This window comes from Rhinolophus ferrumequinum, chromosome 15 (genome assembly GCF_004115265.2).
Source record: "Rhinolophus ferrumequinum isolate MPI-CBG mRhiFer1 chromosome 15, mRhiFer1_v1.p, whole genome shotgun sequence".
In the NCBI taxonomy this organism is placed as follows: Eukaryota; Metazoa; Chordata; class Mammalia; order Chiroptera; family Rhinolophidae; genus Rhinolophus; species Rhinolophus ferrumequinum.
The window spans coordinates 39,796,088-39,921,987 of NC_046298.1; the positions used below are offsets into that span (position 1 = coordinate 39,796,088).

The 125,900-nt window shown below is 52.6% G+C and overlaps 6 protein-coding genes, 1 long non-coding RNA gene and 2 pseudogenes across 11 annotated transcripts; 6 read left to right on the plus strand and 3 right to left on the minus strand.

Moving 5' to 3' along the window:
* The first annotated feature begins 5,888 nt into the window (after positions 1 to 5,888).
* On the plus strand, positions 5,889 to 7,405 carry LOC117035370 (golgin subfamily A member 7-like; annotated as a pseudogene).
* Positions 7,406 to 17,532: 10,127 nt separating this feature from the next.
* LOC117035115 (carcinoembryonic antigen-related cell adhesion molecule 6-like) lies at positions 17,533 to 29,645 on the plus strand (annotated as a pseudogene).
* Positions 29,646 to 39,299: 9,654 nt separating this feature from the next.
* On the minus strand, positions 39,300 to 40,913 carry LYPD4 (LY6/PLAUR domain containing 4). The gene is made up of 4 exons (XM_033129253.1): positions 40,847 to 40,913; positions 40,537 to 40,680; positions 39,767 to 40,093; positions 39,300 to 39,502 (listed from the first exon to the last, which is right to left on the minus strand). Exons 1-4 carry the CDS (start codon positions 40,911 to 40,913, stop codon positions 39,300 to 39,302), a joined length of 741 nt encoding a protein of 246 aa, XP_032985144.1.
* Positions 40,914 to 45,757: 4,844 nt separating this feature from the next.
* DMRTC2 (DMRT like family C2) lies at positions 45,758 to 50,396 on the plus strand. The gene is made up of 8 exons (XM_033128750.1): positions 45,758 to 45,981; positions 46,064 to 46,218; positions 46,504 to 46,580; positions 46,851 to 47,031; positions 47,170 to 47,296; positions 48,961 to 49,021; positions 49,154 to 49,328; positions 50,284 to 50,396. The coding sequence occupies exons 1-8, from the start codon at positions 45,758 to 45,760 to the stop codon at positions 50,394 to 50,396; spliced, it is 1,113 nt and encodes a 370-aa protein (XP_032984641.1).
* A 6,697-nt stretch (positions 50,397 to 57,093) lies between these two features.
* Positions 57,094 to 65,412, plus strand: RPS19 (ribosomal protein S19). The gene is made up of 6 exons (XM_033128783.1): positions 57,094 to 57,183; positions 57,652 to 57,722; positions 58,007 to 58,107; positions 63,667 to 63,850; positions 64,385 to 64,439; positions 65,347 to 65,412. Exons 2-6 carry the CDS (start codon positions 57,652 to 57,654, stop codon positions 65,371 to 65,373), a joined length of 438 nt encoding a protein of 145 aa, XP_032984674.1. The 5' UTR covers positions 57,094 to 57,183; the 3' UTR covers positions 65,374 to 65,412.
* Positions 65,413 to 69,502: 4,090 nt separating this feature from the next.
* On the plus strand, positions 69,503 to 72,865 carry CD79A (CD79a molecule). Of its 2 annotated transcripts, XM_033128768.1 has the most exons (6): positions 69,533 to 69,658; positions 70,462 to 70,586; positions 71,284 to 71,583; positions 71,808 to 71,926; positions 72,514 to 72,582; positions 72,717 to 72,865. In XM_033128768.1, exons 3-6 carry the CDS (start codon positions 71,328 to 71,330, stop codon positions 72,828 to 72,830), a joined length of 558 nt encoding a protein of 185 aa, XP_032984659.1. In that variant the 5' UTR covers positions 69,533 to 69,658; positions 70,462 to 70,586; positions 71,284 to 71,327; the 3' UTR covers positions 72,831 to 72,865. The 2 variants fall into 2 exon arrangements, with proteins under 2 accessions (XP_032984658.1, XP_032984659.1); XM_033128767.1 differs by lacking the exon at positions 70,462 to 70,586 and having other exon boundaries at positions 69,503 to 69,658.
* On the minus strand, positions 72,715 to 73,225 carry LOC117035116 (uncharacterized). The gene is made up of 2 exons (XR_004425173.1): positions 73,037 to 73,225; positions 72,715 to 73,004 (listed from the first exon to the last, which is right to left on the minus strand). It is a non-coding gene; the product is annotated as an uncharacterized LOC117035116 (long non-coding RNA).
* A 988-nt stretch (positions 73,226 to 74,213) lies between these two features.
* Positions 74,214 to 92,721, plus strand: ARHGEF1 (Rho guanine nucleotide exchange factor 1). Of its 4 annotated transcripts, none has more exons than XM_033128679.1 (31): positions 74,214 to 74,396; positions 78,615 to 78,660; positions 78,749 to 78,832; positions 79,309 to 79,422; positions 81,344 to 81,442; positions 81,664 to 81,706; positions 81,967 to 82,213; positions 82,658 to 82,687; positions 82,946 to 83,045; positions 83,175 to 83,271; positions 83,365 to 83,400; positions 83,568 to 83,705; positions 84,452 to 84,554; positions 85,142 to 85,153; positions 85,734 to 85,901; positions 86,201 to 86,346; positions 87,769 to 87,915; positions 88,249 to 88,331; positions 88,499 to 88,624; positions 88,727 to 88,841; positions 88,953 to 89,053; positions 89,283 to 89,360; positions 89,577 to 89,652; positions 89,733 to 89,900; positions 90,486 to 90,573; positions 90,690 to 90,776; positions 91,146 to 91,213; positions 91,300 to 91,386; positions 91,694 to 91,857; positions 91,950 to 92,052; positions 92,358 to 92,721. In XM_033128679.1, the coding sequence occupies exons 2-30, from the start codon at positions 78,628 to 78,630 to the stop codon at positions 92,031 to 92,033; spliced, it is 2,922 nt and encodes a 973-aa protein (XP_032984570.1). In that variant the 5' UTR covers positions 74,214 to 74,396; positions 78,615 to 78,627; the 3' UTR covers positions 92,034 to 92,052; positions 92,358 to 92,721. The 4 variants fall into 4 exon arrangements, with proteins under 4 accessions (XP_032984570.1, XP_032984572.1, XP_032984573.1 ...); XM_033128680.1 differs by lacking the exon at positions 74,214 to 74,396 and adding an exon at positions 75,497 to 75,599; XM_033128681.1 differs by lacking the exon at positions 85,142 to 85,153.
* Positions 92,722 to 92,969: 248 nt separating this feature from the next.
* On the minus strand, positions 92,970 to 111,335 carry ERFL (ETS repressor factor like). The gene is made up of 6 exons (XM_033128742.1): positions 111,287 to 111,335; positions 98,072 to 98,151; positions 95,120 to 95,354; positions 94,559 to 94,754; positions 94,320 to 94,437; positions 92,970 to 93,929 (listed from the first exon to the last, which is right to left on the minus strand). Exons 1-6 carry the CDS (start codon positions 111,301 to 111,303, stop codon positions 93,481 to 93,483), a joined length of 1,095 nt encoding a protein of 364 aa, XP_032984633.1. The 5' UTR covers positions 111,304 to 111,335; the 3' UTR covers positions 92,970 to 93,480.
* Positions 111,336 to 125,900: the final 14,565 nt, after the last annotated feature.

Genomic DNA, 125,900 nt, shown 5'->3' on the forward strand with positions numbered 1-125,900 from the left:
CGTTTTATAAATAATAAACTAAAATGAAGCACATATTCACTGTAAAATATATAGTTGAACAAGTACATATATATGGTATGTAATATATATAGATAATAGATATATACACACATATTTATATGTTCAATACGGGTCATGCGCTTGCTGGTTGTAAAGGCAGAGAGACGGATCAATGTGAAAAATGGCGGTAATTTATGTAGACATACTTCAGCATGCGTTAAAAAATGATAGGAATAAAGTTAAAGCAAAGAAAAATGGCTATTAAAAATTAAAATAAATACAACTGTTTAATCAATAAAATATTAAAAACGGGAAGAAAAATGTATAAATATAAAATGAACAAAAGGAAATAAAAATTCATACTAAAGATAATGACATAACAAAATGTTTACAACAAAATATGACAGAACGTGATAAAATGCATAAATATAAAACATGCAAAATGAAAACACCGACATAAAAATTCACAACAGAGAGGAATGAGACAACAAAAAGAGAGCATGAGATAAGCTATAAGGAACAAGTGAAAAATAAAATACATAAATGTAACATAGACAAAATGAAAAAACTGATTTAAAAATTCACAACAGAGAGGAATAATAAGACAAATGACAAAAAGAAAGCAGGAGATGTTCCCACTAAATTACAGTGATGAGTCTAAAAAGGGCTAATAAAAGTGAGCCTGAAGAGCGCCTGCTCTGGCCTGCATCCCCTACCCAGGAAACGCCCTCGGTCATCCCCTAGAATTAAAATGTCCAAACACTACTAAAATAGGAGATAAGACCCAGCTGGTACTAACTTGTTACTCATACATGTGCAAACTGCTGAAACCTGTTCTTTACTTGAACTCTCGCCTCATTATAGTATAATGAAAACAAAATGAACATTAAGCCTTGGCCCCATTGTGGATTTTTCTGTATCTATTAGGGTAAGAGCATGTGCAGAAACAAACTAGTTCTCTAACCAACATGTCAATCAAATCACCGCAGTGTACATGTCACATCTCCTGCTGTAAGGAAAGTTAACTACCCTTTTCTATATAAGAAAAAGCTAACCCGAAGTTAGCAGTTTCTATTCTGAGGTCTATTCCGGCAACCCCCGAGAGTGTTTCCTTACTACCCAGGTCACCTGTCTTCCCGAGACACTGCCATTAGCTTCCTACCTCCTGACTTGAATAAAAACTTTTTCTTGCTCTCCTCATTTCTGACTGAGTCTGTGAACTCCATCACCTTCTGCAAACGACCAGCGGTTAACTCCAAGGACAGAACATAAACAACAACGAACATTAAGAATCGCCTGAAGTCTAGCTGAACTGAAGTCCCCTAACAGAGGACATACAGAAGAAGCCACCTCGAGAATGGTGGGAGGCGCAGAGGCTTGGAATGGACTGGTCCCACTCCCATGAGTGGGGGTTAGAGATCCACAGGATATGTAGATTACCAAGGTCTCCCCTCAGAAGCAAGGCGTCCCACCCCACAACAGGCTCCCTGGCCCAGGGCTCCAGTGCCGGAAATAGAAGTCCTCATAATTTCTGGCTGTGAAAAACCAGGGGCGATTGCAGTTGAGTGAAACGAGGGCAGCTGGACTCCCAGGCGTTCCTCTTATAGGGCCTGCACAAGGACTTCAGTGCTGGTGGATAAAATATATAAATATAAAATACTGTTTCTCCAAAAATAACACCTAGCCAGCACAATCAGCTCTAATGCCTCTTTTGGAGCAAAATTTAATATAAGACCTGGTTTAATGTTACTATAATATAAGACTGGGTCTTAATACAATATAATATAATATAATGTAATATAATACCAGGTCTTATATTCATTTTTGCTCCAAAAGACACATTAGAGCTGATTGTCCGACTAGGTCTTATTTTCGGGGAAACATGATATATAAAGAGCAAGCTGAAATAAAAATTCATAGTAAAGATAATAAGACAAAAAGTAAGCATAAAATATAAAAGAACATGATAAAATACAGAAATAAAAAAGATACTAAATGCACAAAAACTGAAATAAAAATGTGTAATAAAGATAAATAATAGGACAAATAGAAAGTACAAAAATACGTACTTATGAATCAAGCAATAATAAATAGTGTGGGTTAAAAATATTAAAATACGTGGAAATTAACACGAGACTAAAATGGATAGACTATGTGAAAGTAACCTACTCCTAATGCTGCTCATATCACATACTAACCCCTGAATAATTAATTTTTAAATGAATTCACTCAATTCCTTCCCTTCACTCTCTTTTGTCATTTGTGTGCTGATTTTTTTCACTACATCCTGAAAATAATATTACATTGTAATACACTTTTCTCAAGCATACACGGCACATTTATGAGTACTTGCCACATACCAGGCTAAAAAGCCCATTTCTGCAAATATTCAAAGACTGACTTGTACAACCACGTTCTTTTCTGTGAACACTGGGCTGCAGAGTTAGATCAGATTGCCAAAAGTTGGAGTGATTTGAACCACGCAAATTGTCAAAAATTTGAGTGATACTATAAACTCTTTTTGCTTTAGGACAGCAAGTTCACTTAATAAACAGTAGGAGGAATATACAATATGCTGCTCGAGGAAAGAGTAAGTAAATAATTCTTGATGGTTCAGTTTTATTAGAGAATTTTTTCAGGCTTTTGAGGAAAAGTTGTAGTAGATGGGCTCTGGAGCCTATCTGCCAGGATTCAAGTTCCTGCTCAGCCACTAACTGGTAAAAATAATAAGTCATTTTCCTTCTCTGTGCCTCAGTTTACTTATCTGTGAAAAGGGGATGAAGGTATTGCTAACCTCATAGGATTATTGGGATGATTACGTGACTTAATGAATGGGAAATTGTTAGCTATTACTGAAAAGATTGGTAATGTCTAGTCTTGAACACAAGAAAAGAGTTATTTCAAATCTTGTGGAAAGTAAAGGTCATAAACTTTTGCAAGCGAAATATGCTAAGATATTATCCAGCTTTAAAATCTGTTCATTCTTTGAGAAATTCCCAGTTTTACTGATTTAATCTATAGAAATAGTCAAACATGCAAAGATATATGTAAAGAATGGTCTGCCATTTTCTACAGTTTAAAGAATGTACAAACAATGTATGTCCGTCATTCATTTTTTTCAATATGTTTTGTCCATTTAGTGAAACACTCTGCAGTCCAATGGGTGTCTGTAAGTTGAAGGAGATTTAGACTTGTTGACATGAAGAGATGGAATACATGTATTTTTCATTTTCTACGTGAAGTATTTCCTACACACATAAGCTATTATACCACTCATCTATCTGCTCTCCTCCAAGATTTCACAGATGTGAAGATTGTAGATGTTCGCTCAGATCTTCCTTTTAAGAAAAGAGGCAAATGTTACATAGAATCCAACACCACCTCCTCATGCTTTCCCTCCTCTATCCCCCTAACACGAGTACCCACTATCGTGTAAGCGAAGGGCTCTCCCATGCAGGTTTGAGAACTTTTATCCGTGTTTATGCTCATAAATAATACATTGTGCCGTTGTATATTTTTTAATTTATATAAATGGTCCTAAGCTAAGTACTTTTTGTAACCGGTCTTTTTGTTTGCTTTTTTGTTTGTTTGTTTTCAGAAAAAAAATCAACTCTTTTGCACCCGTAGCTGTGTTGTATATAAATCTGCATTTGAAGTGCCAGGTAGGAACCCACTTGTGGGCAAAAACGAGACTTCGTTCCCTCATGTAAGGCAGAAGGTTGAAACCATTTCTGTGCTATACCAGCAAGACCTGCACACACTTGAACATGTCTTCTTACGCACAGGTCGTAGTTTCTCTAGGGGATCTATTAATATCTGAAAGTGGAGCTGCTGCTTCTAGGACAAGGGCATCATTAATGATCATAGAAATGACCAGAACTGGGGCTGTCGGGTGGCTCAGTTGGTTAGAGTGCCAGCTCTGAACAACAGTGTTGCCCGTTAGATTCCCACATGGGCCAGTGAGCTGCGCTCTCCACAACTAGTAGATTGAAGACAATGAGCTGCCGCTGAGCTTCCCGAGGGGCAGCCAGAGGGCTCAGTTGGTTAGAGCATGAGCTCTCAACAACAAGGTTGCTGGTCACCAACTAAATACAGTGACTGCATTTGGAGCTGAGCTGCGCCCTCCACACCTAAATTGAAGGACAACGACTTGGAGCTGATGGGCCCTGGAGAAACACACTGTTCCTCAGTATTCCCCAATAAAATATATTCAAAAAATTTTAGAAAAGAAATTGCGAGAACACTCCTCTCAGTGGTTATGCTAATCCACACATCGTCATGAAAATAGAAGACTTTTAGTTTCCCAGATTCTCACCACACTTGGTTCTATAATACGCCCCTGGGTGATATAACCTCTTTGTTTTGCCTACAGGACAGCAAGTTCATAGAATAAAAAGTAAGAGGAATGTAACTGCTGGAGTAAACAGTAACTAAATAACTCTTGATGGTTCAATTTTATTAGAGAATTTTTCAGGCTTTTTGGGCAACCATGTGTTAGGCTGACACCTCTCTCCTTAAAAATCACTTGGAATTCACTCTCCTGGTAGGCGATTTGAGTGTATGTCTCTCAGTAACTGAGACAGCAAACTAGAGAGTAAAGACAGAGAGTATCTGAACCATGAAGGAGCTTGAGCTAGCAGCATATATATATTATACTGTAATATATTTTTCAAGCACACGAGGCTAAGTGAGCTGTGGGCCTCGTGTCTGCCCATCATCTCACCGCTCCTACCCCTCACTTGCACCTGTCCTAACTCACCTGTGTTCTTTCATTGTCTGACAATACGTGAAGGGGCTCTGAGGTCCCTTTCTTGAACTGCGGGGTGGGGGAGGGGAGGCCGAGTTCCCCACAGACACCCCAGCAGTGGTGTCCTGAGAGGTAAGGGCAGGCAGGACCACAGGCTCCCACATCCCTGGTCCTGACCTGGTGTTGATGGCAAAAACCCTACTCCACCTGCTCCCTCAGGCCCAGAGAGAACCTGTGCCATGGTGAATGTCAGTCTCTCCTGATTCTTCAGGTAGGGAGGTTCTTGAAATACCCAGGAGGACCCACCTCTACTGAGGAAGGCCTAGTCTGAAATATTCCTCAGCAGCCCAGCTTAGGCCCATGTACACAGATCCTAAGTGACAGGGCCCTCAAGGCCACAGGCTCATGACCGCTGTCTCCACCCCTGGGGCAGGGGCATCTGGGTCCTGAGCATCCAGCCTACATTGATTGCCCACTGTGCACAGAACAATCCCTTTCCCCAGAGACTTGGGCCCTTGGGTTGGTTCTGGGTCAACAGCCCATGCTGTCACACCTTCCAATGTGAGAATCCTCCCTGGGAACTCCGATGTCTGTCCCAGGAGCCTCACACTGAGCAAATCTAAAGAGTATTTGAAGTTGGCTCTCGTGGCAGTAAAAACACTTGCATTTGGGTCAGGTGATGGAGAAGGACCACATGAGCTCAAGGAAGAGCCTGAGTGCCCTCTAGTGGAGTGTTCCTGCTAGAATTGGAGCACAAAGGGGCTGGAGATTGAGGGATAAGGGCTGACCTTGGACAAAGGGCACATTCAGTTTCAGAAGGAGACATATTTAGGGGTAATTAACTGATGGTTGCCTGTAGCTCACCAACTGTAACACTGGGTTTTCAAAGGGTATAACCACAAATCAGAATGACACCACTGGGTTATAATACAAAGTTGGGTGAGGGAAGTACTAGAGACATTGGGAAGAGAAAACGTAACAGATCTATATGCTATGTCGTTAGACCATCTACTCTGATGTTCTTACCATCTTAACAGGTGCCTTAGTAATGGATGCAAAGTCCCTACTATCATTTGGAAGAACCAACTTATTAGAAAAAAATTATATCAAGGGTTTCTCTATATTTTCAGAATCATAAACCATGGCAACATTCCTTAAGTATGAATGTACCTCCCAAAATGGACTTAATAAGTGGCTGGACGGTGTCAGGAGCTCAGTCCCAGCACCTGAGGGCTGCCAGCTCCCTCCCCCCAGGCCCGGGCCCCTCTCTGAACCACAGGAGCCTTTGAGGCTCCCCCGTTAAGGGGGGAGGGGGTCTCTGTAGTGTCCTCACCATCCACCCCCCACCTGTAGACTCTGGGCAGAATCTGTTGTCCACTCTCAGATGTGATACTTCAACTACCGACCTCCACTTCCGTCCGTCAGCCATCCCAACACTGTGACAGGCCCCGCAGGCGCCTTCTGTACGGGATCTTGAGGGGAAAGTTCTCACATACAGTGGCCCTCACCTCCTTGCCCCGACCTCCACCCTCAGCGCCTCATCATTGCCCAGCAGCACTGGGACACTTTCTTTTTTTAGTAGTCAGATGCTTTCCAACCAGGGGGGAACGTGTGCCTGTCTCCTCTGTGCATGGGGATGACTAGTAGACGTGGACAGAGGGAAATCGCTTGAGTGTTCACAGATGATCTATGTGAACTGATAAAAGCTTAAAATCATAGGACAGTCTACGTAAAATCCTCATTCCTGTATTAAAACATGGATATTAAATCATGTATTAAAACATTGGCTTTCACCATTTCCTAAGAGCTAAACCTCAAAAAGCGACACCAACAATGAACTAGAAAAAATAAAACATGCATCACAGTTACTGATAAATTTTAAACAGTGTTTTCCTTAAAAGAATTCCAGGGTTCGCGTTTCCCAGGCGGAACCGGGCTGTGGGAGGTGCAGGGCAGTAGCTAAAGGCCCTCGGTGACAGGGAGGTGAAGGGGAGTGGGGCGGGGGACACCTTGGGCTGCTTTGGGCGACGGGTGGGTCTGAGGCACTGAAGGGCTCAGTCGTAAGTCCAGGCTCGGGTCTCACCCGTGGTTGGTGTCCCCCGAACCCGCAGTGCGTTTTCCGGGAAGGTGTTCATTCAGCGAGGCCACGGCAGTGACACACGCTGCCATACCAGACCATGTTTCCCGCGGAGCTGGAAAACCGGATCGATAGGCAGCAGTTTGAAGAAACAGTTCAAACTCTAAATAACCTTTATGCAGAAGCAGAGAAGTTTGGGGGTCAATCAGATCTCGAAGGTTGTTTGGCTTGTTTAACAGCATCTTCTTGTGCATGGAAACTCAGGAGAAGGTTCTGAACGGCTCCAAATACATTCAAGAGCAGAATGAGAAGATATTCATCACCCCCCAGGTCTCCTCCCAACAGATGCGTTTGAGAGAGGACTAGAGTTATTGAAATTACTATTTATGAAGATAGAGGCACGAGCAGTGGAAGATAAACCATAGAATTAAAGATCCTAGTTCCAGCCGGGACCCTTCAGCTGGCCAATCACAGAGTGTCCCTTACCTCCTCTCCAGAGCGTCAGGCCTCCGTATGTGGTGCCAGAGCCATTTACTCCAGGGACTAACTTTATAAAGTTCCACATCTGGAGTGGCCTCTAGTCACTCAGTATCCACTTTGTGTTCCCAAATTGTGTACAACCCTGTAATCTTTTGATTAGTTTCTGAGAAAATAAAATGAAGCATTTCACATTTTTTTTTTTTACTCAAAGCCATTAATAAAATATGCAGTCGGTCAGCCCAACACAAAGTTTCTTATCTGCCACCAGTGCCAATGAATGGTTCTCTTCAGTCCTTGGGCCACCTTCCCAGGTGGCTGTAGACTTCAAAGTGATATGTTAGCCAGTGTTCAGTGTTATTTCCCCAGATTAATAAAATGTTTTTCTCCAGGATTTTGGTGAAGGATAGGCGTGTCTGTGGTTTTGCTAACGCATCTCCCAGATTTCAAAGAACTACCAGTTTTGCCATGACTCAGAGTTTAAAGATCTATTTCTGCTGTTCATTTTCTCAAACTGAAGCTCATTGGAAAGATAATGTATAACGTTATGTGTTTTATTACAACAATTATTTCTAATTAAAGCAGTATTTAATGCAATTTTCAGGTTGAAAAAACAAAAAAGAACATTCCAGTGCATTACTTTCATTTTGCAATGATGTAAGAGTGCTCGTCTGTCTTTTGTAACCTGATAGGAATCATTACCCTTTTCCCCCTTAAATCTCAAACACAAAACTAGAGACAACTCCTGGGCCTTAACCCAGATCCCACCACCTCCCACCAGTAGCAGAAGGAGCTGAGGCTTGAGCTCCCCTGGTCTTCAACACAGCAGGAGCGCCCCCAGGGCTGTCCCTACACTCCGATGTTCTCACGTTGGCAAGGTGTTGATTGGCAGGTGGGGACCCGGAGCCTGAGAGTCTGATGGCTCTTTGTGGCTCATTCCCAACCGGCCAGCAGTGCCCCCACACATCAGGAAGCTCCTGAAGCCTAGTCCCTACAGGAAAGCACCGACCCACCAACTGGCACTCAGACGGCTCTCATCATAGCTCCTGGGCATGCCTGGGCATCCTGAGCACAGGCTTCACCTGGGCCCGAGACCACCCACCAGTCTGCGCAAGTGGCGGTAACCAAGTGTTGGAGGTGCTCTCCTACAAGGTGGCCTGAATCTCATCACCTGGCCTTTTTTTCTGACTCCAGGAGGGTTACGTGATGCCCACAGTTTGGTCCCTGGGCACCTTGAGTACCCAGATCCTGTGCCAGGGAGGTCTTGCTGAGGAATCCCGGCAGGGCGAGGAGGGAGTAGGAGGTTGACCAGGAACCCTTAGTGAGAGCAGGAGGCAGAGCCAGGGCCCGAGCATCGGTGATGAACCTTGATGATGGATGGGGAGGTCCCTTTCTTGTGCCCAGTGTGGGACTCTGAACAGAAGTCTCCCTCCAGCCACGAAGTCTGGGAAAATGAGACTGAAAAAAGGCCAGATATCCAGCTTTGTCTGCCCTCACCCCTAAGAGATGCTTCCTAAGCATGCGTTAAATAAAAAGATGCATGTTACCCCCCTCACTCCACCCCTACCCAATGAAACCAAGAAGTTAGAGCACGTTCCTTGCTCAGAGGGGCCCCTGGAGTCAGCATGGGAGGAGGCCAGCAAGTGTCCTCAGCTATCCCATGGAAGGATCTTTACCCGTCATAGAGTCAGGAGGGAGGACAGGGACCTCCTAACAGTGAGGGAATGGACCTCAATTAGTTCCCAGAAAATCATAGCCCTCCTCATGTCTATTTTGTGAGTGACGTATCCTCTTGGGGGCGGGGAGTGGCAGCCTGTGTCCTTCCTCTTCTCACAGAGACCTGACCTGGCACAAACTCTGGATTCTCAACCCCAGGTGGAGTCCCCACCAGGGAAGAAAGGGAGCCCACCTTGACCTCAAAGGGATCAAGGGGCAACTCCCCATCCCCAGGGTCCCTGGTCTGTGGGGCACCCAGCTGTGGTCCATGAAGACATATCACCAACCCAAGTAGTCCTGAGGAGTGAGGGTAATTTCCCATAGAGAAAGGGCCAGGAGATTCCAGGATCTAGGGTTGCTTTCATCTCAGAGAGACTAAGGGTCCCACAGAGGCCTCCTCTCCCTACAGAGGAACCCACGGGGTCCCCTGACTGAGTCTCCAAGTGGAGCTGCTCCAGCTCCTGGGCCCTGGGGGGAGGCCTAGAGCAGATGACAGACAGGGACACAGATGACTGGATGCAACACTCCCGTGTGTGATGAAGAACATATTGGCCATTCTGGGGGTCAACCCCTCTGGCCAGTGCCCTCTGGCCAGTGCCCTCTCCTGAAAGCCCCAAAAGATCCCGTTCTGGGCTCTTCCTTTGAAACCTCGGGAACACAGAGCTGCTCCTGAAGCAGCACATTCCCCTGGAGGGACAGTTCTAATAACACTGGATCAGGAATCCTCAGGACAATGTCCGCCCTCTCCCCAGGCTCACCCAGCACTGGGATACAGTCAGGAAGCCTGGAATCCACAGTGACAGGGTCAGAGCTAACTGGCCCCTCAGCCTGGAGGTCAGAGCCCACCTCTGCCCAGGGCTCAGAGTCAGCTCACACCCTGTGGAGCCTGGTCAGCATCCCTGGCGCAGCCCCTGACATGGCCACCGGCCTCCTCGTGCCCTCCAGGGGGCGGCATTGAGACACACAGACGACACACGGGAAATTAACACAGGAACCTGGCTTTGGATAAGGTGGTGGAAAAGGAGACTGATTTCCACCCCTCAGACCTTCCTGGGCCCCTCCCATGTGCCTGCTCTGTCCCACCCTGTCCTTCTAGGGGCCTAGGAGCACCTGCTCTGTCTGGGGTCCCTCTGCTTCTCCCCACCCCCTGCCTGGCACCACCCATGAGGAAGGCGGGGCGAACACAGGAAAGTCCCCAGGCAGAGTACAGAGCCTGGCCCAACGGTCAGGGGGCACATGGACAGGGTCTGAGTCACAGCTCAGCCTACAGACACGGAGAGGAGGGTCTCCCTGGAACCTTCCCCCGAGGCCCAGGGAGCCCGCAGGCACCCGACCACCCACCACTGTCCTCTCTTCCCAGGACACACAGGACACCTTCCCCGTCACATATGGGAACTGCAGGTCCTTCTGAGACACCTGATCCTGGGTCTCTGAACCAGGAAGCAGAGGCCAGGCTGGTGACACCAGGATATAGAAGGTGGGTCCCCTCACCAGTCATCATGCAGCTCACCCCTTTCTCACCCCCAGAGTCATCTCTGTGACCTTCCTGCTGGGAGGAAATCCAACCTTCCCAGAGCTTTGAAAACACAGGGAAGACCCTGTGCCCAGCTGGGTTTCTGTGTCACAAATGGAAATAGTCACCAGGTTCGGGGGCCCCTGGGGCTCTCTGTGTGGTGCTGACAGATCCAAGACCAGGACACAACAGAGGTGTGGGGACAGCGTCCCAGAGAGCAGTTTCCAGGCTCTCGGCCTCACATGGAAAGGTGCTGGCTCGGGTAGTAGATGGCCATCAGCTGTGGCTAGTTGGCCGTCAGTTGTAACCCTTGAGCCAGTGACCACTAATATAACTGCCGCGGCTGCGCTGGGGAGTCGAGTCGAGGAGAGTCGTCGGTTGGCAGAAAAGTGGACAGCAGGTCGCACGTCGTGTGAACCCAGCCTCCAGTGAGACCATAGTGGTATGAGTACCCTACCTATGGCTCCGTGGGTGTTCCTTTTTGGCCTCCCCACATCCTGCGTTCTTATGTGGGGAGCGGGAGCAGAGACCCCGCAGGCCGCACCGCGTGACAAATGGCGCAGCGAGCAGGGTGTGGTGTCAGCCCAAACTCTCCAGAATGTACTGGAACAGTTTATACATATAAAGGCTCAGTTTCATAAGTAGGATACGGTGCCGGCCAAAACATACCGAAGCATGTTGGAGCGGTTTGTGCGTGTGAGAGCCCAGCTTCGGGAGGCCCATGAGGAGTGACACCTGGAACAGGAGGTGTGGTCTTCCTGGGAGACTCAAGCCTCCAGCTGGCACACCACCCTCTTGGCCGTCGACGGCGTTGCCTTCATTTTGGTGATCTGCTGCGGCCTTAGGCTCCGAGGGTTGTGGACATCTTACAAGGAGGCCTCCACCCACTCAGACACCTGGCACGGCGAGCAAGATTCCGACCAGGTAGGAATGGAGTCTGACTCTGGGCAGGAGGACGTGTGGCCCCCACACAGTGTGTGGTGTCCGGTGGCCACTGTTCTCAGGAGTTGGACCCCCAAGGAGGGGTGGGAGGACGTGGACGGCTCTCCGGCCAGCGTGGAGAGGGCCCTGCAGGCTCTGGCTGAGCGGTTGCTGGAGGAGAAGGCTACAGCCGGCCGTGTGGGCTGGCTGTTCCTCACGGCCTTGAGTCTCAACATGGAAAATGCACTTAATGAAATGGCCCAGGTGCCGGACCAGGTGTCCCGGTTGGAGGCGCTAGAAGCTCGGGTCCGCCTGTTAGAAGAGGGCCCCACAGTGGAGACTCTGAGGCAGAGGCGGAGGAAGCGAGTGGAGACAATGTAGCTCCCAACCCCCAAGCCCAGCCAATCTTGAAGCAAAGGGTAAAATGTGAGCAACTTTTGGGCCCCGGGGGCGTTGCTGCAGGCAACCCAGCTGTGACCGAGTTCACAACCTACACCCCTTACACTCCCCTGAGTTGCAGGAGCTGGGGAGGTGGTACAGACAGAGCCCTGGAGAGCCAGTCTCGGCTTGGCTATTACATTTATGGGGTGGGGGGGTAGACAACATTCTCTGCTCCCCAGGCGAGATGGAAAAGCTAGCCTTCGTGACAGTGCATCCGTCCCTGCGACAAAGGTTACAGAACTGCCATAGGTTGGCCCAAAACCAGGGCAACCATTCTCTAATGGAGTGGCTCACTGCTGCGGTACACACAGTATGGGGACAGGCTGGCGAGCTGCCAGACACTGTGAGTCAATGGCAGTCATATACAGAACTTACTCAAATCATCTGTGAAATGGATATGAGACATGCTATTTTCAACCTTAATATGCAGGGATCGGATGACGAGCTTTTTACAGCCAGCATGAGAGATCTGGTTTTGGATACTGCACCTGAGGGTGCTTTTGGATCCTTGATTGCCATTCTTACACCCTATGTGGGGCGACGGATCCATGAAGTTACAACTGCCATGGCCACCCTAAGGGATGTTGAAAGCCGGAGGCGAAGGAAGTTAAGACAGGAGGTCCGCGCAGTTGAGACCTGGAAGCCCAAATCAAAAGTAAAGGGGCGAGGTCGCATGCCTCAGAGAGTAACACGCGCACAGATGTGGCGTGATCTCATGGCAGCAGAGGTTGATCGGAAGAAAATAGACCGACAACCCAATGCACTCCTGCTGGAACTTTGGAAACAGTTGCGTCCAGATCAGCAATTCCGGAGAAGCCTAAAGGAGAAGTCTGGGAAAGCACGACCCGTGTCCCTCCAGGACTTCATGCGGCTGCTTGAGGCCGACTCCTTTCAGCTTGATTGGGGTGGGAGGGGGCAAGGTACCCGGTCAGAGGGGACGAGCAGGGACCGGAGGCCCCACATGGAACTGTCCATACATTGGTCCCCTGCTAATGTGCAGAGGGTTTTGGCCCTAGTTGTCACTTGCGCAGACTGCATTCTTATTTATGGGAACTCAGAACTGTTCCCCGGACCAGCAATCTGCCTTGATGGCTACGCGGGAAAGACTGTGACTGTGAAAGCTGTTTCCTTACACTGGGTATAGGAAGGCTTCCCCCTCGTACCTACAAGGTTTATGTCTCCCCCGTTCCGGAGTATATTCATGGGGTGGACGTGCTACATGGCCTCAGCTTACAGACGACGGTAGGAGAGTTCCGTCTCCAGATCCGGGTTGTGAAAGCGGTGACACGCAGGCATGCTCACCACCCTCCTCAAGTGTTGCCACAGCCCTGGCGTGTGGTTACAGTGTGACAGTACCGCCTGCCAGGAGGGCAGGAGAAGATTGGTCGTACAATATTGGAATTGGAGAAGGCACATATTGTGAGGTCAACACACAGTCCCTTTAACTCCCCAGTATGGCCTGTCAAGAAGCCAGATGGGACCTGGCGAATGACTGTGGACTATAGGGAGTTAAATAAGGTGACCCCACCTTTGCATGCTGCAGTGCCTTCAATACATGATTTAATGGATCGTCTGACTGTCCGCCTGGGGACGTATCACTATGTAGTGGACTTGGCCAATGCTTTTTTCTCCATTGACATTGCACCCGAGTGTCAAGAGCAGTTTGCTTTTTCTTGGGACAGGCGGCAGTGGACTTTTCAAGTCCTTCCGCAAGGATACTTGCACAGCCCCACTATCTGCCACGGGCTTGTGGCCCAGGAGTTGGCACAATGGGATCGCCCGTCCTCTGTGGCCTTGTTTCATTATGTCGATGATATTTTATTAACATCAGATTCTCTTTCTGATTTAGAGCAAGCAGCTCCCTCTCTTCTCCGCCACCTGAAGTCATGCGGCTGGGCGGTGAATGAGGAAAAGGTCCAAGGACCTGGCTTATCCGTCAAGTGTTTGGGTGTAGTGTGGTCGGGTAACACAAAGGTCATACCTGAGGCAATCATTGATAAGATACAAGCCTTTCCCCAGCCGACCAAGGTCTCCCAACTGCAGACATATTTGCTAGGATATCTGCTAGGATATCTGCTAGGATATTGGCGGGCGTTTGTACCCCATTTAGCACAAATGGCAAGGGCCTTGTACAATATGATAAAAAAAAAGGGGGCCTCATGGGATTGGACAGAGGCTATTGAGCAAGATTTCGTTGCCACAAAACGGGCAGTGCAGCAGGCACAGGCTCTGCAAGTAGTGGACCCTGGCCGCCCATTTGAACTTGATGTTCACGTAACCCAAGAGGGGTACGGATGGGGCCTCTGGCAACGGCAGGAGCGTCTGCAGTTGCCAGTGGGATTTTGGTCCCAATTATGGAAAGGAGCGGAGGTCCACTACTCTCTAATAGAGAAACAGCTGGCTGCTGTGTACGCAGCCCTAGTGGCCACAGAAGCCATCACAGGAACAGCACGGGTGTTGGTTCGAACAACCTATACCGTCCAGAGGTGGGTCTGTACATGGATCCAGGGACCAAAAATGGGGGTGGCACAGACAACCACCCTCACCAAGTGGGGTGCCTACTTGGAGTAATGTAGCACCCTTAGTTCAAGCCCTTTGAGGACAGAGCTACAACAGGTCCTGGGGCCTGTGGAGCATGTAGACCAGGCTGAGCCAAGCGCTCTGCCTAGAGGGGAGGACTTGGAGCCCTTGCCCTACAAAGGACAGTCCCCAGTACCTGAGGATGCCTGGTTTACCGATGGTTCTAGCCGAGGGGCTGCAGCTGTTTGGACGGCTATTGGTGTGCAGCCCAAAACAGACACCATTTGGTTTGATACTGGGGTGGGCCAGAGTAGCCAGTGGGCTGAGCTACGGGCTGTGTGGATGATAATCAGCCACGAGCCCAGGCCCCTGGTTATTTGTAGTGACAGCTGGGCGGTGTTCTGGGGCCTAACATTGTGGCTCCCCACGTGGAAACACCAAAACTGGTTGGTAGGACACCGTCCACTGTGGGGTCAAGCCATGTGGCAGGACCTCTGGGACCTAGGGCAGAGAAAGGAGGTGACCCTAATGCATGTCACAGGTCACTCCCCCTTAGTGTCCCCAGGTAATGATTAAGCAGATGCCCTATCACGGGTCCGATAGTTAGAACGGGCTCCTGCCACTGATGTGGCCCATTGGCTGCATAGGAAATTGCAGCACGCTGGAAGCTGAACCGTGTGGCAGGTGAGCAGACCCTGGGGTCTGCCTTTGAAATGGCAAGAGATAGCAGATGCCTGCTGTGACTGTGCCGTCTTTGCCCAGGATAGCCCCCAAAGGTGGAGGCTCCCCTGGGAGACACAGCAGATTACGCGAGGGAGGGTGCCCCTCACTCGCTGGCAAGTGGATTACATTGGACCCCTGCCTAAGGCCCACAATGCGATATACACATTTACAGCAGTGGACACTGCTGCGGGGTTGATGTTTGCTTGGCCGTGTCCGGCTGCGGATCAGCGGCACACAGTGGTCGCTCTCACATGGCTGTGTGCCCTCTATGGGCACCCCCAAGTCATTGAAAGTTGACAGGGGTACCCATTTTACGGGGCAAGAACTGCAGCGCTGGGCTGCCAGGAAGGATGTGCAATGGTTGTTTCATGCTCCGTATAACCCACAAGCAGCTGGCATGATTGAACGCTATAATGGCCTTTTGAATCAAGGTCTCCGGGTGTCAAAACACCCTCCCACGATGCGTGACTGGGCCTCGCGTCTATGGGATGTCCTGAGAGTCATGAATGAGAGACCACGGAAGGGAGGGCCTACACCAGTAGAAATTCTGCTACATGGAAAGCCGCTCCCATTCAGTTACAAGTTACCATAAGTGAGACTCTGTTAAAGCCAGGCTACGGCAGGAATGGAAACATTTTGCTGCCAGCACCCACATGCTTGAAAGCAGGGGAACGGCAGCAATGGACTTGGCCCTGGCAGGTCAAAAGCCCCCACTGTCGATGGTTGGGCCTGATAGCCCCATGGGGGGCTGGTTTGACTCATGATTTGCAAGTGACGCCAGGGGTGGTGGCTGAGTAGCCACTGCAAGTGACTGTAGTATACGGAGGTCCCGATACTGGGATGATTTTGCGGGGAACCTATGTGCTCTCACTATGGCCTATTATGGGGTCCCCTGTTCTGTTACATGTTGAAACTATGCAAGGGACCCCAAACACTGCCATAAAGGTCTGGTACCACAAACCGGGAAAGGTGCCAGTGGCAGCGACCCTCCTTTTCCGGGACAAAAAGCTAGCGTGTATCCTCCCAGATGGAAGGGATTTGCCATTGTTGGTTCCTAAGACTACTGTTTCTTTTCGTCCGTAGGTGCCGCTAGACTAATATGGCACAGGGACCCTTGCGGAAGATGCTTGTTGCGTAGATTGTGAGGCAAGACCCTGTAGGGGTGGAGTGTGGGGACAGAGCCCCAGAGAGCAGTTTCCAGGCTCTTGGCCTCACGTGGAGGGGTGCTGGCTTGGGTAGTAGATGGCCGTCAGCTGTGTGTGGCTAGTTGGCCATCAGCTGTAACCCTTGAACCATTGGCCACTAATATAACTGCCGCGGCTACGTTGAAGAGTCGAGTCGAGGAGAGTTGTTGGTCAGTTGGCAGAAAAGTGGACAGCAGTTCGCACGTCGTGTGACTCCAGCCTCCAGTGAGACTATAGTGGTATGACTCCCCTACCTATGGCTCCGTGGGTGTTCCCTTTTTGGCCTCACCATATCCTGCGTTCTTGTGTGGGGAGCGGGAGCAGAGACCCCGCAGGCCGCCCCACGTGACAAGAGGCCAACGCTGGGGTGGGTGGGTGAGTTGTCCTCTTAGGGGACAGGGGTCCCCATCAGCCTTGATACGGAAAGTGTGCCCCACAAGCCAGTGTGATCAGTGACTCCTGAGAGCTTGTTAGAGGCAGACTGTCCACCACACACCTCGGAATCAGAGGCTGGTTTTCTTTTTTGTTGTTGTTGTTTTTTAAACTTTTATTTATTTTAAGTGTGTTTTCCCGGGATCCATCAGCTCCAAGTCAAGTAGTTGTTTCAATCTAGTTGTGGAGGGCGCAGCTCACAGTGGTCCATGCGGGGATCAAACCGGCAACCTTGTTAAGAGCACCGCACGCTGACCAACTGAGCTATCTGGTCGCCCCGCAGAGTCTGATTTTTAATGGGATCTGCAGATCCTCCCTATGCACAGAAGGGGGCTGCCCCAGCCCCACATTGTGGGGTCTCAGTCTGGCTGGCATCCAGCTGAGCTGGGCATCAGAATCGTCATAAAGTTTCACAAGTGATTGATGCAGTGTGCGTAACTTCCCTGTAACAACAGTTTCTGACGAGCCGCCCAGGCTCCTGCTCTGAAGGGAAAAGCCAGATGGGGAGGGAAAAGGGCTGTGGGGGAGGCTGCAGCGCACCCAAGGTAAAAAACGGCCTGGACATGGACAGCCCAGGCTTGTGCTTGTCTAAACAGGCTGTGTGTTTGTGTGAGTGTCTGTGTGAGTGTAGGGCGAGGACTCATAGCATGAAGATGGCAGAGTCCTCTGCACTTACAGGGAACAGAAATGTACACGGAAGGTAATGGGGAAGGAAGGGAGAGGGAGGGTGGGGGGCAGAGTCCCTGCCCCCAGCCCACGTGACCAGAGAAGGCTCCTGCCCTGGGAGGAGGGAGGCTCACACACTGGGAGGACGGGCAGCAGATCTCACACGGTCGAGACGGCGGTGCCCGTGAGCGTCTCTGGAGCCCGAGCTCTTCTCACAGCGGGAGGCACGGAAAAGACAGCAGCCACCATGGAACACCCCTCAGCCCCTGCCCACAGAGGGCGCGTGCGCTGGCAGGGGTTCCTGCTGGCCGGTGAGAGGGGACAGGAGGATGGGAGACAGGGAGTGGCTGGGGTCTCCTGGGTGACACAGGGCTCTGAGAGGGGTCGAAGGGCTTCTGTTTGGACCTGAGGGGAGAGGACACTGAAGCAGAGCAGGGTGGGGGAGGGGGCTCGGTAACAGGAAAATCTCCGGATCTGGAAGTGGTGAGGGGCAGGAAAACCTCAATGACAGCGTTACAAGTAATTAATCTCTGAGCAGTAATTTCTAAAAACATGATAATAATAACAATTTCTGTCAGGGTGACACCAGAAAAAGCTTCACCAGGGGGTATAAATATTGTCCTCACCACCAACCTCAGAAGTGGGCAAATACACAGCAGGAGGAGGAGGGCCCTGGGAACACCCGTTCATTCACCCAGGGGTATTTGCAGCCTGTTCCAGGCACTGGGGTACAACAGGACCAGACAAGCCCCTGCCTGCATGGAGCTCACATTCCATGGGGAGGAGACAGACAGGAAAGATCTAGATGTGATGTCAGGTACCCACAATGCCATGAAGGGAACAGAGCAGGGAAAGGTCAGAAAGTGAAGATGGAAGGACATTAGAGGACGTGGTCAGGGCAAGTGTCTCCCTAGGACGCCCCTGAGTGTCAGCAGGGGTCTGAGGGCAGTGAGGGGCTGAGCCGGGCAGACACCTGGGGAAGAGTATTGGAAACAGAGGAAATAACAGGTTCAGAGGTGCTGGAGTAACGGTGGCCACGCTGCTGACCGTGACCATGGGACACACACACACACACACACACACACACACACCACAGGGCTGAGAGATGAAGAGACCTGCTCAGGATCCAGGGCCTCATCTTCCATCCCAATACATAAATCCAAATGTTGATCAATGTCTCCCTTTCCTCCTAGTCTCACTCTTAACCTTCTGGAGCCCGCCCACCACTGCCCAACTCGCTCTTGAATTGATGCCGGCCATTCCTATCAAAGGGAAGGATGTGCTTTTCTTTGTCTACAATCAGACTGAGAATCTTATAGGCTATGCCTGGTTCAAAGGGCCAATAGTGAACATCAGCCGCCGAATTGCATCCTATAGGATAGACACTAAGAGGAATACCACCGGGCCAGCATACAGCGGTCGAGAGATCATATACCCCAATGGATCCCTGCTGTTCCAGAATGTCACCCTGGAGGACACAGGATACTACACCCTACAAGCCCTAAATATAGATTTGCAGGCTGAACTAGTAACTGGACAGCTCCGTGTATACCGTGAGTAATTCCTCTCTAACCTCTGGGTGTCGAGTAGGATGAATTCTACTTCACACACGCAGACTGACAGCCTGGACTCTGTCCCCACCCCCTGCACATTACGTCCCACGTTGGGGCTTCAGTATTTAGTGCAGGACACACACAGTGGAGACAAAGTTCACAAGATCAGAGTTCCCTTCTTGGATTCCAGCCCCTGCAGACATTCACCCCAGAAAGAAGGACCAGTCTGATGGGAGCAACTCAGCAGAGGGAGACCAGTCTCAGTGCAGCCCCTGGGCCCCTCCCGTGACCATGAGCCCGAGAAAGACCCTGCAGAGCTTGTCAGGGCCTGGCCTGAGTGGCCCCCTGGGATCCTCCTGGAGAAGCTCAGCCCAGGCAGCCCCTCCCCTGTCCCCTGTCACAGGGCTGCTGACGCCAGGGACGCCGGGGATCGTGTGCCACGTTGGGTTTGGTCTCCTGGGCAGGGCTGATCGGGAGCAACGATTTCCCAGGTGCCTGAGCCCCGAGGCTCCAGAGCTGGTCACCAGCCAGGGCTCAGCCCCAGGAGCCACATCTGGGCAGGGGCGGGGCCTGGCCTTCACCTGAGACAGTGTGGAGAGCAGAGACAGACAAGGTCGTCGGCCATTAGCCTACGCCCTGGGGGACTTGGAGACCCCGGAGCAAGGTCAGCGTCCCCAGGGAGGGACAGCGGAGAGGAGATGCTCCTGGCAGCTCCTCATCCATCAGGTACCACACCAGGGGATGCTCTTTAGAGTCGATCATAGCGGATGCCTCTTATTTGGGCAGCTCCCCTGTCCCAAGACATAAGTCAGGGACTGTGAATATTTTAAGTTTAATTCACTGACAACCTGGCAGCCAAATCTTTATCTTATTTCATTGAGGGGGAACTGAGGCACAAGGAGATACAGTCACGACTCAGGGTCACACAGACGACGAGAAGCAGGTCAGAGTCATGTGAAGTCTGTCTGCAGGCACAGCCCTGTCCTCTCCTCCACCCGGGGCCTGTTATGCACATATAGACCCTGAAACCAGCTGTTGGTTCAGGTCCTTTCTTCTTAGGCGTCCCCAGTTCAGAGGGAGAGATTCTGGTCTGGGGAGTGAAAGCAAATGGAAAATTAACCTGGTTTTACTCTAGAACCAAATCACCTGCAGTAACCACCACAGTCAGTGCTGGGACGCCCAGGCCTCCCCCTCAGGTGGCCGAGCCCCCCCTTCCCTGCACTGGCCTTGAAAGCAGTTGTTTCCTCATGTGTTGGTGTCACTCCCACTGGAGTATAAAAGAAAGGACTTTGCTTCTCACTCCCCACTCCACACCTGCACAAGCTCAGGAACCAACATGTAACAAAGACTCAATTGCTTTTGATGCAGGAGGAAGGAATTATGAGTGAATGAATGAATGAATGGATGAGTGATTCATAATCTCCACTGATTCTGGAAGCTGGATGCAGAGTCCTAGGAGGTTTTGGCCACACCTGTCCCCTGTCCTTCCAGAGCCTGGGACCCATGTTGCATCCCTCTGACCACCTGCCCCCAAAGCCTCTGCAGGAGCCAAGTCTCATGGTGACGATGGGGCTGCTTGCTGCGGGAGGGTTTTCCTTCTCTCGACCAGCCATGGGCTCTTGGTCCCTGGGGACTCTGAAGTCACCTGTAATCCCCACTGCTCATCACCATGGACAGCTCTGTCTCTCTGCTCCTTCCCTGTCCCTCGCCTGCCTCCTCCTTCATTCTAGCCACGCTGCCCTGCTCTGCTCTGCTTCCTCCACCTTGAAGCCTCCCAGGATTCTCCCACTAACACCTGTGGCCAGGCCCACCCTCCTGGGCAATAGGAAAGGGCACAGAAATGAGTCGGAGCAGCAGCCCCTGGCTCCATCATGAGCCAGTTTCCCTGGTCACCAGGAGCACGAGTTTCCTCTGTGTCCCCGTCCAGGGCTACTTCCCTCCCTGATGCCAGCAAGAGGAACAGGCCACAGGACAGGGACTGTGACCCCTTGATCTGGTGTCCACGTGACTCAACCAGGGAGTCAAAGGCAGAAGCACAGGTCTGTCCCCAAAAGCTCTCGGGCTCACTTCACCCGACTCGTGACTCATCCTCGTCCTGGTGTGAGGCTCCCGTTCCTCCCAGTGGTTCCCGAGACCTTCCCAAGGTGGGGCTGGTGACCCTGTGCCATCTGATGGCGTTCTGCCTATTTCACACATGTGTGTCCTCATGCTGACACCTCACAGACAGTGAGATCCACAGGCCACTGTCCCTTCTCTTAGACGCTGTCCAATTTGGATGAATTTGCTCAAGATCTACCTCTGTTTCCTGAGTTAGAGAGAAAGGGAAGAACGCATGCCACGTGCCCGTGTGGGGGCTCCTCCCATTTCCCCGATCGTCCATAGAAATTGGTGACAGGGACCTTCTTCCTAAATTTGCTAACATAACACATATTGTTTCTACTAATTTGGGCTCATTCCTCCCTTTATACAACAGAGAAACCTAGACTTCCCCTCTGATCACTTCTGTCTCTTAACAGGACGCACATTCTCTCTCTTCCTGGGGAGCCACTGATTTCAAATCCACTGTAGCATCTTCCTTTCACCACAATGTGACCTGGTTGGACTGCAGAACCTGGTCTACTAACTTCAGTGCTAGACAGACATTCCTCTAGAAACTTGTCTTATCTTAGGTGCATTGAGAATGATTTTCGCATATTCTTTCACAATTTAACTTCTACTCAAATTTCTATCTCATAACTGTCTGCAAATGGTCCACAAGGGTCAGATTTTTCAACAAGTTCATGCTCCCCCACTTTCCACAAGTCACCCCTTCTGTATTTGCTATTGTCTAGCAGGGTTTCAGGAACAATCGACATGGTCCTCACTGCCCTCAGCAGTGGGAGAAGAGACATCAAAGACCAAGGGCAGAGAGCATGGCCCTGCCACAGCCAGCCAGCTCCCGCCGTCCCCTCACTCTTCTCTGATCATTTCTAGTCTTGAATATGCTCTCCCCTTAATGGGGTCACTATTCCATGTGAGTCACCTGAACAAACTGCCCCACCTCGCGGCTTTGCCATCTGAGTACTGAACTGACTGCCTGGCTCACTCCTGTCTTCCCATGTGTCATTTCTGCTCAAATGCCCAGTCCCCAGGCCAGGCAATCAGCTGGTCAGTGAAGAACCAGGACAGGCGCCAGGTGGTCTCTGACTCTCAGTCCTATGTCTTTCCGTGACAAAACCCTGATACTTAATTGACACTTGAGAAAGTCTGTGCTTTCTCCCAGACGTAGAGCTGGCGGCCTTATGTTCTCTGAACACTCAGAGCCTCATGCATTTGTCTTGTGATACACAGACCTGCCTTATTCTTTGAAGGACTCAGGTTGGCTGAGAGCTGACAGGTGCCGACTCTGATTGAAGATGCCTTTGGAGGAGTCAAAGGTGCCACACAGGGCAATGTTCTCTCTGTTATCTGCACAGCGGAGTTACTCAAACCCACCATCACAAGCAACTCCTCGGACCCCGTGGAGCACAAGGGCCCTGTAGTGTTCACGTGTGAATCTGAGATTCAGGACGTCACCTACCTGTGGTTGATCAACAGTCAGAGCGTCCAGAACAGTACCAGGCTGGAGCTGTCCAAGGACAGTAGGACCCTCATGTTATTCAGTGTCACAAGGAGTGACAGAGGACCCTATGAGTGTGAAATCCGGAACCCAGTGAGTGCCATTCGCAGTGACCCATTCTACCTGAATGTTCTCTGTGAGTAACTTCTGTTCCTACCTGGCCCAGGCTGCCCGCCCTAATCCACACTGCGAGAGGCCAGGCTACATCCGTCCCTCTCAGGTCCGAGTACACAGACCCTCACCCCTGGACACCCATACTAGCCATCACTCCCTCGCCCAGGCAAATCCGGGCAGGCCCAGCTTTGAGCTGAGACTAGGAGGGGACGGGCTGCTCCTGTCTCGAGAAGCTCGGGGTCAATAACCTCTCATGGGGGAAACTGGTTAATGTCTCAGACTCAGGCTCAGTGAACGCAGGGAGTTATGGTTGGGACTTTTTGAAAACTAGGTTGATCCAGCTCAAAAGGACAGTATGGCCTTTATACAGACAAGGAGTGTCCCTTTTCCTCTGATTACATCACATGTGGCTCTGTTCTGTTTGCTCCAGATGGCCCGGAGGCCCCCACCATTTCCCCCTCAGGCACCCATTACCGTTCCGGGGCAAACCTCAATCTCTCCTGCCACGCAGCCTCTAACCCGCCCGCACAGTATTCTTGGCTTATCAATGGGAGGCCCGAGCAATCCACACAGGAGGTCACTATCCCCAACATCACTCCGAATAATAGTGGATCCTAAACCTGCTTTGTCCATAACTCTGTCACTCGCCTCAATGGGACCGTAGTCAGAACTATCACAGTCTCTCGTAAGTTGCTCCCTGGACCATTGGCACCAGCTCTGGGGTGGAAGTGTGCCTGTTTTGCAGAAAAGAATCTGGAAGAAGTTATTTCCCATTTGCTAGTATTACAGGCAAATGTCAAATCTGTCCCTGAACCCTCCCACTACGTATCTGCAGACCTTCCCTCCCCTTGCTCTGATTTCTCATGGCAGATGTGGCTCCAGCCTGGATGAGGAGGGTTTTCTCTCAGTCCCAGAAAGCCCCATGTAATGGAGGGAGCCCTGCAGCTGAGGAAGGAAGAAGGGTCCTCAAGATCAAGTTCCTTTTGGTTGTTATTGAATTGCAGATATGATTTGCAAATATTCACTCCCAATCTGTGGGCTGCCATCACTCTTCATTTTGTCCTTTGATGCAGTTTTCCATTTTGATGTAATCCAATTTATCTATTTTTGCTGTTGTCTGTGATTTTGGTTCCCTATCTAAGAAATCATTGGCAAATCCAATTTCAGGAAGATTTTCTCTGTTTTCTTCTACCACATTTATAGTTTGACTCTTCTGTGTAGATTTTTGATCCATTTTCAGTTCATTTTTGTACATGGTATAAGGGAAGGTACCACCTTCATTCTTTTGCATGTGGATATCTAGTTTCTCGTTACCATTTTTTTACTAGAGTTTTTCCCCATTGAATGATCTTGGCAACCTTGTCAAAAATCATTTGACCATATAGGTAGGCTAGGGTTTATTTCTGGGTTTTCTATTCTATCCGTTGGTCTGTATGTGCGTCATTATGTCAAACCCACACTCTTGGTTACTGCAGTTTTATAGTCAGTTTTGAAATCAGAAAGTATGAGTCCTCTAACTTTGTTCCTTTTCAAGATTATTTTGGGTATTTGGGCTCCCTTGAGATTCCATATGAGTTTTGGAAATTTTAACTTCTGAAAAATATTTCATTGGGATTTTGATGGGGATTGCATTGCATCTGTGGATGGTATTGAGTAGTTCACGTGTGAACCTGAGATTCCGGCTGGCTCTCCATCATCTTAACAATATTAAGTCTTCAGATCCTTGAGCATGAACGGCTTTCCATTGGTCTGTCTTCTTTAAATTCTTTCAGCAATGTTTTATAGTTTTCTGTATACAAGTCTATTGCATCATTGGTTAAGTTTATTCCTAAATCATTTATTTTATATGCTGTTATAAATGGAACTGTTTTCTTACTTCCCTTTTCTCATCGTTTATTGTTAATGTGTAGAAACACAACTGATTTTGTGTATTGATTTTGAATCCTGCAACTTTGCTGAATTTGTTTATTCTAACAGTTCTTTTTGTGTGGAATCTTTAGGATTTTCTACATAGAAGTGTATGCCATCTGTGAACAGACATAATTGTACCCCTTCCTTTCCAATGTGGATGCATTCTATTTCATTTCCCTTGTCTGTTTGCTCTGGTGTGGACTTGTGTACTGTGGTGAACGGAGGCGGTGAAAGTGGCATCCTAGCCTTCTTCCTGGTCTTAGAGGAAAACTCTCAGTGTCTCACAGTTAAGTTTGAGGCTAACTTTCATATAAGGCCTTTATTTGTTTCAGTAGTTTCCTTCTGTTCCTAAGAGTGCCAATTTTTGTTAAATTGGTTACCACTAATCTAAAGATTTCCTTCCTCATGATATTCAATCCACAGATTAAGAAGTAAAAGTCAGAGAGCGAACCCTTTACATTGGAAACTCTTCTGTTCCTAAGGTTACAAGGACTGGGCGAACCTGTCCTCATTCGCTAATAAATTATTTCCTTCACAGGGACATTCAATCCACAGACCAGGAACTAGTGTTCCTATTCAGATTGAGAAATCCTTTAGATGGAACTCTTCAGGTCTAAAGTCATGGAGACTGGGTTCTGCCATCTTTATTGCCTAACAAATTATTTAACAAGAGGTAAACGCCTTCCCATTTTCTGTAAAGTTCCCTCGGCTCCAGAGATGAATAGAATTGGCAAGCCTGCCTTCCCTAACTTACATGGAAGTTTATATGAGGAGGAGGACCTGATCGTTTTTTAAGTCAAAGAAAGTTCTAGGAAATGATCAGTAGAAGTTCATGAAAGAAAAATTCCACCTGATGATGAGGATGCTGGACACGTGAGCTGAGAAGGGATTCCCGGTGCTGAGAGTACAGAGATGTCCAGGAGGACAGGTCAGGGGTCACCTCAAGGTGATCTGGGGTCAGAGAGGAGGCGCAGCCCCCTCCTTACGGAATGTCACCTGAACAATGATGCTTGTACATCTGCAGAGGTCAGGGCCATCGTCTGGTGACCTTTACAGAGCTTACAATGGACTGCGAGCGGCTGAGATCTCTGAGGAAGCAGCGTGGCCCCAGACCCACTCTCAGTCAGTCACCTCCTTTGTCCACAGAGCCTGTGAGAGAGCCCACCCTCCTAGCCAGCAAAGCCACAGTCACAGAATATAAGGACACTGTGGTCCTGACCTGCCTCAGATGACACTGGCATCTTCATCCAGTGGTTCTTCAGTGACCAGAGTCTGCAGCTCATGGAAAAGATGAAGCTGTCCCAGGACAGCAGCACCCTCACCCTAGATAGACCCTGTCAGGAGTGGGGAAGTCAGTATGATAATCTCCAATCCTGTCAGTTCCAGCAAAAGTGCCCAGATAAACCTGGATGTGATCAGTGAGTGACCTCTCCCACTTCCTCACACATGTATATTTTATGGGCAGGAGGTGCGAGATGGATGCAAGCCTTGAGGAGGTGGAAACCTCTTTCTGAGCCTGGAGATCAGCAGGGGTAAGAACCCCAGAATAAGACTAATCTCGTTATTTTCTTGGTCCTAATGCGCACCAGCTAGCTGACCTCGGGCAAGACACTCAACCACCTGAGCCTCGGTTTCCTCATCTGTAAACTGGAATAAAACAGCAAGATCTTAGGGCTGTTGTGAGGGTGTTTATTAGGCGGTTAATGAGATTAAGGCCCTTAGGGTCCTGCAAAGTCAGGGCTCAGTCAATGCTATCAAGTCGTATTTTTATGAATGTTATTAGCTGTAAAGTCTGGTGAAAATGTTGTTGAACACTTACCAGTTCTGTGACCGCCAGTGATTCATCAGGCACTTCGTGTCCTAGATTCTGTTTGTGCACAGTGGGGATGACACGCCACCCCTCGTGGGGATGGAAGGATCAGATGACATGAACAGAAGGTATTTCCCGCCCTGTCTGGTATAGTAGACCACTGAACACAGTCAGACCACTGAACACAGTCAGACCACTGAACACAGTCAAATAACATTTTTATTACTAATCAGCGTTGAGTTGGCAGGTAAGGGCCTGCCCTCTGAGACTGTCGGATAACGAAGGAAAAGAAGAAACACGGGGGAGAGACATCATGTGAGAAGGAAAGAGGAGTTAAGAGGAAAATGAACAGAAGGTGGGACTGGTACATGTAGGAGAATGTGCAGAATTAGAACAAATACAATGTTTCAAATGTGAGAAACAGAAAATGATGCAACCACCGGCAGTGGGGGTTTGGGAGGACGGTGTGATGACAACACTCACAAGCCGCACACACTTGGGGACAGTTTCTTCTCCCTGATGACAACACTCACAAACCGCACACACTTGGGGACAGTTTCTTCTCCCTAACCAGGCCCTTCCCCCTGTAAATCCCCGCGTAGTTACCCCTGAATGGACTTGGGCCTTCACCCCTCCCCCATTTGCCTTGTCCTTTCAGCAGAAAAAACCAGCACAGGCAGCTCTCCGCAGACTGTTGCTGGCATCGTGATTGGGGTCCTGGCCGGGGTGGTGCTGGCAGCCGCCCTGGGGTGTTTCCTGTTCCTCAGGAGGACTAGAAGGTACGATGGCATTTCCTCCACCCGAATCCCAGCTGACTCCAGTCCAGGAAGGAGGAGACCCTCTCCTCAGCTCCTGGGCTGGCTCTCCACAGCCTCCCGACTTGTCCATGGCTGTTCTCCTCTCACTCCATCCAGCTCCTCCCTCACCTGACCTGGCTGGTTTGCTCAACTGTTTCTTCATCTATCAATTAGGCACAATTAAGGAACCGTCCCCTCAGGATCGCCCTGGTTCAGCCCACGAACCTAGAGGCGTGCTGGCCGGTAGTAAGTGCTTAGTAAACCGACACCTCCTGTTGTTTATTGAAGTCCCCCCAGCCCTGCGAGGGGGATCTGCTGCCTCCGGATCTGAGGGTTGTCCTGGCCAAGATCACACAGCAGAGAGTGGAAGAGCCTGGACCGGCCGGTGGGGTTAAACGCCCGCATGTGGCTGGTTTGGTAACCACAGCCCCTCATGTGTGAGAGAAGAAATGGCCCAGCCAGGATAGCAGGTCCTAGGGTGTCCTTTATGCCTCTTGTCCAGGCTGATGGAGACAGAAGGCAGGCCACTGTCACTTTTCAGTGCTAGTGGCCTGAGGGGCAGGTCTGGCCACAGCAGGGACACCGCATTCATCCAGATACAACATGTATGGGGCTCCCCAGTGTCCTGCACACACAGCTGGCCTTGCTTTCCCACTGAGGACTTGACCCTTCGCTCAGTCAGACTCTCGCTATTTGATTCCTTTCCTGGGTCCTCAGTCCCTACTTTGGCAGCTTCCCCTTGAACCCCCATCTGCCTGTGAGTCCTTCCCCTCTGAGCCCAGGTCAGATGTGGCTTCTTAAGGTCTTTCCTCAGTTCCCTTTTCCTGGGCCCTTCCCCCTCCTAAACAGCATTGGTGGAGAGCAGAGGTCTCCACAACCTGCTTGGAAAGGAGACCCTCCTGTCCACTGTTCTGACACCAAAGCTGTGACCTCTCCCTGCACCCCTCACAAATAAGCCTGACCTTTCCTAGGGCCAGTGGCCTGCACGACCCCGGAGAGCATCGGCCCCCAGCCTCCACCCCTGGTGAGTGTCTGTTCAGCCTGGGATCAGTCGGGAGCCCCAGGGCCTGCCCCACAGTGTCCATTCCTGCCTGTCACCTCCCAGGGCTCTTCTAGGGAGGTTCTTATCAATGACTCAGCACAGGGGACTCCAACTTGCCAGTCATCCCTGACCTGTGGGGCTATGTCATAAGTCATCATTCACCCTCACTGAACCCTAAAATGCCAGAGGGTCTCTCTCCAAGAGATGCTCCTTCTCCCCTGTTTCTCTGGGAGCTGAGGACCCTGACCCTTCCTGGGAGGATGGCCCCAAGGTTCCTCACACCCTGGATGCTAACTCCAGTCTCTGTTCCCAGGCCGTGGTCTCTCCGGCACCTCCGCCTCCCCGGTAAGCCCATCCCCTCCCCGTCCCTTCACCCAGTGTCCTGGCTGCACAGATTCAGGGCAGGAGGACTATTCAATCCCACAGCACAGCACACGACAAGGGGAGCCCCGCCCTGGCCAGGAGGAGGCCCTGCTTCAGGAGCAGGACCACCCCACCCTGTCCTGAGTCTGCCCTGATCCCCTTGGTCAGCCTTAAGTGAACCCTGGAGTCCAGCCAGAAGCAGAGTGGGTGGTGGGAGCATTAGTCAGGGGTACCAAGCTAACAAGGGTGAGGGGGGCACAGCATGGACCAGGATTGGGATACAGAGCTACAGGTGTGGAGATGGCTGCTTGGGAGGCACTTCTCCTGTGGAGAAATGATCCCCCTCCCTCCCTGACCCCTGACACCTGATCTCCCCCCTGCCCCGCACAGGCCCCCCTACCCGGCCCCAGGACAGTTGTTCCCATCTATGAGGTGAGTGTGGATGATGAACATTCTGTCTCGCAGGCCCAAGAGCTGCCCCCAGCCTCACCCTGGTTGTGCTTCCAAGTTCAGGAAATAGCAGCGCAAAGGGGAAATCCGGTGGTGAGAGAGGGAGGGGCTAAGGGACAGATACCCCCAGCATAGGCAGGCCCCCATGGCCTGGGAGACGCTGCAGAAGTTCTGAGAGGGTTACAGGGCTCAGAGGCCTCTTCTTTTACAGGAATTACTACACCCCAGCACAAACATTTACTGCCGGATTGACCCTAAAGCAGAAGTGGCTTCTTAGTTTCCTCTGAGACCTACTTCTTCAGGACCTTGAAGAGGGGCCCAGCTGAGACCTCAGGCCCTGAATGGGGTCAAGAGCTGGAGCTTGAGCCACAGAACCGGATCTGACCCCTGAGGATATTCAGGGACCTGGGCCCGAGGTTGGGGACCCTCCTGATTATTGAAGACCCCAACAAGGCCACCCTGCGCCCTAAATGAACCAGATCAATTGTTTCATCACCCTGGGGGCTCCAGGAAAAATGATCAGGCTTGTGACCCACTGTGGACAACCTGAATGATCTAAATAAAGAGGACCTTACCCTTATTTGTTCTTTTTCTGCAAATGGGAACTTTTAGCAGAAATTCACCTGAAATGCTGGGTCCTTTCTCTCCAGAGTTACACAGGGAAAACATTTTCTCTAAGTTACCCCAAGCCCCATCTCTGTTCTCTGTGAGAGAAGAGGGGGATGGGTATGGAGATGGGAGGACCGTGCTAAAAGGAAAGGCAGAGATAAGAGCTGTGACCCAGCCAAGAGAGTACCCAGCTATCTTTACACTGCCCTGGTAACCAGGCCATGGACACTTCCCAGGGTTTGCCCCTTTGCACATGTGCACGGGGTCTCAGGAGCACAGAACAGGGGGCCATCTTGTGTCCACACAAAGATGTGCAAGGGATCTTCTTTGGGGTCATTGCCCACAGCCATGGGCAGGCCGCGCATTCTGGGTGGGGCCCTCTCCCAGTACCCCAGGGTCCTGTACCCTTTGGCCCTCCTCATCCAGGTCCTCGTGGCCCTGACATGTGCCCCTACAAATCAACTTGCTTATCCCCAAATCCAGGATCCAGGGTTCTGAGCCCTGTCCAGGGGTTTCTACTCTGTTCCAAAGACCAGCCCTCAGGACATCTTTACCTCTGGGGTACACAGATAGAGACTGTCATAGTAATCCAGGTGGGGAGGACCCAGAATTCATGCCCTGAGCAAGGCCTTCCCTGGCACTGTCTGTGACCTCTACCTCTCCACTTTCCATCAGTTTCTGTTGTTCTCCCTGACGTGGATCTCATTGAAACAGGCCTCCTCCCCAAAAATGAGCATCCCGGTCAGAGGTAGAGGGCTCCCCCCATCCCACCTACTTCTCTCCCAGGCTCTCATGGCAACAGGACAAAGTATCTCCTCCTCCACCTGGCCCATGGACCTTCTCCCACATGTGCCTCACCTGCAACCCCCTCCACACACCTGGGCCAGCAGTTCTCAGTCCTTCCCTGAGAGCCCCAGGATGGGTGCTGCTCCCACGTCAATTCAGAGCCCACAGTTCACAAGGATATTCTGCCATAGCCCAAGTATTGCTTGTCAGTGAGATGAGAGATGGGTAAAAAACCTACAAAGTCTCATGTCACAATTTAGCTCTAACTTACTCCTAACCCCGCTGCACACAGGTTGGATTAGACAAGGTGACACCTCTCTTTAGTTTCCTACTGCGGCTTTAGCAAATTACCACTAATTTAGCAGAGTCAGACAACACAAATCAAGGTGTCAATATGGCTGGTTCTTTCTGGAGGTTCTAGGGGAGAGTTGTGTCTTTGCCTTTTCAAGAGTTTAGAGACTACCTGCACTCCTTGGCTTGTGGCCCCTTCCTCCACCTTCAAAGCCAGCAGCATAGCATCTTGAAGTCTCTCTGTGCTCTGCTTCCATTATCACATTTTCTTCTCTGGCTCTGCCTCTCCTACATCTCTCTTTGACTTATAAGGAAATGACACTTATGATTATAAAGGGGCCACCCAGACAAACCTCTATAATCTCCCAATCACATGATCCTTAATTGAATCTGTAAGTTTCCTTTGGCAGTCGACAGATACACAGACTCTGGGGATGAGGATGTGGACACCTTTGAGGGGCTCTTGTTCTGATGAATACCTTTCAAGACCGTGTTCATCATCTTCGTTCACTACAAACTGCACGTGGGCAGCCTGGAACTGGTCATGCTGACTGTGGAGTCAGTTCCTGCAGCGACAGCCACAACAGCCTCATGCCCCTGAGCGATGGAGGCAGACGCCGGTCCACATTCCCAGAAGCCCTCTCCACTTCCTCCTTGTTAGTGATTTTCAGTTGTTAGGAATGAAAAGAAAGCAGACACAACTCGAAGCTTAAAGATCGCAACTCACAAGCTGTTGGACAGCTGGTGGTCGTCAGCACCACGGACAGTGTCTCTGCGATGCTCCTGCCGGGAGCTGCCGCAGGGAGGACTCAACGAGAAAGGACTGCTGGAAAGGACTCTCATTTCTATTCTACTTGAGAATGACACAATGAGGGAGAATGATACTATAAGGGTAACCCGATTCTGCTCTAATTTATAAATCGTGAACCCATTAGCCGTGTCTGGACATTAGTTGTTGGCACATCCATTACACTCCCCACATGGCCTACTGCTGCACCCAGAGAGTGACCTCTGGGAGGCTGAGCCTGCTCCGGCCTCTCAGGAAATCTCCCTGCCCCTGAGGGTCAGGCCATTGATTTGCCTACAACATGGAGGGGATGTTTCATGATTGACTTCTGACCCTGGGTGCCTGACCTTGCAAACATCTGCATTACCCAGCCTGGAGCACCCAAGCAGAGCGTCCTGCTCCCTAAGCCCCAGCCGAGCCAACCTTCCCCACCCCACCCCCCAGGCAGCAGGGCTTGCCTGACACCCTGGGCTACTCTCCTAGCTTCTCGGGTGTCAGAGACCTTTGTCCTCTGCCCATCTTTCAGAGCAGAGGGAATGATCCTCCCTGGGACAATTGGGGCATGAAGACGAGTCTCCCAGGGTAGAACCCAACACCTGAGGGCTCCTCCATCTGCCTGTGACCCCCAGAACAAGCTAAAGGACTGGAGTCCTCAGAGTCACCCCCATTTTCCTCATTCCCATCCATGCCCCACCCACAGAAGCAACTCTGACCCTGCAGACTCAGCCCCGCCCTTTCCAGGAGTTCAGGCTCCCCAGTGTAAGGTCAACCTGTGTGATCTTATTTTTATCACTTGTTTCCTTCTGCCTTGAGTTGGGTTCCTTTTGCTCACAGTTTTCTAGTTTCCTGTGGGCAGACCTTAGATTATTGATTTGAGGTATGCCCTCTTTTCTAACGTAAGCATTTAATGCTATCAATTCCCCTCTCAGCACTGAATAAGCTGCATCCAACCGAGGGTGGGTTTGTTTGCTTTTTTCATTTTTATTTAGTGTATTTAATTCTGTATTTTTAAAAAATTTCCTCTGAGACTCCTCTTTGACCCACTGATCATTTAGAAATACTGTATGTTGTTTACTTTCTAAATATTTTTAGAGATTTTCCTGTTGTCTGTTATGGATTTCTAGTTTGATTCTATGATTGTCTGAGAACATACTCTGTTTGATTTCAGTTATTGTAAATTTGGTTAGATTTTAGACATGACACGAAGCGTAAGTGACAAAAAAGGATGAATTGTATATTCCTTCCTTTGGCCATTCTTTAAGAGTATGTCAGCTAGCAACAAATTCTCATAGTCTTCCTTCATCAGAGAATTTCCTTATTTCCCCTTCACTCCTGAAGGATAATTTTGCCAGATACAGAATTCATAGTTGACAGTTCTTTTCTCTCATCACTTGGAAGATATTGTGTGTCCTTCTGGCCTCTATGTTCTCGGCTTCAAAATCTACTGTCATTTAAATTAGTGTTCCTTAATAGGTAATGGGTTATGTTTCTCTGGCTGTTTTTTAAGATTTCTTTTTTCCTTTGTCTTTAGTTTTCAGAAGTTTGCTATGTGTCTTAGTTGGATTTGTTTGTGTTTATCCTGTTTTGGGTTCACTCAGCTTCTTGAGCGATTATTTCTTCAAATTCTTTTTCAGAGCATGTTTGTTTGTTTGTTTCATTCTACTTCTGGTATTCTGATGATACAAATGTTAGCTCCTTTTTTGATTGTCTCACAGATCGCTGGGACTCTGTTCATATTCTTTCAGCCTATTTACTCTCTATTTTTCAGAAGGAGTAGATTCTATTGCTCTGTCTTCAAGTTGATTGATTTTTTTAATGCGGGAATGGCACCTTAAGTTTCAGAAGTACACACCGAAGTGTTTACAAACAATATCTTATGATTTCTGATATTTAACCCAATGGGTGGAGGAGAAGGGAGTAGATATAACAAGGTTTGTCAGGAGTTGATAATTTTGAAGCTGTAGATGGGTACATGGGGTTCACTATACCATTCTCTCTGGTATGATAAACTGGAGTTCATTTGTGTTTGTATACAAATTTTCTTTGTATGATGGGGGAAGTGACCTAAAATGGTGGCCCAAGCAGAGAGAAGTCCCCAGCCTAAGCCCCAGCCCACTTCCGCATAACCCCCTCCAAGCCACACCGCGAGCCAATCACCAGACGACACCTACCCCTTCCCCAACTCCAGGAAGTCCCCAACCCATAAAAACCTGCTCAAAACCTTGCTAGGGGCTCAGTATTTGGGAAAGATCCCGCTGAGCCCGCCAGCATAATAAAGCTGAACTTCCTAACTCTTTGAGTGCCGCTTGGGTTTTTTACCGGTCCTGGTATCCATAACAAAGAGACAAAGTAAAATCATTTAATAACATCCACCATTGGTTTATTATTTTAATAATTACACTAGGAATAGAAGGGAACTCCCTTAATTTGCTAAAGAACATCTACCAGTATCTGCACCCCCATGTTCACTGCAGCATTATCCACAATAGCCAAGATAAGGAAACCTAAGTGTCCACCAACACATGAATGGATAAAGAAAATGTGAGATATATACATAGATAGATACTAGGTTGGTGCAAAAGTAATTGCGGTTTTTGCAATTATTTTCAATTGCTATATATATATATGTATATATATATATATACATATATATATATATGTATATATATATGTATATATATATGAATACTATTCAGCCATGAGAAGAAAAGGAAATCCTACCATTTGTAAAAACATGGTTGGAACTTGAGGGCATTATGCTAAGTGAAATAAGTCAGAATAAGACAAATACTGGATAATATCATTTATATGTGGAATCAAAAAAAAGCAGAACTCAGAAACAGAGTAGAATGGCGGTTGCCAGGGACTGGGGAGTGGGGGAAATGGGGAGATGTTTATCAAAGGTACAAACTTCCAGTTATAAGATGAATAAGTTCTGGGAATCTAATGTACAGTGTGGCAACTACAGTTAATAATTTTGTATTGTATATTTGAAAGTTGCTAAGAGAGTAGATCTTAAATGATCTCATCACAAAATGAAATGGTAATTGTGTGATGTAATGGAGGTGTTAGCTAACTTTATGGTGGTAATCACTTTGCAAGATATATGTGTATCAATCATCACATTGTACAACTAAAATTTATATAATGTTATATGTCAACTGATGTGTGAGAAAAAGAGTTAGTAAGAATGAGTCCGGGAGACAGCAGGAATAAGCCTGAAGATTAACTAATGAGTCGGAAAGAGTTAATAAGAATGAGTCTGGCAGCTGACAGGAACAGGTTTAAAGATTAACCACTCAGCTCTGAGTCCCCAGCCAGCACTATACCTGCAGGCTGACAAACACCAGAACAATTTTCAGAAGAAGCCAACTGCAACAACAGTTCTCAGAAGGAGCCAGCAGCAATGGTACACAACTGCAAGATGACTAGCCCCCTGCATCCTGCATAGAAAGAAACCCAGCTAAACAGCAACCCACTGCACTTATCTACTCTGAGACTCTGCCCCCAACAATCTCCCCTAACAGGTTTCTCTCCTTACTACTTCAGGCAGCTGTCTTGTTTAGACATTGCCACGGGCTTTCTCTCTCTGCCCAACCTTTGATAAAACTTTCCTTGCTTTCCCATTTTTCTGAGTCTTGTGAATGCTTTCACATTCTGCAAATGAATGACCAGGGATGAATTCTACACTAATACATTTTCTTGAGAATTTTTTCACATTCGGCAAATGACCAGGGGTTAATTCTATACCAATACATCAATAATTTCTCAATAAATCTTGAAAAAAATATAACAACTACCCCCTTTAAAAAAGCAAGCAAACAAATAAAAAAATCAAACATCACTGTTAATAGAGAAATGGCAACATTCCATTTAAAATCAAGAACAACCCAAAGATGCCCAGCAATGTCGATGTTATACTGGGATGTCCCAGCCAGCACAGATCGACTGTCATTTTTCACAGCTGATTATTATATACACAGAAATCTCAAAAATCCTATAGATAAATTATTAGAAATAATAAGTCTAACAAGATGTCTGGCTGTAAGATCAATATACCATATAAAAATCTATTGCATTTCTATAAATTAGAAATAAATAGAAGTGTAATTTTAAAAGTACATCGTTTATAATAACAAATACCATAGGTCATTTTGGGATAAATTAACAAAAGATGTGCAAGATTACAGGAAATAGAAAACTTTACCAAAAAATATTAAGGAAGATGTAAATAAACAGAAAGATATCACATGTTCATGGACAGAAAGGCTCAACTTCATCATATATAAATTCTTCCCTAAGTCAGCTATTATTCAATGAAATTCTAATCAAAATCTCAACATGGTTTTCATAGAGCTTTACAAGCTGATCCTAAATTTATATGGTAGTGCAAAAGCCCCAGAATAGTCAAGATTCTCCTGAAAATGAAGCAGTGGAAAGGGGAAGAATTTGCCTTGTAGGTATAAAGATTTGTTATAAAGCTATAAAATAAGACAGTGTAGTATTGGCACAGGAGTAGATAAATTGTTTAACAGAAAAAAATAGGGAGCCCAGAAATAGACTCACACAAACACGGAGTTTTGATATACAACCAAGATGCCATTGCAAATAAATGGGGGAAAAGGAATTCTTCAATAAAGGGGGCTGGGCAATTAGTTATCCATATAAAAAAACGAAAATAGATTCCTACTTCAAAGACACACAAAAATAAATTCTAGATAAATTAAGAACTTAAATGTAAAAAACAAACTTAATTTTTTGGAGGCAATAATGGAAAGCACCTTTTAAATATTTGGGTAAGAAGGATCAACCATAAAACTGAAAGATTGATAAATTCAACATTAATATTCTGTTCTTCAAAAGATACTCTAAGAAATGAAGACAAATCATCTGACAAAAGATTAGTGTATAATATTAAGCATACATGAGGAACTCCTACATAGCAATGAGAAAACGATAAACAACCTTATAGAAAAAGAGACAAAAAGAAAAAACATAAATAGGCATTTTACAAAAGAAGCACAGCCAAGACACATATGAAAAGATGTTCAACCTACTTAGTAATCAGGGAGGTACAAATTCAGACCACAGAGAGATGCCCACCAGATTGGCAAAAATTAAAAAGTGTGAAAAATTGGAGGACATGTGGATCAATAAGAATTCTTCACTTCCTCACCAATAATGTATAATTGTTACAACCACTTTGGAAAACAATTTGGCATTGTCTCCCAAAGCTGAACAAACCTACAGTCCAGCAATACTGCTCCTAGATATGAACTCAGGAGAAACTGTGACACACAAGTATAAGGGGACATGTAAGAGAATATTCAAAGCAGCAATGGCTGTAAGTATCAAAAAAAAACAACAACTGGGGGCTGAGGGAATGAAGCATAATTAACAAGAACTGTATTGTGATACAATGCAATGGGAGGTTATCCATCAGTGAAAATGGAAGAACAAAACCATATACTGGAACATGGATGAATATTAGAAATATGATGAGTTTTTAAAAAGCAAGATCCAGAAAACTGCCTATACTATGATACCATTTTTACATAGATCAAAAGCAAGCAAATCTAAACAACATTTATTGTTCAAACACATTATACATATGTGATCAAAGTACATAAAAACCCAAGCCAAGTGAAATGTGTGGTCGTCGTTACTTCATGGGAGGAGGCAAAGAGAAGAGCTGGGAAGAAACATATAGGGAAGATGCAAGTTATTCCTGATATTCTGTTTCTGAGGTTGGGTGGTATGTTTGTGGGGTTCGTTAAGTAACACTCCCTATCCAATATTTTCGTTACATATAATCTTGTACATAGTAAATATGCCCTGTCTCTGGTATCATGATTGGTGCCATCCACTTGGGACGCCTAAGGACACCACCACCTGTGATTTTCTAATTCCCTTTGAAGGTTGTCATGCTGGGTCTCAGCTCCCGCTCCCCGCATAAGAACACAGGATATGGTGAAGCCAAAAAGGAACACCCACGGAGCCATGGATAGGGGAGTCACAGCACTATATTCTCGCTGGCGGCTGGGCTGGAGACACAGGAAGCAGGAGCCACATGATACGCAACCTGCCATCCACTTCTCTACCAACCAACCTCAATTGCTACCTGCAATCCGTGCTTGCTAGCTCAGCCATGGCAATTATATCAGTGGCCAATGGCTAACTGGTTACAGCTGATGGCCACCTACTACCCAAGCCAGCACTTTTCCATGTGAGGTCGAGAGCTTCGAAATTGCTCTCCTGGCTCTGTCCCCACAAAGGTTATTGATGTCCTCACCACCTTGGCTAGTGGGATTAAGAGAAAGTAAGAGAAATATGCCTTGGCTCACCCAGGCCTGGGCTCAGCCCTCTAAAATTATCTACTAGCACAACTGGTCAGAAATACAGGATGAGTGAAGCCCACTGAAAAACCTGGCACACAAAACCTTCCCTCTGTGACCTAACAGCCTCTTGCCACAGCCTCTCTGGTCTCTACTCAGATCTAGTCCATTTACCACGACCTTTAGTTTCCCAATCACCCTTTCAAAACCTGTCCATAGTAATCAAGGTCTTCATGCCAGTCCTACTTCTGAGGCCAACTACAGGCACCTGTGCTTCAGATCCCATTTGCCCAAGATAACAAAGGTAGGCTCTGGGGCCTCAGACAGAGCCTGTTTCTTTACCTGTAAAATGGAAATATAAAAGTGATTATATTTAATAAGGGGTTGTAGTAAGAAAGAATGAGGTAATGCACAGAAAATACTTAACCTACAGAAAAAGTACCCTTAGTATATGTTTCCTCACTTCATAAGACAGTGGAGAGAAATAAACTGAGATCACACAAGCAAATGGCCTAGTACTGAGACTCTTTCTTTTCTATTCCCCACACCTAGGTGTACACACACACACACACACACACACACACACACACACACGAAGGGGTTGAATTGCAAGGTAGTGTATCTGCTGCCCTCTTATGGCCAGAGAAAGGAATTACACTGTCCTCCTCTCCAGGAGGTTGGAACCTGAACTTTGGGTGGAAAGGAACCACTCTCAGCAGTGCTCCTTCCTCTTTCCTCCTCATTTGCCAACTTACTGGACAAAGGAAATCAGCTCAGGTCTCCAAACTTCTCAATAAAATTCCCTCAGCAGAAACAGAGATCTGCAGGCGAGGCAAGAAGTATTCCATTCTGGACAAATAATTTAAAGCCAGTTTCTTCCATGCAAAATAGGGATAAAACCTGTCTCACTGAGATCTTGCAAGGATTTAAATGATGTCCTAATGCTAGTGTAGTAAATGACACATACTGAGTAGATGCTTAATAAGTGATCATATTTTAAAATCGCCCTCACTCAGCTCTAATGCACAAGGTCCTTCATTTTACAGGGATGGAAACTGAGGCCCAGAAAAAGGGAACGATTTGGCCAGGCTCTCTAAGTCAGTGGCTGAACCCAGGCTAGCACTCAGGTCCCCAGAGGAAGTGGGAGGAGGAAAGGAGTGTTTGGTTTCCTCCTGGTTGCTGAGCATGACACTGTCACTTTGCCAATGATCCTCCTCCTCCCCTGTCCCCTCCCCTGTCCCCCCTCCTCCGTTCCTCTCCAGCACTGCCACTGCCTGCCCCTCCCTCCCGCCCCCTCCATGGACATGTTCAGCCCTCCTCATACCTCCCACGCCTCCACAGCCCTCATGGAACACAGGACAAAACAGAAAGACAACTCTGTGACTTTATTTGGTTATGTGAAGGGGTCTGGGTGTTTGCCTGGTCCAGCTAGATTGTCAGGCCCTGAAGGCAAGCAGGAGCCCTGAGAGAATACCCCAAGCAGGACCCCAGCTGGAGGGCCCCGCGCCAGCAATCTGGGCCTTCTCTAAGACGTTGAGGACCTCAGTCACTCTGATGTTCCCAATATGGTGGACATGTGCCAACATTCTGTAATCATCACGAGCACAGCCCATGAGGAGGAAGGTGGTGTTGAGATGCCCTGTAAGGAGAGAGGGAGAAGTCAGGACACTCAAGACTCAAGTACCCCGTCCCTCCTCCCAGACACCCCTCACAAACCAGGACATCTCTACCCACCACAGAATTGGGCACCAGGCCCCTTCCTCCTCCTTCCTTGGAATTCATATGCCTGGTGCCCACAGCCCAAATCCCCTCTCGGATCCCAGCAGCCTCTCTCAAAGACGGGAAGGTACCAGATAGCACCTGGCATAGAGTAGGCATTTGGTAAAAGTTTCTCTCCTCTCACCTGCCTGAAATTTTAAAGTGGAACTGTAACACTTAGAGGCATCAGACGGGCAAGAATCGGTGGTGACAAAATTTGGGAGGCAATCCTCAGAGTGCTCGCCCACACAAGTCGGGCAACTATGGGAAGAAAATGCTGTAGGCTTCGGAGTGTTCTCCTTGAGTTTCACAAAAGGATCCAAGTTGGTGAGGTTATTGCAGAGATACGTCCGGCAGACCCGACTATAGGAGGCAATGGACAATCCAGGCGGTGAAACGAGGTAGGAGACTCGCTGAGGGTAAGATGGGGCTGGGCTGCAGCCTTTAAAACCCACAACTCCCCTTCTGGTCCCTGAAGAGCAGAGATGAGAGAGTTCTGATCAGTGTCCTTGGGCACACCCAGAGTCCACCCTCCATCCTGCTTTTCCTGCTCACTCTGCCCCATCCCGTGTCCACTCACGTCAGCTGCACAGATGTCGGGGTCTCCATCTGTCTCTCCTCACTCCTCTCCCCACGGGAGCCCCTCTGCTCCTCTTTCCCTGGTGTCCTGCCCTTTTCTTCTCCCCCAGATTACCCACTCCTCCTGGGATCTGCCCTCCTTATTCTGCCCTCTTATCCAGCCCACACCACTACCAGCTGGGTCCTGCCCTCTCCTGCCAGGGCCTTGATATTTTTCCCAAAGATATAATGGAGTAAAAATCTGGAACTCAATTCCAGAGTCCCTGGGTGCTGGAAATGAAGCTAGATGTCAGAAGAACTAGAAAAAAAAACCGTATCAAAGTCACTCCCCTTCACCTGTCTCGATGAGCACCAGCGTCTCCTCGCAGCCCTCACTCTGCTTACACACCATGCTCCTCATCAGAAGCCATTTCCAGTTACGGAGAGTGACAGCTCGGAAACGTGAGGATGTTGCTTCGTAGCACAAAAGAGCTCCAGCCCCTAAAGAGAGAATGCTCTTCCAGTCATCTGCCCCTCACACTGCCTTCTCCATCCCTGAACTGCCAACCGAGAGCACAGCCTCCACAGATTCTGTCCCCTGAAGAACCCAGATATCCAGCTCCCCACCCTCCGGGGGTCCCAAAGCACCCAGCACCACAGGACATACAAGGCAGAGTGGAGATGGCCCCTAAGAGGCAGAGCAGTTGCACAGGTCTCAAATGTTGGGGTCCCATAGTCCTGTGTCGAGGTCCTGGATGCTAGAGATCAGTCTGGAACCAATTTCAGTCTAGGTCTTAAGGCTGGTTCTCGTCAGTCCCTGAATTCTCTGTCCACCCGGCTCTGGGTCACTGTTTCTAGAGCAGAAAGTTGATTATCATTTTCTGTGACATAGGCTCCCTGAGATGTTCAAAGACACAGGTCTTCTTATCTCCATAGTCTCCCCTCCAATCTAACTGACCTTATTAGCTTCTCAAATTATGACTCTCATTCTCCTGCTTAGGTCCTTCCCATTAGACAGGTTGCAGAGCATAGTACACTTTCAAAGGATCATTATTCTCCAGAGACAATGAGATCAAAACAACAAATGTGTGTGTGGAAGTTAACTGACATATTTCTAAATAATCTTTGGATCGAAAATGAAATTAAAAAGTATCTAGAACTGAATAATAATGAACATGCTACATATCACACACACACACACACACACAGTGTATGTAAAATCTAGTGAAAACTGAACTAAGGGCTGTAGCCTAGTTAAGAGTATTATACCAATGTTAATTTCCTACTTGTATACTACAGTTATATACTACACTTATAGAAGATGTCCCGATTGGTAAGTGGGTTTGAGGGAACTCTTTATACAATTTTTGCAACTTCCTGTGAGCCAACAATCATTTCAAAATCAAAATGTTTTTTTTAAAACTATACATCAAAATTTGGGACAAAACTAAAGCAGTATTAGGAGTACATTTATACTTTAAATACATTTATCAGGAAACAAGAAGCATTAAATAAATATGTCCATGAATTAACTCATGAAGTTATACAAGGAGCACAAAGCACCCCCCAAACACAGTAAAAGCATAGAAATAATGGCAGAAATCAATGAAATAGAAAACAACAACAAATTATTACAAAAAACTAACATTCATTCTTTCAGAAGATTAATAAGAATTCTCCAGCAAATCTAATCAAGAGAAAAAGAGGATGCAAATAAAATGAAAAATAGGAAGTAACAGAATCAGCTATTTTAAAAACAATAAAAGTATCATTAGCAACTCTACATTTATAAATTAGAAAACCCAGGTGAAATGGATAAATTTCTAAAATAATACGAATTGCCAGGATTGGCATAAAAAAGAGTACATGCAATGTCTTAAACCAATGAGAATGGCCAGGAACCTCTGGCAAATTGACAAGAAAAGAGGAGCAACCTCAGTAGGAAAATGCGCCAAACATATGAAGAGGCAACTCCCAGAAGAGCAAACCAGAAAGGCTAACAAACATGTGAAGAAACACTCGAATTCAACAGTAATGAGAGAAATGCAATCTATCAAACTGTACATCCATCATACTGGCAAAGGATGAGAAAGCTGGAAATAGACAAGCGTTGGCAGGAATGTGGGGGTATGGAGACCCCTGTGCACTGCTGCTCGTTGAGTGGTTAGGGGAGTGGAAGAATAGGGCCCTCTTATGGACTCTGAGGGACAGAAGAGTCCTAATCAGTGTCTCAGGCCCAAAGCAGCATTGCAGGGAGAAATGTGGCAATATTTAGTTAAATTAGGTTTACAAAGATGCATTTCTGGTATATTCTAGGTACACATAACAGATATTTCCACCTTCATCTACAAAGGAACACGTAGGAGGATACAGCATTATTGTGGTGACAGAGAATTGAAAGCAATGTGGGCGTCCCTCCCTGAGACCTAGTGAACACTCGATACGCAGGGGATGCACACCAGGGAATATAATCATGCAGCAGTTAGAAGCAACTTAGATGTACACATAACGTGTACATAGATGGATTGGAAAAGCACAGTACTATCTTAAATAGTAAAGAACACAATATCACTTGTGTAAATTAAAACTTCATGTACATAGAACGCTGCACATCTTGCAAGAACACACAGACCAAAAGATATGCATTAGCCATCTGAAATAAGTGCCTATGGGAGGGTCAGGGAAGGAAAGTGGGGAATGGGGGTTACTGGAAATAACTGAAACAAAGTAGATGGTACAAAGTTCATAGGCTTGCGACTCAAAGGTAGACCAAGGATCGAATCTTTACCCTCCACTTTTTGTAGGACCTTCTGCAATTTGCTGAACTCATTTATACAATAGATTAATAATGCATCTCATAGGGTCATTGTTGAAAATTTGTTATTATTATAAAATGCCAGGCTAGTGCTAAGCTCTCCAAATGTTCTCTCTCTTTCTCCCCCTCCCTTTTTCTCCCCCGTCTAAAGGATCAAGGTCATCCTCTTTAGCTGACATTCAAGCTTCCCCCAGCCAACCCCCCAGCCCCACCGCCCCTAGACTGGCCCCAAACAACCTTTCCAACTTTCTCTAGTACTGCTGCCCTGCACCACAGTTCAGCTAGAGGTCACTTATGGCCACGCTTTTCTGTCCAGAATGCCTGACACACAGGCTCTGTAACCCAGAAATCTTGGCAAACAAAAAGGCTAAGGCCCACGGGAAAGGGACACACGGCGGATCATACAAAAGGATTGAGCTAGTCAGAGAAGATGGCACATACCAGCCCGGAATGAAAAATGACAGGACCCAATAACCTGAGCACAAGCGAGAACACAACCAGAAAAGACTGGAATGAAATCCGCAAGGGAAAAAAGATGGAGTAGTGGTCAGAGGGGATGTCACTCCTATGAAAGAGAAACTGTAGAGAAGGAGGAGCAAACTGATGAAATGGAGCCTTGCAGGGAGACAGAGGAGGACCAGCAGAGAGGGCACCAGTCAGAGCTGCAGGAAAATGAGGAGTGAGGCACAAAGTCGGGGGTCTCAGGGGAAAGAGGAGACCATCTTAGAGAGTGAGAGAAAAGGAGACAGGGCGGGACACACAAAGCAAGGGGGACAAACAACGCAGAGGGTTGGAGAGGAAAAACGTGAGATTCACAGAAAAGACGATGATTACATAATGCAGCCCCCAAAATGGGGTGCAATCCGGGAGGAAGATGCACACAGAGGGTAGAAAGAGCTGAAAAGACAGAAACACTACAGAAAAGTGAAGTCTAGGGAAGTGAAGAAAGTGGGGAAGGGGGCCAGGCTATTAGGGAATGAGGCACAGAGAGAAAGAGGGTCCGAAAATCAGCAGTATGGACAAGCAGAGACTCAGAACAGGAAAACCGAGGTTAGGAAAATCGGCACGGACACGGACAAGACGACACACGGCAAAGGGGCAAAGGGGAGCAATGAGAGACTCGGGAAGGAAACAGGGAAATCACAGGGTAGAGAACGCATAAAATGAGATGAGTAGATTGGGAGTTGGGGAACCCGGAGAGAAGTGAGAGAAAACAGCGGCGTCCACACATTGAAGAGGTGCCACAGGAGCAAGTCGAGGCCAAGAGCACAATGGCGCAGCGTCGCAGTGAAGCACAGAGGGTAAGACCACGCCTGCGCACACGGGTCCAAGGCTACGCCCAGGGGGCGGGGCAGCGCTGGAGGCTCCTGGGGGCAGGGCCAGCCTCGTCCTGGAAGCCGTATTCGACGCCCCATTGGCTGCCTCCCGCAAAAGGAGAAGAATAATCTGGAAAGGCAAGCCGCAGGGAGAGGGGGAAGGGGCTCGAGACTCAACTCGAGGCGCTATTGGCGGGCCTGCTAGTCCCGCGTGAGGAGAAGAGAGTTCGAGGTAAGGGGCGGGCCTCAGTGCAAGATCGTGAAGTGCATTGGTTGCCTGCTTCGGCGGCGGGAGGCGGTGCTCAAAGCTCATTGGTCTTTGTGAGAGGGGGCGGGAAAACCGGCGCGAGCGCGGCAGTTCCTGGGGTCGCTTACTCCCTTCGTCCTTTCTCCTCCTGACTGAGCCTGGCTCCGCTCGAGGCTGTGGTAACCGTGGGCTGTGGACTCGACACGACCCCGCCCCTCCCTGTGCTGCTTCACTCTCTTGCGCTGCCCCGACCCCCGACACCCCCATCCTCTCCCCTCCTCCTCGTGCTCCTCCCGACCCTCGCCTCCCCTCCCCTCCCTCACCGCGCGGGCCGCAGCGCGCTCCGCGTGCCCTGCCCCCTCCCTGGGACCCTGGAATGTTACTTGCTGGGGGAGGGGGAGGGGGGGAATGAGTAACAACTGCATGAGGGCGTGCACTGTGGGAGGTGGGATGGGCCTGCCCTCAATTGTCGGCCGTGGGCAAAGGCATAAGAAGTGTGGGACTCTGTGCCCGGCTATGCACAGAGTTTGGGTGCGAGAGCAGAAGTCCTGCCAGGAAGAGAGCGCTTTGTGTCTAGATCAGAACCTGGCGCGTGAAAGGGACTCAGTAAACATTTGTTGTGTGAACGAAAGTAATTATTGAAAATGGGGCAAGGAATCCATGAGAAGAATGGAATGCCTGGGGTGCAATAGAGTGATCTGATCAAAAGGGGTGTAAGGGGGAAATTGAATTGCAGGGCATAGGTGAGACTAACAGTTGAAAAGCGAGCATAAAACATTTGTAGGAATTGGATAACTGCAGGAGGGAATGATGATCGTTGTTGAAGAGGATTCCAGGAAAAAACTGTTGGAACGGGGTGATTGTGGAAAAGGGGCTGTAGGATTCCTTGCAGGGGGCCTGAGTGTGCATGAGTGTGCCTACAACAGATCTGTGCACGGGAGGGTACAGGTGAGCAGAAGAGAAGGTGTGGATTGAAAGGATACATAAGAAAGGAAAGAGGAGAGGGGTTCTTGGGAAGAAGGTGCGCTAGGAAAGAGGATGCCGGAGGAAGGTGGTGGGGTGAAGAAGGCGCAGATGAAAGCTGAGCCCAGACGTGGGTGGGATGGAGAATCTCCTCAGGTGTGTCCTCCCCGGGGCAGAAGGGCAGGTAAGGAGAGGGCCCACCTGGCCATCCCACTCTCCGCTCGTGCCCGCAGATCCATGGATCCTAATGAGATGCCTGCTGTCCACCACCTCCCCTCAGACTCTGCCCAAGGGGATGAGACCAGAGCCCCCCAGGGCACGGAGCTTATCCCTAGGAGAGCTGTCAGTCGCTCTCCAACCTGTGCCCGCTGCCGCAACCATGGTGTCACTGCCCACCTCAAGGGCCACAAGCGCCTCTGCCTCTTTCAGGCTTGCGAGTGTCACAAATGTGTCCTCATCTTGTGAGTATGAGAACCAGGGAAGGGAAGAGGATGGGCTTCATCTCATGGGTGGCTGACTTTTGACTTTAAACCCCCCTTTTAGGGAGCGCCGAAGGGTGATGGCTGCCCAGGTGGCCTTGCGCAGGCAGCAGGAGGCCCAGCTAAAGAGGCACCTGGCTCAGGGACTGATGAGAGGGGAAGCCCCTCCCAGAGTTGCCAGCCATGTCAAGAAGGGAGCCATGCAACCAGGGGTTTCCTGTGAGTGTCTCTGGCCAGGGATGGGGCAGGGATTTGGGTGGAGAAAGCATAAGTAGGGAAAAGAGTTCCTGATCTGTCACGGAATTGGTATAACACCTTGGGCAAGGTGTTTTTATTCTCTGGGCCTCAGTCTCCCCGACTTTAAAATGTGATCAAGAGTTGGCAGGATGCAGTGGGGTCTGTGGGTAGCAAGGGGCCGGGGGAAGATAGGAACTTAGTTTTCAGTTGGAGTGGGATGGAGGTCAGGAGAGAGGGCTCACCAAAGTTCTCCCTGGACCCTCACAGCTGGAAAGGAGAACATAGTACCCCAGCCTCAGACCCTCGATGGGGCAGTCCCACTGGCACTGACACCCCCTGGGAAGGTAAGGCAAGCCTGGGCCCTGAGGGAGGGACTCCTCTCCTAGGCCCTGCCCAGACCCCTTCCTCTGGCCCTTGACACCTGGGTTCTAGGTCCAACCCTGACTTGCTATATCATCTTGGGCAAATTTCTTCTCTTCTGTGGGCAAATTGACGGGGTGGAATTTTATAGCCCTCCAAGCTCTGAAGTTTTGGGTTCCTACCCCTATCCTAGAACATACCCATTCCTTCCCCAGCTTTGCACTTCCAACCTGTGCCCTCTGCCCTTGCAGGAGAACTCCCAGGGGCCTGTGCTGCTCAGCCGTCCCCTGGAAGCCTTGCCTTTGCCCTGGACTCCGGTGCCTTCAGGTGCTTGGGCCCCTGGACACTGGCTGCCTCCAGGCCTTTCCGTGCCACCTCCAGTGGTGTGCCGTTTGCTATACCAGAAACCTGCTGTCCCTCTGCATCCCTTCCCTGGTAAGATGAATTCAACAGTGTACCAGTGTACCACTGTATCAGAAAGAGAAGAGGAAGATGATAACAGAGTAGAAAGAGGAAGGACAGAATCCATGACCTATGACCCCTATGCACTCTGCATTCTCTTACCCTCATTAGGCTTTGACCCTGGTACCTCCCTCCGGCTGCCCACTCATGGGCCCCTCCCAACCTGCCCAGGATCTCGCCCAGTACTGACGACTCCTCTTTCTGGAGAATCTCAAGAGCCCTCTCCCCTGCCCCGCACGTGAGTAGGGAGAGAAGATATGTGTTTATCCTGTGCCTAACCCTGTTCTGGACACCACTGTAGACGATAAAGGAGAAGAAAAGGTCTCAGACTAATGGGTGAGGCAGAGGTCTCCTAGCTCTGCCACTGCCTGGCTGTGAACCTTGGTATGAGTATCTCTACCTCTCTAAGCCTGTTTTTCTTCCACTAAGTTGGAGACACTGTTGCTTACCTCTCAGGTTGTCATGAGAATTAGCAGTAATGTATGGAATACACCTAGCACAAGCCCTGGCTTTGAACAAATAGTGGCTATTAATTCCGCTTAAACAGATAAGATGGGGTCGAATTGCCTGCTGAAATGGGGGAGGGGCGTGATGGTGAGAGCCTCAGAGGCCTAGTAGAGAGGCCAGAGGCCATTAGAAAAGGTTTCCTAAAAGTGGGCCAAGCTGCTTCTCGAGTATCATGGGGATTAGGGAACCAAGGGGAAAGAAACCAGACTCTGGAAGGGCAGAAACAATCATCCCATTTCCTCTAGATGTTTTGTCAGTTTTTTAAAAAATTGACACCAGTGATTTCCCACAGTCCTCACAATAGCCCTCGGGGGAAGAAGTTGGCAGGGATTGTCATTTTACAGAAAACAAAGCAGGCCAACACAGGGGAAGGGACTTGCCCAAAGTCACAAAGCCTAATGTCTCAGCAGGCTTTCCGATTCCTACATCATGAGCCACTTAATGACGGGAGTATGTTCTGAGAAATACGTCATTAGACAACGCATCGTTACGCATTGTGCGAGGATCACAGAGTGCACTTCCACACACCTAGATGGGGCAGCCTACCGCACACCTCGGCTGTTTGGTCTGGCCTGTTGCTCCCAGGCTACAAACCTGTACAGCATGTTATTGTACTGAATACTGTAGACAATTGTGACACAATGATAGGTATTTGTGTATCTAAACATACCTAAACTTAGAAAAGGTACAATAAAAAACAGTATAAAAGAAAAAATGGTACACCTGTATAGGGCTCTTACCATGAATGAAACTTGCAGGACTGGAAACTGCTCTGGGTGAGTCAGTGAGTGAGGGAAGTGGACGTGAAGGTCTAGGACATTGCTGTTCACTGCTGTAGACTTTATAAACACTGTACACTTAGGCTACACTACATTTATAAAACAACAGATTAAATCAAGCACAAGAGAAAATCATGCAATCAAGAGACAAGGCAAACACAAGATGTATGAGGCCACTGCCAGTGTAACAGGGCATACTGTTTTACAGCAAGCTTTGTTTGTAAGTTGAAAGAGTACATTCTAAACTAATGATAAAAAGTATAGTATAATACATAAGCCAGTAACATAGTCGTTTATTATCATTATCAAGTATTATGTATTGTCCATACTTATATGTGATTTTATATAACTGGCAGCGCAGTAGGTGTGTTTACACCAGCATGACCACAAACTTGTAATGTGCTATGATGTGACGACGACTATGACATCACTAGGTGACAGGAATTTTTCGGCTCCATTATAATCTTATGGGACCACTGTTGTATATGTGGTCCATCGTGGACCTAAACATTGTTATGTGGTTCATGGCTGTATAGCAAGATCCTGCCCCTTTTTCTGTGTGTGCATGTCTATCCATGTGTTTAATACCACTGGCATCTTCTCTCCTTGTTTCTAGATGCTCGACGTTGATACTTCAGCCCTGTAGCACTCCAGAACCTCTTCTGCTACAGCCACAGGTCCTGGAAAAGAAGTGGGATCCTGGGGGAGGGAAAAGTAGGGGACAGTTAAGTAACTGGGGTTTGAGGGAGCACTTGGAGGGTGGGCAGAAGTGGGGGTTCCCAGTCTGCTTCTGTCCCTTTCCTTTTCAGGCCCCCGGAGCCTCTCGCCTGGCCTGGACCTCTGGCCCCTCAGAGCAGCAGCTGCAGCGGGAGGCAGCTGAGGCTCTTGTGGGGCTGAAAGATTCCTCCCAGGCTCCCCGCCTGACCTCTTCTGTCCCGCCCAGCCCTGCTTGGATCTCCCTGCTCCACCCCTGTGGCCCACCAGGTAACCTGTTCCATGAAAGGAGCAAATGGGGTAGGGATGGTTTGGAAATGGAAGTGCTGGAGTAAGCCAGGACTAACCAAGGGGATCGGGAGGTCAGCAGGGGGACCGTCCACAGGCCCAGGCCCCAACCTTCTCCACCTAGCTGCTGGGGTGGCAGTTGAAAGTTATTCATTAGATCCGTTTTACCAGTTTTGTGCTCAAAAGCAAATGTCCAGGGCCCTGATGTCCAGGAAAGTGAGGCCCTGAGAGAGGCAGGGACTTGCTCAAGGGCTCATAGCAAGACAGTGGCAGAGCCTGGTCTGATTCCAGGCCAAGTTTCTCTCTGAACCCAAGCTGCTTGCTGAAGTCTGGAGAGGGGCTGGAGAGGTAAGAAAGGACTGGCTTGCAAACAGATCTGATAACTGCCTTCAAGATCTTCCCAAAGCTTCCATGCTACTTTGGAAACCTCGATGCCTTCACAAATCTCAGTGACAAACCAGGAAAGAAATAGAAGAATCTTCAGGAATGAGAAACACCTATGGGGACAGAGAGGGAAGGCTGAGAATTCTCCTGTGCAAAATGGTGGATTGGGCAGGGTGTGTGGGTGAGGAAACCAGCCTGGAGTAACTCCTAGAACATAAGCAGATGCTGGAGAGGATTCTGATCGTGGAGGTCTGACATGCCAGGCTTAGGAGTCCAGACCAGTAACTGCACATGAAGGGGAGCCAGAGAATGTTTCTGAGCTAGGCAGGGACATACTCAGAGACCCTGAGCTTTAGAACGACAAGTATGGTTGCTGTGATAGAGGGATTGGAAGAGGCAAGACTTGGGGTAAGAAAATCAGTGAGGAGGAAGTATTTGCTCTAATCCAGGTGAACAAGGATGAAACTTGGACTGAATGGGGTAAAAGAAGAGGGTTGCTGAGAGGGGAAATGGATGTGACCTGGTCCTGCCCCCGGTTCTTTCCTGCCTATAGCTCCTGCTGGAGGAAGAGGATTCCAGCCTGTTGGCCCCTCTCTCCGACCCAGCCCAGCCCCCTCTGTGGCTCTGCATATTGGGCGTCTGGGGTCCATCTCTCTCCTGAGCTAGAAGACCAGAGGTGGAGGCCTCAGTGGGGCAGCGGGCAACAGCCTTCAGGCGCTGCATATTTGGTATTTTACTTATGGATTTATACATGGAATTTAATGTAGCACAAGGTTCAGCTGCTTCGTTAGCTTTTGGTTCCTATTGTAGTGTGGGCATTTCCTTGGCCAAAGGTGGGTATTCTCTTACCTACCCACCTTGGGTCTTGGAACCTTTTAAAATTCCCAACAAAGAGAGTGTTTTTACAATCTAAGCTAACAAGTATCTAAATAGATTTTTGCATAAGTTCATGTTCCAGAGTATCTGACATGTAATTCTGTACATACCTATGCATTCATGTCTGTCTCCATGCATGCAAAAATAAGAGAGTATTTTCATTTTGTGTCTAGGTTTGTGTAAGGAAGAAATAAACCTTTGTTGTATTAAGTCACTGAGATTTGGGGATTGTTTATTTACTGCAGCCTAACATAGTCTTTCCTGACAGAAGGGACTTGTTCAAATTCACTTCTCAAAGTGAAAAATTAGTTATTCAATAACTACCACAGATAAATACAAACCTGGATTTATTATGGCCAGATAAGAAAGAGTGGTAGAGGGGGATAGTGGGAGATTCACTGGTTGGATTCACTGGTTGGAGGGCCTGTTCTGTGCCAGGCAGAGACAGTTTTCAGCTCTCCCGAGGGCCATAAAATGAGGTGCCTATCGGGCCAAGCAGATCATATAAATGGGTAAGGGCCAGTTGAGCCCTAGGAAACTGAAAATACATGCCCTGTTTGGCCCTAGCAGATTATTGTCAGGCAGGAATGTGGACTGGGTATGGCCACATCTTCTGATTTTTCAAGAGAAGATGGAAAACTTGATTTCTATGTAAAACATCTTCAAATGTTGACTCAGTTTTGTTTCTTGAATCCTACGTGAGCCAAACAAAACGTATTGTCAGGCCAGCTTCGGCCAATGGAATGCCAATGTAATGCTAATCTAACATAACAGTTTTCAAACGGGGAAACTGAGGCCAAGCAGGACTGGAAGACTCAAATTAGTCTTAGAGTTTTTCTTGAACTAGGGAGGTTCATGTGTCTAAGTTTTGATGGACCAATAAAACGTTAGAGACAATTATTACCGTTTATTGAGTACCTACTATGTGCCTCACACATATCCTCACAGCAGTTCTGTAAACTATGCTTGATTACTCCCATTTTACAAATAAAGGAACAGGCTTAGAGAGATAAAAGTGATTTGCCCAAGTATTTTAGGGAAAACGTCTAGGCAAATATTGGGTGAGGGTTCCTTCTCCTTGCTAGGCCCGAAATCAATTAGTAATTTTTATAAAACAGAGTGAAAGATGCGGGCCTCCAGGAGACATACATGAGTCTCAAGTGTGTTTCAAAAAGTCTTTTCTTTTTCTACTCAAGACATCGTTAAGTAATATTAAGATCTTACCTGCATTTGTTTCTTATTAGTTTTCTGCTGTCAAGTCCTTCTTGAACTGTTCCAAATATATGAAGACTTGTTGAGCTATTCCAAAGATGTGAAGACCTAGAGACCCCCAGCCCCATTCCTATCCGTAGAAAAGGCAGGCAGAAAGTTCAAGGAACATGCCTGATCACTGATTATTTTTCCTAATGTAACTTATACCCCACTTTAATGTAAGATGATTGATTGTGATGGCATGTGATTACAATTTGTTCTTTCTTGTTTGGGGACTTGGGAAGGTAGGCTACTCCCTAACAGATTACAGAATGACAAATCTGCAACACTTCTCAGGACTTGGTGAAAATAATCAAAGTATAAAAGTTGGCTTCACACCTTCCTTCTCTCCCCTTGTTATAACTTAGATGTATGATTGCCCCTTAATAGACCCACCTAAGCCTTGCTGTGCCATGCTCCCCCAATGACCAAACCCACATGGTCACAGAGGAGGGAAGTGTTGCAGCATGCAACATGGCTAAGACCCTGCTACTCAGGGCTGACCAAAGGTCCCCAGTACACCAAGGTCACACAGCTGGGAAGAGTAAAAGAGAAAGTGTAATTTGGAATTAAAGGATGACATGAGAAAGGAGTGGAAAAGAAAAAGTGATGGAGACTGGGGGAAAGAGCTGGGGCAGACCCCTTTTCACAGGCCCTTCTCATTTCTTTGAAGCCAACCTCCCCTTATTGCCAGACCTGGCAGGGCTTTTCACACCACTGGCTAGGCCTACTTGTCTATCAAATTGTTAGGGCTTCCCCACTGGTGCTTGAGGGAGTGGGGGCATAGGCTCTTCAGAGGTTAGTTTTGGGGAAAAGGGCAGAGTTAAAAATTGCAAATGTTTCTATGTTGCTGCCTCTTTGGGTGCAGCATCCATCACCTACAGCTGTGGGAAGCCAATGGGCTCCTGGCCTCTGATCAGCCCTTGGAGATTACAGCCAATGGACTGTGAGCACTGTTTCATATGCCACCCCTTTTCCATTTCCTGTTGCAGAGCAAGGAAAGATGTTGCCCAGGTCTAATAGGGCATCCCTCTTCTAAGCTTCCTTCATTTACCATCCTGACATTCTGCAGAAATAACCAATAAGATTCTAAATTTGGAGCACCACCCCTGCTCCTCTCTCTCCAAACAAAACTTCCCCACAGCCACTCAGATTTTACTTCAGGAGCTCATTTCACTTTCTGCTCTTAGAGAATCCACACTCCTTCACTTCAACCCTATGTGAGCCTGGTTCACTCCTGACCATACTCCTTGTCCAGTGTAGAACTGACATCTGCTACCCATCTCCATCCAGTGTCTACTCAGACCCTGATTGCCTGGTCCGTGTAGTCCTCACTCTATACCCGTCCCATTGTGTAGCTAGGTCTGCAGCCCCCAACATATGTTTGAATAGACAAATGCCCTGCATAGACCCTCATGAGATCCTGAGCTCTTCCCAAAAGCAAGATTCATCCTTTTCATCTGACTTAAAATAATGTCTGTGATAAGTGCCTTAGGCAGAATTCTCTACATTCCTAGGAGCCCTTGGCACCTTCTTCCCAGGCGTGATCAACCTGAGTTGTGCCTATCCCTGTCCAACTATGTCTCCACCTCCAAGAATAAGTACTCGTGGAGGCAGGACCTTCATTCAATTCTTCTCTGGGGGCTCAGAATAAATGACTAAACACATTCTGTCTGATTCCCTAGGAATTGTGTGTGTTTTTTTCCTACAAAGTTAATATACTCTAATGCAGGGGTGTCCAAACTTTTTCCAACGTTTTTCACCAAGGGCCATATGCAGTAAAATACACAAACAGCCGGGCCACTCACTCGAGGTGAAGTACGTATTGCCTCACCTGGTTTATTGAAGTAAACTAAATATATTTTTGGAATTTGCTGCGGGCCAATGAACAATGGGGCATGGGCTGCAGTTGGCCCGCGGGCCGAAGTTTGGACACCCCTGCTCTAATGTTACTTTCCCCCCTCATTACAACATGAATAACTTCCTGCCCTCAAACCAATTTTTAATACAGGTTATATTTTTTGTGCAGTTTTAGTTTCACAGCAAAAGCGGGAAGGTACAGAGATTTCCTGTATTCCCTCTGCCCCACACATGCACAGCTTCCCCAGTTATCAATATTTCACACCAGAACACAACACTTGTTTCAGCTCGTGAACCTACATCCATGTGTCATTATCACTAAAAGTCCACAGTTTACATTAGGGTTCACTCTTGGTGTTGTACATTCTACAGATTCAGACAAATGTATAATGACGTGTATCCACCATTATAGTGTCACAATAGTTTCACTGCCCTAAAACTGCTGTGCTCCCCTTATTCATCCCTCTTCCCCCTCCCCCCCCATTCCTGGCAACCACTGATCTTTTTGTTTCCATAGTTTAGCTTTTTTTCAGAATATCATATGGCTGGAACCATACACTATGCCTTTTAAGATTGGCTTCTTTCACTTAGTAATATTCATCTAAGCTTCCTCCCTGTCTTTTCATGGGCAGATAGCTCCTTTCTTTATAGCACTGAATAGCATTCCATTATCTGGATGGACCACAGCCTCAAACCATTTTTAAAGTCTCCGTTGACAGGGTTACTGAAAGAGCTTGAGCAGTCACCAGTTGCAGATTCAAATCCCAGTTCAGATTTGAACCTTGTCCTTGGTCAAGTGACTTGACTCTCTAAGCCTCTGTTGCCTGGTCTATAACCACCTCACAGAGTTGTTAAGATTATGAACCTGTAAAAACTGACATCTATACAAATTAACACCAAGGACACAATGCTGAGGAACCATGTTATCTGAAATCATAGACTGTCAGAAAGTTTGATCTTTGAAATCACAACAATAGTGAGAATGGGACATCTCACTCTTGCCTGGAGAATCTAAGTTACTTAGACACAGAGAAGCAGTCATAATTTCCAACTTAGGTGCAGTTTCAGAGGCAGGGTTTCTAGAGATAACTTTGCACATTTATCTTAACCCTGTAATTTTCAAGGAAACAGGACCCTGTCTGTTTCTTAGTACAGGCATGATGTTGACTCCATTGCATAGGGTGCTTTGCCTTGAGTCCATCAGAACTCTACTTAATATAAATTTTACTTAAGCGTCATCCTTCCCCAAATCCTATATTAACTATGTCTCTTCCTTTGGTGAGGCACTACACAATTCCTCTGAGGAGCTCTTCTTTTTTTTCATTTTCAAAAAGAAATACTTAGTGAATTGACTCAAGTGAACTCAGTTTAAATGATTCAGCGTTGATATTAGAAATGTACATCAGAAATGTGTAAAAATTGAATATTAATACCCAAGAATATGGACATTTACATGCATGTAAATACAACACACACGTATGTTGATTTGCGGGGGGGGGGTGGAGGGCAGAGGGGGAAATCTGAGATACTGAAACTATTCTCATTTTAAAAGCAATGTAGAGGTGGTGGGATGGCTCAGCTGGTTAGAGCACGAGCTCTCAACAACAAGGTTACTGGAACGGCGATGACTTGGAGCTGAGCTGCGCCCTCCACAACTAGATTAAAGGACAACTACTTGGAGCTGATGGGACCTGGAGAAACACACTGCTCCCCAATATTCCCCAGTAGAATTTATAAAATAAAAAAAAGTAAAATAATTTCAACAACATTTCACATGAATGTAAAACTCCTAATGTAAATACATGATATGCTAGAAGCATGGTTGGTGTTATATAGATTGAATGTTCGTGTCCTCCCAAATGCACCACTTCCAAATACCATTGGGGATTAATTGAAGCCTAATCCCCAATGGTATTTGGAGGTGGTGCATTTGGGAGGTAATTAGATCATGAGGGTGGAATCCTCATAAATGGGATTAGTGCCCTTATAAAAAATTCCCCAGAGATCTTCCTCACCCTTTTCCACCACGTGAGGACACAGCAAAAAGATGGCTGTCTATGAACCAGGAAGGGGGCCTTCCAGACACTGAATCTGCTGGCACCTTGATTTTGGACTTGCCAGCCTCCAGAACTGTAAGAAATAAATTTGTTATTTACAAGCCACCTAGTCTCTGGTATTTTGTTACAGCAGCCTGAACCAACTAAGAAAGTTGCTTTTTAATTAAAGCAGATATTGGTATGACATATTGGCTTATTAATAATTAAGACATTTTCATATAGTGTCTCAGTGTGGAAATAAATTAGTATTGTTCATTCTGACGTTTCAAACCGTCAGTCTTTTAACATGAGAAAACAGCTACACACACATTTAAACGTTTCCATTTTTGCAGCAAGTTAACAACTTTATTATAGGTTTGTCTCTCTTGTTTTTGAACCTTTTAAGGATTAACTAGATCACGCACGTAATACTACATAACGTTTACCTGTGCCTGGTACAGGGTAAGCACACACAAAAATATATTTGTTGATAGAATTAATGTGATGCAGTATGTACAGAATCACTTAAAAAGGGCAGATAATTAGGAGCTCGGTGTCTCCATTTAAATGTTTTCCCCTTTTTCTTAATGGAGGAGACTGAAGAGGGTAAGTGGACAGCTAAAGCTGCACAGGCCAGTGAGGTAGATAAATATAAATGGGTAAGACAAGCCTAAGGGCTGAGCAAACAGATTCAGGCACTAGGAGGCAGAGCTGAACTAACTTCTACCAAGGTCCCGCTTACTCCTCTTTGTCCCTGCCCTTACCTCCTCCCCGCCTCCAGCGCCTCATTGCCACTCCGTTTGCCTGGACTGTGGTGAAGCAATTTCCGCCCTAAGAGGGGTGGGGCTTCAGTCTCCTCGCCAGTACTAGCGGTCGAAAGAGGAAAGGTGGTGAACGTATTTCTTCCTTGCACTTCCTCTGGGTTCCGCATCACAGTTCCGCCCTTACTACCCCTACTTCCCGCCAGAAAAGCCACTTCCACGCGGAAAGCGTGGTGGGGGGGGAGGAAGACACGGTCTGTGCCGCTGGAGGCGCAAGGAGTAGCCAGGTCTCTTTCCTGCCCACCCAACTTCTCAACTTCCGCCATCACAGCTGTTCCTTCCAGCCGTGATCAAAGAAAACGAAACCAGATCCCTCCAGCTCAAAACGGGAACTCTCTCTTCTATTACGCCCCGGGAGAAGCAAGGGCGGGGAAGAAAGAGGCCCCGGGGCCCAAGTCCCTGCTCCTAGCTTTTTCCTTGCCTTCCGCCCTTTCACTACAAACCCATATCGGCGGAAGCGAAGCCACAGTCGCCCGGAGAGAGGCGGGGCCGCCTTTTCTAACTGCTCTCGCGAGCTCTCCGAACCCTCGCGAGACCCGACGCCCGATTTGTGCGCCCGGGAAACCCCGTTGCTCCCTTTCCCCTGGCTGGCAGCGCGGAGGCCGCACGGTAAGGCGGGTTCTCTGGTACAGACTGGGCGCGGGGCGTCGGGACCCGACTCCCCATCCCCAAACGCGTGCTTAAGAGCTGCAGGGTATCTGTGCGGCGCGGCTCCGCCCCCTGCAGCCGCGGCCACGTGCGAGCGGCAGGCCCGGACATGCCGGGTTGGCGCGGTCCGGAACCGAGACTGGGCCTAGTAGGCAACCGGGTGTGTAGGGGCCCCCAGAATTAGGGGCTGGGGTCATACAGCGTCTTCACAAATGCGGACGGGCTGTGTTCGTCCGGCCCATAAAGACCGTAGGCGTCCGTGAATTCTACGACCCAGAGGTGCCAGGGCCGTTAGGGCCCGGAGTTGAAGTAGGGCCTTCGTAAGTCAGGGGCGGACGGCGGTTTAGATTGCTTTGGGGCTGGGTCCCGGCCACTGTCGGCCGTCTCCACCAGTCCTGTGTTCGTTCACATGCTTGGTTCTTTTCGCAGATGCCTGGAGTTACTGTAAAAGACGTGAACCAGCAGGAGTTCGTCAGAGCTCTGGCAGCCTTCCTCAAAAAGTGAGTGGGGATTGAGGTTCGAAGTGGGTGGGCTGTGATCTTTGCCAGACCCCTCGGGGTACGCAGCGCTATAGCAGTGCCATCTTCTAGTAGGGGAGACTTAGTGGGGATCTCAACGTGGAGTCCACCCGTTCTACCTGAGGCCTGGGTTGTGTTTCAGTTTCCGCCTCTGTTTACATTCTGAGACATATCCTGCGCCTATCGTTTTGAGGGGAGGGGAGTTAGGGCATGAAGGGGCTTGTGGAGACTCGTGAATTGTGCCTTTTTTACTGTCTGGTTCCCAGGTCCGGGAAGCTGAAAGTCCCTGAATGGGTGGACACTGTCAAGCTGGCCAAACATAAAGAGCTTGCTCCCTACGATGAGAACTGGTTCTACACACGAGCTGGTAAGGAATTGGGGCCTTTGGCGAGGTGGGGGAAGCTGAGTGACCCCTGAAATAGACCATTACCTCCTGTCCCCTCTGAGGTCTTAATGTCACCACCCCTCCCTGCCTCCACCACCCTGCACCCCCCAAGATAGCAAGAGAGGAGAAATATTTAACTCTGTCACTGCGTGCTTTGTGTGATATTCAATAATTTCATGCTCTGAATCTGTTTCTTCACTTGTAAGGTGTGTGTGAGGACCTGTGGCTTCCTCTGAGCCTTGAAGGAAACCCAGGGACAAATGGCGTGTGTGTATTTTGCTTAGAGATAGTTTGTTTTAGAGATAGGCATTATTGTCCTTTCTATGTCCATGGGATCTAGACTCCCTGAGTTCAGATCCTTCTCTGCCACTTAATTGCATGACTTCCATCTGCCTATGCCTCTTGTTTTTCCATCTCTAAAATGGGGCTGTTGATTGCACCAACACAGATTACGGTTGGCTCAAATGAGCTTAATACAGTTAAACTACTTTAAAGTAAGCCTGACCATTGCAGAGTAATCCTTGAAAAAAGTCAGCTGTCTTATTTTTATTGCTCAGATCATCATACTAGCTCGCTCCCTCTCTCTAGCAAGTTGTTCCTAACTAAGTGGTTGGGGATCTGGCCAGGTCATTCCTTGCTCTAAATCTTGATAAGTCCCAAATGCTCAAGAAAACCTTACCATCATCCTGTGATTGCTTGCCAGCCCGTAGTAACAACTTGGAAGGATAATGAGTGTAGCCCCTGACTGCACAGTGCTAGTTCTCACCTGTCTTTGACATTTCAAGTTTCTTTAAACTCACCCCCATGACGGCTTAACTTGGAGGGTAGAAGGGAGGTCAGTGCTGGATTGTGCCGAGGTGGCAGCCTCTGCACAGGCCTTCATTAAGGGCCCTCAGCCTCTCCAGCGTTTCTCTTCTATAAAGTGAGAAGCAGAGTTTGGAAATTGACAAAACTCCAGAATGGCCTTAAGAAGAGCCGGCCTTGGTACAAGTTGCCCAGCACTTCAGAGCCTGTACTTTGTAGATTGGTGGTGCTCATGCATCAGATGTCCGTGGAGTCCACTCTGTCAGGCCCTAGACTGGGCACAGGTGCCACCATGACTCAACCACAGCCTCTGACCCCTGAGGACTAAAAGGTCAATTCTTGTGAGGTGGGAAGAGTGGGGGGTGGCATATCTACTACCCATCCACAACGGTGCTTTTAGAAAGAAAATGGAGCTGGTGAAGGGAAGCTGACTTGACTTCCCTGAGCACCCAACAGTGATGGAGCCCAGACAAGACCACCATTCCATCACCCATCTCGGGAAGTGAGGCTGCCTGGTCCTGAATGTTCTTTGGCATTGCCCATCAAGTCAGTAGGTCAGGGCAGCTTTGTATCTAAAATTAGGAGAAAGACTCTTAATAACTTTTCCCATTTGGTCCTGTGAATATCCGTCCATATTTTGTTTAATCCGCATCTATCGAAAACCTCCCAAACAGGACTGGTGCCTGCTGTTCTATAGTTGATGTCAGGAAGGCTAAGTGACACGTGTGGGGTCTGCCAGCTAGCGGTGCCACGATACACCCCAGTCTTGTCATTACTGAGGGCAAGGGGCCTCCAGCTCTCTTCCATTGGCAGCATTTCATACTTTGTTTTTAGGTGGGGAGAGATTTAACGAGAAATGGAGTTGAGACTCTCAGTAATTTACATTTGCTGTGGGCCCTTTCTGCCCACCATGCTTCTTCCCCCATCATCTTAACACTGGAGTGCGTCCTCTGCCTGCCTCCTGATCTCCCTTCCTCAGGGTTTCAAAGCTCCCTTTTTCACCTCATTTTCCCAGCTGCTCTATTAGCATAGGGTGGTAGTTCTAGACCAAGGTCTGTTGTGTACATTTTTGTTGGGGTCACATCTTCAGCAGAGGCAGAGTTACAGTTGTGATACTATGCAGCCTACAAAGCCTAAGATATTTACTGTCTGGCCCCTTACAGGAAAAGTTTGCCAACCTCTCTTCTAGAGTCTTAGAGTTCTCCCGTCTAGTTTAGTGCCCAGCTTACACTCTGGGCAAGTCGGAGTCATAGGAGACACTCATTTACCAAAGAGGAAACAGGCACAGACAGGTGAAGTGACCCTGGGAGGGCTTGGCAGGCTGACTCCAAAAGCAGGATCTGTGCTGTTATTTGCTTTTTCCCTTCTCAGGGTCATGGGGGCTTGAGCTGTTTTGTCCCCTCCGGGGTTTAGGGCTAAAGCGCAGTGGGGTAGTAGCAGCATTGTGGGGCTGGGTAAATTCTGGAGGTGTATAAGAGTCAGTGTGGAGTGAACAGGTCTTAATCTCAGGTGTGGGGGACAAAGAGGGCATGGCCCTGCTAAGGGGGTCCAGAACAGGGGTCGAGCTACAGGAGGGAGGAGTCCCCAGGCAGTGGTGTAGGATGTAGGGCGGGGTGGGGCTAGAAAGAACCTGTGTCTGCAGAGTAGAGACCTCTGCTGTAAGAGGAGAAGCAGCGTCCAGGGAAGACCACTTGTGAAGGGGGTGGGGCCATGTGGCCCTGGACAAGCCTCTTGATCTCTGGATTCTCAGAATAAGGGCCTGCTTGGGAGGGAGGTGAGAATCCAGTGTGTGTGTTGGATATCTGGCAGTGAGCAGCTGCTGAGTTGGGCCACCTGAGTGCATTGTATTCCTGGAGGGAGGCTGGTCTGTCCTACCCTTGCACAGGGCTGCTGTGTTAGTGGAAGGAACGAGGTCTGGGAGGCATTGCAGGAGCAAGTCAAGGAGTGAATCAAAGGGGAGTTTTGTTTGTTTTTGGGGGGTTGTTTTTCCTCTCCTCCCCCCCCTTAGAAGTTTAGCAGAGTAGGGTCAAGGGCAAAATACATCTGGGAGTTTTCCTTCCCCACTTTTTGACTCAGTGGGGTCAGGTTGGGGCCACGAATCTGGATTTAAAACCAGCAGTTAAGAAGCTGAGCTGTGAAGACACTTTCAAAGTGTTGCTTGGTCTGCCACATGCTCCAGTGCAGCGTGACCCTCGTCGCCTGGTGGCCTAGCGGGACACACAGCTGCTCTCCCTTGACTGGACTCAGAGTGGGTTGGATGGGCCTACACGGTCCTTCCTTCACAGTTTGAGGTAGAGAGTGACTCCTGAACAAGTTTTCCCAAGAGGGCTGGGTTGCCACCCCAAGGAGCAGAAGGCCTTTGGAGGGACTGAAGGAGATGCCATCTGTGACAGTACGTGGGTCACTGTGGCCCTCATAAACACCAGCTGGATGGCTTGGATTTGTTACAACTCCACTTCAGAAGGTGGGTCTCAAGGGTGGAGGAGAGGAGGGTGAAAAAGGTCAGTATTTTGTAGAACTTAGTATTTCCACTATTAAAGCTTTCAATTGGTGAAGTTAATACGCTGCTCCCTTGTACTATCTGACAGCACACAGGTAATTTTATACAGTGTCAAGAAATTTCATGCAGTGTCAAGAAAATTGAAGCCCACCCCACTCCATTGAAGAAACTATTAGTTAGGCTTTACTGGAGCTTATTCTCTGCCAGCCACTGCTCAAGAGTTAAGTAAGCCATTCCCTTCAGAAACACCACACACACCTGAAAGGTGGGTGGACTCTTCGCAGCTGATGAGGAACCGTGTTGAAATTCAAACCCTGTCTGCCGATAGCTCAGGACTTGGCCACCCCTCTCCATATCACACTCAGGCTGGAGCTGCTCTGAGCTCTGGTCCCAGCTCGGCAAGACCAAGTTTGGATGTCCCATTCGTGATGCTCAGGCTCACCTGGCCACGCTACGTAGGAGTGTTCGTCTTACCCCTTCCTCAGTCCGTCTGCTCTCCCCCTTCCTGGGTACAGCCCGAGGGGGAGAGCAGATCACCCAGAACCAGGACATCGCCAATGACGGGCGCAGGAGGGTGGTGGTAGGTGTTGGGCATTTGCACTGGTCTTAAAGGGCAGGGTTTTCCAGCGATGTCACTCTCCTGGTCAAAAGATTGTGGGTGATGACAAGTCTAGGGATAAGAACCCCAGTGCCCACAGGGGGTGGTACACTCATCCCGAGTGAGTCTCTTCATCCTGGCGGGGGTGGGGGGTGGCCCGGTGCCTGGAAGGGGCAGAGCAGTGGTGGGGGTGGGGGGAAGGGGGTGGGATAGAAAGAACCAGAGTGGTTTTTAAGTGAGCAGAGGCTGCACTGTTGGCCACCAGAAGCCCATGGCTCTATGTGAAGACAATCAGGACAGGAGGGGACTGGGAACAAGTATGGAACTGCTCTGGGAACAGCCAGCTGGCAGGGAGGGGGAGGAACCCACCCCCAGCTCAACACTGGAGGGTCATGAACATGGCCCGGCAGCAGGCTCTTAGCAGTAAGTAGTTACAACATGCCTGCCTTTGAGCTCCCGACCAGGCAGGGCCATGTGATGACTGAAGTCTGGGTACCTCAGTCCCAGTTCTTCAAACGTCAGGGGCCTCCTCAGGTAGTAAAGCAACAGTCTCGAGCTATCCCTCCAGTGCTGTGACTTACGGCCAGTGAGTACCTTCTAAAGCCTCTTCCTTTTGTCTAAAGCAGGGGTGTCCAAACTGCGGCCCGCAATCCATCGTTAATTGGCCGGCAGCAAATTCCAAAAATTTATTTAGTTTACTTAAATAAACCAGGTGAGGCAATACGTACTTCACCTCGAGTGAGTGGCCCGGCTGTTTGTGTATTTTACTGCATATGGCCCGTGGTGAAAAACGTTGAAAAAAGTTTGGACACCCCTGATCTAAAGGAGAATAGCACTAGACACATTCACGTGTGACATGTCACAATAACCCTGGTCTGAAGGATCATCACTCTTGGTTCTCAGATGAGGGTAGGTGACTTGCCAAGGCCACACTATCGGGCTAGCTCCTAAGGCTATCTTAGTACCTCAGAGAATGTGAAAAGCAGGTGGCACGGAGCCTGGCAGGCAAGTGCTCCACATGGACAGAAGTATGATAGCATTTCCAAGGAGCCTGGCCTGGTGGACCAGGGACTTGGCCTAAGCTACTCTAGGGACAAGAGCCCCTGTGTCCATGGAGGGGGTGATGCACATTCCAGGTGGGGTCTTGGCCCTGCCCCCCTGTTACCCCAAGATCTCCAGGGTGAGGGGACTCAGAGCTGCACCCGAATCGCCATAGATCCCTTCTCTACTTTTCTGCCCCTTAGGCTTATGGCAGTGGACAATCGTGGCTTAAAACACTTAACTTGCTAGGCTCTACCCACAGACCCTTGGGTTCAGTTTCACAGCAGTACAGCTAAAGCATAACAGCTAAGCAGCTTGGCCAGGGGCGGGGGCTCCCTGCCCAGTTACACCGCTGTAGCAGTTCCTCCACTGCTTGGGTGTCCCTGTCTCCTGGGCTGGCCATGGGACGGGTGGGGGTGAGGGGCAGATAACTGGGTCTTGGTATGTGTCTCAGTTTCCCTGCCTAAAAAAGAGCTGCCACTCAGAGAACTATATATGCGTGACCTTGAGCGGAGCCCGCCCTCAGCCTACCTCAGCTGTGGGGAGGAGTCTTCTCTACCTGAGAATGGCCCTCCAGTCTCGCTTACACCCCTCGCAGCCTCCACAGCACGGCACCTGTACCTCCGGGGTGGTGCTGGGGTCGGCTCCATGACCAAGATCTACGGAGGGCGGCAGAGAAATGGTGTCATGCCCAGCCACTTCAGCAGAGGCTCCAAGAGCGTGGCCCGTCGGGTCCTCCAAGCCCTGGAGGGGCTGAAAATGGTGGAAAAGGACCAGGATGGGTGAGCAAAGGAGAGGAAGCTGGGGAAGGGGGTAATGGAGGAGCCCTTGGGTCCAGATCACCGATAATGAAGTTGGCGAGGACCCTTCTACTCCCCCCGTGCAGAAAGGTGTGGGTCTGTCCCTGCACAATCTGCGCCTGCCACTCGGGTGGGCAGGGATTCTGCAGAAAAGCACACAGCCAAGGGCCCCACCCGACCTCTGTAGCTGACTACCCTGGGCTCCAGGAAGGTAATTTAGTGACTGTCCACTTTCATTAGCCTGCTCGTTAACTTTTCCCAATTGATTTTTCGGGGCTTTTGATCTAATTCTCGCACAAATGACACCCCATCAGCTCCTGGGGGGGGACTCCCACTCCTGCCCCCTTGTTAGAATGCAGCTGGTGGGGGCTCCCTCAGTGGGACTTGGCTGGCAGCATGTGGTCCCGTGGCGAGGTGCGTTTTTGGGAAGCCCGGCTTCAGTCCAAAAGGGGCCTGACAGGGAGGGAGTTGAGAGCCTGCCCTCACCAGGGCCTGCATGACCCTTCTTTCCCCCAGGGGCCGCAAACTGACACCTCAGGGACAGAGAGATCTGGACAGAATCGCAGGACAGGTAAGGCCTGGCTGCAGGCTGGGGCTGGGTCCCTCAGTCGCTGCCTGGGTGTTTCCTGAGCTGCTGTCAGATCAGAATTTCCTCCCCTGGAAGGCACAGCCCAGGCTGGTGGGAGTCAGAGGAGGGCTTCCTGGGAAATGTGCAGGAGAAGGCATTTGACTGAGTGCTTGCTGGAGCTCGATGGAAATGCGGGTGCCCAGGGTAAAGGGACCCGGGGTGCCGCTGGGCTGCTGCTTGTGCAGGTCCTGCTCCCGCCTATGACTCCATCTTTCCAGGTCAGCCTTCCCCAGATTCTGGCTGCACGTTTCCTCGGTCTTCATGCTTCCTGAGCAGCAGATGGGGGAGGCGGGTGGGCGGGCTCAGAGCTCGTCTCCATCCAGATGACTGACTGACTGGACACTGGGACAGTCTCCCTGTCTAGAGTGGTCTTTTGCCTACCACCTCGGGGTGTGGGGTGGTGAGGACTCGGAACTACAGAGCGGGAGCCCCAGGGGCTGGCATAAACCCCACTGTTGGTTTCTTTCTGTATCCTTGACTCGGGCCTCCTAGGAGCCTTGAAGTGTTTAGTCACTTAGTTAAGTGTCAGAAAGGAATGGAAGGTGTCAGCCCTTTGAGAGTGAGGGGTGGCCTGAAAGGAGGTGAGCTTTTCCAGAACAGGGCCTGGCACAGACATCAGTGTGGATGACACAGGGCAGTGGGCGACACTGGAATCCCACTCCAGCATTCCTTTCCTTGAGTCCCAGTTGACGCTTCTGTAAAAGGGGAAAATATCTGGGGTGTGAGGGTTAGATGAATATATGTGAGACCACAAATCAGGTTGCCTGATGTCCGGTGGGGAGCTAAGTACAGAGTGCTGGAACACGGACCCCATGGCTGGTCTTAATTACTCTTTCATCTTTTCCCACAGGTGGCAGCTGCCAACAAGAAGCATTAGAACAAATGATGCTGGGTTAATAAATTGCCTCATTCGTAATTCTGGTCTGGGTCTCTTGATTGGCTGCTTTTCTTCTGTTTGGGGGCCTGAGGAAGGAGCATTTCCTTGTGCAAGAAAGGGGCTAGGAGTCCTTGGGTGGCTGTTGCTGCCAAAGCCTAAGGCCCAGCCTTCCCCATTCAAAGTCTGCTCCAAGTGGGCAAGATGTCCAAGCTGGTGAGTGGGTGGGCCAGGACCCAGGAGTCCTTGAACCTCGCCCATATCCTGCCTTTGCAGTTCTCACAAAATGAGAAACTGAAAGAAGTGGCGGTATAAGCTGAGGCCTGGGCCACTGGAACAAAGCAGGAGAGGCCTTGGGGCCCAAATGCTTCTGCCTTGGCAGGAGGTGGACGAGGACAGGGCCTTCACACAAGGAGCTATGGCCTGAAAGGCCACTAGGTGCCTGCTGTGTATGTACCTCCTTTCTCTGGCCTACATGAGTAGGGTAGTCCTGCCCTGAGCTTTCGCTCTTGCCGTCTCGGTGGCCTTGTGCCCAGCTGTGAAATGAAGCTAGTTGTACCCGCCCTGGAGTTGGGTTGGGGTGCTAAATGAGCAGGCTGGGACCTGACTGCCACTTAACACCCCCCAAGGAAAGGGCGCCAGAAGCTGAGCTCCCCCTCCTGTCGTCATAGCCTCTGGACCTGCACGGCGATTGGCTCTCGGTGCCAGTGGGGCAGGAGCTCCGCCTGTGATTGGGCCCCTGGTTGGGACAGCAGAACTGAAGGACGCCTAGTGGACACATGCCCAGCCGCAGAGGGACAGCTGGGGAAGGTCCTCCTTACCGCTCCATGTGACCAGACCCACCTCCTAATTGAGAACTAAAATGCTGGGCTTGAGCTGGCTTGGCTAAGTTTCCCCCAGTCTTAAGATACTTGGCATTTCCTTCCAGTGCCAAGCCTGGGCTTTAACAACAAATGACGGGTTCAAATTCCAATTCTGCCCCTAATCCTGTGCTACCCTGAGCAACTTACTCCCCCGTGATCCTCCGATCCTGTTTGCAACTGCTTACTCCGGAGGGATTCAGGACATGATGCCATGTAGAGAGTGCCTTGGCTCAAAGCAGCACACCGGGCAGACGGCCATTTGGTGTTACCAGGATGTTCAAAGTGGAAAGAGTATGAGACCAATGAGTCCTACCAAAGTGGAAAGAATATCAGACCAATGAGTCCTACACCCCGTGAGGAATGAAGCTGTCATCCCCCAGCTCAGGAATTGTCAGTGCTGGAAAATTTGTACTGAATGAACACTTAAGCCTACTACTTGCAAGGAGCTTTATAAATACTATGTATCATCACACAGCCGCAACCCTGTGAAGGAGGTGCCAAAAACCACCTGTAGTTTGGAGAAAGAGAAAGTCACAGTTTGGTTAAGTGCCTGATGTCCCATAGTTAGGGGGTGGCAAAGCCAGCATTCGAACCCAGGCAACCTGGCTCCAGCCACAGGCTTTAGCTACTACATTGCACTGTCCCGTGGTAGTCAGGGAAATGGGGAAATAAGGCCCGTTCTGGCCCCCGTTTCCTCTTGCCGATTGAAGACATCTCCCACAGTTGTCATGAGAACGCAATGCCAAGCATCTGGCTCCCACGTACAGCGCCAGGCAAAGGGGTGCTTGATCAATGGGAGGTGGAGGTGCTCAGACCTGCCTGCTGGGCCTGAGAGGGCTGGCAATCCTGAAGCTGCCCCTCTCCGCCGCTAGAGGGCAGTCGAGGGCATGGAAACCGGCCCTGCCACCAAGGAATAATGAAGGTGAATTTCTAGGGCGGTAGCATCCACACCCAGGTTTTTTCCGAGGACAGGATCATCAGGAGGAACTGAAGCACAGAGGGGCTAATGACCTGCTACACATCGAGGATTCTAACAGAACACCTGGGTCCTTGGAGGGAGGGGGGAGGGCCCCAGGGCCAGAGAAGGGGAACTGTGCCAAGCATTGTATAATATTCTCACAGCCTCCCAAGGTGGGGGGATTGTGTCAAGATTACAGGAGGAGAAACTGAGGCTCAGATGACCAGTCAGTTGGCAGTGCTGAGATTATCAAATCCAGGAATCGTGACTCTGGAGGCCCATGCTTTTCTGTGTGGGTAACAGTTGCTTTTAAAAAATAATGAAGGGGCGGCAGGATTGCTCAGTTAGAGCGTGAGTTCTGAACAACAGGGTTCCTGGTCTGATTCCCACATGGGCCAGTGAGCTGCGCCCTCCACGACTAGAATGAAGACAACCAGCTGCAGCTGAGCTTCTGGAGAGGCAGCCGGATGGCTCAGTTGGTTAGAGCGCGAGCTCTCAACAAGGTTGCAGGTTCGATTCCCTGTGCCCCCTGCAACTAAAGATTGAAAATGGCGACTGGACTTGGAGCTGAGCTGCGCTCTCCACAACTAGATTGAAGGACAACTCCCTGGAGAAACACACTGTCCCCCAATATTCCCCAATAAAATTTATTTAAAAAATAAGAATAAAATAGTGAAATACTTCAAGCACGCAGAACAGTATACTAATAATAGTGTAACAAAGACTCATGAGGCCACCACCCAGCTTAAGAAGTAAAACAAAACGTAAAATGGAGACAGATAAAGCCAGATAAAGCCGTCTGGTACCTTTCCCAGTCACAGCTTTCCCCAGAGGTAACCTCTCTCAAGAAGTGGGTGTCACTCCCCTGCACAGTTCTACACCTTCACTACAGACGCACGTGTCCCTCACAGCAAATGTGTTGTTTTGCCTTTTGAAAACAAGTCAACTGTATCATGCTACAATATCTTTTTTCTCATTTTTGTGTTTTTTCCTCAGATGTAGCCTTGCGGACACGTGAAGCTCCACCTTTTCTCCTGCTGTGTACTGTTCCATTTGCTGACTGTACCATAATATGTATATGCATCCATTCTCCTATAAATAGGCTTTCATTTCCCCGTTTTTGCTACCAAAAATCTCCCTGCAATGCATTTTTTTTCCTGTGTGTCTTCGTGTGTGTGTGTGTCTGACTGTCTATGATGCTCCCAACTGCTCACAAACATTTCAACAATCTTATACTGTTCCCCATCCAAGCCCTCAGGACCTCGTTTTCCTCCCACTTGACCTAAAATAATGCTAAAAGGAACCTGGGCACACATAGTGACTTTGAATCCCTACTCCACCACCAGACGGTATAAAATTGGGCAAATGACAGTGACAGTGTCCCCTCTCTGGCCCTCAGTTTCCTCCTCTGTAAAATGAGGATGGGGGTTACCTGCCCACTTGTGGGGAAGCTGAAAGATATATCAAGAAGGAGCCCATCATGGCTGTAACTCCTTGGGTGCCAGGAACGTCATCTCATGTCACAAACGCCAGGGATATATTCTTATCCTCATCTCTTGGATTAAATGCTACGACTTGAAAAGGGAAGCCACCACTTAGTCATAGAGCCAGTCGCCTGCTTCATTTATTTCTCATGAGCATTAATACTGTGTCCCCAAAAATAAGACCTAGCCAGACAATCAGCTCTAATGTGTCTTTTGGAGCAAAAATTAATATAAGACCCGGTCTTATTCTACTATAAGACCTGGTCTTATATAATAAATATAATATAATATAATATAATATCAGGTCTTTTATTAATTTTTGCTCCAAAAGACGCGTTAGAGCTGATTGTCTGGCTAGGTCTTATTTTCAGGGAAGCACAGTAGTAACCAACATTTACTGAGCACCTACTATGTGCCAGGTGCTGTGTTCAGGGCTGTGCATCACAACCCCTTTAAATCCTCGTTTCCAGGCCCACAGAGTGAGGACAAGTTTTGCTCAAGGCCAGTAAGGGACAAAGACCGAGCTCAGAGTCACTACCCTGTGTGCCTACACGCAGCAGACACCCTGGATTCTGGCTCTTTCAGATGTCTGCTCTAGGGCTTGCCAGTGATGAGGCAGGCCTTGAACTGGCCTCTTCCCCTCACCCAAGCAACCTCCCCTCAGGGGAATTGTGGTCGCCACAGGTGCAGGGAGCAGTTCCTCTCCACTTACATCCTGAAGCACACTGGCAGGGGCTGTCCCCTGGCCTGACACTGAAGGGCCCAGCAGTGGGACCAGTGGAGCCAATCTCCGGCAGGGCTGGGCAGGAAGTGGGGTGGAGTTTGGGGCCCACTGAGGGGGGATCTGGTACCCCAGGACTGCTGCAGCCCAGACGAACCAACCCACGGGGAGAAGATGCCTAGGGGTCCCGGAGCCCTCCAAGCTTCACTTGCCACCGTCCTCCTCCTCTTGATCTCAGCCGCTGGCCTGGGTACTGGCCTGGGTATGTGGCTAACAGGCTGTTGCTGGGTGGAGGGGGGCAGTGACTGAGGAGGATGGAGAGAGGGCACAGGCAGAGGGAAGGGAGGCCAGGAGGGGAGTGGAGAGGAGCCAGCCGGAGGGGAGTTGGGAAATGCCCCTGTAGAAACTGCGTCTGTCTGGTTGACTGTTCCAAGCAGATCTACGGGAAGCTGGAAGGGGCTTGGTGACATTGAAGGGGCATCCACTGCCTCATGGATGGAGACAGGGGCTACAGGTGCCTTCCTCACCCCCTCCTCCCCACAGATCAAAATAAGGAACTAAGGTTGCACTTGACTAAGCTCCAGAGGTGGGGGCAGGATGAAATTTGGGGGAGTGCTCAGCTTCAGAGGGAAAAAAAAGCTTTCTCTTTCTCTGCCTTGAATCCCAGTCACCCCCCTACATAGGGACACCCTTCTCAGTGCGGGAAAGGGAAGGGTGGGGACACGCAGCCTCATGGCAACCCCCTGGCTATCTTCCCCCAGCGGTACCAGCTGCTGGCAGGGCTGTGACTACATATTTGACCGAGGAGTTCAGAAAGGCAGCTGATCACCCAAGGTTACACTGGGAGCCCAGATGGGAGCCTATGACCCTGAGCTTGCTGCCTCCTTCCCCACCCCTTCCTCCTTCTCTCTTCCTCACCTCCCCTTTCCCTCTCCAGAAGAGGCAGAACAGCCTTGTGGATTGGCCGGGGACACTGAAAACTGGGGCTTTTCCGAGCAGTCAGGCTGGGCCCTCTTGCCTCCCTCTCATCACCCATCCTGCTAAGGCCCTTCCCTAAACCCTCAGCCCAGTTCAAGGACTGAACTCACTGGACCCCCAGGCTGACACAAGCTACAGAGAATGAGGGGCAGCCTCAGAGACACAGACAAGGCAGACCTGAAGACTGGCAGGAGGAAGCCCGGGGGCCTGAGGTTTGAACCCCCAGCCACTCCTGCTATCCTGAGCCTCTGTTGCCCCACCTGAAAAATGGGATAATGAGAGAAACTATTTCTAAGAGTTTTGTGAAGATTACACAAGATAAAGTGCCAGGTGCAGGGCTGGACTGGGGCTGAGAGAGTAGACCAGGAAGGCCTTCAGGAGGAGGTGATGTCCAAACTGATTCTGCAAGAAGCTGCCTGGGCAGGGGCACTCTGGCACCAGGGAACCTAGTGTCCAAATGCCAGTGAGCTCAGTGGGACCAAAGCACAAAGTGGGTGTGGGGGAGGGTGGCAAGAGGTGGCTAGAGAGGGGAGTGGGGATCCCCAGGTGTGTCACACCCCAGGTATCTTACTCTCCTCCCCTAGGATGCCCTCCTCCCCCAAGGGACAAAGACCGAGCTCAGAGTCACTACCCTGTCTGCCTACACGCAGCAGGCACCCTGGATTCTGGCTCTTTCAGATGTCTGCTGTCTTGTGTCTTGTGTCTCCCCCGAAAGGCGTCTCTCTGTCCTCCCCTAGGTACCCCCTCATTCCCCCTCCCAATATCCTGTGTCCTCTGTCCCCCTCCCTCCTCCCCAGGAGTGTCCTCATACTCCCTCCACACACACACCCAGGGTTGCTGCAGTTGCAGGGGCCAGGACTGGGACCTATGTCCCCATCCAGAGTCCCTGACCCACCCACCTCCCCACAGGCCAGAAGACTCACACCCTGTCGGTGGAGTGGAGCCCACCCTCAATGACGGTGAGCATAGGAGCCAACGTTAGCTTCTCGTGCCGGTACAATAGCAGCATCCTTGGTGAAACAAATGTCACATGGTGGCGCAACTCCGAAAACAACAAGTGGTCAGCTCGGTTCTTTGGCGAAGGCCAGGGCCCCAGCAATGAACTGAAAATCTCATTGGTGAACAAGAGCCATGTGGGCATGTACAGGTGCCGAGTGAGAGTTGGCAAAGAGGTCCGGCACTCCTGTGGCACCTACCTCCGAGTGCTCGGTGAGTGGCAGTCCTGACTCCAGGGTCCCACCACTTTGCAGCTCGGGACTGCAGGCTTCCCATCTGTGAAGTGAGGACAGAGCCCGTGCCTGCCTGCTGGGTGTCCTCACTCCCTGCTCACACACACGGACCCATTTCTCACCTGCAGAATGGGGGCTTCAGTAGGGCCTTGCTGGGGGCGGGGCCGGGGTGCCAGGGCTCTGAGCAGCACTCCCTCCTCACAGAGTCAATCCCCAAACCCTTCCTGGAATTGGGGGAGGGCACCAAGAACAACATCATCACAGCCGAGGGGATCATCCTGCTGTTCTGTGCGGTGGTGCCCGGGACGCTGCTGCTGTTCAGGGTGAGCCCCCTGGGACGGGACCCTGGCATCTGAGGGCACCCACCTAAAACTTGGGAGGACTACGCACCCACCTCACAGGGGACTTGGGGGGTAAACGAATTAATACAATAATAGGGTTTTAAATGGTACTGTGGGCAGCTCCTTGTTCAGTCTCCCCTCAGGGCTGTCCTCCCTGCCCTTCTCTAGGGATGTTCTCACACTGCCCCCCGAAGCTGTCTCACTCTCACCCCCAAGGGTGCTATACTTTCCCCCTACCCAGGAGTGATGTGGCCTCCAGATGTAGCCAAGGTCAGGGAAGATGGAGCCCAGGGGTCCTCCCAGAGTCTCTGATACGCACAAGCCTCTCTCTAGGCCACAGGACAACTACAGCCATTTACTAGTTTTGTTGTTATTCGTGGAGAACAATGAGGCAGGGGAGAGAACCAAAAGGACACTGATTTGGACCCAGAGAGACCTGTCACTTACCCAATATGTGGCTTTGACAGTGTCCCTTACCAGCTCTGGTAAAGCACCTCCTGGCATCCAGGGGGTCCTACAAACATATTCTTCCCCCACGCCCCCTCACTGAGGCTCCAAATCCCCCACAGAAACGTTGGCAGAATGTGAAGTTCGGGGTGGACGCCCGGGATGACTATGAAGATGAAAATCTTTATGAGGTGAGTGGAGGGCAGGGACAGGTTAGGGGCAGGTGCATTGGGGGGGGGTCTCATGATGAGTCCTCATGGGGTTGGCTGGGGGCAGGGACCTAAGCATCAGGGCACTGAGGCCCACCAACACGTTTGCACCCCAGGGCCTGAACCTCGATGATTGCTCTATGTATGAGGACATCTCCCGGGGCCTCCAGGGCACATACCAGGACGTGGGCAGCCTCCACATCGGAGATGTACAGCTGGAGAAGCCATGATGGTGACCAGCAGGGCTGCCCCTGCCTGCCGTACTCCCAGCTCTGGCGTCTCTCCCCCTCCTTTGAACCAGTTCTTTTCACAATCTTTCTCAGGAGTGTCCTGCATCAACTTCCCTATTAGAAGTGTTCACTGCTTTTGCTCCCTCTAGATTGTCCCCATTCCTCCGCACAAACCTTCAGTGCTCCCTCTGCTGTCTTTCACAAACCTTCAGTGCTCCCTCTGCTGTCTTTCCCAGGCTCCCACCCACCCAGCCAGCAGGTAATGAGCCCTTAATCGCTGCCTCTAGGGGAGCTGATTATAGCAGCCTTGTTAGTGTCACCTCCCCCTCCCAGCTCTGTCATGGCCACTTAGAGATAATAAATCCTTCCCAACAGCAGACCTTGGCAGGAGTCATGGATCTCATGGGGACCGCCCACCCTCCTCCCCTGGGACCCAGGAGTCCAGGCCGCCAGCCCATCCTCCCTCAGACCCAGGATTCAGGGCCTCTGGCCACTGTCCACTCCCCACACCTTTGCTGCCCCCTGAGAGAAACAGGAAGTGTCTTGGGGAGGGCTGCACCCAAGGCCATGTCTGCCCTGAGCAGGAAGGGACAAAGGGGGGAATTGAGGTGACCATAATTATTTATCCCTATCTAAGTCCCAGAATCATAGGGGACGACCTGGTGGGGCTGGAACCAAATTCTACTACGGTCACACCTGTCCTCTGGGAGTGGATTTGTGGCAGGGGACTGGCCAGTCTGTGGCCCTAACTTGGGAAAGGTGGGGAGACTCAGGGTCAATAACAGACAGGCACAGAGATGTAGAGTTTCTGAGATAGAGAGGGAAGAAAGACTGAGACAGAGAGATAATGACAGAGATACTGAGAGAGAGAGAGACAGAAGGAAGAGAGAGAAAGGAAAGAAGGGTTCACAAGAAACACAGACACGGAGAGGGTGACCCTTGAGACTCCAAGGAAAGCAACAGGTGGGGAAATGACTGAGATGGCGATGCAGAGACGCAGAGATGGAAAGAGAAGGGCTCCGAGGGAGAAAGCGACAGAGACGGGGAGGGACAACGGGGAACCCGTGGAAAAGACCCCAGCGGAGAAAAGGGGAGAGAGAATCAAAGAAGAGGGCCATGGACAGAAATAGAGAGAGGAAGACCGAGAGACACACAGAGACGGAAAGCGGGCAAGTTGCTACGCAGACCCAGGAGGGCGCAGGGCGAGACTCGCCCCCAGCCCCGCCGGGAGGTGATGGCGGACAGACACCACGCCCTGCAGACAGACGGACATACCCTGCCGGGAGGGTCGGGCGGGGTCGGGGCGGGGCCGATGCCCTCGGATCCCCGGCGGAGCGGGGAAAGGCGGGGCCGGACGGGCTGCGAGAAGGGGAAGGAAGCGGAGGTGCCGGGCGGGCGCGGGGCGCAGGCAGGAAGCGGGGAGGGGCGGCGGGGCGGGGGCCTCCGGAAAAACGCCCCAACTTCCTGCCCCGCCAGAGCCAGGAAGCGGGAGCCGGGACACAGGGCCCGGGATCGCCGAGCCCGACCTCGGGCGCCCCGCCGGTCACCTCCCTGCGCGGACACCAGGTACACCGTCCGTGGCCCCGCCCGGCCTCCTCCCCTTGGCTGCTCGGGGAAGTGGGAGGAGGAGAGAGGGGGCTGGGGCGTTGCTGGCAGTGGAGGGGCCTCCTGGGGCACCCCTGAGTCAGAGACCGCCCCTCCCTGGGCCTCAGTTTTCCCATCTGTCAAAGGGGGCAAAGAGAACAGAACTAATACCCGCCGAGTGTCCAGCAGGTGGGGTGAGGCATGCGAGGCCGGGTCAAGGCTTCCAACTATCCAGAGAACAGATGATCACTCCCACTGTACGGGTGGGGAAACTGAGGCCCAGATAGCAGATCCAACTCGTCCCAGGGCACACGTCGTGAGACCGAGTGGAGTTGGGATTTGAACTCGCAGGTGCTTTCCGCTAAGCATCATCCTCCAACCCCGCATGCTTTAGGACCACCTAAAAAGAAAAACGACAGTTAACGTCATAGGCCGCTGTGAAGCTGAAAGTTGCGGAGCGCATTTGAAAGCGTTTCTGGGAAGCTTTTTCTGGGTCATTAATTATATCGAGAGCTGGATTGTAGGGCGTAGAGCTGGCGACTTTCCTCCATTGTATAGATGGGAAGACTGAGCGTTGGAAAGAAGTAATTGCTTACTCCAGGTTACATAGCATGTCAGAGGGAAAAGTACGCTTGAACTCAGGATTTTTGCTTTCCAGCCCCAGAGGAAAGTGTGCGGTGGTGGGGTGGGGTGGATGCGCAGAGAACTAATGAACGAGCGTTGGAAAATCAACTTTGGTCCCCCAGTTAAGAGAGGCAAAATAGGGCGGGGAACCCAGTCCAAGAACTAAGTAAGGGCCGTGGTAACTCGGAGATCTCAGGCTCAGTTTTGGCGTGGGGGGTGGAACCATCCTCACCTCAGGCCGCGGAGGTAGGGGCGGGGCAGGGGCGGGGTCCAGGGGAGCAACGGGAGCAGTCGAGATATGTAAACGCCAGACCTCCAAGGCAGGCCAGAGCGGCCCTATCTGGCCAGCGTGGCGCAGTGGAGCGCTAGAGCGACTGGCAAGAGGAGTAGAGTCGTCTGGCAGGAGGCAGGCTAGAGCGGCTGGCGGGAGGAGTGGAGCTGGAATCAAAGGCGGCCTCTGAGGCGGCTAGAGCGACTCGGAGGCGGGGGTGGGGGAGCTCCGAGCCGGTGCGCCGAGGCTTCGGTTCTGGCAGCTGCGGTGGCTTCTTCGACCCGGAGCAGGTGAGGGAAGCGGCCCCTGGCGGGTGTCAAACCCTGACTCCACACGTCTGCCCCAGCATCCCTGGCTGTACTCATTGCCACGTCCCCTATAGGATTTGGGGCCCGTGTAGACCCGCCACGTCCCATGTAGGTTTGGGGGTCGTGTAGACCCGCCACATTCCATGTAGAGTACAAGATCCTACAGACACCCCAGGTTTCTGCTGGCCCCCTGTGGAGACCCTGCTCCTTACAGACATGGAGTCCCCAACGAGCGGTAGTATCCCCTAGAATCCAGAGCCCTGTAGATCCTGGGTTTGGAGACCACCACACTCCCCTATGAAATTCTCGTCCCCTTTTAAGTCTCCAGAGGTCCCATAGACTGGCCACTTTCCCTATGGTTTCATGATCACGTGTGACCCCTGATCCTTGTAGGCCCACCATGTGTCAAATAGAACCTGAGGCTGTATACATTCCAAGGACCCCTTATGGACTCACCCTAACTATTCTGTATTTTAGGTTCTTTAAGGCTCCCAGAGGTTCTTAGGGACTAGGATCAGCAACTCAATATCTTATAGACCCTGAGCCCTGCATAGAACCCAAGTGCCCTTACTGCCTTCCACACGTGTCTGCTTTGCTGTAGGATCCCTACCTCTGAACTGACCCCTATCAGCCCCATGCACACAGTACCCCTCTGCTGGACTTCAGGCCTTGTCAGGTGCCTGTAAAGCCATCTGACAGCTTCAGCCTATCATTTCCCAGCCTTTGTGGCAGCTCCTCTCCCCCGCCATCTCCTGAGCAGCATGACCCTCCCCCCATCCTCCCTGAGTCCCAGACTCTGTGGAGCAGCCGAGCCCATCCTGTACTCCTACCCAGGCCACAGCACCCGCATACCCCTGACTTTCCAGGCCCATAAGGAGACCTGATGTGTCTTGGTTCTGATTTTAGTTTCCTAAGGTTGGAGTGGGGGGTTCCCCATGCTCTGAGGCAGCACATTCTGGTAGTTAAATGCATAAACTCTGAAGCCAGACCGCCTGGGTCTGAATCCCGGTTCTGTTCCTTATGAACTGTGCCTCAGTTTCCTCCTCTGTAAAACGGGCATAATAATAATACTGACCTCATGTGGTCACTGAGAGGATTAAATTAGTTAATACCTATAAAGCAGTAATGCTGTGCTTGGCACATGCTTAATGACACTTAATGCACATTAAGTGTTAGCTATTATTTTGTATTATTGTGACAGACAAAGAATAAAGGAGATAATATGTATCACGTGCATGATTTGGGGCCTGCCTGGCACTGAGCATTTGCTCAGATAACATGTATCCTCTCCTGTGCCCTTCTGGAATCTCCTTGCTTCTGTCGAACCTCTCCACCCCTAAGTGAGGTGATGATCATGGACCCTCTGTGTTCATGGTCATGTTTTCCAGCCCAGAAGTTGCAGCTGGCGGCCTGGTGAAGGTTTTCCATCTCTGATGGGAATAACAATAGCACAGGGTGGTTGTGGTTGTGAGGGTTAAGTGAGTTACTATGTGAGAAGCTCTCAGAGCAATGCCTGGCGCCCTGTAAGTGTTATGTAAGTTTAGCATTCATAATAAATAATTGCTATTATTTTTCTGCCTTGGTTTGCAAATTTATTTATGTGAATACTTAACAATGCTCAAATCTTAAATTACCCAAGTTTGGATATTTGACAAATACCCTTTATGCAACAGAATAAAAATGGTGCCTGCTCTGATGAACCCATGGGATAGCATTTGGACACTCCAGAAAGCATCATTGTTTAATGATCATAATCAAAATCATAGCTACTATTTATTGAGTGCTAGGGAGGAGGCCTGTGGAAGAGGGAGAAGGGTGGGTCTCAGGCAACTAGGGTTATAAATAGCTCTGGGCTGTGGGGAGAGCCCCCCACTGGTCCATTCCACCCATTTCCACAGCTCTTCCCGCCTGACACAGCTCGGGCTCGCGTGGCATTAGTCATACCAATTAAGAACACGGATGATTTTGGTGGGAAGACACAGGGAGAAGTGGAAACGCTAAGGGAGACGATGGGAGAGAGGCAGCACGTGAGCCAACAGCTCAGATCGGTGCGAGGACAGTGGCTGCAGATGGGGCAAGACAGAGGCAGGGACAGAAGCGAGGCAGAGGGCAAAGGCAGGGAGAAGCAGAAGTAGGGACAGGGTGGAGTTGGCTGACGGGGAGAGGAGGGAGGAGGGGAGGCAGAGACAGTGGGAAAAATGAGACAGGTCTGAAGGAAGGGAGAGAAAACGAGGAAACAGAAGACGGGCAAAGACAGGCAGAATCAGGGAGAGACAGCCAGAGTGCTGGCTGGGGGAAGCGGAGCTGGCACGGCAGATGGATGTAGGTGAGGGATACAGACACACCTTGGGGGATGAGCTGAGGACCGTTCCTTGTTTCCTGGGAGTGGAAGCCAGAAAGATACCAGGTCCCTGAGGAAAAGAACTTGTGGATCCGGGGACTCTTGGTCCCTGAGGGAAGAGAGTTCAGAGTGTTGTTTTCTTATCTGGAGAGAGTTGGGGGTTGAGGGGTTTGCCACTGTGATTTCCTGTCACAGGAAGTGGGGCTGGTGGGTTCAGAGGCAACATCCTGCCCCAAGCCTGTCACAGATCAGAGGAGCCCGAAGACACCCCACTTATCTCCCTCCTACCTCCCCTTTAACCTCGCCAACTCTGCTGGCCCCCAGCCACTCCTGCCTCAGAGCCCAGAGTCGGAGCCCCCAGCCCCTCCTGCATTAGGGACCCAAAACTTGCAGGCTGTCATGGCCACAGCTCTCCCCTGGACCCAGGCTCCTGGGCCTCCAGCTTCCCGCCCAACAAGGCTCCCTGTCCTTGGGCTCCCCGCCCTGGCTGGCCTCTGAAGGGCTCTTTGTCGCCACACAGAGGCCCCATTGAGTTGCGGAGGCCCAGATGGGGGAAGGCTGTTTACTCACCTTCACACCTGGGCCAGGAATCTGTGAGTAACCACCCAGTGCCACCTCCTCCCACCCCCTAACCTCCGCCCCTCCTCTTCCCCCAGCCCTGCAGAGCCCATGGAGGCAGAGGACGTCGTGGCCCGAGGGGCGGTGAGTGGACAGAGCCAAGGGTTGAAAGGACTGGGGGGCTGTGAGGTGGGGAGCACGGTGGGCTGAAGCCAAGCCTCCCCTTTTACAGGCCCCAGGGCCCCCCCGGCCTGGCCTTGTGCCCGTCAGCATCATTGGGGCCGAGGATGAGGATTTTGAGAACGAACTGGAGACGGTGAGGGGGAGACCCAGTGGAAAATCTTCTGTCCTAGGCTTCCTGGGGCCCCAGCCCCTCGAGTCCTATCCTCAGTGTCCCCTCCCACCTCAGTCCAGTTCTCCATCCTCAGATGCTGTCCTTCTGCATCTTCGCACTGCCAGTCTCTTATTTGGGTTGTACCTGCTTCCTTATCCCGCCCCCATCCTTGATATCACCCTTTGTACCCTAATCCCGGTTTTGATTGCCATCCCCCACGTATATCACAGATCCCCAGTCCATCTTTCCTAATTTCTGTCCTCATTACCCCTCATTTTAACATTAAATTTTCTCCCTTCTCCTTGACACCTGCCCTGCAGCCACCATTACAGAATAGACACCATCATCACCCCGTCCTCCCAGCTTGGGTCCATCAGGAAATGCCAAGGAAAGAGGAGGGGTGAAGCCCAAGGCCCCTGTTCTGCTCCCCACTGTCTTACCCCCATTCCCACCCCCAGAACGCAGAGGAACAAAACAGCCAGTTCCAGAGCCTGGAGCAGGTGAAGCGTCGCCCGGCCCACCTCATGGCCCTCCTGCAGCACGTGGCCCTGCAATTCGAGCCGGGACCCCTGGTGAGGGCAGGGAGGGGGGCTGGGCCAGGCAGAGCAGGCAGTGCATCAGACCAGTGAAGATGAGCCAGGAGGGTCTAGAAGTAGAGAGCCAGAGGGACCAGCATGTGATCCAGACGACATTGCAGGTGCCCCGTGTAAATCTCAGTAAGCAGAGTACAGGCCAGGAGAGCACACACAGGAGAGGCATGCAGAGAGCAACAGAATCCAGGCACCTGGGGAAAACCATACCCCCCGCCCCCCTGCTGTGCCTGTGGCAGTGTCACCCATCAATGACAGCACCCTTTCTCACAGACTCTGGAAATTGAATCCTCCTCTCCGCGGCCTTAGCAGGTACCATTCAGGGTTGGTGCTGGGGAGAAAGCCTTTGGCCTTCCCAGATCTAGGTGGCACAGCAGGCTCTGATCCAGAAACAGGAAACCACCACAAGCAGCCCACAAGGCAGAGAGAAAATAATCCATGATCCAGAAACCTCCTGTATTAGGCAGCAAACACTTGGGAGGTGCAGATGCAGAGCTGTGCCGTGGGAAACACCTGCAGAGTCTAGAGAACCCAGCAGATGATGTAGGAAGGAAGAAGCCAGTGGCTGCAGGGGGTGGGGGTACAGTAGCGCTCCAGGGACAAGGGTCCCATCCCAAGAAGGCGCAGTGCAGCCCAGCACAGGCCTTAGTCGGCGCCAGCCCAGGGCACTGGTCTGTAATGGAAACGCACAGCAGATGCCTCCAGGAGACAAGGAGACTGGCAGAAATGCCAGGGAGGGACGCCAGGGTGGGGGATGCAAAAAGAAGGGGCGCCGACTGACATGGACGCCTCAGAAACTGTCAGGAAATCAGGAACTGGACTTCTCCAGAAAAGTGGCAGCGCCTCCTCTGGTTCATGGAGGCTCTGGCCCTCTAGGCAAGGAGTTCCTCCCCCCGCTCCCCTCCCAAGCTTGGGGGTTTCTAGAACTCGAGCTCCTGGGACTCAGCCCAGGGGTGGTGCTGACTACCATGTCCTTCCTGTGAGGGCCAGGGGCTTGGCTGAGGGGACCCAGATGGCCTCCAGCAATGTGAGATTTGTCACGCTGCTCCCTTACCTCAACGGCTGGGGGCGTGTCTGAGGGCTAGCTGTGGTCCCCTAGGCTGCTTCCTGATGGCCTGTCATAGAGTTTTGCTTTGGGGAGACGGGGGTGACATAGATTAATTGAAAGTGTTTACTGTGCAGAAACAGTCCTGTCCCCGCTGGGCTGAGTCCTTAGCACACTGAGACCATGTCCCTTACCTGACGAGAGCCCCCCAGGAGCCAGGATCAGTTGGAGTCCCCACTGCTTTGCCAGTGTCACCCAGCACAGGGCTGGTACACAGGCAGTCCCAGGAAGTGCTTGATGAATGAATGAGTGAGCCCCATTTGTTCACCTGTTTATTTACCCAGCGCCCACCGTGCTCTGGACCCTGTCTGGGACACAGGTGAATCAGAACCAGCCTCCCCGCACACCCCCAAAGCTAACCTTCCAGTTGCTCACAGTATTTCTAGGTAGTATAGTGGAGACAGGCTGCCTGGATTCTAACCTCAATTTTGCCACTTACTAGCTGTGTGACCTTGAGCAAGCTTCTTGAGCTCAACTTCCTTTTCTGTGAAATGGAATAATGATGCCCCTAAGAGCAGAAAGGTTCATGTTATAAAGGGTTTAGAACGCGTCTGGATGCACCAGCCCCTGTGTAGCTGGGAGTGGTGGCAGCAGGGAGGAGACAGAGCCACAGAGAACAGTCCCACAGCATAAAAAACTAGCAAATGCTTATGGTGGCCCTGGGAGGCAGGGCCTGGGTGTGGAGATGGTGGAGGTCAGGGAACACGCTTCCCGGAGGATTTGAGCCCCAAGGCTTTCCAAGGGGAAGTGTGGTTCAGGTGGGTGGTAGGGAGGACAGGTCACACTCTGTCTCCCCAGCTCTGCTGCCTACACGCGGACCTGCTGGGCTCACTGGGTTCCAAGGAGGCCAAGAAGGCCTTCCTCGACTTCTATCACAGCTTCCTGGAGAAGACCGCGGTGAGAGGCGCCTTCCAGGAGCCCCAGCCCTTGGCCCTGGAGAGCCACCCTACACCTCCCCACCTCCACCCTGTGAAGGGAAGCCTGGCCTGGGGAGACCTGTGCCAGCCTGGCCCTTCCTCCACTGCTGCCTCCCCTCAGACCACCGTTCCCAGGGCCCGTCAGCTGCCATCCCATCACTGCCGAGTCCTCTGCTTCACTCCATTCTCTCTCCTGAACAGGTTCTGCGGGTGCCAGTTCCTCCCACAGTTGCCTTTGAACTTGGTAAGGAGTGGAGCGAGGTCTATGGGAGGGAGAGGAGAGAGGTCTGCAGGATGCAGGAGAGGTCTTGAGCAGAGACCAGGCCTCCCAGAAGGCCCAGGGTGGGAGGCCACATGCCCACACTCCTTGGACAGTGGGGAGTCCTTTCTTCCTCTCTCCCGGCTGCCTTGGTAGCCCAAGAAAGCATGGCTGATGGAGTCCAAGGGTGGGTGGGGAGCCGGGAGCCCGGAAACTGGCCCCAGCCCCGGTCGGTATCCCTGCAGACCGCACGCGGCCCGACCTCATCTCTGAAGACCTCCAGCGGCAGTTTGTGCAGGAGGTGGTGCAGAGCCAGCAGGCGGCTGTCAGCCGGCAGCTGGAGGACTTCCGCTCCAAGCGGCTCATGGGCATGACGCCCTGGGAGCCGGATCTGGCCCAGCTGGAGTCCTGGGTGGGACGGGACCGCGCGGCCTTCGAGGCCCGGGAACGGCATGTGGCTGAGAGGCTGCTGGCCCACCTGGAGGAGATGCAGTGAGTGGGGCCGGCCCCTCCCCGACCCCCAGGGTGCCCGCTGCTGCCCCCTCCACGTCCGTCCGTCCGTCCGGGCTCCCTCTGTAGTCCGTCTGTCCGGGCTCCCTCTGTAGCTTCACATTTCATTCCTTTGCATCTTCCCCAGTTTCTGGGTCCTCCAGCCCTGGCATTTTAGTTCATCTGTGTTTTTGTCTTCCCTTCCCAGCTTTGGGGTCCCTCTCAGGTTCCAGGTCTCTCCAAGGCCTGTGTTCGGGCCTGGGCCTCGTCACTCCCATCCACACCTCCCTCCCGTTATCCTCCTTCCCAGTTGTTTCAGCAGTCCCCCGCTCTGCCTCTCCTCTTTCCTGTCCCAGCTTCTAAGGGGACAGCCATCCAGACATTGGTGCTGGGTGGACAGGGAGCCCAGGCTTAGCAAGTTTTTCACAAACTTTCTTCTCCTTACAGACATACAATCTCTACCGATGAAGAAAAGAGGTGATGGAAGCAGAGAGGACAGCAGGACAGCCGTTTAGTCTCCTGGGCCTGAGGGAGGAGACGTGGGGGTGGGGGAGGCTGGGGTCCTGGGTGTGGAGCAGCTTCCCTGTCCCTGTCCCTTGGAGCCCTCTGCCCTTTCCTCAGCTACACTGCAGGAAGTGGTTATGGGGTGGGGGTGGGAAGTGAATGGGGAGGGGAGAGCTGTGGGGGAGCAGTGTGCAGTCTGTGCCTGGGGTCATCACCACCCTCTCCCCACAGTGCTGCTGTGGTCAACGCCATCAGCCTGTACATGCGCCACCTTGGGGTGCGGTCCAAGAGCGGGGACAAGAAGTCGGGGAGGAATTTCTTCCGAAAAAAGGTGCTTCCCTGAGTACCCAAAACTGGTCCTTTCCTCTCCAGAGACCTGGTGGGGAGCCTTGAGACTCTGTTGGTGGCTCAGAAATAACCAGCCGTCTCTCACCTCTCCCCCCACCCCCGCTTCCTGCAGGTGATGGGGAACCGGAGGTCAGATGAGCCCACTAAGACCAAGAAAGGACTGAGTAGCTTCCTGGACGCTGCCCGCTGGAATCGGGGAGAGCCCCAGGGTGAGGTTCCTGGCCTCGGCCGACCCCGACTTCCCCACGCTGCCCCCCACACACACACCTCACAGTTCCATCGGTCTCATATCTCTATTTCAGCCCTGGATACGCGGCACCTCAAAGTGGAGGCTGATGGTAAGTCCTGAAGCCAGAGCATCCACCTCCTGGGGGCGGAGGAGGAAGGATCTCCTGAGTGATGGGCAGGACGGGGCTGGAGCATAGCGTCTTGGATTCCCCAGGCCATTGTGGATTAGAGCCACTGGCCTCTTTGTTTCTCTCTTTCTCTCTCAATGTCTCCCTAGCTGAGAAGCCAAGCCTCACAGAACGGAAGGGAGGCCTAGGGATGCCCTCCCGGGATCGGAATGTTGGGGTCCCTGGGCAGGACACCCCTGGAGTTTCTTTACACCCCCTGTCTGGGGACAGCCCGGACCGGGAACTAGGTGAGAGTTAACTGGACCCCCTGTCAAGACCACCCCTTGGTTCTCTCCACCGGACCCTCCCTGCTCCTGGTCACCAGTGTTATCCATAAAACCACCCCTTCCCTCACTTTACCTTTTCCACAGCTTTCCTCCCAGGATCTGACCTCTATCCTGGTGATGTGGTTCCCACCTTCTTGGACTACATTTCCCATCAGCCTCCATGGCTTCATTTCCCAGAACCCTCTTTTAGTACATTGCCAATCAGCTCCCTTGGATTGGTGAGCCCGTCAGCCCCATTAACTGCATTTCTCACAATCCTTACGTGGCCCCCAACCCCTGGGACTTCAGACAGCTACTTGGCCATCCCAGGGTTCAAATCCCAGCTCTGCGTCTTGTGTTATATATTGGAAGTCACTCACTTCCTTCTCTGAGCCTCCGTCTCCTCATCTCTGAATGGGGAGTTTCCTCTTCCTGCAAGTCCCAGTTGAGGTTCGGGAGAACAGATGGATTAGAGGCATCAAGCAGAGCATGCAGTCTCTCCCCCAGTTCTGTGGGTCCCATCTGTCCACAGTGGTATTCTCAGAGGTCTTTCCATCTGTCCATCCCCATCAAAGCACAGAGCAGCCATTTGGTGTCTGCCAGGCACTGGATGGCTTTAGTCCCCGACCCTCCACTCCATGGAGGCGGAAACTGAGGCCCCCCCAGAGTGGGGCTCCACTGCCACAGGGGCCTCCCAGCCAACCCTGCTCTCCCCGCCACCCCCACAGGTGTTGATGCCCCACTGGAGCTGGGGGACCCGCCTCTGCAGGCGGCCAGCTTGGAGCCCCCAGCGCCCCTGGAGAGTACCGAGGAGGGTGCTGATACTGAGAGGTGCCCAGGCAGGGGTGAAGGGTGTGCGGGGCGCAGGAGTCAGGGCTGGGAGGCTGCGGTTGGGGGTCTTGCTGCCATTTGCACCTGCTGTCCCTGAGCCATTCTACTCTGCCCTGCACCTCGCTGTTTCCACCTTCTCCCTCTTTTCCTTCTTCCTCTTTTTCTTGTCTCATCTCCTCTCTCGTTCCTCTTCCTTGCTTCCCCCCTCTTCCTCTCCTTCTTTTTCACAGTTTTTTCTTCTCTCCTCCCTCCCTCTCCTTCCATCCGCCTCTTCCCCTTCCTCTTTCTCCGCCCTCCACCCCTCAGCTCCTCCTGGCCCTTCTCCCTCCACCTCTCCACTTCTTCATCCTTCCTTCTCTTCTTTTAAGCCTCAGCCAGTGCCTCGCTCCTGCCTCCTGGTTCCCCTTACCTCAGCCCCCCATCCCTCTGTGCTCCGTGCCTGGGGGCCCTGTCCCCCTCATAGTTGGGGAGCAGGTTCTGCCCCTGCCTGTCCTTGTGCTGCTGCTTTGGGGACCTTTTGGCGGGTGGGGGAGGTGAGTTGGGTTCCATCTGGGTCCACCTCTGACCCTGTACCCCTCTCTCCTCAGAAGGTGGAAGAGGTGGGTGCCTGGGCCCTGGGTGGGGGGAGGGCTAGCCCCTCCCCCATTTCTCCCAGCTCCTCCCCTCTCCCCATGGGCCACCCACTCCCCTTCACCCCTGTGAGGGGTGGGTGGGGACATCACCCTCCCAGCCAAAGAGCTAAGTATTAAAATTCCCTCTCTCCTACCCTCAACTCCTGGCTCTGCCCCCATCCCTCTGCCTCAGGGAAGGGAGGGGTCAGTCCTGTGCTCCACACTGGGTTCCCCTTCCCCATCAAATTCCAATATCCCTCCAGACCACCCCGTACTGCCCCAGCACCCCTAGATCCCACTGCTCCTTCTGACTCTCTGCTCTCTTCTGTTGCATGTTTGATTCCTGTCCTGGTCTCTCCCTGTCCTGCTCTGTCCCTGTCTGTCCCTGTCCTGGTCTCCCTGTCCCTGTCCTGGTCTCGCCCTGTCTCTGTCCTGGTCTCTCCCCGTCTGTCCCTGTGGTGGTCTGTCCCCGTCTGTCCCTGTCCTGGTCTCTGCCTCCCTCTCCCTGTCCTGGTCTCTGTCCTTGTTCTGGCCTCTGCCTGACTCTGTCCTTGGCCTCGGGGTCCAGGCTATCGGGGCGTCTGGGGCGCTCGGAGAGCCTGCGGGTGAGTGACCGCCGCCGGCCTTCCCGGGGCAGCCTCGGGGCTAAGGGCCGGGGTGGGGGCCGCTCCCGGAGCGACGTGGACATGGACCCCAGCTCCGCCACGGCCGTGCTTGGCCCTGCCCGACGAGCCACGTACGTCACTATACCCCCTATCCATTGAGTCAGTCTAGAGAGTCAGGGAGGATGGGAATGGGGTGGTTTTCAGAGTCACAGAGAACTGAGAGTCAGATGCTGAGGTCACTGAGGCCCTACAGTGGTTACGAGAGAGGGATAGGACACTTCTTTCTAGAAATCTGGGGGCTAGTCTGCAGCTAGGGCCCCCCTGGGGGCATCGAATGCCCGGGCCACAGGGTGGTTGGATATTATGAGTCAAAATCTCCTCTTTGGGAGGCCCCAAGCTGGGGCTCTAACAAGGCCTCTCTGTCCCACAGCCCCGAGCCTGGAGATGAGGGGGAGCCAGGACGGTCAGGACTAGAGATGGAACCGGAAGAGCCCCCCGGCTGGCGGGAGCTCATCCCCCCAGGCACCCTGCACAGCTTGTCCAAGAACCAGGTGAAGCGGCAGGAGGTCATCAGCGGTGAGTGCCACCCCCTCCAGCCCACTGTGGCCAAGGACGAGCCAGCTGTGGCAAAGAGAGACAGATGCAGCGAGATGTCTATCTTGATGTTATTTACGACAAGCAGAGCTTGAAGGCAGCCCGTTTCCGACAGAGGGCCATTGATTACGTAAATTGTAGAACAGCCATTCTGTGGACCAGGAATGCTGCTGACAAAGTGACATTTCCAAAGAATTTCTAGTAGTGCAGGACAGTGCTGATGTTAAGAGCCAGCAATGGGATATAAAATTGTATTTCTAGCCTAAGCCTTTGTTTCCCTATTTGTGAAACGTGGGCAGTAATAGTTCCTGTCTTAAAAGACTGCCATGAAGATGAGACAATTCAGTGGAAGAGTTTAGCGCAGTGTTGGGGACAGTAAAAGCATTCGAAAGTGACTGCTGTCATTACTAAGATCTTACCTGCTTGGGGAGGAAAGATTCCATGGGGAAAAGTTTGGGAAGATAATCAATATATTAGCAGTGTTTGCTTCGCTTCTGTCTTGATTCTTTTCTGTGATTTCAAATTGTGTGTGAGTACACAGGGTTTGGCAAAAGTAGATGATTTTGGAAGCTCCTCTGGAAGTTTATTTAAAGAAAGTACTCATTCAGAATTTTTAGGGCAGTAGGTGAATACTTTTGGGGTCACAGATCCTTCTAAGTCTATGATCAAAACAAGCAGTGCTGTCCAGTAGAACTTTCTAGAATGATGGAAATGTGTAATATTTATGCTGTCCAACATGGTAACCACCAGCCACATAATGGCTGTTAATCACTTGAAATGTGATGAGTACAAATGAGAACTGAATTTTATGTTTCATTTCATTTTAATTCAAATTTGAAGAGCTGTATGTGGCTAGTGGCTCCCACGTCAGACAACATAGCAAGTGCTCTCGCCAGAAAAATACGCGTAACACACAAAGCCATGCATTTAGTTTCCAGGGACTTCCAGGTCCCCTGGAACTCAAGCATGCACCATCTGGGGGCCCCTGGATCTGAGGCTGTCAACCTGTGCACAGAGGGAGTCACTGTCCCATAAACAGGCTGAGACACTTGCTGGATGGTTAGACACTAAACACAGCTGCAGGCTTGCTGGCAGTGGGGTAACTGACTCGTTCTGCTGTGCCCGAGACTTTCCCCATTTTGGAGCCGAAAGCCCCATGTCCTGGGAAGCCCATGATTGCCAGGAAGACTAGGACCATTGGTCACCCTGGCTGGCTGCCGCTGCCAAAAAGGAGAGGCAGGGCTTTGAGGAATACTCAATGGCTGTGCCAGGGGCAGATGACTCCACTCAGAGAGAGTTGTCCCATCCCATCCCCTTCTCCTCGTCCCCCCAGCCTGCTTCTGAAACTGCCCCCCCATAGTTGGCACCCTCCCCAACCATGCTTCCTGCCTGGTGGCCCTGTAGAGCTGCTGGTGACGGAGGCGGCCCACGTGCGCATGCTCCGGGTGCTGCATGACCTCTTCTACCAGCCCATGGCGGACAGCGGCTTCTTCCCCCTGGAGGAGCTACAGAACATCTTTCCCAACCTGGATGAGCTCATCGAAGTGCATTGTGAGTGCAGGGCCTCGGCCCTACTGCACACCCCACCTCTGGCTTCCTCCTTTGAGGCCTCAGGCAACGAGGCTTGGAGTCTAACATGTTCTCCTTGAGCACCCATCATGGGCAGCCTCTATTCTGGCACTGGGGACAACTCTGCCCTGGACCCGCCACAGCTCACATTCTAGATGGGACAGGCATATCAAGCACGTGATGGGGTGACCGGCCCACTGGCCCCGAGGATCAGATAGACACACCTGCAGCCCAACCCCCGCCAACTCCCAAACAGGCTCTACATACAATCTTGTGGGTCCTGACAGCACTCCCTTTCCTCACCACTCCCCACAGCCCTGTTCCTCGATCGCCTGATGAAGCAGAGGCAGGACAGCGGCTACCTCATAGAGGAGATTGGAGATGTGCTGCTGGCCCGGGTGAGGGCCCCCGGCCCAGCTCCCAGCCCCTCCTCCTAGCTGGGGACCTGTGGAAGCTGGGGGTCTCCCCCAGCCCTGTCCTCCTGCCTTAGCCTCCATCCCCGAGTGAGGCCCTGCTCTTCCCATGCCCACCTGAGACACCCTCCCTGGCCTGAATTTCGCTGTAGTTTGATGGTGCAGAGGGCTCCTGGTTCCAGAAAATCTCCTCCCGCTTCTGCAGCCGCCAGTCATTTGCTTTAGAGCAGCTCAAAGCCAAGCAGCGCAAGGAGCCTCGTTTCTGCGCCTTTGTGCAGGTGAGGTGGGCGGAGGCCTGGGCCAGGATCCCAGAGGAGGTACCAGTGTCCCAGTCCCAGGGCCCCCAAGCGTGGGCCACCTCAGCACTGCTGTTCCCTCAGGAGGCCGAGAGCCGCCCGCGGTGCCGCCGCCTGCAGCTGAAGGACATGATTCCCACAGAGATGCAGCGGCTGACCAAGTACCCACTGCTGCTGCAGAGCATTGGGCAGAACACAGGTACCCCTGCTGGCTGCCCCGCCGGCCCAGTTCTCCCTGTCCCACCTTGGCCGCAGACCAGCAGTGGCCAGGGTTGGGGTTCACCACGGCTGGTCTCTCCCTTGCCCACAGAAGAGCCTGCGGAACGGGAGAAGGTGGAGCAGGCGGCTGAGTGCTGCCGGGAAATTCTGCATCACGTCAACCAAGCTGTGCGAGACATGGAGGACCTGCTGGTGAGCCTGGGCGTGGCCCTGGGCCCAGGGCAGTGGGGCATGTGTGGGCAGGGCTCAGCTTGTCCCTCTCAGGGGCCACTTCTGCTCTGGAGCTCAAGCCTGGCCCGCAGTTTGTCCCCCTCAGGGCTTTCCAGGGGTTAACTGTGCCCTCAACTCCTCCCTCTCAGGGTCACTGGAGGTCAGGCCTGGCCCTTGGCTTGTCCCTATGACACTCTCTTCCCTACTCTAGCGGCTCAAGGATTATCAGAGGCGCCTGGACTTGTCCCACCTAAGGCAGAGCAGTGACCCCATGCTGAGCGAGTTCAAGGTGACCCCTCCTGCTCTCCCATCCCCGGCCCTCCTTGCTGTCAGGATTCTCCCATGATGCAGCCAGGAGACCAGAGAGACCCCTCGGCTCTGACCCCTGCCCATTGCCAGCCGGCACCCATCCCACCCCTGGCTGTGATACATAACCCCATGGCCGTCCCCACCCTCCCCTGCCCCACCTTGGCCTGTGCCCACCGTCACTCCTTCTGGCCTCCAGAACCTAGACATCACCAAGAAGAAGCTGGTCCACGAGGGCCCGCTCACGTGGCGGGTGACAAAGGACAAGGCTGTGGGTGAGCGCCAGGGCAGGGAGCAGGGGCCGAGTGGCGCAGTGCTCAGGTGGGGGTGCTGAGTGCGGCCTTGCCTCCTGCAGAGGTCCACGTGCTACTGCTGGACGACCTGCTGCTGCTGCTCCAGCGCCAGGATGAGCGGCTACTGCTCAAGTCACACAGCCGGACGCTGACACCCACGCCTGACGGCAAGACCATGCTGCGGCCGGTACTGCGGCTCACGTCCGCCATGACCCGTGAGGTGGCCACCGGTAAGGCCTGGCCCTGAGTGAGGAGGGAACCCTCCAAAGCGCCCAGGAACTCCCGTTCTGGCAAAGGGGAGGCTGCCGCAGATGGAGGAGTAGGTGTCGTGGCAGGCGGAGGCTGTTAGCAGAGGCTGAGCTAGCGGAAGAGGCCCTGCAGCTGGGCAGGGCGGGGGCCAGGCCAGGTTGTGGATTTCATTAAGTGACCTGGGAAACTGCCCCAGGTTTTTGCACAGAGGAACTGCCATCTCTACCCACTGTTTTGTAAGGACACCCTGACTGCTGCTTGGGGGTTGTAGGCGCACAGGTGTGAAAGCCAGGAGCTCAGTGACAAGGGATTTGCAAACATATTGCAAGGTAGCTGTCGCAGGACTATGGTGCTAATGTGTTCCTGGTTAGATGTTGGGAGCATGAGAGGGAAGGCTGGAAGGAGGGCACCTGAGGGGGTATTAGTGACATAGGAGTGGGGAATTGAGTCGTGGGAGCCCCCCCTCCACCATTGTGAGGGCCATCTCCGGCCCCCAGCGAGTGCTCAGGGAGGACACAAAGTGGGGTCACCCTGGCTCTGAGCCACACCTTTCCTTCCCCTTGCAGATCACAAAGCCTTCTATGTCATTTTTACCTGGGACCAGGAGGCCCAGATATACGAGCTGGTGGCACAGTCCGTGTCGGAGCGGAAGAAGTGAGGGCATTTGGGTTCCTCACGTGGGTGGAGGAGGAGGCCCAAGCCCCTGAGTCCCTGGGGACAGGGTAAGGGTGGGGGGCTCTGACTTCCCAGTGGCTGGCCTGTCTCCCCAGCTGGTGTGCCCTCATCACTGAGACCGCTGGGTCCCTGAAGGTCCCTGCCCCTGCCTCCCGCCCCAAACCCCGGCCCAGCCCAAGCAGGTGAGGGGGGCTACGGAGGGAACTGGAGGGTGGGGAGAGGGAGGCGGGGTGGTGCTAGGGCTGCCTTCCTGTTGTCCCCAGAACCCCAGCTCTAGCCCTGTCTCCATGTGTGTATGGATATGAGTGTGTGTGAATGTACGCGTGTGTGTGTGTGTGTGTGTGTGTTTGCGCCGCCCCGTCACGGCCCATCTGTCTCCTCTCCAAGCCTCTCTGTCTTCCACTGGCCCACCCACCCTCTCTAGCTCCCTGTCTCCCAGCCTCAAGCTCTGTCTCTCGCTCTGGACCTCCCCACCTCCAGCTCTCTGTCTCCCTGCCCCTGTCACCCCTGGGGCCAGGGATGTGGGGTCATCCAGCACTTCCTTCCCCCAGTACCCGAGAACCCCTGCTCAGCAGCTCTGAAAATGGCAATGGTGGCCGAGAGATGCCCCCAGCTGATGGTGAGCCTGGAGGGGCACTGAGTGGGGGTGAGGGTGCCCACAGGAAGCTGGGCAGGATCTGAGCACCCGACCTGCTCCCCATCCAGGCCGGATTGAGAGAACACTCAGCGCCCTCCTGCCCTTCTGCCGGCCCGGCCCTGAGGGCCAGCTCGCTGCCAAGGCCCTTCAGAAAGGTAGTTTCACCCCACCCTCCACAGGGCTGCCACCAGAAACAAGGGCACCAGCCACCCCACGCATGGCCCCAAGTCCCTCCTTCTGCAGCTTCCGTCCTTTTCTTGACCTTCAATTCAGCCTCTCCTTGGACCCATCTCCATCATTGGTGCCCTCCCTTCCTACCCCAGCCCTAGGCCCAGCCTCACTTCTGCCCCCTGGCGCCCACCTGCAGGCCCCTGGCCCCTCCCACTTCTTGCCCCTCACCTGCCACCTCTGAATCCTCCTTCCCAGCCCCACCTCTGACTCTGTCCCCTTATCCCTGGCCAGTGCTGTCCCTGAAGCAGCTACTGTTCCCCTCGGAAGAAGACAGTGGGGCAGGGCCTCCCCTCCAAGGGGATGGGGTCCCAGAAGGTGGCCCCCTGAGCCCCACACAGACACAGGAAATCCGAGTGGAGCTACTCAGCCTGGAGGAGACCGTGAAACAGCTGGAGGTGGTGGCTGTGGTTGGGGAGGCAGGGAGGTGGGGGACGAGGGGACGACTCAGTGCAGGGACCCCTCTCATGGTAACCCCCACACACACCAGGAGGTGGAGGAGGAGTTCTGTCGCCTTCGACTCATCCTGTCTCAGCTTGGGGAGAACACTGTACCCCAGCCTGGCTGTACCTGAGGCTCCCTGCCCCAGGCAGGTGAGTGGGGGCTGGGAACCCTGAGCACTGCCTGATGCGGAGGGATCAGAGTGGGCACCTCAGGGGCTCCCCTCTCCACCACCCCATCCATTTCTCTCCCTGTACCTTTGTCTGAATCTCCCCAGTCCACCCACCTCTTGTCTCTCCATCTCTCCATCTCTGTCAGTTTCTATTTCTCTGGCCATTTTGTGCTCTTTCTCCCCATCCTCCCTTTCTCTCCCCTTTTCCCTGTTTCTCTCTCTCCATCGTCTCTCCCTCTCTCTCCCCTCCTCCATCTCTGTCTCCCTTCTCCTACATCCCCCCAGGCCTTTTGCAAGATGGAGAGGACATGAGGACCACCCACCCACCACTGCACAGCTGCTGCAGCATCTCCAACCCCAAGGGCTCAAGGAGAGAGAGCTGGGCTTTCGAGGCCACATCTGGGGGGGCCCCAGCTGGGATCACTGCATCCCCCGAACATCCCACTGGCCTCAGCCTTCTCTCCCTTCTGCCTTCTGCATGGGAGACTCAGGGCTTTATTACAGGGAGTACCACAGTGACCCCCGTTTCCCGGGCCATCTCAGTATTGCCGGGGGGAGGGGGCACCCTTTCATCCCCCTGCCAAGTGCCTTTGCTCTGTTTTTATATCCTGAATTGAAGGTTTATTTTTTAATATATATTATCTAAGGAGAGGTGTGTGTTGTGAGGGCAGGGCGGGTCCCTGGAGTGGCATCTGGAGCCCTCCCTGTCTGGCATCACCTGCCTGGGTCTGTCCCACCACGTCACCTCTGTGCCTCTTGCCTTTCTCCAACTGTTCGTTCATTCCGTGTTGTGACGACTCTTCCCCAGGCACCTCCACACACCCCCTCCCCGCTCCCACCCCTCAGCCCCCATGGTCACCCGCAATGCTGGGCGCCCCACATCCACACTCCTTTCCATTCTTTTATTTTTGTAGTAAACTCTGGAGGTGGCTGTCGGGGGTCATGGGGAGCTGGTGGGGGGGGGCCTCCTGGGTGGGGGCCGGGGGCGGGGTTATTGCTCTGAGCTCCCTGTCCCAGGGGCCTGTGTGGGGTGGGTGTCAGGACGGGGGCCAGCACAGGGGACACACGGCCACACAAACACACAGGTCACAGCATGGGGGGTAGGGATGAGGGGAGGCCGGGCACCATATTGCACTTCAGGAGAGGAGCCAGGTATGGACCCCCTCAGACTGGAGCCTGGGAGCAGGCTGGAGGCCATCACATTCCCTCCCCTCTGGAGGGGAAGATGAGACCCCCACCCTGGGGTTGGAGAAGAAGACTGGGACAGCCACGTGCCCAGCCCTGGGAGGGGCCGAGGGCTGATCCCCGGCCTCTGGCAGGACATCGAGGGCAGACCAGACGAAGGAAGAGGCTGCACGGGTGGTGGCCCTGGTCCCTGCCCCGGCAGAATCCATCACCCCATGCCGGCTCAGCTGCCAACCACCCCTTTGCCTGCCTTGGACTTGGGGGGCACGGGGAGGCCCTCGTCGCCCTCACTGTCAGAGCTGCAGCCGCTGACATCCGTGATCTCCAGCTCCGAGTCGCTGTCCTCCTTCCCGCCCAGAGCAGCCTCTGGACCCCCAGCCCCTGGCAATGCCAGGCGGGGAGCTGCTGCCAGGCCCGAAGGACGCTCGGGGCCCAGGCCCTCCCCCGTGGCAGCCAGGAGAGGTGTGGTTGTGGGGCCTCCCCCTGCGCCTGCCGAGGGCAGGTGGCCCAGGGAGCTGGCCAGAGGGTTGGGGTAGAAGTGTGGGGGATAGAGAGAAGGAGGCAGCTTGGGAAAGGGGCCAGCGAGGTAGGGGTTAAAGTTCCAGGGGTACTCGGGGAAAGCTCGGCTGTAAGGACCCAGCAAGCCAGGGGGCTTGGAGTAGCTGGTGGCACCTGGAAGGCACAGGAGGGGCGTCAGGCTGGGCCGCTGCTCCACTGTTGGGGCTGCCTGCCTGGGCCTTAGCACAGGGTGCTACCAACCTACTGTGTTGTCCCCTCTGGGTTCTCCCCTTTGTCCCTCCCTCAGCATCCACCCACCCACAAGAGGCGTCCCCCATTCTCACCTCCCCCACTCTCCCTATTCCGTTAGTGGCCCTGAAAGCCTTTCTCCCAGCCTGTCCCCCTTTCCAATTTCCCTCCTCACTGCCTCCCCCCTTGAATCCTCTGGCTTTTAAATACACAGGAGCAGCCTTGCCCCAGGCCTCCTTACTGCATCCTATCTCCATCCTCTTCAAACAGGCAGCATCCCCCCACCCGGCACCCCTGTACCCCCGGGGCCCTTACCGGAGCCCAGGAATGGGAAAGGGCTGTCCAGACGCAGTTTGTCCGTCTCAGGGGTGAACAGGGGCAGCCGGGCCCCTGGCTCTCCCAAGCGTGGGGCAGAGAACAGGGTCTGCAGGGTCTGGAGAGGGAGGTGAGGGAGGTGGCTCTGCTCAGACTGGCTGCCCCCTCCCCAAGGGGGTCCATGGCTGGGGGGGGACATCAAATGCCTCCATTCTGGGACCCCCAGCCTCCTAACTCACCTCGGGGGTGAGGGGAGGAGCATCTGGCCCAGGGCCCCCCCCAAAGGGACTGGGGGTCAGCAAGAGTGGGGATCCTGTGGTGGCTGCTGCCACATCCAACAGTGGGTAATTGACAAGCACAACTTTGCTGAAGTTGAACTTGTAGGTGAACCTCTTCCCTTTGGTCTTGTGGAGAATCCTCTTGTTGTAGTAGTAGCTGTGAGGAAAGGGAGAATGGGGTGGGGAGTAAAGGGGGAGCCCTGAACCCATGCTGTGCCAGCCACAGAGCATAACAATTGGGGAAACTGAGGCTCACAAGTCCCTTGATCAAGGTGCCAGGACTAGGAAGGGGTGAGGCAAAGGCTGGGGTCCTGGCCTGTGTGGCTTCAAAGGCCAGACCATGGGTCCTTCCTCCTTGCCTGCCTTCCACTCAAGGAAGTGCTTACACTTGTGCAGAGTCCTGCATGCAATCCATTGGGATTCTGCCCCAGGAAGTGGAGGAAAAGCCCCCAGGGAGCGGGGGCCTAGAGGGACAGTGGGGAGAAGGGGCAAGGTCGGCGTCCAGGCCACAGCCGTCCTCACCGCAGGGCCCTGCTCAGCTTGTCATAATTCATGTGGGGCTTGCACTTGCGGACGCCCCAGAGCCGGGCCACCTCGTCGGGGTCCTTGATGACGAATTCTCCGTAGTCCCCCTGCCAGGCGATGACCCCCTGGTACTCCTCCTTCTGCAGCAGCTCCAGGATAAAGTGCCACAGCTGGATCTGCCTTGAGCCAGGGGACGACTCGGGCTTGTAGGCCCAATCCGGGAAGGCAAACCCTGGGAACAGAGGCAGGGGAGTGGCCCCTGCTTGGAACCCAGGAGGCACCCAGCCCTTACCCTGCTCCCGGCCTCTGATGAGCAGCTGCCCAGGCTCAGGCATTCCCACTCTCCAGACCCCACTTGGTGTCTAGTCCCCAAATCGTCCAACTAGCAGGAGAGAACTCGGGACCCTAGGTTGGCACTTCCAGCCTGATCCCCTATGTTGGCACAACTCTTCCAGATTCAGTGTCCTGGGGTGGAGGGTGGGAGCGGCCAGTTTCCTCCATCCTGGCTGGAGCTGGGAAGGGCACCCCCTCCAGAACATTATTCCGTCCCTCAGTTGTCCCCCATTCCCGCCAGCCTGGGAGGTCTCGTCTCTCCTGCACGCTGAACTGCCCTGGATTCCTGCTGTCTCCCGTCCCCCCTGTTCCTTGCCCCCTGTTCCATGTCTCCCCAAAGGCTCCCACCACTCACCCCACCTTGGCACATCCAGGTTGGGCCTGTGTGTACACATGTCTGAGCATCTGTCCATCTATGCCTTTCACGTCCCCGTGTCCCCTCACTATGTCGGTCTAGAAGCAGCGTGTGTATGCAGATACCCACAACACACATGTCAGACAGACGTCCACTCACCCTCAAGGGACACCCAGCTATACCCTGGGACACAGATGCACCAGACACACACTCCTGCAGGGGCACAACACACAACGTACCACCAAGATGGACATGCCAGACACCCCACATTGCATACCCCATCCCCACACAAAAGTACACACCTCAGGCCCCTCAGAACTGGGTCCCACTATGACACTACCATGACCAGAAACACACAGGACCCTAAGGGCCCAAATAAGACACAGTGTGGTGGAGACGGTGAGTCAGCATCAAGACACATGTCAACCTGACACATGCAAGGTGACACCATGACAGAACAAGCCCCACCCCACACACACACAGGCACCACACTCTAACACACCTCGCCCAGTATCACACATGTCACTTACACGGTGTCCTGCATCCTGTTTTCCAAATACGCCCAGAAGTTGGGTGGAAAGGGGATGTGCCTGCCCACCCTTAAATCTCACCTCCCATCCAGAAAGCCCAGGCCCTGGGTCCCACCTCTGTGCTCATTCCTGTGCCACATCCTCTGCCCCTCTCCCCTCTTCAGAGACCCCAGACCAAGGCATGAAGACAGAAGGCAGCACTGGCCTACAAAGAGTTAAGGGCTGTGCAAGAAAGAGGAGCAGGCACGCTGAGCAGGCTGTGTGATCCCCCCTGCAGTTCCTTGCCCTCTCTGGCTAATTAGGATTTCAGGCGTGGGCAGCCAGGAAGAGGAAGGTCCTGCCCAGGCTGCCTGGAGTATAAATGTGGGTGCTAACGCCTCCCTGCCTGAGGCTGGGGAAGGCCAGGCAGTTTCCTCGCTGATGGGAGAATTTTCTCTCAACTCCATTCCAGGTCCTTAGATGACAGGGTTCAATCAGCACGGAGCTCTGGCCCAGTCCACACCCAGAACACAAGCATGTCCTAGTGGGGAAGCAACTATCACAGACACACCACACGACCCCAAAGATGACAATGTGCAACTGGCTGGCCATACCATACCCATGCAGACACACAACCGAACCCGGAAACACCACAGGATGTCCTCAAATGTGTTGTACCTGTTAACACACACACCTAGAGAGAGTACCCCAACCTCAGCACAAAGATACACATTCATTGTGACAGACAGCCCCCCACTCAGTAACACTCAGTGATACAGATGTGAGAAACACACACACACCCCAACACAGACACAGCCCCCACTACATAGCACCAGGACGTCCGTTCTGAATGCTACATGCCATGCAACAGACCAGGAAGGACAAGCTGAAGGTTCTTCGTCTCACTGAGGCAGGTACACCGTCGGCGAGCTGGCAGGCACCCCCTCAATCTAACACGTAGACACACTACACATCCCAAAGAAAGACAACGCAGCCCAGAGACACCAAGTTAGCCTCATGTGCACATCCAAGCCCGCACACGGGCTCGCACAAAGACACACACCGCGCAGATACACACTCTCCCAGTGTGACCCCTTCTTCCAGAAACACTCAAGTGTGACACAGGGACACACCCCAAGACCCCAAATAGCCAGGCACAGAATCTCAGTCTACACACACACACACACACACACACACACACACACACCTCTGTGGGGCATGTGACTTGGACTCAAATGCACATCTAAGCCAGTCTTACTGTCCTCATCCCCAGCTCTGAACATCCACTTCGGAGCAAGCCGTCCTCTCTCCCAGGGCTCCGGCTGGCTGGGCCGTGACTCCACGTCCCCCTGCCTGGGTCGTCCCGTCTGTCCATCTGTCCACCAGCGCCAGGCCTACTGTCTCATCTGGCCCCTGTCCCTACTCCAACAGCCCTGCCTGTCTCTGGTCCCCCTGCTTCTCTTTGCCTGCAGGTCTTGAGTGGTTGAGATGTGCCCGGCAGAGACCCCAGGACCTTAGGCCCCCGGATCTCTGTGCCTCTTGCACCTCAATACCTTACCCACCCTCCAAAAGACCCTCACGTCCCAGCAGGCAGGTGGCAGGGACATCTGGCTGTGAAGTTTTTAGCCAAGTTTTTCATTAAGGGGACTCTGACAGAGACCTGGGAGGTAGAGGGAGGAGAGTGAGAGATCAGAAAGGAGGGGCCGGCTGGGAAGGCCCGAGGGCTGGGGGGAGGGGGTCCAGGCCAGTTACCAGGGGTCCAGAGAGCCGGCAGGGCAGGCGGGGTGAAGAGAAGGTCGGAGACGCAGCTACAGTCCATGGTGGAGCTGGCCCTGCAGAGACGCCAGGACAGACATGCAGGGACAGACAGGCAGGGACAGGATGGGGCGGGTGGGAGAGACGGCAGTCAGCGGGGACAGGCGCTGCCCAGGGGCTCCCCGCTCTGCCCAGACTCTGCCCAGGCTGATTCCCACCACCCTGTCTCCTCACATCGCACCCTGACACCCCACGGCCCCCTTGTCCCATCTCTCCCAGTTCCTCTCCCCGCCCTGTGACACTGAGCCTTCCCTCCCAGCCTCCTGGGCCGCCTCCCCTTACTCTGTGCCTCTATCACTGAGCACCAGGGCGCTCCCAGCCTCTCCTCGCTCCTTGCCACTCGCTCGCTCGCTCACTCTCACTCTCTGGCTCACCCACCCGCCCGCAGCCTCTCTGCCACTGTCTCTCCAGCTCCATCTCGCACCTGACCTCTCGCTCCGTCTCTGCGTCTCTGGGTCTCCCTCTGTTCTCTCTGTGGCTGCCCCACATTTATCTCCCTCCGAACCTCTCCCCCACCCCCGGACTCCCAGCTGAACCCCTGGGCTGGCCACGCAGCAGCCTGGCACTCTCATCTGTCCGCCCAGAGCTGGCCAGAAGCAGACACCCGCCCGAAGGGCTGGGAGGGGACAGGCCCAGCCCCAGTCCTCCACACACCCACCCTCAGAGCAGCCCCCAGCGCCTGCATGTGCGCTCCCACAGACACCCCTCTTTCAACCTACAGCTCACCCCGTACATCCCTGCCCCTTGGACCTGCCTCCTCGCCTCACACACCCTTTCCCCTTAGATCTGCCTTCCCCAAACATCCCCCCTCAAACACGCCTTCTCCCTTAGATCTGCCTCCTCCAGACAGCCCCCCTCAAACACCCTTTCCCCTTGGCTCTGCCTCCTCCGTTAGACACCCTTGCCCCTTTAGATCTGCCTCCCCTCTCAGACCTGCACTCCCTCAGATACCCCTCTCCTAAGACACCCCACCCCTCCTTGCCCTGTCTCTCAGAACCTTCCCCTTTTCTGACAGCCCCTCCCTATCAGATACCCCTGCACCCCAGACACCCACACCAGTAGATGTTTGCTCCTCTCAGACACCCACCCCCGACAGCCTCTCCCTGAGATACTTCAGCCTCTCATACTCTTAAATATACCATTCCTCTCAGACACCCTGCTGCTCCCCAAAGATCCCACAGACCCCTCAGAAACCCACAGACACTCTATTCCCCCCATAAACCCCACCTCACCCCTTGGACACCTGAGACTTGTCAGGTAGCCCATTTCCTCCCAGACTTGTCCAGTCTCCCACAGACACCCTCACCCCCAACGTCTACCAGCCATGTCTACTGAGGTCCCGCCCACGCACCCCCCTCCAGCTCTCAGGTCCCTCTGGGGGCCAGCCCCTCCCCCACCCCATCTGCCTTCTCAGGGTCTCCCTCTATTCCCACACCCCCATCTCCCAACTTTCTCTTCTTATCTCCCTCCCTGTCTCTCTCTCTTTATCTCTGTCTCTCTCCTCACATGGTTTCTCTTTTCCCTTCTCTCTCCTGTCACCATCGCTCCCATTTTTCTGTCTCTCTTCTCTCTCATGTTTCTCTCCCCTCAACCTGGGGTGTCTCTCGCCCATCTCTGTGGCCCTCTGTCTCTCACCACCTCCCTCGGTCTCTCTCCCTCCATCACTCAGTCTCTTTTCCTATTTCTGTCGTCCACGCCCACCACCCCCATCTCTTTTCCACATCTGTCTCTTCCTGTTCCCCCATCCCTTCTCCTGTCTCTCTCTCCCTATCTCCCGAGTTCTTCCATCTCTCAGTCTCTCTTGCTTCCTCTGTCTCCCCTATCTGTCTCTTTCCCTCCTCCTCTCTGTGTCTCTCTAACTCTCCCACCTCTGTGTCTCTCTGCCCCCACCCGGCCCCATCTCCATCTCTCTCTCCAGCTCCCTCCCGTCTCCCCATCACCCCGACTCCTCCGCACCTCTCCCCGTCCACCTCTCCCACCTCCCTGGCTCTCTCTGCCTCTCTGGGTCCCCTCCCTCCTTCCTCCGCCCCTGTCCCCCCCCCCATTGGCCCCTCTCATTTCCGTGTTGGTTTTGATTTCTCTTCCCGATGCTTTCAACTCCCCGCCGCCTCCTCCGGACACGTTATAACGAGGAGCCGTGGGATCGGCGCTCCGGGCCCTGCTCCCACGCTCCCCCCGCCGTCTCTCACACACATCTCTGCTGTCTCTTGGTCTCTGCTTGCCACTTCTCCCATCTCTGTCCCCCCGAAACCCCACCCCCACCCCACCCCCGCCTCTGTACTGCAAGCCCACAGGGGACTGGGTCCCTGCCTCCTCCTTCCATTCTGTCCCATTCCCTGCATTTCTACCCTGACCGTCCTGGTTCGCAGCCCCATGTCTGTGTCTCTGGGTCCCCATGTCTCTCTGTCTCTGGGTCCCTGTCTCCATCTCTTCACACCACTCGGCTTTTATGTCTCTGGGTCTTCACATCTCTTCCCTCCACATTCCTGTCTCCTTCTGTCTCTGTCTCTGTCTCTATGTCTCCGTGTCTCTGTTTCAGTCCTAGTGTCCGTCTCTTGGGGCCCCTTTGATCTTGCCCTGCCCCTGGCACCCCGCTGGCCCCATTGATCGCTGATCGACGGATGGAGGGAACAGGCCTTTGGGCCGATCTGCGGGGCGAGCAGGCAGTAGGACAGCCATACAGACTGACAGACAGACAGCTGGCCCCAGCCCGGGTGGCTTCAGAGAGGGAGCTGCTGCACCCCCCACGGCTCCCCGCCGGCCGCGGTGCGGATGGGGACTCCGGGCAAGCTTTAATTTTTAATTTTATTTTGCTTCCTCCACACCCCCTGCCCCCCATCTCCACCGCCCGCAGCCATGGCACTGAATGTGTGTGCGCGTGTGCGTGTGCACACCGCAGTGTGGAGAGGGGCTGGGCAGGCTAAAGCTGCCGCCCGCCTCTCCCTGCCAACCAGTTACATAAACCCACACACCAACTCAGGCACACACACCACACTGTCACACAACATGTCACACAGACACATGTCAACAAAGTAACACATACCACACTGTCACACAGGTCAACAAAGTGACACACGCCACATGGTCACACACTACACATCACAAAGATGTGTGATGCATGTGTCAACAAAATCATATGTACCAAGACTGTCACAACCAACACACATTACACAGACCCACACAGCAACCCAGGCATACATACCAACATGTCAAACACAACACACAGACACGTTTGTCAAAATAGTCACACACACCACGACTGTCACACACATCATGGTCACAGACATTCACACAGAAACACAGACACACAATTATACACAGGTACACCCACAAGACACACATCAAGTCACTCCCACAATCACAAATCATAGACACACATTAACAGAGACACACAATCACACGAGGTTCATAACCAGTGCCGACACGGAAATCTACAAGCACACAGTGACACGAGGCCACACAGAAACAGAGACATACCCAGGCACACAGACACACGCACCAGCACAGCCGAGCCAGTCACACACAAGCGACACAAAAGCACACAGTCACACACACAAGCACTAACTAGAGACCCTGCACCCGTGATCCGGCATGCATGGTGACAGAGATGCACACACCACCCAACACACACACACACACACACACACACACACACACACACACACCAGCCGGAACAGCAACACACTTAGACACACAGGCCATCTAGGTGAGAGGTTGGGTCAAGATGTGGGTGGGCACGCAGAAGTAAAGCCAGCAGGGGCCCCACTGTTCCTGCCACCGGCTGCCCAGCTGTCTGACTGTCCATCCACCCATCTCAAGCATGTCTCTGCATGTGTGTGCATGCGTGTGTGAGGTGTGCACTGTCTCAGGCCTGCTTCTACTGCTGTCTCTCTAGAGACAGGTCTCCCGGCCTCTCTCAGACCCTGCTGGGTGGTAGTGACTCTCTCCCTCTCTCACTGAGGGTCTTTGTGCCTCCATCTCTCTGTCTGCCCCTATCTCCAAATAGCTCCACCTCTGAATGTCCCTGTTTCTTTTCTCTGTCTGGGTGTCTCTGTCTCTCTCTGTCCCCCTCTGTCTCTCCAGGCATCTCTCTTTGCCTCCCATCATCCTGGCCCCTTGGGCTGGGGTTTAACCAGTTGTTTTGATTTCTCTAAGCTGCTCCGGCCGCCTCAGGAGCTGCCTCAGGCCTTACACCCCCACCCAGCCCCTTCATCCCTCACCCAGCCCCCCACCTCCCCTTAACACAATCTGCACAAGTGGAATGAAAATTGATTTTTTTTTTAAATTTCATATCTTCTCCAGGGCTCTGTCTAAAGAGGAGAGAGACGCGGCCCAAGACCCTTCTCCCTCCACCGCCCCCACACACACACATATCACACCCAGATGCACACACACACACCCTGACACTCTGCTTGCACCCACCCTGAGACACAGCCCTCCCTACACCACACACCTGTGTAGGACACATCTATACACACAGTAGAGACACACAGCAAACTCCCTACACACACTCCCTCTGGACACCCACCAGTAGGCGCCCTTTACACACCACACACAGCTTGGCTGCCTGCTGTCACACACTACACATGCACAAGCTCACATGCACACCTGTCCATATAGATCGTGGCCACGTCCATGTGTACACAAACCCAGGTTCAGGGATCATCCCACCACAGGCACCCAGGAGACCCCATGACTGTCCCAGGGCAGATGGGGTCAGGAAGGTGACAAGGGCCTTCCTGCCAGGACTTGCCCCCCAACCCCCAAGGTCACCTCTACTCCTACCCCTGCCCATGTCTACCAAGTGCTCTGGCCTGACCCTGGGTGAGGGTGTCTCTGTGCCTGGGGTACACGCGCGTGCGCAAACATGCACGCACACACACACACACAGCCCTCACTACTTGTCTCATGGCTGCACAGAGTCATCTCCACAACAGTCTCGTTCATTTGAGAACCAGCTCATCCCCATACAGGCACACGAAGTACACAGACACACCAAACACACACCCGTGCTCACACGCCATCACAGAGACACAGCCGCATACATCGTAGGGCATCCGTTCACGCAAGGAGTATACACACGTACCACTCAACAGTCACAAATAAATACACAACCACACACACAGCCTCCAACACTCTTCAGGGCTGGTCACACACAATATCATTTGCTCAGTTCTCGTGAGCTGACACTTCTTGTCCAGCCTGTCACATTCAGCTCCCCAAAATGACTACACACATGCACACAAACACACAATACACACAAAACATTGTTCACACCTGATCCCAGACTCAGCGACAAGCCCACAGGCTTGTCAGAGACACAACAACCCCTTAACACAAACGCACTGCCATGCAAGGTCACACAGCCAGTCTCTGATGCACAGATTTGGGGGTTTTGTGACCGTGTCCCACGGCTAGTCCTGACACCCACCTTCACCAGCCCGGCTCCTGGGGTCCTATCGGGGTGACCCTCACTCAGTCCTCCCAGCCTGTCTCCCTTGGACAAAGCCTTCTTGTCTCCTGGCCGTCAGCGATGTGGGTTGTCCTGTCTTGGTCACTTAGCCACACTGCATGGCCACTGACTCAGGAACTCCAGACATGGCACAATTCCAGAATTTGAACAATCACCAGACACTCAGAGTGAGTTCCACACACAGGTCACACGTATGTTCACAAACACGACACACATGGCCAGTCTCAGGCACCCATACTTAGTCACCTGTGCATAGGAACACATAGAACTCCACATGTCACATTCACATATGTTACAACACAAGTTACACAGTCACGAAAAGACAGCCAAGACCCCTCCATACACGCAGGGTCACATATCATACACACACATGAACCTCTGCAGAGGCTGCATCATGCAAGACAGAGGGACAGATTGGCAGACAGACGGGGCACAGACTTCCAGCCTGAAGAAGGTGCTCCTGACACCATTTGGGGTGTTAAGAGGCGTCAAGCCAGGGCAGGGATGAAGACCTCACACCCCCACCCCAGCTCTCCATGTCTCTCCCTCTAGCTGGCGGCTCTGTCTGGGGCCATGTGTCTCTCTGGGTCTCTGTCTCTCTCCCCGAGTCCCAGTCTCTGCACAGACATCCCTGGGGCTGCGGCCAGCACGCGGAACGGTTTCAGTGGGGGGTGGCGAGGGAGCGTCCCCAGGGAAGTGGGAGCCGCAGTGCCACGCACCCCGCCTACCAAACAGCGCTGAGAGAGGGAAGAGGGAGGACAGAGGCGAAACTGCTATGCGGACCCAGAGCTCAGGCTGCTCCCCCAACCCCTGTCGGGGTCCTGCCCCTCCTTTCAGAGACCCAGAGAGATGGAGGAAGTGCGGGGGGTCGGAGGGGGAGACAGAGAGAAGAAGAGACACCCAGAGATGAGCAGAGACAGAGAGAAGGAGACAGAGAGACAGGGAGAGATAGAGGGGGGCAGAGACACAGAGTGAGGAACAGAGACAGAATGAGAGACACAGAGAGGGGCAGAGACAGAGACGGGGAGAGACAGAGAGAGGGAGACAGAGACAGAGAATGAGAGAGACAGAGACAGAGAGAGGAGCAGAGACAGAGGGGGAAGAGATAGAGAGGGACAGAGACACAAAGAGGGAAAGAAATAGAGTGAGAGAGACAGAGAGAAGGTGGAGACAGAGAGGAGAGATCCAAGTCAGGGGAACCTGGAAAAGGTGAGTGAGCCAGAGAGGTTTGCCAAAGTGAATTAAAGAGCTGGAGGTCAATGGGAGAGAGCCGCTGGAGAAGAGACCCTGGGTCAGGGAGGAAGGAGAGGAGGGGGCAGAGATGCGGAAAATTGAGGGATTAGGGCAGAAGCAAAGGAAGAGCCTGAAGATGCAGGGTGGAGGTGGGAGAAATGGGAAAGCCCTGAGAGTGGCAGGCACCGGCTGATCTCAAGTGTGGGTTCAGGGCCACTGCGATGCCCACCCTTTAGCAATCCTGGAGGTCAGTTCAGGGCTATCACACCAACTCCAAGCCACCCTCCCCCCCTCACCTCCACCTGGCCCCATCCCCACCCCTCAGCCTGCCTCATCCAGAAACCCAACCTCTTCCCAAGGCAAGTCTTTCCTCAATTCCAGCTCCCTCTCCATCTCATCCCCACACCCCAGGCTCTGCCTGGCTGCCTTGGCTGGACCTTCTGGCCCCAAGCCTTCCACCAGAGAGACAGTGACAGATGTGCACTGGCTGGAATTGCCAAGGGGCAGGGGTGCTGTGTGTCCTGTTCATGGGGCTTAGCACGCCAAGTATGTGCTCAGGAAATATTGTTTACGTGGAATTCAGATGAAACGGAGCAAGGGAGGGAAACAGAGAGACAGAGAGGTGGTGAGTCAAAGGGACAGAAAGCCAGGAACCAAGGGACAGAGATGGAGTTGGACCAGTAAGACCTGGAGCCAGTGGGCAGAGAGACAGGGATGGAGAGAGAGAGGAATGGAGCAGAGAACCAGAGGGACAGGGAAGCAGAGGGACAGACGAGGGGAGGGGGTTGAGACACAGAAACAGAGAGAGACAGGGAATTAAATGGAGAAGGAAATGGACTCAAAAATGGGGAAGAAGTGGGTGACTAAGGGTCAGAGAAAATGAGGAACAGACACATGGGCTTAAAGGCCCAAGAAGGCAAATATGAGGGCAAAGTAGGCAGTGAGGTGGGGAGAGACACAGTGGGGGACAGAGAAACAGGAGACAGAGAGCAGGGCCCGAGTGCCCGGGGAAGGTGTGGGGCCTGGGCAGGATGGAGCTGGGTGCCTGGGCTGCGGGGATCCCACAAGGGCCAGAGAAGGGCCGGGGTCCAGGGGGCTGGGGGAGGCTCGGGGCTCCAGGGGCATCGCACGGTGCTAATTCAGCGCCATCGATCAGATGGGATGAGAGCAATAAATTATTGTGACAAGATGCAATCCTGGCCCGCGCACTGCCGCCGAGCAGATCGATCCCTGTCCCCAGCCCCACACTGGGTCCCATGCCCAGGCCTCGGCCAGGACGCCTCTGCCCACCTCTCTCTCCATTCCCCCCACGACACACACTGACAGCCAGGTGGGGTGGCAGCCCTTGGGAAGAGACAGAAACAGAGAGGGACCCACAGACGGAAGATTAGCCCCTATCTGTCCTGGGTCCTCTTGCTGCCCTCAGCACCCCATCCTTACCACGATCTGGGAGGTAGCAACTATCATGATGCCCATTTCACAGATGTGGAAACTGAGGCTCAGACAGGGAAAGTAACTTGGCCAAAGTTTCACAGGGGTGAGTGGTGATGCCTGGACTTAAATAGGGGTAAGTATGACTTCAAGACCCCCAATATTTGCACTGTCAGAGGAGAAAACAAGGGACAGAGAAGAGGAGGGAAGAGATGAATAGATAGATGATAGATAGATGATAGATAGATAGATAGATAGATAGATAGATAGATTAGATAGGAATAAAGGGGGGGAGGATGAGACAGACAGAGAGTACAGGATACAGAGAAACAGAGTCAGAAAGCTATAAAGAGATATGGAGACATACAGAGACAGTGAGAAAGAGAAATGGAGAAACACAGATAACTAAGAGACAGGGAGGGAGGAAAAGAGACAGAGAGAGATAGAGAGAGGGAGACTCAGATTCAGATATTGGCAAAGAGGGAGACGGGCAGAGGAAGCAGAGGTGGAGACAGGAAGGGAATAAAGGTAGGATGGGTCACAGGAAACATGGGTGAGTGGGAAAGAGGTGCCTGTAGAGACGGGTGGTTCCGGAGACCATGGTGTGCCTGGGGAGACATGTGTGTATATTGGCAGGAGACTGTGCTGGCTCCAGGCTGCTGGGGGTCGGGTGGGAATGAGGATGCGATGACAAGCTTGGCCAGGAGAGCAATGTCAGCCAGTGACGGCGTGTCCCAGGGCAGGAGTGGAGGGAGAAGGTGAGGTTGGATGTAGGAGAGCTGGCGGGGAAGGGAGAAGCAAGTGTGTCCCCAAGGGACTGAGTGGACAGATAGATGAGTCTGCAGAGATGGGAGGCAAGGACACCTGGATGATAAGTCAGATGGTCTGTTTGACTCAAATCTCCAATATCTACCAGTTTCTAAGACCTCAAAGAAGTGATTCCATTTTTCTGGGCTCAGTTTCCTTCTCTGTAAAATGGGGATAAGGGTAAGTACCTGTCTCATAAGGGTCTCGTGAGGGTGACATGAGGTGTTGGATCTGAGGAGCTGAGAACAGTGCCTGTCACAGAGAAGGTGTAATGAGCAGTAGCTGGCAACATGTTATGAGTGGGTGCTGCTCAAGGAGTGGTCTGTGGACCAGCGGCATCACCTGGACCTTGTTAAAAATGACGCGTCTTGGGCTCCACCTCAGACCTGCTGCACCAGAACCTCTGAGGTGAGGCCCACGCCCCTGTGTTCCAACAAACACTCCAGGTGTTTCTGACCTACACTGAAGTCTGAGAACCTCAGACTACAGGGATTCTGCACGATGCAGTGGGCAGCTGTGTGACGGCTGGAGAGAGGTATGACGTGTTTAGCAAATGCTACAGGTGTGACTTATACTCACCAAGAGAGGTGTTCCCTGAGGACACAGATGGCTGGTGACATGTTCTATGAAAAAGGACAGATATTTCCAGAGGGGAGCAGGCTGCAGACAGGTATGGTTTGGCTGAAGGTTTGGCTGTAAAGGTGTGGGGTGACAGGATGCATGAGCAGGTAGTGAAGATGAGCATAGCTGACACAAGGTGGTTGAGGGTACACGATGCTTGAAAAAGCTATGAAAGGACAAGGGTTACATGGATATCAGGATGAGAAGAAGGTCAGACAGGGACCCAGTGTTGGGAGTCAGGTGCACGTATCTGGGGCAGGAGTGTGGCCAGAAGTAGGTGTTCCCTTTGGGGATAGGATGGGGAGGCCAGGGCTAGGGCAGAGACCTGGGTGAAAATATGTGAAGCAGAAAGAGATTAAGGAGGGCAGTGTAGACGTCTCAGTTCCTGTTTGTTGAAGAAATGAGTAAACGTGGTACCGGAGCAGATGCTATCTGAGGTAGACAGGTAAGGAACAGGCAGGTGTGAGGAGGTATTGGTATGACCTTGTGCAGCAAGGAAAGAGAAAGTGAGAAACATGAGAAATTAAGGAGGTGGGAAAAGAAGAAAAATGGATAGAGAGTACCTGAGGGACAGGTGTGGGGAAACAGGTATATAGGTGAGGCCGATACCAGTGGCCAAGGACAGATTCACTGCCCAAACTGTGTATGTGTGAAGTGGTGTTGAATGTTGTGAGAGAGTGAGACAGAGAAAGGCAGAAACAGAGAGACAGTGAGGAATCAGACACAGGTGAGCAGCAAGTGCGCAAGTGGAACAGGTATGACTTTCAGAGGACAAGGGCTTGTAGGAGACTTCACGGCAGGCGAGGGGCATGAGAAAGAAGGATATGCATGAAACTCAGGGGCCAAGGCGTGTTTGAGCAATTCGGTGGTGGTGGGGTTAGGAGACAGGTAAGGTTGGTTCATGTTCTGTCTGAGATGAGTCATCTGAAATGACAACTGGAAAAGACAGGTATGGGGGAATCAGGTGGAAGGAGGTATATTTCCGTAAAAGGATGGGAGGTGGAATGTGAGAGGGTTAGGTACAGGCAGGGAGAGTGTTGTGAAGCAGGTGTGTTCTTAGGTGGGAAGTGCTTCTGGTGAGAGGGTGAACAAGATTAGCATCGTAAGGGAGAAGTGCAGGTGAGAGCCAGGAGGCTGGGAGTGGACAGGTGTTACCTGAGGACAAATCAGGAGGATACATGCGTGAATGCTTGTGTGCAAAGGAAGGTGTGTGTGTGTGTAAATATGCTTGAGGGGAGGAGGATGTGAAGAAATATAAACGTGTGAAAAACAAGTGTGTTTACAATTTTAGGGGACAGGTGGCATGGTACAAGTGCTAGTAGGAAGCGGGGAATGAAGTGACATGAAATGAAACAGATGCAGGGATTCAGGTGGAAAGGGCAGATTGTGGAGAACAGGTATTACCTAGAGAACCAGGTAAGAAAAGACTCAGGAATAAGAGAACATGGGCATCTTTGTGGCAGGTTTCAAGGGGACAAGTATTACCTGGAGGGTCAAGTGAGAGGAAATAGGCGGTACCTACAGGGGCGGATGAAGGAAACAGGTGCAGAGGACAGGTGTTACCTGCAGAGGACAGGTGTTACCTGCAGAGGACAGCTGTTACCTGCAGAGGACAGGTGTTACCTGCAGAGGACAGCTGTTACCTGCAGAGGACAGGTGTTACCTGCAGAGGACAGGTGTTACCTGCAGAGGACAGCTGTTACCTGCAGAGGACAGGTGTTACCTGCAGAGGACAGGTGTTACCTGCAGAGGACAGCTGTTACCTGCAGAGGACAGGTGTTACCTGCAGAGGACAGCTGTTACCTGCAGAGGACAGGTGTTACCTGCAGAGGACAGGTGTTACCTGCAGAGGACAGGTGTTACCTGCAGAGGACAGCTGTTACCTGCAGAGGACAGGTGTTACCTGCAGAGGACAGCTGTTACCTGCAGAGGACAGGTGTTACCTGCAGAGGACAGCTGTTACCTGCAGAGGACAGCTGTTACCTGCAGGGGCAGGTATAAAAAGACAAATGTTACCTGGAGGTCCAGACGTGGGGAACTGAAGGGAGAACATGGCTGTGACAGGTGTGTTTATAGACAGGTGTGGGTGAAAGGTGTTACCTGAGGCCACAGGTGTGTGCAGCATGACTCTTCCGGGTGGTTTGCTGCCTCGGTTTCACTCACTCCCCTCCCCTTCCCTCCCCAGGGGTCAGTTCCGGCTCTCGGCCCCCTCCCCTGGCTCCGGCCTTCGGCAGGACAAGCAGTTAGCTCTGGGCTCCACCAGGCTGGGCCTGCCGGGCGGCCGGGGCTCCTGAGGCTGCTTGGCAATGCGGAGCGCGTCTGGGCCTCGGCGGGCCGGCTGGGCGGGGGGAGCGGGCGGGGGGGCCGTTTAGCCGTGATAGATCCGCGCGCCGCTTGTCTCTTAATCTCCGGAGCGACCGATCGATTCGCTATTTCCCTTTGTTGCCAGAAAATTCGATCCTGGGCCTGGAATTAGGTCCCCGGCTTAATCTGAGCGGAAACCAGCGAGGGGAGACAGAGACAGAGATGCTGGGAGAGACAGAGACGGAGAGATAGTGAGAGATAGAAAAGCAGAGACAGAGAGACAGAAAGAGAGATGCGGAGAAAGATAGGAAGAGGGATAGGCACAGAGATTCTGATAGTCTAAGAGCTGGACCCAAAGAAATAGAGATACTGCAAGAGATAAAGACTCAGAAAGAGACAGAGAGACAGATTCTGGGAGAGTAAGAGGTGGACACAGAGATGCTTGAAGAGACAGAGACATTGAGAGAATGAGGAGAGACGCAGCCAGGGAGAGGTGGTAGAGGTGGCCCAGCATGGCCCTCTGACAGTTGTGGAATGACTGGGACAGAAAAGGTGTGCGCACACTAGGCCAGCCACCTGTCCCCAGGAGGACACAGCCCCCGAAAGTCAGGGTCAGGCCTGTTACTCCCAACCCCACGTGTACCCCGAGTGTGCAAGCCCAAATGTCCTTCCCACAGCCCCTGTGACCCCCTTAGACCAAATATCCAGATACAAATTTGCAGACGCCTCAATCTTGAAATATAGCTCCAAATATAGACCTCCCAGCCACCCGAAGTCCACCCCCTTGCTGACCCAGCCCCAAATATCCACACCCCCAGAACTGACCCCCAGCCCCAAACAGTCAGCTCTCAACCCCAAATATCCAATCTCTTGGCTCCGAGTCGCCAGGTCCCAAATTTCAAGCCCTCAGTCCTGGTCTCTAAACCCCACAAGGACTGTTGCCCCAAATGCCCAGACCCACCCTCAGGTCGGCGGGCCAAGCCCCATTCCCAAATACACAGACCCCAGTCTATCCCGGCCCTCTTCTCCCCCGCGTTTACACACTCCCCGGCCCCTTGCCCCTGCCCCTGCCCCGAGGGCACACCTCTAGTCCTCCCCAGGGATGGGCGCAGCACCCCCTCCCGCCCCCACTGCCCGAGCGGCGACCCCACCGCCTCTCCGCCTCGGGCTCCAGCCGCCCAGCTCCGAAGGTCTCCCGGGAGCACTAGGGCGCCCCGGCCCCCGCCCCGGGCAGGAATCCCCGCCCCCCATCCCCGCCCCTGCGCGGCCCACCGCTCACTCACTTGCTGGGTTTGCGCATCCGCCCGGTCCCGGAGAAGTGTTTAAAGTTCGGGTCCCGTAGCCATGGCCCCGTGGCTTCCTGGGGAGGGGGCACCGGGGTGGGGACGGGGCGGGGGGAGATGCCCGGAGCCCCGGGTGGGGGGGGGAACGGACACAGCCCGAGGGGGCACAGTCAGGGAGCGAGAGTCACTGAGAGACTGGGACAGAGGGACACATCCAACACAGAGAGACAGCCAGAGACACAGAGATGGGGCCGAGCAGAGACAGGGAGATGCAGAGAGACACGAAACAGAGACGCACAGAGACCGAGACGCGGGAAGCTGGGGACCGAGCTGCGGGTGGGCGGCGGCGCGGCTAGCGGGCCCGGGTCGGGCCGGGGCACCGGGGGCGGCCTCCCGCTCTTCCTCCTCCTCCTGCACTTCCTCCTCTTCCTCCTCCTGCTCTTCCTCCTCCTCCTCCTCCTCCTCCTCCCCGGGCTCCTCCGCGCGCCGCGCGCCTCCCGCCCTCGCGGCCGCCGGGCCCGGCTCGGCGCGCAGATATATGGAGGCGGCGGCGGTGGCGGGCGGTGCGGGGGAGGGGGCGGGAGCGCGATCGATGGAATATAATTTTCCTCAAACTCGGAAAATAAAGTTCAGAGCTGATCAAATTTGAAAACAGATGTCGAATCGCGACTCTAAATAAGGTTCGATCCCGGGACTGAGGGAGTGGGGGTGGGGGACAGGGGGTGCGGGGGGTGGAGAAGTGGAGAGACACCCACCTCCCCTTCCCTCCCCACCCCTTCGGAGGAAGACTCGCGCGGACAAACGGACCGGACTCAGCGTGAGGTGGAGGCCAGGACCCCTGCTGGACACGCAAAACTGGACCTGGACACACACAGAGCCTGGATAGCAGACACACGGTCCTAAGAACAAACGGGCTTAAGGACACACGGATACAGTAACACAGACAATGCAATCACACACTCACACAGGACACAGCCTAATGGACACATGGACACACAATCCTCCTCAGGAACACACACACACACAGAAGCATATACACAAAGGATGTACACACAGCCTGCACACACAGATCTACCCTGACACACAGCTATTCCCTAATCCACTGACCCACAAACTGTACACATGGGCACACACAGGTTCGTGGTGACACACAGCTACACTCCACCCCTTGACACGCAAACCCTCACTAATACAGGAGCCATGGGCATGTGGAGAGACACACAGATAATCACAGACAACCCAGGGCCGCAGACATACTGACACTGGCATCCCCACACAGTTACAGGAGCACACACCCACCCCTGCAGTGACCAGGAAGGGCCCAGGTAATCTGCTCCCACCGAAATAACAAGTAAATAGCCCCTGGCTTCGGGGGGTCCTGAGAGCAGCAGTCCCCAGCCCCAGAGTTCAGCTCCCCTCCCAACTCCCTGGCCCAGCCAGACCCCACCCTCATTATCCACCCTCCCTATCCGGCTTCCCTTCACCCCTTCTCCCTCCCTCCCCCATCTTTCTCTCTCCCATTCCCATGTCAGGCTCCACCCCCAAGCCCAAAAGCCACTTTCTTAGGGGAACACCACTGGAGTCGCCTGCTTCAAGAGGGGAAAGGGTCTGGAGCAAGATAACAGTCCCTAAGAGGATATGTGGTGGCCAGGACTTCTCTGCTAGAGCTCTCCATGCACCGAGGGGATGAAGAGGACTTCAGACAGGCTCCAGCTCCAACACAGCTCACCACTCACTTGTACAAGTCACTAAACATCCCCAGCCTCAGTTTCTTCCTCTGCAAAATGGGGCAATAATGACAACTATCTCCTAGAGTTATTGGGAAAGCTAAACAGCAGGACATGGGGAGCTCACTTGGCACTGTGCCAATTGCCAAATAACACACACTTGATCTGAGCATTACTAATTCAATTTAAACATATTAAGAATACTAAACATTCTGCTAGAATTCAAGAATCCCTTCGCTGTCTCCACATGGAACTACACCCTTTCAAGGAGCCAGCAGGAAGTCCCTGTGCGGCGTGTCTCTACCCCTTCGTTAGGTGGTCCCTGAGACCCCTTACGAGAGCCATGATTGTCTGGTGTCCAGAGCGACCCTGACTGCACACAGTATCCTTGAAGCGAGCTTACCACCTAGGCAGCCTCTGACACTCGTGCCCCTTGGGTGTCTGTGACACCTACCAGCCTGGGGAGAACATTCTTCCAGCACTTTCCCAGTGCATGGCTCTGCATGCCAAGGAGGGAATTCTGGAACACCCTGTGTCGGGTAGGACTTCTTACCAGCATGTGACGCAGTTTTGGAGAAAGACAACACCCTCCAGGTGGATGTGACATTCTTCAAGGGAGCTAGAACACCAACTACCAACCAGAATGTATTCGATGACCATTAAGTGTGTGAAAAGGACACCTGCAAGGAGAGAAAGAGCACCCTCTGAGTAGGAAGAAGCCAATTGACGAGAGGTAGCATGCTTCAGTAAGACAGCACACTCTCGGGGAAGATACCGCTTGTTACACTGTGCACAACACCCTTCTGGAAACCAGAACATCCTCAGAACATCAGTAACACCCATAAGACATCAAAGCATCAGCCAAGAGGGCTCTCACACCCTTTATCTCTACGTCCACCTTGGGAGAGATGAAAGGATCCCAGGATGTCAGAAACACGGCCTTAGACTGTAGGTAACACCTGTGAGGGGCTCACAGTGCCCAATCAGAGGGTATGGAAGGCCCCCAAATAGAGCTCCAATGCTCTCGGTGGCCAGGACCTGATAGGCTAGATGTCACACTGATGGATATGGGAAAAACACCCACCTACGTGCTCAGAATGCCCCCAGAAGACACCTTCCTGATTTCGAGCTGTGCATCTCTGAGTCATCTATGTTCCCTCTCTGAGCCCCAGCTGGTTGGCAGGATTTATGAGAAAGTGGATGCCAGAGGATACCGTGCCCTGTAAACACATAGTAGGTGCTCAATAAAAGTGAGAGTTCTTGCTGTACAGCATTTCCCAAGGAGGGGTGTACCACCCACTGAGGCTGAATATTCACTCATTAGCAGTATTGTCAACACCTACTTGACTGAAGGAAGCGTCTCACAGGAGGGGGACCATTAAGCTGTAGTTAACATCCCCAGGGAGGCTGCGATAGCAGGCGACTGTCGTTAAGACCCCCCTGGGAGAGAACACCCTCAGGGTGTTTAATGCCCCCTGGAAAAAGAGAGAGAGACAGAGAGGAAGGGGGAGAGAGAGAGAGAGAGAGAGAGAGAGAGAGAGAGAGAGAGAGAGGGGAAGGACATTCCCACCAGCTTTTAACATCCAACGGACTGAATTTATTACCCATGAAGGAGAGAGGACACCCCTCTGGGATCTGTAACCTCCATTAGACTCTTTTTAAATCCCCAAGGAGGGAGAGGACCCCTCTATGCGGGCTAACACCTTTCTTTAGAGTGCTTGTAACACCAGAGAGTGAAACCAGGAGGGGTTAGCAGACGCCCTCAGGCCCTCCCTGAACCACAGGAGCACAAGAGGTGGGAGTTGGGGGATGGGGGTGGGCCTGAACAGGGTCTGGGCACAAATAGAATAACCACAACGAGGAACATTTCAATGGTATTTACTCTGGGCCAGGCACTGGCCCAAACTATACACAGATGAACTAATTCTCACGACAACAACTCTATGAGGTAGGTGCTATTAGTGTTGTCCTCATTTTACCGGTGAGGAAACAAGCACAGAAAGTCACTTAGCCACTGTTACACAGCTACTTAGTGTTGGAAATGGGACCGGAGCCAAGGCAGCCCGGCCCTGGGGGATAGGGAGTGTTCCTAACCACTGGGCAATACTACCCTGCTGTATACACCTCCGCCTGCCCACCCCCATGTTAGACTCTGGTCTCCACTTCTGACTGAACCCTCACCTACCAAGCAGAGTCCACCCTACCCCCCAAGTTCTCTGCACTTCCTCTGGCATAGCTTGACATCCCCACCCTCGTACGAGGTAGGAGGTCCCTGTCTCAAGGCTCCCTGCAGGCAGGGCCTGTTCTGACTCATCTCTGGGTCCCCACTGAAGGCAGAGCCAGGCACTCAGGGACCTGGGGAGAAAATGGAAGGGAGGGACAAGGAGGAGGGTAAAGAGAACAGGGAGGGTGGGGGGAAGAAGCAGTAGAGAGGGGTTCAGGGACAGGCAGCTTCCTAGGGAGGTGGCAGAAGTAGGGCCGGGGAGCAGGGCTGGAACTGGGCCAGGCTACACCCAGCGTATTGGGGAGCGCTGAGGGAATCCAGAGCTAGGGGAGTCACGTCTGCCGGGAGGGAGAGGAGACAGCTTTCCCACCCTTCCCCCAACACTTCCCCCATCCCACCGCCCCCACCCCCTAGAAGGTGGTGCAAGGGTGATGGCAGGGGATGACTTGGCCGGGAGGACAGACCGACAGCCAAACAGAGCAGGGGGAGGCAGCCAGCCAGGGCATGCGCGTGCGTGGGGGTGGGGGGCTGGGAGTCAGATGGATGGACAAAGGCGGGGGTGTTCAGAAGACTGATGGACAGATGAGGGGCTGTCCGACGAGAAGGACAGACAGACTTAGGGCTTGGGTTGGGGTAGAGAGGACAGACAGACAGCAGGGGAGCATGGCCACGTGTGAAGGGAGGACAGATGGACGCCGGAAGGACGGCTGTGCAGGCGCGGCCCGCGCGGCCGGGGCCAGGCCGAGGGCGCGCGCGGTGGCGGCCAGAGCGGGAGGCGGAGGCCCGGCGAGCGCGGTGTTTGTGGAGCTGTCGGCTGCGGTGGAATTATGAAAAATAGCAGGCATCGGAGCCGGCCTTCAGCTTCGATTAGGGGAGATGGGACATGACAGGTGCGATCAATACGCAGCCGTTCTATAAAGTGTCAAGTAATGAATCAATTTCGACTAAATTTTCCATTTTTCAGAGGCCGTTCTCCGAGAGAAGAATATCCTCTTTTGTAAAGATATTATTATCGATTTCGGCGGCAATTTGACATCAGGGGTAGTTAATTCCACTCAGAATAAAATTGAAAACACTTGAGAGAGAAAAGAGAGAGGCGAAGAGTGAGACAGAGAGGGAGAGAGGGGGAGGAAGGGAGGGGCTGGGAGGAGAGAGAGATGGATGGACAGAGAGACAGAGACAGAGAGACAGAGAGAGGGACAGACAGTGAGAGAAAGGCCCAAAGAGATGGGGCAGGAAGAGACAGAGATATGCAGAGACATGGAGACACAGAGAGAGAACTTAGAGATTCAAGCCTAGAGTTGTAGAGCGAGAGGGAAACGAGACTGAGAGACATCGTGAGAGAGACTCAGAGACAGAGAGACAGGATGAGGGAGGAGCTAAGAAAGCTCGACAGAGACAAACTGAACGTGTCTCAGAGAGAAACCCAGATGTTAGAGACTTGCCACAGGGTGCAAAGAAATGGACAAAGACAAATTCAGAGAAAGAGAAAGATGGAGAAAGAGGCAAGAAAAACGGACAGACAGATAGAAGAGACACTAAAAGTGGGAGAGGGAGAAGGAGAAACTTAGGGAGATGGGGAGAGAGACACTGAGGGGATCTGAGCAATAGAGCGGAGAGAAAATGGAACGGAGAGAAGGGGTGGGGGACAGAGGGAAAGAGAGGGGAGGAGGAGGGGGTGGGCAAAGGCACCCAGGAAAGGGGCAGAGGCTGCGTGGTCTTGCGCTGAGGGCACACACAGAGATAGGGGTCTGGGGAGAGCCCCCTGCCCAGCCTGTGCTGTCTCCCAAAGTCACTCAGAAAGGGGGGGAGTGTGTGTGTGTGTGTGTGTGTGTGTGTGTGTCCTGTCTGAACTGCTGTGCTGGTGGAGGCAGTGTGTGTATTGTGTGTCTCTGAGCTTCTCTGGGAGGCAAGGGGCCTGATCCAGGGCTCCTGGAGTATGGCGGGTTATGTTTCGGGTAAGGGTATGCGTGTGGTTACTGCTGTCTGTGTATGCCCTTGCATGCTCTGACTCCTGGAGTCTATCTGTGTGTGCCCCGTTCCTGTGCCTGCACATGCTGGGGGGCCCTGGACCTGCAACCCCATGGATCTCAGCAGCATGCAGTAGTGACAGTGTTTCTGGTTAGTGCCTGTCAGTTCCCCAACGGAAATCTCCATTTATCTGAGCAAGTCACAGGCTGCCTGGAAGAGAGGAAAGAGGGGGCTGGAGGATAAGACCCCTGGATTCTAAAAGAAGGTGGCTGGGGACCCTGACTCCTAGGTCTGAGGGAGGAGGAGGTTGGGGGGCTGGACTCCTGGGTCTGATGGAGGAGGGGGCTAGGGGCGTGGACTCTTGGGTCTGAGGGAGGAAGGGTTGGGGGCCTGGACTCCTGGGTCTGAGTGAGGAGAGGGCTTGTTGGCACCAACACTCATGAACCGGATGGTCAGACAGGCAAAGGGGCTGGCTGGGAAGCTCCTCAGCGGTGGTGTCAGCCTCCCCACCTGAAAAGCCTGTACCTGCTGCCCCCTAGTGGACATGGAGATTGGGTCAGCCAAGGGACCAGGAACTGACAAGTCAAGGAACCCGGGGAAAGGAAGGCAGAGGGACAGACCCAAATGGAAGCAGAGACAGAAACACACAGAGAGATATGGACAGCGATGGACAGCGAGACAGGTGGACATAGACAGGGACAGAGATGACTAGGGGACAGAGAAGTAGGCAGACAGAGGATAGAGATCCTGGTTGAAAGAGAGTGGGAGCGAGGAAGAGGACATGGAGAGGGGCAAATCAGAGAGAGGTAGGGAAAGATGGGGGACAGAGGGAGAGTCCCCGCAGACAGTGGGCAGAGAGTAAGGGTGTCAAGGAGACTGTTGTTGAATAAAGAGAGTCTGGGCAGCTGAGAAGACTTGGGTACAGATTGTATGAGGAACAGAGACAGGAACCATGTGGACAGAAGGACAGTGTGACAGAGGGATGACAGATAGATCTAAAGAAGGGAGAAGAGGGAGATGTAAGAGAGAAGAAGGATATTTAAAGAAGAAGAGAACCCAGGGAGCAGACAGAAAGAAGACAGGTGGCAGAGAGGTGCAGGAGGCACAGGCAGACACAGAGAGAAGGGCAGAGAAAGAGATGGGTAGACACGCATGGACAGACCTACAGAGAGGAAGAAACAGGCAACAAACCCAAAAAGATAGGAAAGAGGTGGACAGAGAAAGACAGGTGGACCCACACGGAAAGGCAGGCAGACAGAGCGAAGCAGGTGGACAGAGAAGTACAGAGAAGCCAGGGCCCCAAAAGGCAAGTGGACACCCTGAGGTGGAGCAGAAAGTGGTATGGACCCAGGATTGGGGGAGACTGTGGCCTGGCGTGGGTTCCAGGCTGAGCATTTTCCCCAAGGCACAGCTTAGGAGTGGAGCTGGTAACGGGGCTCCCCTGGCGAGGGTCTCTCCCCGCCACCCCCTCCTATGCCCCCCCACCCGGCGGGCTGCCCGGCGGAGGCGACAGATTGAGCGATGAGACGCATTACGCACTTAATCCGCCTGATTGAATGTTTTGCTTTCGCCCAAATTGAAACATTAAACAACACGGGACGAGAAGAGGCGGCCGCAAATCACTCATGAAAGATTCATCTTCTCCCCGGCAGCCGCCACCGCCCGCCTCCACTGCTGCCCACCCCAGCCTGGAAGCCATGGGGTGGGGGTGGGGGTGGGGCAGCGCCTCTGCCCACTCTGTGTGGGGCCCCAGGCCTCATGGCCCAGGGAAGTTCTTCCTGCTGTCTGGCCTCCATCCCACAGGTGGTCTGAGAGACTGGAACCCCAGATCCCTGGACCAGCCTGGGCAGCATGACCTTGGCCCTGTCCCTGCCCATCTGTGGTGGGGATCCCCTTTGTCCCCTCTGGGGTCCACCTCTCCCAGAGGGTCCACCTTTCCTGGACCAACCCAGGACCTTGGGGCATGGAGAGGGCTGTTCAGTGGGTTTGGAGAGGGGAAAATAAGGTCTGAAAGCTCTCTCCCTATGCAGCGGTGTCTCTGGGGTTTGGATCCAGAGGAGAGAGTGGTATCTAGGGGGTGAGTTGGAGGGATGTGACCATTATGTCAGGATGAATGGAAATGGGGGACAGGCGTGTATGTGTGTTCTCTGTCACTCCAGAGCTCAGTATGTCTGTCTGTCTTGCATGGATGACTGGAATTTCTGTCTCTGTCTCATTATGCCTGTGTTGTAACTTGCTTTGTGACTGTGCCTGCCTCTCTGTGTTACTACCCCCATGACTATGTGATCCTGTGTGTGTGACTGTAACTCTGTGGGCCTGTGGATGTCTGTCTGTCTGCTTGTGTGTGTCTGAGTGTGACTCTATGTGTATCCTGTGTGTAGTATTTGTGTGACTTTCAGGGTATGACTATATGTGACTTCCTGTGTGTTCATCTGTGGGTGCCTGTGTACTTGTATCTGTCTGTCTGCCTGGGTCTGTGTCCCTGGGTCTGACTGCTGGGCTGCGTTTAACTGTTTTATGTCTGGGTCTGTTTTGTGCATGCAGGTGTCTCTGTGGTCATGTGACTATCTCTCTGTCTCTGGGTGTTTATTTCTATCTCTGACTGAGAGGGGACCTGCTGGAGCCAGAGACAAGTCACTAGAAGGAGTGGGGTCAGGGTGGGGAGAAGCGGGGGAGAGAGGAGGCAGGAAAAACTGAGAGAAAGACAGGACAGTGGTGCTGCCTGAGAGAAGGGCAGCAGGGAGTGCAAGCAGGAGCTGGGGGGGCCATAGTGGGCGCCACGGCCAGAGCGGGTGATCAATATTCGATTTAGGTTTTAATTCCGGGGCTTTCGGAGCCTGTCAGCCCTGATGTATGAGCTCACACCGGGGCCGCCCAGCCAGCCACCCAACAGATGCCCATGGCCTGGTGGCCTGTCCTGGTCCCAGCTCCCTTGCCCTGCTGGCTGCCGGCTTCTGAAGAGGGAGAAGGGGCAATGGGCCCCACTGAGTGGGGCTGGGGAGGAGGAAGCCCAGTCCTGGGGCAGAGGGAGGGGCACACGCAAGTGTGCAGGAGTTCACCTAAGTTCATAGTTGAGTTCACGCTTGGTCACTCACTCACCTATTATACCTACAGATCTGCTCTGGCTTGCCTGTGCCAGAGTGAGACAGTAAGGGGACCCAGGCCTTCTCCCCAGGGATCCCCAGAGGTCCTCATACACTGTCTTAGGGACACCCTGTTAAGAGTCCTACAGCCTGCCTATTGGCACTGGTCACGCACAGGCAGACACACATGAGCCCACACACACACAAACCCTGACACGTGTCCATACACAAACCCCAACATTCATGTGTCCAACACATACCCCTAGACTCAAACACATGTGCACAAACTCTGCCACACGTGTCCTGTGCCACACGTGTCCATACACATAACCCCAGGGCACACAGACACACGGACAAAGTTCCCCACTAATGGGAGGTGGGAGCAACTTGGGGAGACAGTGTTCCTGCAAAGGGTGGTAAGAGACAGAGAAAGAGATGCAGAAACTCAGAGACAGAGACCAACATAGTGACAGAGATAGGAGAAATAAAGGTATGTCAAGAGAGCAACAGAGAAAAACCCAGAGAGGAGAGACAGAAATTGAGAGAGAAGCCAGGGAGGCTGCGAGGAGGGTGGGCCCAGCAGCGGGCAGGGATCAGTGCGGGAGGGGGAGGGGGAGCTTTCCCATCTCCAGATGCCCCCCCCAAACCCTGTCTCTCTCTCAGGAAGATGGATCCACCGCCCTCCCTGATGACAATGCTGTCTGCGCAAACTTTAATTAACACTTTGAGTTAATTAGTTCGAGATCATTTAGGAGTAAAATGTTTTTATTAGGGAGGCTGCGAGCCTGTTGATGGATGGGGCGCGATTCGCTCTTCCGCCCGCGGGGACAGCCGTAAACAGAAATCAATCAGGGGGCTCCCAACCCAGCCCCCCCAATGCCAGGCTCCCAGCCCCCTCTGCCTCCCAGGACCCAGGAGTCTTGGTCCCCAACCTCCTCTTTCAGGACCCAGACTTCGGTCCGGAGTCCACTTCTCTCTCAGACCCGGGTTTCTGGACCCCAGCTTTCTCTTCTTCCTCAAACCGTGGAAGGCCTTGACTCCATCCGTGGCGGGAGCCCCCCAGTCCCACTCCCTTCCCGGGCTCTTGGGCATAGAAGGACCGATCACCGTTGGGGGGGCTCCCTGGGCCGTTGGTCACACCCCTCCCTCAACTCCCTCCCAGGTCCCTGACTCCGTATCCCGGAACTTTCTTTGGGTCGTCTCAGCGTCTCTGCCTGGCTGTCTCGCCCGGTCTCTGCGGTCTCGGGTCCAGCTCCGCAGGCCCTCCCACCCCGCTGACGGCTTCATCAGGTGTCCGGGCGGCGGGGGCGGGGAGCCCGGGCCAGGCGAGGGGGAGGCGGGGGCGGAGGGGGCGGAGGGGGCGGGGACGGGGGTTCCGGGGCCGATAAATCTTCATCAGGCGGCGGCGGGGGGGCCATTAGGCGCTAATGGGAAGATGGAGGGGCCTGTCGGCCGCGCGGGCCGGGCCTCATTTGTCCTGCTTCCCGCTCCATTGGCCGCCGCCCCCGCCCCGCCCCTCCCCCGCCACCGCCGCCGCCGCAGTAGCGCCCCATTTCCGCTTCAAACCTTTGGAAGGGATGGTAGGGGGGCGGTGGAACCTAGGTGGGGTGGGATTGGAGAAAGAGGGGTTGGAATTCCAGGACTTAGAAAAAGAGGGGGCGGCCTAGGACATGGAGGGGGAGGAGTTAGGCAGGAGAGGCAGAGTTTAGAACGTGGGCGGCGCAGATAGAAAGCAGGCGGAGGGGAGTGAAGAACATTGTGGGGAGAGGTCAGAACGTGGAGAAAGTAAATAGAACTCCCGGGAGGAAGAAAAAACTCGGGCGGGGGCATATAGACAGCGAGAAGGGACCCGGAATGCAGGAGGGGTGCGGACTGGAACACGGCGGGGAGCGGGGCGCAGATTGGAAATAGGGGAGAGGGTCGGATCAGCGGCTCGGCCTCCGGGGCGGGGGGCCCCGGAGAGGCGCGCGGGCGGCGTCCCTCGAGGCAGAGGCGCGGCCCCCGCCCGTCGCCGCTGCAGCCCGCTCCCGGACTTGCGCCCCCCGCGCGTCCACTCTGATTTCTCGGCCCATTTTTCTTCCTCTCCTGTCACTCTGGCGCTCGCCCTCCCGCCGCCCGCGGCCCCGCCGCGCTCTGCTTCCCGCGGGAAGCCCTTCCGCAGCCGGCCTGGGGGTGCAGCCTGGCTCTGCGCTGCAGCGCCCCCACTGCCCCTAGTCTCGAATGGGGCCCCCTCATTCCCAACCAGAACCACGTGTTCCAGGCCTGTGACCCACAAATTCATCACCCCCCCCAAGACCCATAGGAGGGGCCCAGCCTTGGGGGCAGCACAGGCTGGGGCCCTCAAGCCCGGGACCTGATCTTTAGCATTTCCGGGCCCCAATCTCAGATTCCCCCAAAAAAGCCATCTGGATACCCACAATCCAGGCAGTGAACCCCCCACCCTTTCTCAGAAACCCCCAAGCAGACAGGAGAACCCATAGGATCCGACCTTTACCTCGAGCTCATGAATAGTAACCCAGACTCAGAAACACCAAGGATGTACCCGAACCCAGCCCCAGACACCCCAAAATGCAGATGTGGGCCCTAGCACTATTTACCTCCAAATCTACAGCCCAAGACATTGACAGGATAAGGGAGGTGGGCCGTAGCTCAGTCACACCAAAATAAATGTCACTCATTCCCCAAGTCACCCCTAAAATAGTCACCCCAAATTAGGCATCAAGGGTCCCAAAGTGGCACACCTAAACTAGACCTTCCTCACTGATCCCTAAACAAATATCAGGACCCCAAGATAAACCACCTGTGATCTAGACAAATGGGCCCCCGGTTGCTGTCACCCCATTCACCATGTGATCCCCATTCTCAAAACAAATTAAGAAATGGGACTGAAACTTAGTCACCTCTAAAATGAGCAAGCCCAGTCTTGATCTCTAGACTCAATCAGTCCAAGCTTAGGATCTGAGCCCCACCTAGCTAAAGACTCCCCCCCCCAAACTAGACATCTGGTTCCCCAGATTCAGTTACCACGAAACCAAGATCAGGAACCCCCCAGCAAGTCATCCTGACAGTAGTTGTCTAGGTCTCTACCGTCTCCCCCAACTTGACACCTGGAAGCCCACATCAGTTCCCCTTACAATACACATCTGAGCTTCCGCCCTCAGGTGACCCATTCCAGAGTCACGAACTCCTCAGTAAGTTAACCAACAGATTAGGCAGCTAGCCTCCCAGCCTCAGACACCCCAAAAACAGGATTTTGTGACATTGAAGCTTAATGATGCTCAAACTATGCCTCTGGTCTCCGAGCTTCAGTTACCCAGGCACTAACCATTAGGACCTCACAGGCTGTTACCCCCCCAAGTGGGCACATCAGGGGAAGAACCCCCAAATCAACTTGGTGGTGGGAGTTGACCCTCAAGGTCAGGCATCCTAAACCAAACTCTGGGAACCCCACAGAGAGACTCAAACAGAATTTAGGGTGCCTGCCTCAAATACCCATGTAGTGTGTTGATGGTGATTCCCAAACAGATATGCCCATGTTCTAACCTAGGAAAAGGGTCTTTGAAGATGTAATTCAGTGAATGACCTGGAAATGAGATCATCCTGGATTACCTGGGTGGGCCCCAAATCCTCCTTAAAGAGACAAGACACAGACAGAGAAGAGGAGAAAGCCATGTGAAGGCAGAAGCAGGGGTACTGCAGTCACCAGAAGCTGGACGAGGCAAGGAAGGAGCCTCCCCTGGAGCCTTCAGACAGTGTGGCCCTGCTGATACTTTGATTTTGGACTTCAGGCTCCCAGAACACCAAGAGAATAAATTTCTGCTGCTTTATACCACCCAGTTTACCACCAGTCATCGGAAACTAATACAGCCTCTGAAACCAAGCCTCTGTGTCCCTATACTCAGTGACCCCCAAAATTAGGGATGTGGACCCCCACAGTCAGGCACCCCAAACTAGCCTCTAATCCCCAGATCAAGCTTCTGGATCTCAGCCCAGTTACCCACCATCGTGGCATCAGGGACCTCCCAAATTTGTTAACTAGTCACTCCCAAATTTGTTAACTAGGTCCTGAGACGAATTCAGCCCTGAAGCATGTATGTGGAGTCACAGCTACTGTCACCATGAAATGATCCTTGGGACCCCCACTGGCAGTAACCTCTAACCTCTTCATGGCTACAGCCTCAACAGACCGCTGACATTGAGATACTTCAAAATGAGGCAGCTGGGCCTCTGGTCTTAGCACTCCTAAAAGAAAATAAGCATCAAAGACCCTCTAGTTGGTAAAACCTAAAATCAGCATTTGGGCCCCGAGGTTAGTACACCCCTGAACTAGGTATCAGACCCCCAAATTAAACCACCCCTAATCCAGGCATCTAGGTTCCCCGAGGCCTGAGGCTCCGCATCAGTGACCCCTAACTAGGTACCTGAGTGATTAGTCTCAGGCGCCCCCATACTAGGCAACAATGTCCCAAACTCCATCACCCCCACGCCAGATACAAGGTATCCCAGTGACAGTTACCTCAAAGCTTGGTAACTAGGCTTTGAGGCTTAGGGAACCCAAAATTGTATATAAGTATAGGAACCCTTAATCAGCAACCCCCAAACTAGGGAGCTAACCCCCCTTCTCAAATGTCCCCCAAAACTAGGTTTCTGCTACTCAAAAATGACCTCTCCCCACCCTGGGAGGCATCTGATAACAGTCAACTGAGGGGGTTACTGCCAAACTTGACATCTGGGCCCCAGCTGTCACCCCGAATTGGCATTTGGACTCCCAGTTGGCCATCCCAACCTCAACAGCTGGGCAGCCCATAAGAGGCACCCCTAAACTAAACATCTGAGTGGCTTGACTCAGCTATCCCACACTAGGGCTCTGGGTCCCCAGCCTCAGAACCCCCATCTGGACACCTGGGGAAGTGGCCTCTAATTTGACATTTAGGGCCCCAACCTGAGTCCCCAGATTAGAATGCAGGCCACCATCTCACTCACACCGAAATTAACCTTCAGGCCCCACAGTCAGTACAGCCACAGCAAGCCACTCTCAAAATAGGCCTCTGAACCCCACAGCTAGGCACCCACAAGTGCAGTATCTGGCCTCCGAGTCTCAGATACTCCCTAAGCCCAGACGTGGCACACCCAGGCTCAGTGATGTCCGAACTAGACACGTAGGCCCCAAACTTCAGTCAGCCCTAAAGGAGCCAGTAAGACTCCAGAATGAACATATGGGCTGCCGCATGTGGTCAGCACGAAACCCCAAACCGTCACTCTCAGCTGGACAGTAGTGTCTCCAGACTCATTCACCCCAAACTTAACAGGACTCTTCTACTCTAGGCATCAGTAGCCCCCCTTCAACCCCCACATAAGTCTGCACTATTACAGATCTATAGTCCAGCTTTAAGCACCTCAAATCAGGAACATGGACCCACAAACACCCAGAACTTGATAGGAGGGACTTCAGTCACCCCAAATTCAGTATTTGAAATCCAGCCCATCTCCCCAAAGTAGGCTTCTGGGTCCCCAGTTTTCGTCACCTGCAATAATACCTCTTGACCAACGTAACCATTGCCCCTGAACTAGACTTGCACCGCTGGGATCCTGTTGTATCTGAGAAAGGC

Coding starts and splice junctions, on each gene's coding strand:
- ARHGEF1 (XM_033128679.1), top strand. CDS start 78,628: ATGGAGGCAGAGGACGTCGTGGCCCGAGGGGCG. Junction 88,842..88,952: donor GAGCATTGGGCAGAACACAG/GTACCCCTGCTG, acceptor CCTTGCCCACAG/AAGAGCCTGCGGAACGGGAG. Junction 89,901..90,485: donor GACCCGTGAGGTGGCCACCG/GTAAGGCCTGGC, acceptor TTCCCCTTGCAG/ATCACAAAGCCTTCTATGTC.
- DMRTC2 (XM_033128750.1), top strand. CDS start 45,758: ATGGATCCTAATGAGATGCCTGCTGTCCACCACCTCCCCTCAGACTCT. Junction 47,032..47,169: donor CCCTCTGCATCCCTTCCCTG/GTAAGATGAATT, acceptor TACCCTCATTAG/GCTTTGACCCTGGTACCTCC. Junction 49,329..50,283: donor CCACCCCTGTGGCCCACCAG/GTAACCTGTTCC, acceptor TCCTGCCTATAG/CTCCTGCTGGAGGAAGAGGA.
- ERFL (XM_033128742.1), bottom strand. Junction 95,355..98,071: donor GCCGGCTCTCTGGACCCCTG/GTAACTGGCCTG, acceptor CTCTGTTCCCAG/GGTTTGCCTTCCCGGATTGG. Junction 93,930..94,319: donor TTTCCCATTCCTGGGCTCCG/GTAAGGGCCCCG, acceptor TGTGCCTTCCAG/GTGCCACCAGCTACTCCAAG.
- LYPD4 (XM_033129253.1), bottom strand. CDS start 40,913: ATGGGACCCCAACATTTGAGACCTGTGCAACTGCTCTGCCTCTTAGGG. Junction 40,094..40,536: donor GCTGGTGCTCATCGAGACAG/GTGAAGGGGAGT, acceptor TCTGCTCTTCAG/GGACCAGAAGGGGAGTTGTG. Junction 39,503..39,766: donor CACTTTAAAATTTCAGGCAG/GTGAGAGGAGAG, acceptor CTCTCCTTACAG/GGCATCTCAACACCACCTTC.
- CD79A (XM_033128767.1), top strand. CDS start 69,571: ATGCCTAGGGGTCCCGGAGCCCTCCAAGCTTCACTTGCCACCGTCCTC. Junction 71,584..71,807: donor CACCTACCTCCGAGTGCTCG/GTGAGTGGCAGT, acceptor CCCTCCTCACAG/AGTCAATCCCCAAACCCTTC. Junction 71,927..72,513: donor GGACGCTGCTGCTGTTCAGG/GTGAGCCCCCTG, acceptor AATCCCCCACAG/AAACGTTGGCAGAATGTGAA.
- RPS19 (XM_033128783.1), top strand. CDS start 57,652: ATGCCTGGAGTTACTGTAAAAGACGTGAACCAGCAGGAGTTCGTCAGA. Junction 57,723..58,006: donor CTGGCAGCCTTCCTCAAAAA/GTGAGTGGGGAT, acceptor TCTGGTTCCCAG/GTCCGGGAAGCTGAAAGTCC. Junction 64,440..65,346: donor TGGACAGAATCGCAGGACAG/GTAAGGCCTGGC, acceptor CTTTTCCCACAG/GTGGCAGCTGCCAACAAGAA.